The sequence below is a fragment of the Pecten maximus genome, chromosome 8 (assembly GCF_902652985.1).
Source record: "Pecten maximus chromosome 8, xPecMax1.1, whole genome shotgun sequence".
NCBI classification, from domain to species: domain Eukaryota; kingdom Metazoa; phylum Mollusca; class Bivalvia; order Pectinida; family Pectinidae; genus Pecten; species Pecten maximus.
The window spans coordinates 19,969,400-20,113,578 of record NC_047022.1 but is presented as its reverse complement, the minus strand read 5'-3'; the positions used below and the strand labels follow the sequence as shown (position 1 = coordinate 20,113,578).

General features: G+C 35.5%; 5 protein-coding genes across 7 annotated transcripts in view; 3 read left to right on the top strand and 2 right to left on the bottom strand.

Moving 5' to 3' along the window:
- The window catches only part of LOC117332187 (suppressor of tumorigenicity 14 protein-like), a 20,247-nt gene extending 16,634 nt beyond the window's left edge, over positions 1 to 3,613 (top strand). The window contains exons 15-19 of the mRNA XM_033891071.1: positions 67 to 256; positions 2,304 to 2,563; positions 2,735 to 2,880; positions 3,140 to 3,224; positions 3,493 to 3,613. Coding sequence (XP_033746962.1) covers positions 67 to 256; positions 2,304 to 2,563; positions 2,735 to 2,880; positions 3,140 to 3,224; positions 3,493 to 3,575 — 764 coding nt within the window. The 3' untranslated portion in view covers positions 3,576 to 3,613. The remainder of the gene's footprint in view (positions 1 to 66; positions 257 to 2,303; positions 2,564 to 2,734; positions 2,881 to 3,139; positions 3,225 to 3,492) is intronic.
- Positions 3,614 to 20,133: 16,520 nt separating this feature from the next.
- LOC117332079 lies at positions 20,134 to 22,105 on the bottom strand. Its single transcript, XM_033890966.1, has 2 exons — positions 21,951 to 22,105; positions 20,134 to 20,530 (listed from the first exon to the last, which is right to left on the bottom strand). The coding sequence occupies exons 1-2, from the start codon at positions 22,018 to 22,020 to the stop codon at positions 20,220 to 20,222; spliced, it is 381 nt and encodes a 126-aa protein (XP_033746857.1). The 5' UTR covers positions 22,021 to 22,105; the 3' UTR covers positions 20,134 to 20,219.
- Positions 22,106 to 34,280: 12,175 nt separating this feature from the next.
- LOC117332716 (melatonin receptor type 1B-like) lies at positions 34,281 to 63,793 on the top strand. Its single transcript, XM_033891725.1, has 4 exons — positions 34,281 to 34,863; positions 52,450 to 52,567; positions 62,284 to 62,404; positions 62,722 to 63,793. The coding sequence occupies exons 1-4, from the start codon at positions 34,684 to 34,686 to the stop codon at positions 63,470 to 63,472; spliced, it is 1,170 nt and encodes a 389-aa protein (XP_033747616.1). The 5' UTR covers positions 34,281 to 34,683; the 3' UTR covers positions 63,473 to 63,793.
- Positions 63,794 to 77,176: 13,383 nt separating this feature from the next.
- On the bottom strand, positions 77,177 to 122,304 carry LOC117332715 (squamous cell carcinoma antigen recognized by T-cells 3-like). 2 transcript variants are annotated; one of them, XM_033891723.1, is made up of 23 exons: positions 122,072 to 122,304; positions 121,428 to 121,554; positions 120,484 to 120,588; positions 119,099 to 119,283; positions 117,908 to 118,013; positions 117,003 to 117,127; positions 116,091 to 116,246; positions 114,009 to 114,147; positions 112,890 to 112,997; positions 111,949 to 112,011; positions 106,796 to 106,851; positions 106,265 to 106,374; positions 105,312 to 105,424; positions 101,967 to 102,043; positions 101,172 to 101,405; positions 100,639 to 100,783; positions 98,678 to 98,811; positions 98,038 to 98,121; positions 97,531 to 97,635; positions 97,015 to 97,104; positions 80,435 to 80,518; positions 80,054 to 80,217; positions 77,177 to 78,441 (listed from the first exon to the last, which is right to left on the bottom strand). In XM_033891723.1, exons 1-23 carry the CDS (start codon positions 122,270 to 122,272, stop codon positions 78,246 to 78,248), a joined length of 2,907 nt encoding a protein of 968 aa, XP_033747614.1. In that variant the 5' UTR covers positions 122,273 to 122,304; the 3' UTR covers positions 77,177 to 78,245. The 2 variants fall into 2 exon arrangements, with proteins under 2 accessions (XP_033747614.1, XP_033747613.1); XM_033891722.1 differs by having other exon boundaries at positions 100,591 to 100,783; positions 122,072 to 122,303.
- Positions 122,305 to 128,717: 6,413 nt separating this feature from the next.
- LOC117332714 (glycine-rich cell wall structural protein 1.0-like) lies at positions 128,718 to 142,591 on the top strand. 2 transcript variants are annotated; one of them, XM_033891720.1, is made up of 9 exons: positions 128,718 to 128,805; positions 130,317 to 130,353; positions 132,177 to 132,264; positions 132,623 to 132,740; positions 132,980 to 133,093; positions 133,922 to 133,999; positions 135,260 to 135,553; positions 135,956 to 135,986; positions 139,123 to 142,591. In XM_033891720.1, exons 1-9 carry the CDS (start codon positions 128,790 to 128,792, stop codon positions 139,232 to 139,234), a joined length of 888 nt encoding a protein of 295 aa, XP_033747611.1. In that variant the 5' UTR covers positions 128,718 to 128,789; the 3' UTR covers positions 139,235 to 142,591. The 2 variants fall into 2 exon arrangements, with proteins under 2 accessions (XP_033747611.1, XP_033747612.1); XM_033891721.1 differs by lacking the exon at positions 133,922 to 133,999.
- Positions 142,592 to 144,179: the final 1,588 nt, after the last annotated feature.

Genomic DNA, 144,179 nt, shown 5'->3' with positions numbered 1-144,179 from the left:
TAGTATAAGATTGACATTTAGACATTTAGATAAGACATCTTCATTAGTTAATTATTTACATTACAGGGAATGTTCCCACGTGCGGAATCCCTGCCATAACTCCATCTACTGGCAACACGAAAATTGTTGGCGGGAAGGTGGCTATCCCAAACAGTTTACCTTGGCAGGTGTCTCTCAGGTTTTTAGGTTCTCACATGTGTGGAGGGACATTGATTGCCCCACAGTGGATAGCTACAGCGGCTCATTGTTTTGAATAGTACGTCAATTTTGTTGAAGCTAAATCGATACACGTAATGTGTTTGTAGTGTGGTGTTTTTAACGGGAGCATTCACACAGATCACTTATAAGTCATAATGATATATATCTAAGAGGAAAAGTTAATTGTCGATAGTTATTTGACATGATTTTATGATAATATGTTCATGGTGTGGTTTTCTCTATTATGTCATCATCACTAAATACATTTTGATGATTTTTGATGTCTTATCACAGACGGTGTTTGCGTGAATGCAGTTAAAACAAGGGTATACCCTATGCCGTTTGCTGATACCAATCAGTAGCGTGTGTGCCCACCCCTGGCATCGGTCGGCTCTTTTACAAAACCGAGCAACATACATTGTAGAGCCTCGTGTTGTCCTTCTGCAACATAAGGTTCCGTTGATGTATAGAAGGGAGAACGTGTTGTCTCAAGACCTGATCCCGATATCTTACTGTGGTAAGATTATGATGGACAAATACAATACACGCCTTAAGATACCCAGCTCATACCAAAACCATAACAGACCCTCCCTCGAATATGTCGCTTTCCGTTACCCAAGCGTCAGAATATCGCTCATCACGACGTCGATAGACACGTTTTCGTCCATTTGACATGTAAAGCGTAAAGCGAGACTCGTGAGAGAACAACACGCGTCTCCAATGGGTAAACAAAAGAGTATGTGAATGTGTGCAAGTAGCCACTGCATTCGACATTGGCGTCGCCTCTATGTAAGTGGAGGACCAACATAGGGACGTCCTGGCCTTAACTGAAACTCTCTCAACCGATTCCTAACCGTTCTTGAACACACTGGCCTACCGCGATTGCCGGCAATTTGACGTCTAAAATCGGTTACGAAGTTTCGAGAGACGTATGCCTCTATCTTGACGTCGCGACGTAATGTTCGGGTGCCCGCTCCTGGGACGGTCACCCAATCCCCTGGGACGCCCAACAAACCGGGATATTGTTGTCTTATGTACACCATATTGTAAGCTTTGTGAACAATAGTTACCATAGTTAACATTAATAACCTTTGAAAACGATAGTAACCAATAATGACAACAATAAACAATGAGAAAAGACAATAGTAAATTTCAATGCAACAGTAACCTTTGAAACAGCCGTAAATTTGATGACAATGGTAATTTTCGAGACAATGGTAATCTTAACGACAATAGTAACTTTCGAGAGACAATAGAAACCTTCGAGATAATAGTAAACTTTGTAAACAATAGTAACTAATAATGACAACAATAAACTTTGAGACAAGACGATAGTAAACTTCGATGCAACAGCAAACTTTGAAACAGCCGTAACCTTGACGACAATGGTAACCTTCAAGACATGGTTTCATTAACGACAATGGTACCCTTCGTGAGATAATAGGAACTTCGGAAAAGAGTAAACTCAAGATAATAGTAGACTTTGAGCCAATAGAAAGCTATCAGAGCAAACCATTCGTAACCTTAATACAAATTATCAACGACTTCTCATATTTTGCTTTTGAATGCTGAGTTGTCCAATTTGACAAAGAGAACGGCCATTTGAGGAAACAACAAATAACACATTTTTAGAATTTTCCTGAATGAATGTGTAAATAGTCTGGATATACCCTGTCACTAGACCTCACCACACCTGTCACAATACTTGAATCTGACCGATTGTAGCGATTAACCCTTTACAAAGCAATGTTCAATTAAGGCCAGCGATTCACATCTTATTCATACAGATTGCATGAGTGCTATTATTAATGTGGTGAAATTCTCTAATATTAAAGAGACTGATTTCGTAGTGAAGTTACATGAACGCCAATGATATTGTGGTGAAGTTACAAGAAAGTGACTGTGATATGCACTGTTTTTTCTCCGGGCTTTCATCCACCACCAAAACCTAGCCCGGGACGTAAAACAAAATAAACAAACCTGGACCAACATGATAAGACATTGTGGATAGGATATTTAAATATGAAATCCAATGATATTGTGATGAAATTATCTAACGAAAAAGCAACTGATATTGTGATGAAGTTGTCGTCATTCATTTGCAGCAATAGAAATCCTAAGAACTGGAAAATTTACGCGGGGAAACAGCACGAGAAAAAGGATGATCCTCACCAACAGCTTAGAGACGTAGTCAAAATACTAATACACGACCAGTATAACTCAGCCGCATCGGACAACGACATTTCTTTGCTGAAGGTGGACCCGCCATTTTCGATCAATGATTTTGTCAGTGTTGCCTGCTTACCGACAGAAGAAGCTCCGGACGGAATGGAATGCATGTCGTCTGGATGGGGAGATACCAAGGGTAAAGTCACATCACTGTTCCGGTCTATTCTTTTACCAACACGTAGCGAATTTGACAAAGTTATTCGATTGCAATTCTAATTAAAACAAGTATCTTACTTAGTCAAAACATTGTCTGCAAACGTTTGAAACAGTGTTATTGCATCAGACAACTTTTCACTGTCCATTTTAGGCACTGGCGGAGAAGGTCTTTTAAAACAAGTGACACTACCGGTGGTGAATTTACAGAAATGTAACGGATCTGACCTGTTGGATGGAGAGGTCACAGCCAACATGATCTGTGCAGGCTTCGACTCAGGTGGTCACGATACATGTCAGGTAATATTTCCTGGATTGTTTTTTAAGAACATTCTGACGATCTTAGTACAGAAAAGAAATAAAATAATGGGTAATAATATATATCTAGTATGATACTAAATGGATGTCTATGCTATTAACTATAATGATTATCACTAATGAATGATATACGTCTACTCTCCCAGAACACCAGGTTTTATTATCCCTTTCTACATGTAAAATGGAAATTCGTCTACATGTTGGTATATGTTTTTCTTGACTGGCTGAATGTCTGATTCAGGGTGACAGTGGGGGACCATTCATCTGTAAACTGAGCGGGAAATGGCAGATGGAAGGAATAGTATCATGGGGATATGGGTGTGCAAGTAAGAAACATAGCTATACGCTTATTTTTTTTCTTTGTGTTTTGTTTTAAGATATTTCAATGGGTTGCTCTGATTTACAAACACATTTAGAACAGCTAGAAACTGTCATTTGCAGTTGATCGACAATATTAACAAGTTCATGTTTTCAGAATACACATATCTTAAAATCTTCTCTAATGAAGTATATCAAATTGTATTTAAAATATTCCAGTCCTTGACTTACAACAGTATTGTTTTTGTTTTTTCTATTTATTTGATATTTTTTCAGAACCTAACTCACCAGGAGCATACACACGTGTCAATAACTATATACCTTGGCTTCTACAAAACGTTGGATCGCATTCTCCATAGATGTATTTTGCATGCTTTATCAATCTCGGTATATCCAAAATAATCCACATTAAATATGCATTTTTCATAAAATGTTTCTGTGTTATTACCACATCAAAAACAAGAAGACAAAACAATAGTCATAAAGGAAAACGGAAAAGCAATTCATGTACATCATTTACCAATCTGTGGAAGTATCTGAGGGTGATCCTACATTGGCATGTGGGGTATGTGATCTGTTATTACTTAGTCTCCCACCGGGAGGGGATGGAGGATTATAGTTTTGCATTGTGTCCGTCCGTCCGTCCTTCTGTCTTCCGCACATTATCACTTCATACTTGGTAAAATAGTTATATTATCAGTTCAAACAAGCACGGTTGATTTACACCCTTGATTGGGCGATATCATTGACCAATTATTCACATTGCCTTTGAACTTTTCGTTTTTACATCTGAATCCCGATATAATATAAGTGATAATACTAAACTTCATACTACCAAAATAGGTGTCACAGGTCCAATTGCATGGCAAAAGGACACAACTTATCAGTTAATATTCATCCGATTTATTTATCATATGTGAATTCTTGACATATAAATTCACATTCGGTGGGGGAGTGTAACTCTCTTAATTGTATTGTTTATTCTAAGTTGTTTTGATAGACTGCCACAGTCAATAGGCAACTAAGGTGAAATAAAGGCTTACTCTGGTATTTCTTGTATGCAGATACGGAAATCAAACAGTTACATGTATAAGAAAGCACACAAAGGACTAGCAATAATTGAAAATATATAAGGAAGTGGACAGCAGAGGACGAGAAAAGGTGGGCAAATCTTTACATGGGGTACAAGGATCAATTATACAGAGAAACATGGAGGAGTTGTGACAATGGGTGGATTACAGGTTGAAAAAGATAAAAGCAAAATCACATGGTGTATGGTATGACCGAATCAAATAGTGCTGCAAAAATAGGAAGTCAGAGAAACTTCCTGTCTTACGGGATAGACAGATTGGCAACAAACACTTAATTAGAATAGGAAGATTTAGTAAGACCGATGGAAATAGTGTAAAAGGATAATAGAAACGAGAGGCCCGCGGACCTACTTATCTGAATTCTGATATTTTCATTTCAAAACATTTTATTGACACAAGGACAATATGATTAGACAGCAGGCAAAGCCTATATAAGTCCTCTCCCAAAACAGTAACATACACAATGGTACAAACATGGACATAATATAACACATTACATATTACAATCTCAATGCTTAACAAAGAGGCAGCTCCATTAGAATAGTATTTATTTTGTTTTATGAAGAGAATACTCTAACCTTTTAAAATAGGTAAAACGTTATTTAAAGCAAAAAGACAGAATAGGCATTTATATCCTAATTGAATACAATTTGACATAAAAACTGTATGGAATAAACATCTGATGATATTGAATTTCCTTATCCCAACATATACAGGCCACATAGTCCATTTCATCATCATACTGGCCATCCACTGATGAAATTTAGAAATTTCATATCACCAGATAGTTTGGGTTAAAGGTTAAATATAAAGTTTGAAATGATTATTTGACTGAAAATAGTATTTAACAGGAGCTGCCTCACAATATTTACATGTAGGTAGAAATATATTTACTCTGACCACCAAGCCACACTCTCCATAGTAAACAACCATATGACTTATATATAGAAAAAAAAGTAGGCAGAAGCAGGAAGTAGCATTAAATTCTGAATTATGATATGTGACTGATGGTGTTTTGCTTTTATACCAACATTTGATACATCACAACCCAATGACAATGAAAAAACAACAGGAACAAGTAGGAATGTCAACATAGTAACTCGTTGGTAACAACGTTCGTTACGTTGCAAGTAAGATCGAGGTAAGAGGCGAATGTTGAAGAATGGTAGTTTCCTGCGATTCGCAGTAATTGCAGGAAATATATGTCTGTTTCTGTTTCGCTAGGAGCTGAAATTTGATCGGTCAGTGAAGGGAAGAATGGATGAACATGTATGAGATAAAGTGATTTCCACGTGCAGCAGACGGTGTACAAAGTGTGTTATAGGGAACACATAGGAGTGTGGTCATTCTAGCCTGTTCTACCTAGTCATACGGTTGGGATTCTTTTTTTTTTTAAGGAGTTTAATCTGTTACACATTATAAAGGACGGATGGATCGAGGGAATAATTTGTCTAAAAAAGCAACTGTGTAAAAATTCATTATTCATTATCAGCAATTTTGTACATTTGGAATGTGTATTGCATACAGCTATTCATTTTATTTTAAGAATGTAGTTCAGGGATAGTGTTAAATGACTGTCCAAGGTTTTTACCTTTGGTTTTTATAAGAAGAGAGGTCATACTATACATATCTGATTGCACACAGGTGAACTAGGAGTTAAAGTTTCTGTACACATCATTGCAATATACTTATCAAACCTGATCAAACGGCACTCCAGTGCTGCTGCGGGACAGGCAATCGTAGATATGGTGTTGTGTTTTTTCTTGATAGGTTTTTTTTAGCGGCTGTGTGAAGTTAGCTCAACATACGACATACGACATTCAAAACTTCATATGTTGTGTTTTTACCAGCCAACGAGGTAACTTTTGAATGTTCAGCGGCTGAACATACGACATACGACATTCAGATTTTGAATGTTCAGCCGCTGAACATACGACATACGACATTCAGATTTTGAATGTTCAGCCGCTGGAGACCAGTGGACGGGTAAGAGAGTTAGTGACAGTTAGTTGTGTCCTACAGGGTATATCCGATCGACATGGCCAATAAAGGCTTTGCTATTTATGATAGCACATCGCTAGTATCCCTATAGAATATAGTAAAGGACCTTGTAGGGTATCTGTTACCTGTTCCTATAAGTTTCAAGCGATGTTCATTTCAACAAATCGGTAGCCCTTCATCCAGGCATGCAGGTAGTCCATCAACATAACCGTGAGGCTTTTGGTTATTGACTAGAAGTCGTTTAAGTATTTTAACACATTTGCCGCATGTAGCCTTTAATAGCACAACCCAGGGTCTCTTGGTTAAAAGAAATCATTTAAAGATTTGAAATGTGACATGGAAAGTAGGTCAAAATGTTAATTGTTTACGGACGAACGACGGACGACGAGGGTCTTTTTAAGGGCGATTATAGAAGGTTACTTGAGACTATGTCTCGGGTGAGCTAAAATGAGTCTGAAGTTGGTTCCGAGTTCCGAGTTCCAAGTTCCGTTTAGATAGATCGGAACTCGGAACAACCAGTTCCGAGTGCCGTTTAAGAAAAATGGAACTACTAGGTATAAGCTTTACGGGACGTGGTCCCAGTTCCGAGTTCCGTTTAAGAAAAACGGAACTAATATGAATAAGCTTTACGGGACTTGTTTCAAGTTCCGTTTAAGAAAAACGGAACTAGGAACCAGTTCAGAGTTCCGTTTAAGAAAAACGGAACTACTATGTATAAGCTTTACGGGACTTGGTTCCAGTTCCGTGTTCCGTTTATGGTTCCAAGTCCCGTTTACCTTAAACGGAACTCGGAACTGAGACTAAGTCCCGTAAAGTTTAACATAGCAGTTCCGTTTTTCTTAAACGGAACTCGGAGCTGGTTCCTAATTTTGTTTTTCTTAAACGGAACTTGAAACCAACTTCAGGCTCTTATCTCAACATTAGAGTTTCTATGTTGAGCAGCTTGGAATGCTTGTGCGAAATTCAACATTCACAATTTTAATGTTGCGCAACTTAGGATACGTGTACGAAATTCAACATTCAGAGTGTGTGTTGCGTAGCTTTGACTACATGTTCAAAACGTTCAATAATCACAGTTTGAAACTTGCGCAGCTCGGCACATATGTACGAAATTAAGCATTAAGTGATTGAGTGTTGCACAACCCGAAACACCCGTTCGAAACTCAACATTTCGAGTTTGAATGTTGCGAAGCTCGATAAACGATATTTGGATTTTGCGCGCAGCTGGACATGTCAAAAACTAAATTCAACATTTAAAGGTTTAATCTTGCGCGACTCGACACAAATGTACGAAATTGGATTGTCAGAATAAAATTTAAAATAAAAATATCAACGAGGCTGGGCAAAGAACACTTTGACTACTAGTGATGAAGTCTTGTTATTCAAATTCAGTATTGAACTTGATAATAAATTGGTTTAAATGCAACATGTATTGATCTTTGTTTTTTTATTATTTCATTAGCTTTGAAAAGGATTTGATAATTTGTTTGTTAGTTATATTTATCGTCCCGTAAACAGTCAGAGTCGTGCAGAATGGCCTTGTAGTAGCTGGTGGCGGTCTCAATATACGGGAGCCCGACGCAAGCCATCCAGAACAATTATGGAAAAAGCGTCTTGCCCAGTCAGCAGGCAGTGTACTATTACTCAAATTCCCGAGAAACCTAAACCGACAAGTATATGGATGTTGGAATAAATTGGACAGTCAATAATTCGTACTGTTTCTCATTCAAATGGATCTAATACAAATTATTAAAGACTTAGCAGTAATAGATCTGGTCTCGGTAAATCAGAAACTTCCTAAATCTGTTGTGAATGTAAGTGACGAGCTGGCTTCTTTAAGCGATGTGTTTATGTCAGCTCGTCTCGAAGGTGTTGTTCGGCCGTGCATGTTTGATCCTTTCAAACAGATGGAATGGATATTGAGCCTTGATCACATAAGCAACTATTCTACAAATTTTATTTGCTTTTTTGCTCTATAGAGCTCCTGAATTCCAAGTTTTCCTTTTTCTAGCCAAATTCGTATGTCTTGGTCGCGCTTCAGGATGCCTACACGTAGTAGACAACGTCTCCTCACAAGCGTCACATTATTTAGAATAGCCGAATATAACCGAATGGAGGAAAAGGAATAATAATTTAATGTTGTAGTTTTTTAAATTTATAATCTGTAATACTTGATATCCTGAGTGTGGTATTAACTTTCAGTGAGAAAATTTTAAACGGTAGGCTTAAAAAAGGTTGTTCTTTATCATTTTGCATTACATATGGTTGTATGTAATCCTAAACGATACCTACTAGGTTTGTTAAGGTAAATAATGAAACATATGAATTGGTCTTGTCTACGTTAATTTATATGTATTACGAAGCCATGGCCGTATTTACATCATCGTTACAGAGAGTACAACTCAAGAGCATGTTTAAAGTAAGCAACCCTCTGAAACATCTAAATACATGTATATAGCTTTTAAACTGACCAGGAAAAGGATGAATTCATCCAATCTATATTTTCTTTGACTACAGACAGTTTGTTACGCATTGATATCAGCTCCTATTAGCATACAATATCTGTATAAGTTTTAGTGGACATTCAGAAGTGCAGAACAGAGTCAGAGAACGTATTTGTAACACATTATATACCATGACGATATCAATACACCTGGATGTTTAGTTATGTGAAATCAATTTAGTCGTACTTTTAAGTTCTTTTGAACAGGATGTGGATGTCGTCGAAAAAGAGGACACTTTCTGAAGTAAGTATCTTATTTCCTTCGTATCTTCCATGGGTTTCCGTGCAAATCTCGTTTGTTGTTGTTCCTAATGTGGTTCTCGTTTTATTGATTTTAGTTAGAATTACTATAACATATTTATTTCAAACTTTCTTTTTAGAATAGAAATGCACATATACTGAGATAACAAAAGGAATTGTTTTTATTGATTTTGTTTTTATTTTTTGTTTGATTTTTGCTCGTCTGAAACGAGGATATTCATCATAGTATCCATTCATGGTATAAAAATTAAGGCAAAATTTCGATTCTTTTATATGTAAGTTCATGTAAACTCAGATGACAACACAGTTGGTGTTTTAAACATATAACCTTTGTTTTTTCAAAGCAAATCATATTAAGTATGACTGCAATAATTGAAATCAAACCAGAAAAATGCCAATCATACCAAATTCAGGCTTTTGTATAAAGTAACGTGCTACATCTGCTATACAATATTTTAAAATTGCCCCTACCGTCAATGTTTCGGACACTTAAGGTGTAAATAGCATGTAACTTTAATACTGTGCCTCAGTGTGGCATTTCGGTAAAAGGTATTCGTCGGAAAATGGAAAAGAAACAAGAACGATCCCTAAGATTTATTCATCATGACCACAACTCTTCATTTCCATATTTATTGGGTTTTACCGAAAGCGATAGTTTGTATGAGAAGCCTCTAAACGACATTGCGTGTGAGGTATTAGAAATACTCAAAGCCTTGCCAATGCATTATAACTGTCTTGAATTTATGAAAGATCATTTCTTGTTCTGAAAAGACTAAAAGTAGCATCTTAAGATCATTTCCGGCAGGAATCAGCTAAATATACTACTGGTGGAACAGGAGAAGATAAAATTGCATTTTTCAAAATAGCAGACATCTTTAATGTGGACCGACCCGAAAAATAGCATTTGATCAAGACCATTTCAGATCAATTTGAGCTGAATCCCAGCCGTGTAACTTGAGATGAAGTTTGAAATGTGTGTGTTTCTTTTTTTTCCCTTTTTTTTCAAGATGGCGGTCATTACAGTCATCTTGCATTTCAGACTGACACGAAAAATAATAACACCTCGGGTTAGAAGCAATCTCAGAACCATTTCAGCCAAGTTTGAGCTGAATCCCACTGGTTTAAAATGAGACGTTAAAAATTGTGTTTCCAATATTGGTTTAAAGTTGGCCATCGCTTTATGCATCCACTACCACAAATTCATCAACAATATAATTAATGGAATTGTGATATTGTCTTTTCGCTGTATTTTTTTCTGCCGCATACACATGTACTTGTAGAAAATGACTCGAGAAGGACATGATTTTCCCACAAAATCTTCAACTTGCGCCCGCTTGGTCATAGCTTGGACCACCTATGTTCTGTAGGCCTTGTCGGTCATGTCTCTAGTCTCTCAAGACCATGTAGAGTGACGATTCATTTTAGCAGTGGCGTGGTTAATCAAAAGACTAGTTATGAAGACTAACAATGAGTTACAGAACAGTAAAACACTATTTGTTCAATAGGTGTTAAATGACTGGACTTTTTATGTTGTGGTGACTTACTAAAAGTCTGAAACTACGCCCCTGTGTCTATGGCATGTACAATGTACCTGTGTGCGTGAATTGTCCTAGTTTATAATTACACAAACTTATTTCACGACAAATAGTTGAAAAAGAGTTGGCTACTCTTCAGGCAAAGAAAACATTGAATATGGTCGTACTGACTATGGTCAATGAGACGATACTATAGCGAAATGTGAATAACATCTCGGTGGAATATACAAATGTATATTGAAATTAAATTGATGATTTTGTTTTTCTACGAAATATATGGGGGTTTTTTTGGTTTTTTTGGGGTTTTTTTCTAAATGCCTCCCTATATGCCATATTTGTGTAACTTTATCCATAGCCGCCATTTGTATTTCAAGGTCAAAACAAAATAAGCGCTTATACGTACATAAAGTAAAATCCGGTCAAACAACTGCTCCTACCCTGTGCTGTAGACACTGGTGAGCATAACAGCTTAGCTATTTTTCAGGTTTGGTCATTTGTGCAACTTAGAATTATTCCATGTTGCATCTTACCAAAAAGTAACTTTATAGAAGAAACTGATAGCATCTACAGCAAATTTGTGGTGTTTGTAAGAAACTACATGTCCGAACAAACATTTTGGTATATTACATGACTGTATTTGTGCAAATATTTAACGTCATTCAACTATATAAATGACCCTTAAACAAAACCAATATTGGTAGGAATAAAGCACTATGTAACAAAACAAAACATCATTGTTATAATTTTCAGATGATAGGCAATGTTTAGACTAATTTATTAACATCTAATTTGCTTTTTTGATAGACGACACTTATTAATCTTTCTCGTAGATGTAGCACCTTTAAGTCAATATTTGTATAAATCATATTTCTTTTTAATTAACAGTACATAGTTGAATATTACAGAAACTTTAATATTAGGGATGTGGAAACATTCTTATACTAATCTATCCTTAATTTTTATGTTGATATTTCCAAAATAAGCATTGTCAATCAAATCGGAACATCGGCCTAATAGTACATGTGAACGATTAGCGAAATTTTGGCTAATTGATGGACAAATTATTTGATTTTTTAAAAGGTGATCCGCGGATAGGAGCATATTCTTCCGATGATGTACGAGACTGGAGATGGGTTGCGGACAAATCTGGAGTAGCATGTTCGGACTGGGCACTTATTACTCTTTCTCGTAGATGTAGCACAATATGTGATATGATAAGAACGGCCCCTGGAACGACGCAGGTTGCCCAGAAAAGAAGCCATTTATTTGCGAAAAGGGTTAGTATAGGTATAAATGTCAATACTATATAAACTGTAACATTTCGTTGACTTTGAATTGAGGAAGACTTTTATGCATCATTTGATGATACGTCTATTCGTGACGTACTAGGAAATTAATATAAGTAAACAAAAGCGATTTGTGCAATTGATGTTAACATCGAAAAAAAATCAAAGTGAATATTGATTGTTATATCTACAGATATATATTACTATTTATAATTATTTTCGTAAATTAATAATATCTTTATGATTTGATCATTATATTTACCAGTATATTACAGAATTGTGATGAAGTTTAGATATTTATATATTCAATTATCGAAACATCATATTACACAATAGAAAGAATATATTGAGATCACATCTATGATTGATTTGGACACATGTCCACATCAACTGATAGACTTGGAAACATGCATAGTACTTCAATATGCTTATATTGTATAAGTATTTCTGTACAGTCCAGAGAAAGTACAAATAAACATAGCCAACACATTACTATACAACACAGAGTGCATACACCCGAGTTACTTTTTTACCTCCTTCATGTGATGGTTGAGTGATCCATATGTTAATTCGGAACACCTCAGTGTTTTCTGGAAGAAAGTTCCGAGGAGTTCTGAATGCTATATTGTTGACATTGATCTTTTACACATGCTTTCAAATGATTCACACATGATTCAAATACATCTACACCTGCGTATATCAATAATAATGCTTCTACTGTCTCTGTTAACCTTAATCAAATATGATACACAAGGAAAAAATACATTGACATGCTTACATAGCTGTAACACACTGAACCAGTTATCTCTTTAAAATGTGTTTATGTCCTCGTGATGATCATGTGCATGTCATGTGAGCTGTCGTGTATTTGTTGTTAAATGGCTTGTCTGGTATGTAAGGTGTACGTCTATATATACCCAACCTGTGTCTCGTTATGAGTTTAATCGTGTGGTGTGTGAGAAAAATGTCAGATCTAGACCTCCGGTAGCATATACTAGGTTGTAGTATCAGATGAAATGGAACGAATATCATGACTGGTGCCATAGTGATGAACAGAAAACTAAGGTTGGTATTTTCATTATTTTCTCATCTTTATATTATTTAATTATGCTTTAAAATGACGTCGTTGTCTGTAACGTTGCCTTTATTTGGCTAGAATAGTTGCGTGGTAATTTCAGAAGTAGAGGAAATACCCGTTCAGCTAAGATCTCGAATCAAAAGCTACTCTTCTTTTATTTGGAGTAAACTTCATGAAATATCATAAAAAAAAACAACCATATGTGTAATTTATGATACGAAGGAAAACAAATAAGTGATTATATTATAGATTAGAATTGTCATCCAATTTTTAATCAATTGACTGAACAAATCATTACATCAACTGATCTATTTAATTTATTTTATTAGAGAAAATTATAATTCGAGTCGACGGTGCCATGGATACGTTTCTAGCAAACGTTTGGAATCCCTGTCTACCAGACGGGTAAGGTAAGTTTGTTACATGATAAAATAAAATGACCGCTGGTCGCATTGTCTTCCTCAAGCGTTTACTTCGGTGTTCCCTTTTCAGAGATTTCCTAGTCACACATTCTAGCGTCAAGGAGATGCGGTAGACAGATACAATGGGTGTGGTGATACCCCGGTCAGAAATTAACGTAAGTTGGATGTTTTGTGATATAATTTTTTTTTAAATGTACACGCATGATATAATACTGAACGTAAAGCAAAGCGGTGGTAATTGTGTATATCAATAAAATGACATGCGCATTTTGACGACGTGATCAATCGAGGAAAACTGTTGAAAAATATAAGAAAAAGTCCACAGCGATTCTTCATCAATGCGGGTAAAAACTTGCAAATGAGTAAGAATTAAACTGCCTAGTGTTGTAGATGTAAATTGATTTTTTTTTATTACAGAATTAATATCGATAATATTTTTCAATTTTGAAATCTTTTTAATCATCCTTTTGCATTTTGTGAGTACATAAAATACATAGAAAAAGCATCAATTATAGATACAGTTTTACAGCAACACAATATCGGTTTTTTTTGTGAAGAGCATCAATAATGTCAGTGATAAGGCATATAACATTTTAGAAAATGTGTATATGTATATATGCTGAACAATGTTTAATGGCTGATTAATATACAGTATTGAACAATTAAGATAAAGATGTACCATTGTTGAATTATATATAGCTGACAGTATTAAGAAGTTGATAGGTGTACATATATAGTATTGAAGAGTTATGACATATATGTATAGTTGACTATCACTTGCATAAACTGACGATGTTGCATGATTGTATAGTACAGAATAGTGGTTTTTAAGAAACAGCAGGAATGCAAGCTACCCGAGTACTATTTTTGAGACTTATCTCCCTTTGATTAATAGCTATATCTAGAGCTGCATATAATATTAAAAAGGCTATTGAAAGTAGCTATTGTTAATTATTGAATTTATGGCATGTACATGTATATGACAAGTAATGAATAGAGTAATAAAAAAAGGATTTTTTTTCTTATTGGTTACAACATTTAATACAGCTTTCACTCTCACTTTCACACGTTTACTGAATGCATATATAGATATACTTATACAAATAAGTGGTGTATTCTTAGTTTGAGAAAAACAAATTATTTGGACCATTTATTTTTAAACTTATTGTACTCCATCTTATTATTAAATATTACTTCTTCTATTTTCAGGTAAATATCTAATTCGTTTTTAAACCTATTTATATTAGGAAGGCAATTTCTAAGTCTTTGTTTGTAAATATGAAACTTTGCTAAGTAAAGTGTTGAGATATTTTAACTCTTGTTCCTAAGGGTAAATTACAAAAAAAAAAAAAAAAAAAAAGCAACAACAACAACAACAATATATTATATATATATATATATATATGATTTATTAGATGAAAATGGAGAGTTGATCCAGTATTATGAAGCTTTCTGCATAAAACATCATTTTTATTCACCAATTACTCAGTTTTACGGTCTTCGGAAAGCCATCACACCAGCATGGAATGCACTCCCAAACAGATACCATACTTTCTCACTACCACAGTGTCCAACCCACATATATCATATAATAACAAATAAACAAAGAGGCCCTTCTGTATACAATTTATTTGTAAAAAATATCAAAACAAACAACAAATACATAACTAAATGGACCGAAGAACTTGATTTGGTGAAAGACACAATATGGTGGAAAAAATTAATATCATCCCATTTAAACCCACCATAGACTGTAAACTTAAATGTTTCCAATACAGAATAATACACAGAATAATAAGTACAAATAATTTTTTACATATGATCAAAATAAAAGACTCCCCTCTCTGCACTTTCTGCAACCGCCATATTGAATCAATTACGCACATGTTTTGGGAATGCAGAATAGTTGAAAACTCCTCGGGACCAATTGAAAGTATAGCTATACTAATAAAACAACTAGAACTATACAACTACAAAATGTTGATGTAATATCGATCATATTGATCAATCGAGTTTAATGAGATTGTTTTGGGGCTCGTGCAGCATTGTTAACAATTACTTTTCCTTTAATATATTATAATTTACTTTTCCTTTAATATATTATAATTTACTTTTCCTTTAATATATTATAATTTACTTTCAGTTTCCAATGCATCAAAGAGGGTCCCAGACTGTTGGATGCTGATAGCTGATCACATGTCCATTCTGTTCCTCGTATACACTCAATCCAGTAAGTTGTTTCCTGCTTTATGTTCATATCATGAAGAACCGTGTCCGGTTTTTTTTATTTACGTCATGTGAACAAAGTGTTTTAGGATAGGCACACCACCTTGTTGGCTCTCAACACTGCACGGAAGCGTTATTAATATAATCTTCAACATGTTAGGTGTTTTTGTTTTTATAATTTTGTAAAACATACTGTGAGCGACACACGCCAATAGAAAACAAGTGGGATAACTTTTGAGAATGGGTGATCAAGTGGTTAAAATGATTATTACGATTTGCGAGTCAGGATTTAATTTCCCAGATCGTGCTGAAAATAGTATTTTTTACGTTATATCGTTAAGCAGTAAAAAGTGTATGTACAGTACGTCATATTTCCTAAATATCAAGAGCGAGATTATGGGTCTAAATTTAACGTTTGTATGGTAATAAGTGATTTGCTCGAGATATTCGTATATATCACGTGGTCAGTGGGCAGATGTGTCACTCTATACAGGAATTCCATACAGCACGTAATTTCAAAAATATTTTTATCCTCTACCATAGATACAAGATAGCAACCCAAGATTGCCATAGACGTTTTGGTCTCAATAAGTTTTTCCTCTGTTTCTTTTATCCTGGAGAAGGTACTTACTAAATCAAATTTGTTTTATGTACAATATTTGTACTGATACTGTATCATAAATGATATGTAAACAAACGGATTCTCCATTGTCTTGGAACAAGCAACCGACGTATCAGTATTTGTCTTTAAAAAGCAAAAATAAAGGTGCATTTCTGTAAGTTTGTTACGACGGTGTCTTCCCACTCAGCCAACATATCCTATTTTAACATTGGGGGTAGGAACAAAAGAGAACAATAGGCACTAATTACAGGTAAGTTATAGCCTGTTTTGGAGAAGTAATTGATTCTCAGGTTACCTGTGTTACCTGTGTTACCTGTATTACCTTGGCTATATACTGTTAACAGTTTGTAGATAATGTATACTAAATATATATATATATCACAAATACTTTTATATAATAACTCAATTTTTCATATATTAGTGAAAATAATGCATTTTTCTATATCTTTCATCGTTATAAATTTCACACTTTATAATAATTATTATGTTTTATTATAAATAAAACAGAAAATACATTTGTTCAATTTTAACCTTTACATTGAAAGGGCACATTATCAATACGTTTAAGTCAACGTTACCTGTTTCATTGTGATATATAACAGGTATATGTAATGTACTTAAGAGAAAACGATTCAAAACAAAACACTTTAAATGGCATTTTAATAGTTCAAGTAAAACAATTTAAATAATGTATCATCATGAAACTGATTGAATAATAAAGCACAACTCAGACAATCCTAGAAATCACGGATAAAGTTCACAATATCACCATAGTCACTGTTTAATCATATCGGCGGTTCTCATATATGCAGTCTTCACATGCGAAATTATTCACGTAATAAATAGTTCAACCTTATTATTACAAAGAAGCACTAGTCTATATAATTGTCACTTCCTTTAACACGAGTATATGGTTATCATAACCCTTGCAAGTTCAAGTTACTTTATAAAATTGAATGTTAAATTACACTTGTACATGTAGATAATGTTTAGAATACACAAGTTCCATTTCTCAAAGTATATCATAATCACTTAGGTCCCTTTATGAAATTGAATGTTAATGTTCAGGAAACACAAGTATATGATACACGAGTATATAATTGTCATTATCCTGGATTTAATACTCCAAGTGGATAAGATGTGAAGCTGCATCAGCATACGCAGTCACATCCATCGTGTTGTTTCGTAGTCTCATCTTGAGAGTCTGGAGTTTCCAGTTGGCGATTTTTCCTCCTCTTTGTGCATGGTTTACCTCCAGCTTGATACTCTATCATTCTCCAAGAAATCAACCCTAATCTGGGCATTTGTCATTGCAATCTATAATCTAAATGTTTTGACTACATATCATTGAAGTTTGTGCCGTTCACTCTTTATGTGATTATAACAAAATGCACCTTTTTTTTTTGAAACAATACCTCAATTAATAAGAATTAGTTGCTTTGATATTATAACATAGTAATCATATCTAATTGAAAGGGGAAAAAACAAGAAAAAAATGCTGGAAATTACACTGTATATCATTGTCACCTGTATATGGTGCATTTTTAATTATGAAATATTTTTCCATAACTTCATTTTTAAAGTGTTGTGTAATATCATTATTACTATATGTAATAAATTATCACTATATGTATTCTGTTATTAATACGTACATATGAATGTATATTTTTAAAGGTATTCTTAAACATTTTCTTCACTTTTATTGTTAGTCACATTTGAGTCCCATGTATACCTATACTGAAACAGACTATACCTACATTTTCCACGGGTAAACTCAGGTAATGTTTATTTAGCAAAAACAACATGTTGGCTGAGTGGGAATGAACCGTTACGACGACCCCGTTCCGACCGCACGGCTTTCCTCCGGATACCCCTGTTCCCTCATAGACTAATAACCTGCAGGCTACCATCCGTATCAAAACGATTGCGTGATTTTAGTTTGAAAATAAATTAAGTTATATATTAATGTTAATATTAGGTATACCTTAGATACCTTAAACAGTGTAATACACTCGACACCTGGTATGTATGCACCTTAATGAACATACATACGCCACGTATACACTCCTTTAAACTAGTAGTTTAGTTATCCAACTAATTATCATTTTAGGAATCTGGGGTTGCCTTGATTTGGAATTGCTTTACCTTACGAATGTTTTCGGTGAAGTATAGGACGCTACTGCTTATATACACCTGGTCGTACTTATTTCCCCTCGTACTTTGTATGTGTCTTCATGAAAATCCTGTTTTTTGTTGTTGTTTTTTTTTTTTTTTTTTTTTTTATTGATTACGAGCTAGAATTGGTTGTGAACTAGAACTTACGACGGTATTCTAGACACAAATTATGGGACAGTGAAACTCGGGGACTGATGGTCCTGCAGACCAGGAGATTGATTTAATCACTCAACGACATTAACAGATAGTTTTCTAAAATATACATGTATTAAATTTTACCAGTGAATTATCAATTTCATAAAAAACAACGTATTACTACTTTTATTTCTCTCAATTTCGCACTACTAATATCGGGAATATCCACCATGTGAAGACTATTCACATTTTTGCATTAAGGCGACTGGAGCATTTAAAACATACTCATCAATACTTAAACAAAATCACTAGTAATTAGTTAAGAATTTGATATTACATGTATCACTGGTCGTGTTTTAACTTTTAGTAGTGACCAATCAGAACGCTGGTCATGTTTTAACTTTTGGTATTGACCAATCAAAATGGGGCTTTCCTTTCACCAAATGGGAATCCGCCAAGTTTTCTGTTTATATGCCAATGAAATAAGGTTAATAATCGGCTGGTTTGCTGCACATATGATGTAAAATTGTGTGTGTTTCTATAAATGCACAATTGACTTTAGTTTGATAAACACAACGTTCTAGATACAATAATGAAACATTCCGAATGACTCTCTCTTCTTGTCAACTGTAGCGTTGTTGTAATTGGAATATATGCAAGCTATGCAAACAGCTGATTTTATGCCGTAACACATTTTTTTTATTTTTTTTTTGTAATTTTATTCTGTTTGGGTTATGTCCCTTTATGGGGCCTTTGTATCCCGTTTGGGGCCCCAGAGCATACATCACCAGCTGTTCGCTGATTGGCTGTTTACTTTTCTTCACTTGGAAAACAAAATCATCATCGCCATTTTGTTTTAACGCATCTAGCGCTAAATCTTAAAATTAAGCTATTTTGAAGCCCACCCTCATTCCACCCTTATATAAGTAATACGGTTTTGTGTAATTCTGTCGAATATCCACCTAATGATGTAAATTGTCATACCATTTGTGTTTTGTTCTAATACTGGCGTATATTATGTTGAATGTTCCCAGACACAATTACTGTACATTAATTTGACGTCGAGATGGTGATCCTACATCATTTCCTTTGTTCCCAGACACCATTACTGTACATTAATTTGACGTCGAGATGGTGATCTTACATCATTTCCTTTGTTCCCAGACACCATTACTGTACATTAATTTGACGCCCAGATGGTGACCCTACATCATTTACTTTGTTCCCAGACACCATTACTGTACATCAATTGGACCTCCAGATGGTGACCCTACATCTTTAAAATATCCTTTGTTCTATAATAAATTGTCATCTTGTATAAGATGGCCTTTACAATTCTATCATTGGTTTTAGTTTTATGTGGAGCATGCATAAATTATTCTACAGATTTCCGCACGTTTTGAAGGATATGTTTTGATTTCAAAATAAAATAATTAGAAAATTTGAATATATACTGTAGTTCACCCATATGACAGAATATACAGATAGTGTTCAATCGTGTCTAGGTATTCACCATTCAATTTCATCTATATACCAAGACAGTTTTAGTAAATCTGACAGAGAATGCAACGACAAGTAAATATTGACGTTGTAGTGGTAAAGGCAGTAATGAATATCTTTATTAATGCAACATTTTAACATCATACAGTAACTCGCGTGTTTTATTCTTTATCCAATAGGTGGTGGCGCCAATGTGGTACCTTCCGTGGTGGGTAATGAAGGCCCTCTGGTACTTTTCGGGTCAGGTGGTGCTCTGGTAGTGAATGGTGGCGGGGATTTCGTTGAGAACATGGTAGTGCTCGTGGGCGGAGCCGGAGTTGGATATTTTTGACGACGAGACCTGTTACCACGCGCACAATTTCCTAGATAAATTTCACCAGTAGATGGCGTCAGGAGACAAACGCACGTGACACGTGTGGAGATGTGTACTTCATCACCAATCAAATATTCGCGTCCATTATTAATGCACGTACGTGTATCTGAAATAATATAATATTTGTACACATCGAAATTATAACAGTTGTAAAAATATGGTCTATGATATATTCTTGTTCACACTCTAAATTAGATCTGGTATTATCATCTAAAATATATTAAATCAACTCGTTTCATTTTGACCCACATGTCTGGTCAATTCCAGTGAACATCGCTCATAGCCTTCTACTGATTACACACTTATAAATAACCAATCTTTAATATATACATTGTCCAATAAATAATTCGTGAAGTAGTAATAACGACAGTACAGAGTAGTAAATTGCCAAATTTTCGAGGCGATCTGCCCCCTTATCAAGACACAAGTGAACTACAAACGATCACATATAGACATAGAACATGGAACAGTTACACAAATTTTGTGGTTAAAGAACGAGAAATATCGTTTTGTTTTTGAAAACGATCGCCTCGGTGGATAATTACTTCGCCGAGGGCTTATTATAATTAATTAGAAAACATCTTAGGTGGTTAACAGATGGTAAAAGTATATAAATAGATAAATTAATGAATAATATAACTAAAAGGTTTAACAAAATTGTCCAATAAGTATATATGATTAAAGCAAGTCACCAGTACTCATTAAGTGTACAGCAAGAATGTCAAACATCCACATGGAAAAGATAAGTAAACAATATGTTGATAACTATTACGGCTTAATATATCACTGTCAATATGTACTGTACAAAATACACATAACCACGAGTAACCGAAACAAATCGTAATTAATCACGAACGGCAGAGCTGGTGAGTCATCCGGGTAACTGAATATTCCGATCATAATTATGTGGTATCTATACTTTTTTAAACTGTCCTAGTCGTTCTTCGTCCTGTTCCAATTCGATATTTTTGCATGTGAGATATTTCAAGGCGCATGAAATATAATGTGGATGTCAAAGTGACATGCAGGGTAACGGTAAACATGGGGGAAATAAGTATACCAGCAGAGACACATTTAACATGAACTGATTAGCCTATTATTTTTGTCTCAAGGCAACCATTGTTTCACCACCCCTTGAAATCAACAAAAACAACGTTCAATATTTTTCTATCTTAAATAGCTGTTGGAAAAGGGAAATTTACGAAATAAGAGTATTTGTTTTTCGAGAATTCATGAAAAAAATATAAAAATATAACAAAAAAATGATGGAATAGTAATAGTATATATATTATTTTCATTGATTATTATTTATGTTTTGTTTGGCTAAGTGTATTTTTGTTCATTGTTTTTACATTGTTTTATAGCCTTAAAACAAATGAAGTCATTACTGAGTAAAGGAATATTGATAATGATCAAGGTGTAAATATGATATGGTCATGACCCACTTTCACAATGGTGCCCTACCATATGACAGGATCATCTTGAGATCGTGACTAAAGTTGTTTTGCTAGACTCTATCTTCTTACCTGGTAAAATGTATCCAACACTCCCTAACACTAGCTCCAAACACACCAGTAACGTCAAAAAGTCTCTCATTTTGTTCTGACTTTGATAATACGACAACAGTTTTATAGTTGTTTCAACCCCACTAGAGGGATTGGAGAGTTGGACTCATGGTTCCTTATCTAGATCCGTCTTAACCGATCTGGGGCCACATAAAGGATATATTCAAAACTATTGTAAGGTGGGGCCACTGAGTATTGTTACAAATAACTACTATTATCTTAAAAGATAGTGGGCAGTAATGAAATCGTGCATAATCACAATAGGCCAAATTACCAGACATTTAATTTAATGAAATTTATCAATTGATTTCTTTCTGAATCATTCATTTAATATTAACATCCATCTTTGTATCACAGCTTGTAAATCGGGTTAAAGGTATAATGCTTTGAATATAGTTCCTGTATATTAGTTATATGAGGGACGAACTAATTAAATTAAGGGTTAACTGTAATATTTTTTTTACGTTATTGAGCAATAACACAAAAAAACTGGGGTGTTCTCTTTTCATAAACCGAAGACGCGGTTTATGAAAAGAGTACACCCCAGTTTTTTGTGTTATTGCTCAATAACGTAAAAAAAATATTACAGTTAACCCTTATAATTTAATTAACAACGATAAGAAACATTTTCATTAAGTTTAACATGTTTATTTTGCTCCAGATATTTAAAAACGCATCGATAAATACAAAATCCCGTGAACAACGATTACTCCGCTGACGTCACAGTTTATTTTTTTATGTTATGAGATGATAACGTAATTTTTGAGCCAATGAAAATGCTTGTTACAAGCAAAATTAAATTATGAACAGATAACAATTAAAATAAATAGATAAATAAATAAATGTCTTCAAAAACAGACTACTGGTTATGGGAAACAAAAATCATTTAAACCTTATACTTGATCAATAAAATAAAGTGTTGTGAGGTATTTTTATCTAATCTTTATGTCGACTCAGTGAGTTTTATCCGTTAAGTTCCCGAGTTATCTTTCCTAGTGCTACAGGGTGCACGTCTAGCTTTGTTTACTAGTATCAACAAGGCTCGTGTTTGTCAACTTGTCCCTCGGGTTGAGATTCCCCCTCTCAACACCAAGGAGTGAAATATTCTGTTACTCTCGCCAAGACGGGATATAAGACATTCACAACATCTGTATGACATATCGTTTTAAAACTTGAATACATAAGAGGGCCAACAGTATTAGAGAATATTAGGACCTAACATTGGTCTGGTCCTTGGACAGGGATATCTCAACCCGAGTGGAAGTGCTCTTACACAAAGGTTGAGATATCCTTGTTCGAGGAACAGGCCCATGTTTGATTATTTTTCTCACATATTTACAATGCTCCTTGGTATGTGCGTCAAAATTGACGACGTATTCATTAACGACATGGTTACTCAACGTAAAATGATGACGTTACGTCATTGTGATCAGCGTCATATAGCGCGTGCCAGCTGTCATTAACTCCTGTGCGAGATCTATTTTTCTCTTTCCTTTGACAGTTATATCCGCAGTTCCACCGTTTTGAGATTCCCTTATCTCACCCTAGGGAAAAGACAAGCTGTACGTGCTCTTTGCACGTTCTCAACAACATTTGGAAACGTCAACAATACCATGACGTCACGCCGACAATACAATGACGTCACGCAGACAATACAATACCGTCATGCCGACAATAAAAAACGTCACATCAACATTGATGTAATGCCCATATTTGATATATAAGAGGGTAAGTCGGGTAAGAGAAAATCATTCACCCCATGGAAGTGAGACAGGGGAATCTCATCCCTCGGGGATAATTAAGTTGCAAAAAACACTCGGCAAGCCTCATGTTTGCCAACTTTAGGATATTCACCCTCGGAATAAGATTCCCTTGTCTCAGGATGGGAGTGAAAGGTTCTATTTGTATTTTCCCTAACAACCCAGGGATCACCCTGTTAGTATATGAATGATTCACCACCTTGGTAAAAATTGTTTGTCAACTTATGAAACATTCACCTCCAGTCTGGAGGTGGAAGAGTTTAATAGTCTTCCATTACCATGATAAGGTTACAATATAAATATTTTCAGCGACAGGGAATGTTCAGTAAAAGCCGATAAGTCATTGACCATTGAAACATTATACTGCTAGTACATAGACTATCACCTATCGGTGTGTTGACTTCCGGGTTGTGTTGAATTATACTAAGAGCACGCTAAATTCGGGATTTTGAGATATCGATATTGTTTGGTTGGTTACAATGGCGAACCATTAAAACATGAAAAAAAAACAATTGTAATGATAATAAAATTGAAAAAGGAGGAAGAACGATTGGGAACATTTATGAAAAAATCATCTTCGTGAATTGTTATACCGTATCGCACAGAGTGTCCGTTGTTAACGTTGTCGATAAGAAACAACAAAGCCAACATCAACGAATTAACTTTATAAATTAATTTTGAATCGTTCTATGGATTTTGAGTTAGAGAAACTTTTTCGTTTGAATTTCGGTATTCTCTGTTGATTTATAATTTTAAACAACATAGCAAAAAAAGAGTTACCCAATATGATATCAACTTTACGGAATTTACTATCGTCAAACAACGACAGTTTTCTAATAATATAAAAAGAAATCTCTTGGTAACACAATATATGGAATTTACCATCATCAAACAACAGCAACATGACCATGAATGAACATTTATCCTTTAAAAGAAATGTACCTCAAAAATAAACAAGAATAAAGAATACATTACTACCAAGTAGCTTAGACTACAAATGATATACATACCTGGTCGTTTTCATTCCGTATCAAATTTATATGTGAAGATTATTACATTTCTGAGTCAATGCACCTCTAATTCGATATTTTAACATAGCTTTAGGCCCAGTATGATTTTCCTGACCTAGCATATCTGACGAACCCTAAAATGATGCATGAAGCTGTATTATGCAGTTCTATATTCAATATTCTATAGTAACTGAACCTGTTATGAATTCATATTTGAAGATGATACTCACTAATATATTTTTTTTACAATCATGTAATAGCATAACTCATAATAATGTATTTATTCATTATGGTATATGTCAAGATGACCAATCACGGCGCCTTATCATACCTGGTGAGGTTAAAGGTCAACCCTCGTGTCCGCTGTACTGTTGTTGTGTCTGTGATTCAGACAAGTCCAGATGTCCATTCTCACGCCGACACGGTCGTATTAGATCAAATCGTGGGCTTACATCGCCATAAATGTAGAAACCCCTGGTAAAAAACAAATATGCAATTACGTAATATATCCATATATATTTCCAACATTCACGATAAGAAATATAAGTACATTTAATGGCCGATTTCTAATGCGTTTAGTCAGTACATTTGTATATGATAGTTATTTTGCTGAGAGCATCGTACATCAATTTCGATTTGCTCAATTGCTACTTATGTTCCTGAAATGGTTATGAAATAATCGGCATTTCATGGAAGTCAAATTTGCTAACAATGAATTCTTGGCAATTTGTGCAATTATATTTAATCACGAAGGAGTAGTGATAGCATGGTCCAGTTGTTATTGCTGTATATGATGTTTAATGACTGAATTGATTGATAACCCCCCACCACCACCCCGCCCTACCCCTTTCCCATTATTTCTGTTTTTCTCTTCTTTTACATTATCTTGAAAAAATCACAATATTCCATTGTCAAGTCGCATGTCGACTTCAACACTTATTGGCATGGCGTGTAGATTTTGTTCTGACAATCCTGGTTCTCACTTGGAGAACGCGACCTTGACTGAAGTTGACTTGTAGTGTGTTACTAGATGCCATTGTACTGCGTATTGATGGCTGTTGTCTGGCAATTATGGGCAGAGATTTCACGAGCGAATATAAGTAATCTAGGACAGTTTCATTTACTTTTAGATATGTCTGTATTATTCTTTTCTTTATGATGTGTCGTTATTGAATTCAGAGTATGAATTTGACTTAAACTAACAATTGTTGAACACTTTGGTATTGATTTTACTGCGTAAAAGACATTAAAACATGCATACAAGATAACTGACATAGTAAAATATTCGTTCGTTTAATCTTAGATCAGTTTTCATTTCAATTCCAGATACTATTAATCTAGCGGTTAAGATTCCTGGTACCTTATTTTCATTAATGAACAGTTATGCCTAGTCTGTTTCGACATCGAGACGCATATTAATATGAAAAAATTCGGGACAGATTTGAGTGTGACAAGGAATACAGTTCAGATGAAAGAAAAAAAATAGTTGTTAATGGGGGGGGGGGGGGGGGGGGGGGGAACTTCCCCTGTGATAAAATAATCTCTTGAGAGCATGACAATGACATGTATATAGTCGTCGTTTTATAATTTGTAAATATTCACACCACGAATAACGGTATTACATTTGAAATCATTTGACAAATTAGCGTATCTTGTCTCTTCTTTTTTGAAAGCTTTCTTCTTCCTAATGTCTCCGTTGACCTTGGCCTTTATTTGAGGGTTCGCCCCTGATGGAAGGCTTTGGGTTTTTTCCCCTGGCCGAGACATACCAGAGTCTTTAATCAAAGTACTGGAAGTATTGTAAACGAACATTATTGTTTAATGCAAAATCAGTAATCTTCTAAGTTTAAAGTCGATAAATTTACTGATATTGGTTTAGGAATTAATTGCAAATTATTTGAAATGTTTGCAGCTGTTCTGATATGATTGAACACATGCATATTTCTGTAAGGTCCTGATTGAAATTGGAAGTTTATTGATCTATCTTGGATGGATGAAAATAAAATATGTCTTCTTTCTTTCGGGAAGCCATCATCAGTTATAATACAGCCAGGACTCTGTGACCTTATTGATGCCAACTTCTAATATGCACTAAATTTAGGCTAGTTCCATCGTTAGTTTAGCATATTTCAACTTAATATGATGAAACACACATAAAGAACTACTGAAAACCAAAACCAGAGCTACTAATCAAGGCCCGGATTAGGAATGTATCCTATTGAAACTGTACTCAAGCATGTATGGTACTTCAAAACAAAAAACTTGACTCCTTTTGTTCAGGAATCATTTGATGTTAATAAATCTTTATATGAGAAGATATACTTCTGGTATAATTACAGCATTGTACACAATGTGATAAAGAATAACAACCATATAAAGACTATCTTCATCAAATAATTCAGCAAACAGGAAAAGAAAACTTCAAGCTTCATTTTCAACTTCAAACTGATAAAGGTTACAGTCCATTCGATGGGATGACACATTCCCTATTTATTGTCCCTTTCCAATGTTGATCACCCAATCATAGTGAACCACACACAGTTCAGCAATGTAATTGCACAAATCACATCCTTTATGTGGAGAGAACAGTTTTCGGGGTGTTATAAGATTCCATAACTGTATGCAAATTTGTGAATCATTCCATATCTATATCTATATATATACCGTTCGTGTATATATTTACACATATCAAAATTGGAATGACACAGGAGATTTGCAAGTTTAAGTTCACCATCAGTCATGGGAGGTTTACGTAAAATGTTATATTTACCGGGGTAATTAGTAATATTGATTATATATTTATCAAGCTCTATTCTGTACTTTCTACCAGTGCTTATATTAGAGAATGGACACAATTATATGTTCTCCAATGTCAAAATTAACCATATGTAAAATATTAGGGGTTTATTTGACCGAGACGTATTTAAAATGTTTGTAATCATTCGCCATTCGAGGCCTGATTGCCGTCATATTTTAATTACCAAAATGGACCTGAAAGCAATATTTTAAAAAAGAGAATGATCTGTGACTTGAATATTTCATAAAAATAAGTTAATACATCGTTTATTCACTTCATTCAGATCTTCAGACACCACATAATTTGTGAAGTCATATATAGAAATATATGAACCATTTTGTTATTGATTAATAGTTCACACAAGTAAGCACTAGATGTAAGCAGTAAGTATATGTACCGCTATCTACTGGCATGACTTTGAGTACAATAGACTACACTCGCTTTGTGGATATTGACAGGATAACATATATTTACATACTAATTCAATTTTAGAATTGTAACTGAAATCTTGCAACAGCATGGCACAAATAGTCATCTGAACATTTGTTGTATATTGAAAAAATATTTAAGGTAAATATTAACTCATTTGCTTGACTTAAATTTTCAGTTTATCAATTCATCGATTACTCTGTGTTTGAAGTATGGTGTAGTGAGAATTTCAAGTCTTGATTATGACTTGATGAAAATTCTAAATTAACAAATTATTAAAATGAATTTGTTTGAAAAATAACACAAGTTCCACAGCAATATTATATAGAGTATCAATCACAATATATCAGAAGTTATCAAACTACAGATAACAATTAACGAATGAATATCAAATTAAGTGAATATCACAAGTATTTTTGCATTTGTTTTTAGATAATCCGGATTTCCGTCTTTAAAAAAAATACCTAGTAGACGTAGTGCATAGTAAACGTAGCCATGTAACAGCTGATTTTAATCAGATATAACTTAACATGAACTTAACACCGTCACAGAAGTTCGTCGCAATCGAAAATTTGGTCGTGAATTCTGTATTTTGCAAATTATTTCAAAATACTTTCAGGTAAAAGAAAACAAAAATTCTCGTAAAAATATCGATTTTGGGTCGACTATCGGCCATTTCGGTAATTCAACTCCAACGACAATCGGGCCGCGATTCGCAAATGAATAATTAATTTAAAATTCGGTCAAATAAACCTCTAATATTTTATATATGATACAATCAGGCATTGCAGAACATATATTTTGGTCAATCCTCTGAAAATAATGCCAATTTATATTACATTAAGCCCGATTTTTCTTCGTTTCGGTATTTCCAAGTCTGCTTCACGTGTGGTCCGTTTCAGTAAATATTCTCGTCTTTGCCGAAATAAAAACAAGCTATATAATTGTTCATTTTAAACATGACAACAACTGTCAACCACACGTATCCAAAAATGTTATTGTTGATATCATCTGAATATTGCCGTAGTTATCTGTCACTTCGATTGTAAACCCCATGCCAACGTGAAGGAAGAATCGACCAATCAAATTGGTTTATTTTTCATTTCCGTAAATCTTGCAGTTACCTCCCTTACAACAGTAAATACGTTCCAAGTATCGCCTACAACAAGCAATCCCGTGCACATAGCAAGATATTATCATTTGCATTTGATTTATTGGGTCATTTTCGTCAAAGGAAAATGGTATATGGAAATCGATGACAATTTTAACGCTATGACCAGTCACCCTGACCACAAATACCACCTAATTGTAAGCCTATACATATGTACAGTTCTTTCTCGCAAACACGTACAGTAACTACAGTAAAGTATGATACAATGTATCGTCTCGTATGCCGTCATTGATATATTTCTTTCTCTAAATTATAGAAATACACACCTAGTTGATAATGATGTAACATTCTAGAATATATATATTACACATTTAAGTAAATCGCGGACAAATTTGCAGACCTATGCTATAATGTCAGCCGTTTTGGAAAGAACACGGAAGAGCAAAACTTTCTAAACATCCGGAGACGAATGCGCCTGCGCAATAGTTGTTTACATAAATATATTGACCTGGACCGGAGTTATCGCAAAGTTCAGGTTCATTTAGTCTTCACATTTCGCTAGCGTTATGCATTTCTCAAATCGTATGCATCTTGAAAACACCTACTGAATACATTTCAACCTTTTCGGTAAAACTACTATATAAAACGAAGATGTTTTTGCAAGTAAGTTATTTGAAGCGTAAGGCAATGGGGGCAGCCATATTTCATTGAAACAGACAGTAGATGGCGTATTGGTGAATGTGGCTACCATATATGGTTATATTTCTCAGTCCAGTTCTTGATCACAATAACCGAACATTAATGTTCGTTTAAAAATGGTAGTTGCTACTCCTGCTTAGCGCTCAGCATATTAGGAGTGGGACGACTAGTTCGCCCGTTGTCGGTATAATGTGACCGGGTGGGGTGTCCTGTTGGGTGTCTTCGGCAGTATGCTTCAGTAAGATAGCACTATAAATCTGCAAAAGTTCCGGCCTATCATAAGGAGACTTAACACAAACATACCGCAGCCTCCCAAAACACACATACGCACTCACCACACGCATGCATATCGCACGCACGGAAGGCCGTCCTTAAATGACCTTAGCTCTTGATAGGACGTTAAACAAATAAAACAAAACCAAACCAAAGTCTCGTCGTCGTGGAAACCACATATTTTGTCTTTGGATCAAGCACTTAGATGATTGTTTAAACATCTGATATGTAGAATTGTGGTAAGACATTACCATTAGGGTCGCCGTGGCCGAGTGGTTAAGGTGTCCCGACACTTTATCACTAGCCCTCCACCTCGTGGTCGCGACATCGAAACCCTTTTTGGGCAGTTGTCAGGTACTGACCGTAGGTCGGTGGTTTTTCTCCGGGTACTCCGGCTTTCCTCCACCTCGAAATCTTGGCACGACATTAAATGACCCTGGCTGTTAATAGGACGTTAAACATAATAAACCAAACCAAAGTTTATTACCATATCTATCCTCAAATAAGCCCCCTCCCCTAGTGTAAAAGTTTATTACCATATACATCCTCAAATAAGCCCCCTCCCCTAGTGTAAAAGTTTATTACCATATACATCCTCAAATAAGCCCCCTCCCCTAGTGTAAAAGTTTATTACCATATACATCCTCAAATAAGCCCCCTCCCCTAAAGTAAAAGTTAATTACCATATACATCCTCAAATAAGCCCCTCCCCTAAGGTAAAAGTTTAGTACCATATTTATCCTCAAATAAGCCCCTTCCCCTAAGGTAAAAGTTTAGTACCATATTTATCCTCAAATAGGCTCCCTCCCCCAGTGTAAAAGTGTTGGTTTTTCTCCGGGAACTCCGGATTTTCTCTACCTCCAAAACCTGGCGCGTCTTTAACGACCCTGGCTGTTAATAGGACGTTAAATAAAATAAAATAAACCAAATCATTACAAATCACCAAAATGGATGTCATCTTAATAACAGATCTTACTACATTATAGGATTTCATTCTATTTAGTTTACCCAGAGTTCTGTTATGTCGATCGCTGTATACATCTTAATTAACTAATTACGTCATAAATATATCTTCATAAGCTACTGTACTAAGTGCCTATATGTTCTGGAGATACATTTCACTCCGACTGCAGACAAGATTTCTGTATCTATCGCTAACCCCACGCCTGCTGTTAAAACTCCACCAACTAGTACAACTGCAGCGCAGAACATAGATATACATATGGTTTAAATGCATACCATATGTTTTATGGACGACCTTGATGAAATTTGGGAGTACGACTTTTTTTGCAAGATATTCCAATAAAGAATACATTGCCTACGAAACATAACACTGCCAATATGTTTGAAAATAGGTCATAGGGATAGAGCAACAATACAATTTTGCCCATGAACCAATTCTAATGATAAATGACAACCATAAAGCGTATCAACTTATTAGATACCATTTCATTGTGTTATCCGGAGAATCCACAATGCCATCACAGTATCGCTCTATCATATAAAAGACGTCAAAAGTATACCGTACTGGCTATTTGGAGGCATTATGGATATGACAATTAATAGTCTCCCGGGAAAGGAAGTAGCAAGAGAGTTATACATCCGTAATGGGGAAGCGACAATGTAATATGGCGCGTTAAGTACAGCCATAAAATTCTCCACTGTAGTGGAAGTTGTTACAATGGTATTGAATAATTTAGTATGAAATGTATTAGAATTTAATTTCTTCTGATAAACAGTGAAATGTATTAATGTCATGAAATTTCGTTTATGATAATTATCTGTTACCCTATTTCCCTAAATAAACACACTTATTTCAAGATACATTGTAGTGTTTTGCAATTGTCCTGTATCAAAAAGGACCAATGAGAAACAAATATTAGAGAATCAACATTCAACTTCATTCTCATGCACATTTCAAAGAACAAAAAAAAAAAAAAAAAAAAAAACAACAACAACAACAACAACAACAAACAAACAAACAAAAAAAGAAAGAAAAAACAAAACAAAAACAAAATGGTAGATAGATATCACTAGGTAGATTAACAGTACAAGTGACCTTATTGTTATCTATACGTCCGTTGATTTTTTCAGCTTTTGTCATTCATACGACCGTGAACAACACACTTTGTAATTGTACATATTCTTCAGAGGACATGAAATTTAACGTCCAAATTATTAATACGTCGTAGTGTTATTCACCTTTGTTTACATGCAGATATTGCTCAATAAACACTACATGTATTTGGTTAAGAAACAGCATTCACAAATAGAATTGTACAGGACGTAGGATTTTAAAGTTAATTAAAGTGGACATGGGAATGTGTTAATATAAGCAAAGATATTAATGAAGTTCGCTATATCGAGTTTCATTATGCGAGTTTTTTTATGTAGATACTAACCTAAATTCGAATTACTAAAGACGTTTTAAAGAGGTTTTTATTGATGAAGGACGTTGTATGCGGGCTTTTCTTACTAGGGACGTTATACGGAGGTTTTACTAACGAAAGATGTTATATGGAAAAGTTACTTAGAAAGGACGTTATTTAAGGATTAACATCCTTACTTACGAAGAATTTTTTATGGAGGTTTACTTACGAAAGGCGTCATATTTAGGTTTTACTAATTAAGTACTTTGCAGAAAGATTTTACTTACAAACAACGTTAAATAGAGGTTATATGTATCTTACGAAAGACGTTATGTGGACGTTTTACTTTCGAAAGACGTTATATAGAGGTTTTACTTTCTAAGGACGTTATTAAGAAGTTTTACTTACGAAGGACGTTGTATAGAGGTTTACTTACGAAGGACGTTGTATAGAGGTTTACTTACAAAGGACGTTATATTTAGGTTTTACTTACGAAAGGACGTTATATAGAGGTTTTACTTACGAAGGACGTTATATAGAGGTTTTTCTTAATAAGTACTTTACATTAAGGTTTTGTTTACGAAAGGACGTTATATAGAGGTTTTACTTATGAAAGGACGTTATATAGAGGTTTTACTTACGAAAGGACGTTATATAGAGGTTTTACTTACGAAAGGACGTTATATAGAGGTTTTACTTACGAAGGACGTTATATAGAGGTTTTACTTACGAAAGGACGTTATATAGAGGTTTTACTTACGAAAGGACGTTATATTGAGGTTTTACTTACGAAGGACGTTATATAGAGGTTTTACTTACGAAAGGACGTTAAATTTAGGTTTTACTTAATAAGTACTTTATATTAAGGTTTTACTTAGAAAGGATGTTATAGAGAGGTTTTACACTGGAGGGACGTTATATAGTGGTTTCATTAAATAAGTACGTTATATAGAGGTTTTACTTACGAAGGACGTTTTACAGAGGTTTCCTTACAAAGGATGTTATAGAGAGGTTTTACACTGGAGGGACGTTATATAGTGGTTTCATTAAATAAGTACGTTATATAGAGGTTTTACTTACGAAGGACGTTTTATAGAGGTTTCCTTACAAAGGATGTTATAGAGAGGTTTTACACAGGAGGGACGTTATATAGTGGTTTCATTAAATAAGTACGTTATATAGAGGTTTTACTTACGAAGGACGTTTTATAGAGGTCTCCTTACAAAGGATGTTATATGGAGGATTTACTCACGAAGGAATATGAATTTATATAAAACATTATATATGTAAATTTAAACTTTATCTTCATTATAACAATTGTAATTGAAATAAGTCATATAAACTTATATAAAACATTATATATAGATATCAAGGCTTTACTTAAGTACACAACCACTTGTTATACCCATTCATATGAAGTGAAGCCTTAGATAGCAGATTGTATCGATGTAAGCTTCAGAACTTAAAACCTGAGGTCACCTTGGCTGGTGTTGAGGACGACTTCGCGATGAAAAAGAGTTAGCACATTATCATATAGGTAACTTAAGCTTTCGCGTTAAAAACAGATATCTGGGTACATGTTCATATTTATAACGCTGTGCTATTTCCAAACATTCAAAGCTTACCGAAAAAAAAGAACAAAAAAACCCACTGAACATAATTAGGAACACATGATGTATATTTTAAACTCATGTTTAAAACAGTTTACATCGTGTTTTGAATCGGTTTTAAATTTCCGGATAACAACATCAACAACAACCACACATCCTCCATCAACACGCGTTAGGGGAGTTTAAGTCGGCCATGTTTGATTGAGTCAGTGCCTTGTGCTCCGTGTACTGTAAAAACAGGAAACTGAGTTAGTGTATTAGCCGGGCCGGTCCGGTGCAGACGTAGGATTCTGCCTCCCGTGGATTTGTGTGGTGTTTACCTTCCTCTGCTGAATGTTATCATCATTACTTCAACCCTGAAAATTCATGATTGGATTAGAACAGTTTAAAGTGTTTAAGATTCTAGAGGAATGTGTTATTAGCCAATGTAGATTTGTGTTAATTATTAGTTTTACCAACGGAACGACATCAATAACAAAGGATATGTAGTACTATGTGTGTTACGTAAACGGAATACTTATCACTTTTCAACACTTCATGTCTAAGCTGGCTTGTAATTTAAATTTCAAAACTTTTAATCAAGTTGTACAGACATAAATAGCGAGCCAGGAGGTTTTAACGGCACTAACAAACAACATGGACGTTCTAGCAATTTTCCGGAGTGATTGGGAACGTGCTCGTGAAATTCACGGAGAAAATTATACTGGAGAGGATATTTTCTACTGGAAACCCTTAGAAGAGAAACCCATTATTACTATTGCATTCTTAATATGCATTGTTCTTTCCATGCTTGTGGGTTTCGTCGGTAACATACTGGTAAGTACGAAGATCGCCGAGTGGTTCCTAATGATTTTGTTTTAGGGGACAAGGTTGTCTGTAATTTGGTGTGAAAAAGATATGTATCTTTAATTCATTTACATACAATTATATCTAGAAGTTTTTGTTTAATGTGACGTCACTTTATGATCAAATGATATACATGACGTCATGAAATGTATGACGTAATACGCGGAATGATTTGTCGCATTTTTAACATATCTTAGAATTTAAAAAGAATACCACGACTCTCTGGAATCTTTGAAAGAGCCCAAATGTGAATATTCCTAACGGTTAAGATCAATGTATAAAACACTTTAGGCAATATACTCGTCAATGGAGTTGCTATTACATTTATAAGGATATGTTGAAAGACTCCAAAAAGTCATAAACATTCACAATACTGTTGGCGATATATAGTATACTTGTGTGTAAACAGTCCGTGTTCAGCAGAACAATTTGAGGAATATGTTTGTATTTTTAAAACGATACACATTTTTTAAAGGGTTAGTAAACAACATATGTTTTAATGACGTACGCTTTGACCTATATTATAAACATTATTACATATCGCCGGTACTTGATGACCATTCGGTAGCTGCGGATGTGCACACTAAGGGGCAGTGAACCGGCTGACACCTTATTTCTGAAGATCAGAATCCAGCATTCTTTATAGTCTTTTTTTCTCATTGAATTCTCTTACAGACCACCAAGGCCATCAAAAATAAATATCTAAAAGCGTAACTTGAACTCAAAATGGATGACCATTTGATCAAACGAATTGTTTACATAGAAACTTAATGTAAAATTGAAAGAACAATAGGTAAACGACCAGACGCTCTGGAATGGTCAGCGTCTTTGCTTCATTACGGTGCCCAATGCGCTATCTGTGGCAAATCTCTTAATGTCACGTTTTCAATAAGAGAACAGGGACATGCTCACTATTTATATATATCAGGCATTATATTTTACTATATTCCTTTGTCATCCAGGAAGTTTTTTTTTTATATTCAGTTCCATCTAGTAACACCAAGTATGTCCCACGAACCGGATGACTCAATATATTTGTAACGTACATGCTTTGAAAACACGGACGGTTCAAACAAAAAATAGAATACTTTATATTTGAGCTTTGGTTTGCAATTGGATCATATAAGTGAAATATTTAAAGCTAGGACAGAAGGCTATTGTCTACATGGACACGTGTTTTTTAGTAATTACTTTTGATTACTAATTAATCTTAGTAAACTAAGGCATAATTAATTTTGTAATGATATCCACGATATAGAAAATTTCTAAATAATCATTAAGTTGTCTTATGAGTAAAGGCTTAGTTATATTGGTGTATAAGCTGCGGGTATTTCTGGCTAGGCGATCGCGCGCGATTGAGTGCCGTAAATCTTGAGTTCGAGGCCCGGTCAGGGCAAAAGTCAAAAAGTTGTCTTCCTTCGTCACTTGTGTTGCTAAGTTATATATAAACGCATATAGAAATTAATGTATTTTTATACCCCCGCAACGAAGTTAGGGGGGGGGGGGGGGGGGGGGGGGGTATACTGGAATCAGGTTGTCTGTCCGTCCGTCCGTCTGTCTATAGACACATTTTGTCCGGACAACTCCTCCTAAACCGATGGGCCAATTCCGATGAAACTTCACACAAATATTAATGATCATGTGTAGATGTGCATGCCACTTTTTTTTCAAAATTATGGTTGCTATGGCAACTGATCACTTTATTACTGGGTTATCTTAGTTAGCCTCTAATTAACAGTTCCAATTCACCATTGACATTGGCAGATTGCGGGGGTATTAGTCAGCCATCCTGGCGACAGTTCTAGTTTACATTTTCCTGTTTGAAATATAGAAACAATTGACACAGACGAAGTCTCGTTAAGCATTATCGCTTTTAGTATATAGTTTATACATTTTAATATACACACACACATATATATACATGTATACAGACTGTACATACTACATTTTGTACATGTAAGTACTTCCCAATCACCACGTGCACTTATATATCAATCATAACCGGTCAGTCAACATTGAGTGTTTACCCGGCCGTTGGATTAAAGGTCAAGAGCAGGATATATGTCGAGGAAGTATTCTATACATACGTGTTCATGGACATGTATATTCATCCGAAAGATAAATCAAATATATATACCAAAGCCTGATCTTGGTTGCCCCAATACTTTTTTGAACACATACACAGATACAAAATCGTAAAAATGACCAAGTTGGTAACTTTCCTTAGCTAATGTAATGATATTCATTAGATTTTCATTCAGGTTTAAGTTCAGGTTTAAATGTACATTTAGTTGTGTCAAGCTTTAAGACAGACAGGGAATCTAACAGTTTTTGTCTGCTAGTATAGAAATAATTGATACACGCCATGATTTGAACATATTTTATTGTTTAAACACAATTTGGCAGACGCTTTTAACAACTTATAAAAGCCCTCTCCATAAATATATATTACAAAGATTGTGATAGCGACACAGTATACTTATGATGATTTACAATGAAAGAATGGCCGGAGGAAAGACATGCTAATACATGGCACGTTCTAGCTACACATCCAACACACGTCTATTGTCCACAAAACAACAACAACAACAAAACAACAAACAAACAAACAATCCAACAAAAAAAAAAAAATGAAGACAAACCTTTCGTCGGGCAAATTCTGAACTTTGAAAGTTTCTTATCCGTTTGCCATGGATAAACCTGTAGATGATGTACCTATTATATGAACCTAATAACAGCACGTTAGTCTATCCAACATAAGTCCCCTCTCTGGAACATCATTAGTATTGCAAATAATTTATTACTAAATAATTGTATGGGGCCGCGGTGGCCGAGTGGTTAAGGTGTCCCGACACTTTAACACTAACCCTCCACCTCTGGGTTGCGAGTTCGACATCAACGTGGGGCAGTTGCCAGGTACTGACCGTAGGCCGGTGGTTTTTCTCCGGGTACTCCGGCATTCCTCCACCTCCAAAACCTGGCATGTCCTTAAATGACCCTGGCTGTTAATAGGACATTGAAGTGTCAAAGTAGCAGAACTATAAGGCATTAGTTTATCACAGTGTGTCCTGTCAATGAGATAGTTTATCACAGTGTGCCCTGTCAATGAAATAGTTTATCACAGTGTGCCCTGTCAATGAAATAGTTTATCACAGTGTGTCCTGTCAATGAGATAGTTTATCACAGTGTGTCCTGTCAATGAGATAGTTTATCACAGTGTGCCCTGTCAATGAAATAGTTTATCACAGTGTGTCCTGTCAATGAGATAGTTTATCACAGTGTGTCCTGTCAATGAAATAGTTTATCACAGTGTGTCCTGTCAATGAAATAGTTTATCACAGTGTGCCCTGTCAATGAAATAGTTTATCACAGTGTGTCTTGTCAATGAAATAGTTTCATCAGATAAAATTTCACTTTTAATTTTTTTCTTAATGTTCATCCCTCTAATGACGTATTTAGATGACCTTGACCCCTATCCGGGCTACACATGGCCACGGTAGGGCGTGTCTGTAAGGCTATGTCCTAGAGATATCCTCTGTACGGAAACACAGGTATTTGCCTCGTTAGTCAATACACCTAATATGTAATAATGATAAGATATACATGTATATTATACATTGGATGTATTGACAGACAAGGTAAGTGCCTGTGTACGGAAATAGGGGAAGTATACGTTTTAGAATGTATAATAATCACAGCAGTAAACTTCCAGAAACTTGTTGATATATTCCACTAATCTTAAGACACAGCAGTAATACATAACTAGCAATGTTAAAGTCACTATCAAATTATAGATCCTCAAAGTCATAATTATAACAACCGACAATACCGACATGCAAACGAAACCATAATCCTAACTCAAAGTCGATATGCGGGCAAAATACAAACAGGATATAGTTTTGCATGGAGACCATCGGAAATGTACAAGGAGAATACGACCAGATGTCCCGGAAGAGTAAGCGTGTTCTGATTCTAGTTCAAATTCTGGTTAAGTCACATCATCAGAAAGAGAACCGGTGGGTGACAACGGAACAACAAGGCGTAGAAACGAGAGTTTAATACGTGTGACTTTTAAAATGTAAACTTTATTTATTTTACTACTTTACAAAAATTGCAAAAAAAGTTATATCAACATATATCAATCACGCTTGTTGGCCCGAGAGTGTCCGGGGAACCCATGGGAAAACTCGCGTGGTCGGGCAGGTGACCACATACCATTTTACGTCCGATCGGGGAATCGAACCCCGGCCGCCTAGATGAAAGGTAAGCGTGCTACCATTGTGCCACCCGACCACGCCTGACTTACTTTATATCGCATGAGAGATATATTGTTTCCAAATGAAATTATGATGCCGGCCATAGCAAATACTATATTTAAATTATCTGATTGGTATTCTTACAGTCTATGTTATCTGTGTAAAATATAGTGAAAATATACCAAAAGTCTAATGGATCATCGTGAATGTATGATGTTAATTTGTACAGTGATTGCTGAACAAACTACAGTATCCTAAATCATGTCAAGAGAACATAACACAGAAAATATAGCAATGCTAAAAATAGATTATAAAGTCATACGAACAAAATTTATCGAAACAAAACGACAACTTATTTCTAAACATTTTCTTCCGGTTGGAAAGGATGGCTTATGTTAGGATTTTCTTAACACAGCCAGTGAATTGTGTTATGAAAATCCTCACATAAAAAAACGACAACTTTTCTCTTAGACGCCAAAGCGGTCACGTGACCCGTACAGCTTTAATAAGGACCGGTTAATCATAAAATTTGCCCTCTATCGGCCAACCACCAGAGCGCCTAATTGAAAGCATTACATCATTAAGTCTTTATGGAGTATAAATGACCAATAAATTGTTTCATTAATCAAATCGGCTGATATCGGCTTTCATCGTATGAAATGGTTAATCACAGCCGGACACATTGCGGAAAAAACAATTCCCGCTTCCAATTATTTTATAAATTGAAAGTAAACATATAAAATTGATTATTCATGTTATTTTGTGATGAGACTACGTATAATAAGTGTGGGCTACTATTAAAAATTGTCATCATCTCTTTGACGGATGTAAAAAATAATCTTAATTTCGACAGAGACCTATATACTAGTATATAGGTCTCTGATTTCGATAATGAGAAATAGACATATATTTTTTATGATACTAATTTTCATTGGAAAATATGCCAACTAAAGTATTTTGTGAGTACCGAGAGAAATGTTGTCATGGTAGCATAAGTGTGGTTTGTATATAATTCTATAAATTGATGGAAATACGATAGTTCGAATAGAATAGAATTTACAGATGACCATAACGCAATCGGAACACCTCGCCCCCGTGTTCGAACGCAATCGGAACACCTCGCCTCCGTCTGCGAACCTAGTTTCGGAGAAAATGACGAGGGGTTCCGATTGGTTCGAACGTAGTTTCGAAGAAAATGACGAGGGGTTCCGATTGGACCATAAATTTTCTAAGCATAGGTTTTCGTTAGTGTTAAGTTACCAAAGATCGCTTTGATTCTCTGAACATCAAATCTGGCCAACATTTCTGAAACAAGATAGTACTGTTATAGTGATAAGATACTCCTGGCAAGAGTTGCTTTGATTTTGCAGCGTTGTTTAAATATAGAAATGCAATTTAAACCAGCAAGGTGTTTTATGTGAGGTAAGTGTCGATATTATGGGATGTGCTATGAATACTACGACCGAGATTTTCACTGTCTGATATGGTAGCTCTCTGGAAGACGAAACCCTAACGTAAAGGATGTGTATGGTGTTCCGTTAGGGCCAAATTTCCAATATCGTTTCTTTGCTCCGTCAACATAAACGCGAAGGAGCGAAAACACGATGACGAATCGAAGGAGCGGAGGAGTGAAACGCGATGGCGATGGAGCGATGGAATTTCGCTCCGTCGCCATCGTGTTTTCGCTCCTTCGCTCCTTCGCCATCGCATCTAATCTGTCAATGATATTCTAGGTGATTTTGTTAAATGTGTTTGAAAATGACACAGCGGATGTAGAGTGCACAGGGACTTGGTATGAATTCACAACCTGTAGGTGCTTCATATAATGTTTGCTACACTATATATAGTCCCAATCCGTATCACGCATACATATATTTGATATGGACCGTTGATTCGGAATTCACGACAAGTCCCTGTGGTAAAGTATATATAGCTTCGAACAACTTTATTCTAAATCGGTGCATCTATTCACGAGGCTTTCTCATGGCATGCATTGTTAACATAAATATACCAAGTATTCCGGTTGCTATGGTTACTATAAACGTTCGACATTGACCCAAGATGTATCATGTGTACCTTTAAGATTTAACGCATGTGTTTATAAATAGTAACATAAATTAACACGGGAACAGTCATTTATCCCCGGAAGGATCTGCCCTGACCGGACACTGAGCTGATCATAAACGATAGAAACTTCTTATGATCGCCTAATTATCCGGCCATCCCGCGCGATAATTTACTGGTCCGTTTCCGGTTTTAATTTTACTATCTTTAACGTATGCAGTTTATACCTGTGGTACACCTTTATCGTGATTTTACCTACATCATATACGTACATCAATTAAACATATCTAGTCACTATATTATCTCGGTCACATTTACGATAACAGAAAGATTTACTCTCCTGCCAATCTTGAAGTCCGAGTAGGCCGATCATGCACTATACTTGCAAAGTATTAAATATATTACTAAATGTTCGCTTCAGAATATACATATATACTTGAAGTTCTTTTGAAATGCAGTATTTAAAATTATGAAAGTTACTGAATCAATTTTTAACCTATTTTGAATCTCCTGCCTCACCTCACAAGTATTTAAGTATCAACACTTTAAAGGGGCATTCCTTCGTTCGGACATCAGAAACATGCACAATTTCTATTGATGAAATGTATGTCCGAACGATGATTATATGAGTGTTTGTGTCCACAAGTAATGAACTTAATGCAGAAATGTACAGGAAAAAGGCTTATCGTATACAAATACCGTATGGCTTTGAGGTAATTAGTGATAATTCGGGTCGAATTAAGTAAGTTTAATTTTGACGACCTACACTTTATTCAAACGATGAAATGCCCCTTTAAGCCTTCATCATCACTAGCACGTCCCAGCCCGTTCTAATTCAATTTGTATTGAAGTGTGGCTTATACATGTATGTTGTACGTCTTTTCTAAAATTCGATACCGCCATATTTGATTTCAAGTATTGCAACTTCACATATATTTCAAATGACAAAATATGACACATTTGAAATATATGTGGTGAAAGGGTATTTTCTGATAGCCAGTCTATGTTCATAATGGAAATGATCAGTTTTAGTGGTGATTTCCTACGACAGTAGTTTGATGGTCATATTTAAACATATTTTTATTGCCATAAATCAAAGTAAATAGGATTGGGCACAAGTAAAAACAAAAAATTACACAAGTTCAACATTTGGTAACAAAGTGAAGGTCATCAATTAAATGTTTTTGTAACATTGTTCTCCGGAGATTCAAAATTAAGGAAAGTACAGAAGAATCTAATTTCATACATTGTTAAATCTATTGCTGTTTTTTATAAACATTGGCACATTTCTGAATATAAATATGTTTGTGACTTAACGATAGATGTTCATTTCCACAGAGAAGTAACTTTAAGTTAATAACTACATCTAAATTTTGAGACGAAGAAAAAGCAAACGCCTCTGCTTATCATAATGTGTACAATCACAAAAAAAATGAAAGGCATTTTCACAAGGGTTACCGCAAGTGCTTTTTGCATTTTCTGCCAGGTTTATTCGACATAAATCCTATTTGAGAGAACTGTTTTTTTACACTGACTTCGTATTTTCAGCACACGCAATATCAAACAGTTATAATCTTTTTTCTTTCCCAAACTTTCAGGAAAATTGATTCTAAGAAATGCTGTAAAACGCAAGTGAATTGCATATCAATCTAGTTACAGGCACAAAATTGCCGAAAAGTGATTATCAAACGATACCACACAGCTGTTTCACCGTTCTAGTTTTGGTCCATAATTGAAATGGCATTTCACGATTGCTTAATACACAGACTCGGAGAGATTCCAGCGAGAAAGAAGGGCGCGGTTTGGCTGATGTTACTTACAGAGCAGTTACCTAAATATCACAAGTAGATAACTATGTCATAGGATATAGGTAAAACACGCATACAGATCCTGATCACAGAAACAGCCAGGGGGGAAATTGTATGGGTTAAATCAAAACCTGAAATGATAGAACACCGCGTTTTATATCTGATTTGACTTATTGTAGAAATGAAAACGACGATACAAGGTCATAACAATGCTTCTAAACTAGCCTTGTAAAGCGCAGTGGGGGAAGGGGAGGAGGGGGGGGGGGGGGGGGGGGGGGGGGGGTGGTGAACTTGATTGAACCTAAATTTAGTGGCGCATCTGCTCACCCATTTTTTTTCACGCCGAGAGTCACGAACCATGATGAAGTGTAGGTACATTACCCGTGGAAGTGTACACAATTATATCAGATCCAGCCAAAGTCTCGGTTTTATGATATGATATACATCTTTATTCATTTATATATTTTGTATATAAATGGTATTCATTGTGATAATATTATGCTATTTTCAATTTATATACTATGTAATGTGGAGTGGGCCTCCGCAATGTTGTAATAACTTGTGCCTAATCCTTTATACTTTTGAAGCAAATCAAATATGTTTAAATCAATCCTTTCTTGCAAGGGCGACGCCCAAATTAAGGTCAAGCGTGACAAAGAAAGATTTATGAAGAAAACAATTGATTTTTTGGGAAATTAAATGAATATAGATACCAAATTCAGTCGCCTCTTACAAATTAAGTAAAATGTTTTTCAGAACTAAATATTAAATACCAAAAGTTACTTACTTTACACTATTATCCTTCAAAAAATTGAGCTTTTCTTTTTAACTTTTGAATCTAAAGTGAGTATTTTTGTGTTATGACAAGCCGCGTATATGCTGTCGATTGTGTAGCATCTTTAACGAACTTGTAAGATCTTAGAAAGTGCCGCTCAAGGGTGACAATATCAGGTGGGTGGACCTTAGAAACTACCTAGAGCTACAGGCTGCGATGGTTTGGTACAATCTAATTATCTATATTGACACGTTGACATGCCCTGACATTACAGACCAAATATATTGACCCTAAATGACACGTGTAAGTGTCGATAGACCATAAATGATATAAAAAAAAGTCTTGGCACAGGTAATGTATAGAATACTATGACCGTATCGATAACCACACTTACTGGTAACAAATTATATGGTGAATACATATTCACACCGCAAGCAAATATGCAATAAAGCAACCCTTATATTGCAACAAATATTTCGTGCAAGTAACACAGGGACTTGAGAATTTGTTACAGTCTACGTGTATTTGGATCTTCCCTAGTGTGTATAGCACATTTTGAGACGTTTTTGGGGGCTAGATTAAAATTTGGTAAAAATGACACCCACGGTATTCATCATATACATGTATACGAAAGGTAACAAATTCTCAAGTCCCTGTGCTTTTACACACAATCACCACCATCATTAATATTTGTTGATATTTGAGTCCATGACATTTTCGCTTTGAATGTATCCCTACTTGTTGCCTACCTTAATATTATTACCACAGGCACATGATAATTTGTTACAGTCTACATGTATTTGAACCTTCCCTAGTGTGTATAGCACATTTTCAAGTCCCTGTGCTATTAATAGTATGGATTTACTTCTCCCCGATTTAGAGTTCCGGTTTTGAGAAACATGTACTCGATTTGAACTTGAAATGAGTAAACTTAAAATTGCTAACTTAACATACTAAGATATATGTTGATGTTCAACGGAAATGTCTGAAACTTTATTTCATATCATTTTCATTTCATTTCATGTCAAGATTTTTCAACAGATTATTTGGATGAGGAATGGATTCACGAATTACCTGTTGTCTGTCAATACTTACTCGAAACGAATTAGCTTTTCAATATTTACATTTTTTCATTATTTTTGTTACCATTAATTACAATGAAGTTTAAAAAAAAAAGGAAAAATAAAGATATTTTCCTTATGATAACTCCATGATTGATAACTGTTTTCCGCATTCTGATAAATATGTGAAGTACACTCCTGATCAGAAAGAAGTCCGTGACGTCATCTTATCGTTCCGGTCACGTGAAATAAGGTCAATGATCTGAAAATAACCAAGATTCCTTCATGATATTACTTTTTTCCTGAAGGGAGGTGTGTATTTGATTGGATATGTTTTTAACCCCTGGTAACGAAAACCCCACAGCGAGGACCTCGGTGCTATCATCAGCATACCGAGTTATATAGTTATGTCAAGTAGTCTGTTTTTGAAGACGTGATGGGCACCTGCTACTTATCTCACCGCCGATTATACCATCAGGTTTTCTGAGATTGGTTTTGGAGATTTCTGACGAGGTTGTGTCTTAACTTCTTTCGCAGACGTCGTGTAATGTTTAACAATGCTGCTATGGTTATATAGGTCGATACTCTGCTTGACTCATCGTCTCTCCGCCATTTTCTTTATAAAGGTACATTCTAAATCAATTACCCCCATTTAAAAGCAGGTAACTCGCCCGAGAGTTAATTAACATATACTAGAGAATACCTACATGTAAGCGAAATCGTAATTATAATTCAAAACCGATAATTCAAGGGCAAAATTTGAACCAAATAGATATTTATGGAGACCCTTAATAGAGTTGATGATAAATTGGGTCATGTGTTCGGGAAGCGTAAGCGTCTTCTTCCTCATCATCCATTTAAATCCGGATTAATACCAGATTTAGTCGTTAAAATGGCACTTAATCTGCACTTAATCTGTGAATGATTCTTTCAATAGGCTTTTAACTACATACATGTACCTATCGTTTCTATGACTTGAAGCCCTGACGACTAATATACTAGAATTTACCAGAATGATCCGGAATTATTGACGAAATTAAAGAACCGTTTTGTGTTTTATATTCGGATAGCCAGTTTTACACCCAATCCCCTCCAGAGTGCATTGCTCAGACAGGGAACCGCGATGCACTCTGGGAGATCGTTTTACGTTCTGGGCTTTAACCTAACCACATGTATAAACAGTGTAGTAAACACGTGCTAACCAGACTGTAAATCACAATTGACCCTCAGAATCATATAACCTGGTTACCAGTTATAAATGATGTAAACTCGAAGGCAACCGCTTCACCGTATGTTTATAAATAGAATGACTATTAATCTCGAGATCTGTTGATGGTACTTTCATTTAGAATACTCCATACAGCGGCAACTGTCTGTGTAACTGCCAGAACGCACAGAGAGAACACATTGTGTTGATATTTGTCAAGGATCTACAGTCTCGATACCTGCTATTGTAGTTTAGTAATGAAGTCTCGTTTATACCAGTGTTTCCGTATATATATATATATTTATATACTGTACTGAAACGCCTAGTAGATTATTTGGAGATTCTTATTAGAAAAGATAGAAATACAGACAAAATGCCGTAACAAACCTATCATTGAAAGCGTCTTAACAAAGTTAAATTAATGCTTTAACTATACTTACTAAAATTAAAGTACGTTTTACTGAACCTCGTACAACTAATCAAACCATACACTAATCATTAAACGTAATAAATCTCTATACGCGTTTATTTTTATTTATCATTGCACTTTATTCATTCCTAACAAAGACCCGGGAAATCGGACGACCAGACATCAGTCTGTCTTGATGTCTAATATCTAGCATTGGGGTTAGAGGAAACGCGGACTACCAGACATCAGTCTGTGTAAATATCTAATGCCTAGCATTGGGGCTAGAAGAAACTCGGACTACCAGACATCCGTGTGTCTAAATGTCTAATGTCTAGTATCGGGACCAGAGGAAACTCGGAATACCAGACATCCGTGTGTCTAAATGTCTAATGTCTAGCATCGGGACCAGAGGAAACTCGGAATACCAGACATCCGTGTGTCTAAATGTCTAATGTCTAACATCGGGGCCAGAGGAAACTCGTACTAGCAGACATCCGTGTGTCTAAATGTCTAATGTCTAGCATCGGGACCAGAGGAAACTCGGAATACCAGACATCCGTGTGTCTAAATGTCTAATGTCTAGCATCGGGACCAGAGGAAACTCGGAATACCAGACATCCGTGTGTCTAAATGTCTAATGTCTAGCATCGGGGCCAGAGGAAACTCGTACTAGCAGACATCCGTGTGTCTAAATGTCTAATGTCTAGCATCGGGGCCAGAGGAAACTCGTACTAGCAGACATCCGTGTGTCTAAATGTCTAATGTCTAGCATCGGGGCCAGAGGAAACTCGTACTAGCAGACATCCGTGTGTCTAAATGTCTAATGTCTAGCATCGGGGCCAGAGGAAACTCGTACTAGCAGACATCCGTGTGTCTAAATGTCTAATGTCTAGCATCGGGGCCAGAGGAAACTCGGAATACCAGACATCCGCTTGCCACGCAGTGGTTACTAGTAAACCCAATGAATTAAGTAAACATCTAAAGCATCAACTCACCGAAAAGGACAGAACTTGTTGAACTAACTTGTACGTTATGTATATAGAATAATGTACTTCTGTTGGTATTTTTTTTATTAATATGGCAATGACATTTGGTATTTCATAGATATGTATTCACATACATGTAATACTACCCAAGTCTGATATAAATCTATAAAAGAAAAAGACAATACATTGAAATATCCTTATTATTGTTTAAATATGACAGTTATCGATGCCGGGTGTACGACCTTGGCCATACATTGTTACAATCATATTTATAAGTCCTACGTAAAACGAACACTGATTGAAAACAGCGACAGTATGTGGTCCCAACTAGATGTAAAAATCAACTAATAATCGGATTTTATCACAAAAACAGCGAACCGTTAGCTACCGATGCTCTCATGTTGTCGAAACTAGAGGTATCACACCACTACTAATTCATCACGAATATATCAAGCTCTCTCTGACAGGTTTTTATGGTAATTCCTGCCTATGAATCCTGTTTTGAAAGATGCTTTAATGTACATAAGAACTGGTGTTGCAAAAATACTAACTTCCGTCGTAGAAAGTAAAATAGATCTGATTATCCTAGTCTTCTCTCCACTTCGTATCCGAGATAACAACACCAACACTCAAATATTCATTTGCCGTACTAGCTCGTCTGTATCCGTCGTAGAAAGTAAAATAGATCTGATTATCCTATTCTCATCAACGCGCGAGTTTAGTGGATTCGTTTAAATACTTGAAGCTTTTCATAGCAGAGCGGGTGTGCCATTAATATATTCGAGATGAAATATTGTTTCTTATTTCCTTTGTAATGTCTGACTTTTGTCTGTATAGTAGTAATTGTACGCTACCCCTCGTTACGTATAACAAACCATTACGAGCTAAAAATAAGCCCTATACCATGGAACCCAGTATTCTTTAGTGAATGGCAGGTCACATTGTCTGCCATAACAACACTACAGTCGATATACTGAACAGTTGTAGGGACATAAAATAGCTGCCAAACGCTTACTGGAATTCCTTCTCTCTCCATCACACTGGAGCTTCTAAACAACATCATAGGTAATATAATGCATCGTACGTCATACCGCATCATACTCAAGCATTCGACAGATAAACAAGGTCATTTAAACGCATTCTAGACTCTGATTTCATAATGTCGTTTTCCTTTGAGAAGATGGTAGATTTATTTATTTCCCAAGTGAGTTTGCTAAAAGCTATTGTCTTATGACAAGTTTACACGTGTGACGTATAATGACGCCGAGGGTATTCCGAATGATAATGGCCATTTGTCAGTGCCAACGCCATACGTAACTATCTTTCCTCGAAGTAAAGCCTGCGGTGGTTTGACAACGATATCAAATAAAGTCATAAAGATGATCGTACAGATTTTATCAAGATAAACAACAGATCTGGAGAACATCTAAATTATACATACTGGTGTTATCATTGGTTGATGTAAGTAATATTTGCCCTATATGTTATATAAATACGTTATGTTGCCCGTCCTCATATGACCTGAAATGACCTTAGCTGTTGTTAGGACAACAATAAACTAAAATAAACCAAATCTTCATATGAACCTGACTGTTGCGAGGACGTTTATTCCCTAAAAAAACAAAACAAACAAAGGGTTGTGCTATATGAAACCATACTTGACACTAGCCAGGCAGAAGGCATTATGTCAGTAATTTTACGGAGAAGTTGCCGTAGAGAAGCTGTGGTTATCTAAACAACAAAACAGCCGTATGGTCGTTCAGACGTCATGTAGACTTGTTTTGAATAATTATAGAAACACCTAAGTCACTTTGTTTTAGAAACAATCGCCGAATCCTTGACGTTTAGCTTTAACGTTGCACGTAAGGACTGATTAGAATGTTTCTGATATGTTTTATAATTGTCTTTATAGAATAATATTTCTTTCTGAATATAACCTTCTTGAAGTAGGCGACAATGTTTATGTGTGTCATTGCAGTGTGACGGCACTATAAATGTGTCCGTCAATGACGTCATCATTCTTGATTCCGGATGACCTTGGATGTCACAAGAACGAAAGACAAACAAATCTTCCCTATTGCCGACGTGAAATGTCCTAAATGTGTTGAAACGAAATTAAACAACAAAAGTTACAAAACATCATTAACGATCCAATTATTATCGGGCCATTCCTTCGTTCGGACATCAGAAACATGCCTAATTTCTATTGGTAAAATCTGTATCCGAACGATGATTGTATGAGTGTTTGTGCCTATATGTAATGAAATAAACGCCGAAATTTACAAGAAAAATGGGTACCGTATACAAATACCACATGTCTTTGCTATAATTAGTAATACTTCGGGTCGAATTAAGAATTTTCAGGACTTAATACTCGAAGAGCTTTGGTTTATCTTGAGAGTAAAACTGCATTATTAATGTAAATATTATAACTTTTACTACCTGGAAAATATATATTTTCCAGTAAGTTTAATTTTGACGACATGAACTTTATACAAACGAAGGATTGCCCCTTTAACGTGTCTACGGTATATTGGAATTTCTGTCATTTCTAGAATGAAATAGTCGACCTGGGCGCCAGGCTGATTCTCAAATCAGTAGGTGTTTCTTGACACGCTGATCACGATTTTGATATCTAGCTGTGAGATTAATTTCATTAAGTTAACAGCATATTTTAAATCTGGAATTCGGGATTGTAGGCTTGGTATTTCTCGCTAACGACTACAACATGTAAAATAAAGTTACGTAATGGCAGTTTGGTTGATATCAGTTGAGACGTCTAAGAGGAGTCAAACGAGACTGATATGTTTGATAACATAGGAAGGTGATTTCTTGTCTAAAAATGTTTGATAGCATTTTAAAGCCTGTATGTAATATACAGAATCTTTTCAAGGGTGATGTTTTAAAGATGTTATTACCCAGTATGCGTTTTATATCAATGTCTAATGTTGTCTATCACGTGGGATGTTGTTCATAATAAAGTATAAAACAAAACGCGTAAATATAATTGCAATAAATGAATAGATAAATAAATGAAATATCTATAAAAGTCACATTGGAAATAAACAAAACAAATCGGTCGATCAATGCATACAATCCAACAAAACAAATCCTACCTGACAAGTGAAGCGCTAACATACAACTATTTATAGTTTTTATTTTCGGTTTGTAAATATCCGGATTGAACATCAAATCAGACAGTCAAATGTAACAACGGTCATTTTACAGATATATTCATGCCTTTACCACACATCTAAACCTGAACCCCTGGAATACATCTCTAACGCCCTTCCGAGGAAACTAACGAGACATTCTCTTATATTCTGTAGGAAGTAGCTAGCAGGTAATTACAACAAGCTACATGTATACTATCGATATCATTAACCCTATGTTTACGTATTGGTTGCTGATGTTTAAGATGGTGCAGTATATACATAAAACTGAGTTTTCCTTGTACATAAGATGTACGCCTTGACTCCGTGTGTGGTAAGTGTTGCGTGTCGTTTGTATGACGTTGTGGTATAGTGACACTCGAGTCCGCTTCCTTCAAACTTTCACCTCCTACATTTCTTACATAGTAAAACGTGACCACCAAAGTACCTACGTATATAAATATACGTGTGTGACGGATTTCATAGTTCAAAGTTCAAAGATGCATTCAAGGAATTGTGATAATCCCTTATTATAATATTATGAAATAACACATTTCACAATATATTCTACGAACGTTTCATATACGGTGTATGATATACAATATTTTATATACAATGTATCATATACGGTGTATCATGTGCACTATATGAAATGTATTATATATGATATAGTATGTAACATATTCGAGTAATGATATACAAAACATCATTAAAGAGACATATTACATACAATGTGTTATGTATATGGTATACTATATACAATACATTGTACTAATATACGATATTATGATATATAAATCAGCATTAACGATATAAAATAAAAATCATATGGTATATACATGTACATCCATTTTACACATTCATATTCATAATGTATGTAGCATATAAAACTTTATTATTGAAAATACACATATTTGTGGAGGTTTTTTCCCCAATATGCATGCGGTCATAACAATTGTGATTCAGAACGTATTTCAAGACTCGCAATAGGACAAACATATTTATACAGGATCTTAGCGAGAAAGTAAGAACAATGATAGTTGAGACAACAAAATGAACAAACGCATTAAATAGATTAAAATGGTCGTTTTATTGATGGAAAAAAAAACGACAGTTTGTGATATGTTCATCATTTCCATTCGACATCATAATATACAAACACATACTAGTACATTTGGTGTATGGTTCCAGATACATAAACCCTATCCCTACTCTGGGCTAAATAGATTTGGAACCATGACCCCCCTCCCCCCCCCCTCCCGCCCCCCGCTCGAAGCAGCATAAATATATTACTTACATGTTTTAACAAGATATATGTGATGTACTTCTTTTCTTAAGCTTTGAATTTATGTATATGATGAATATTTTTGACATGAAAAACTAAAATGCGTCATCCCTTATATATTTATATACAAATTCGATATTTATGTGATACTCAATCTCCACATATGGTAATTTATTTAAAGAGTCACGTGAGGTTGTCAATGACATGACAAATCATGAGACACTGACTCAGTGTGAACGCTAGATTCACCGTACAACAGGATCAAAACTCCCCAAAACCCCTAAAAATCAAAAACAAAAACTATTAAGACAATCCTGCTGGGTTAGGGATGGATTTTCAAAACTTTAAATATATAAATTGAAAACTAGAGTGTTATTGTTGGTATTTGTGTTTTTTTTTTTTGTTTTTTTTTTGTTTAATTTTTTTTTCATTGTGGAAGGAGGGGGTGTGACGATCTCGCATCATCTAAGATCATATAGAAAATAATTGTATTTATTCGGATATGAATGCCATGAATTTATATACTTTATGTGTTATTATCTTTATGTTGCAGGTCATAGGAGCGGTGTGTGTCCACCGTAGACTACGAACTACTGGTAATGTCTTCATCGTCAACCTAGCCATAGCAGACCTCGTGGTTGTCTCCATCGTGCTGCCTTATAATATAGTAGGTGAGTATCACGTGACTAAATACATGCAACTTCTACTAAAGTTGGATTCAAAATGGACGAAATGGTATCGATACGACAGGCTAACTGGTACAGGTATTTTGGAATGTGCCAAATTGTCTTCTACCATATGTAACACCCCACACTCAAGCATATGACGATTACATCAGAAATTTCACTTGATAGCCAACGGTTTCAAAATATCAAGATTTCGGTTAAAGCTATCGTCTGCTGACAAAAAAAACCCAGGATGCTGAAGACTATTAGAAAAAGGGTATGGTCGACATCGTGATATGGCAGACGACCTTGTTGTCACAATCCCCAATCAAACATTGGTGACATCCCAATTGAAGAAAACGACGCTTACTCTTCAGAAACACTTGGTCATTTTCAATTGTCTTCCTTTAAAACTGTTAACGTTAAGTTCACATTTGCTATCGGCTTTAAGCCAGTAGTATGGTTCCGTTCGCGTGTCGGTATCCTATTCTGGCTCCGATAGCCAGTCAGTTTGTCTACCATTACACACCGTATCAGCGTATCTGCATGTTCTTTCTGATTAATAGTTCCTAGGGGTGTTTGCCTGGACTAGTTTCATGGTATGTGACACCGAAAGAAAAAAATTATTTAGATACCACAAATTAGACAGGTTTAAAGGGTGATGACATGGAGCGTCAATATCCTAGATAGCTTTCGACACTGTAGATGGCTAGGTGTGTTCGATTATATGGGGCTCACTGTAGATGGTTGAGCCGGATGTCTGATTAGAAAGGTTATGTCTCATATGGTAAAGTGATATAGCTTAATTGGGTTATTTAGGAGGAATGTAGTTGTATGATATGTGTCAGACAGTTTTTTTTATTTTTATTATAAAACCTTCATCCTCGATTCACTCTCCTTAAAACCTTCATCCTCAATGTACTCTCCTTGGACCCTTTATCCTCAATTCACTCTCCTTAAAACGTCATCCTCTATTTCCTCCTCTCAAAACTTTCATCCTCTATTTCCTCCTCTCAAAATCTTCATCCTCTATTCCTTCTTCTCAATCCTCTTTCCCTAAACATGAAACTGTTTTACTGTGATAAATTGTTCTGTGCATAAGTCCTGATTTGATATGAAACACTCCTGCCGTCATATGACAACTTAACGAGCTGGGTTAGGTCACCTGAGGTTTCTAACAAATTACAGTACGTGATATTATAACAAACTAGACTAAACTATACCTTACTCGCATACTTCTATAGAAAACATTCCTTTTTCATGTTCTTTCTTTCTTTCTTTCTCTCTTTCTTTCTTACTCGTTTTTCTTTGTCTAATAAGGAATACTAGTTAAAGTTTTCGACATATCAGTTTGTTTACCTTCCCTTACGTCAATAAATACAGAGTTATGAGAGAGTGTATATGCGTCTGTGAAAGTCATCAAACTATGATCTATCAGTACGCGCGGGGCCCAGTAATTCACAATAGGCCGTGGTGGGAGAGGCAGAGGTAAAATGCTAAAAAAATCCACCACCAGTTGCCAGCGTTGTTGCATCCGAAGCAAGCAACGATGATGACGAAGAACCGCATTTTTCGACTGGTACAGGTAGGGCAGAGATAGAGGGCCATGACAGTGGCGACGAAACAGAATTTGAATTGAGTATTTATACAGCCGATCCTCTGGACGTGGTTTTGACGTGGTCATAACCTGTGACAGACGTGTCGTAAACTTAATGAGCACCGTAAGAACGTACTGGAAACCTAACGTGGTCATCAACAACGTGGTATTGGCGTACCTTGGTCATTGTACAAGCGTAGAGAGGTCGCAATAGGAACTACATTGACGTAGCAAGAACGCACTGACAACGCAATGAGAACGTAATACAATCCTTTCCATCAGCGCTACGCTTCCACTGCGTCAACGAAGTTCTCATTGGGTTTTGGTTACGTCATTACCCCGTCAATACCGCTGGTACACAATATCAACGTTTGATCCAAGCGGAGAACTTTTGACTTCAATATGGCAGTCTGAGCTTAATTGTCCAGCGTCATCAACTACACCAGACAATCATAAAACCTACCACAAAGTTTTCAAATGAAAAATGATAATTAATTTCAAATGTTTAAGATCTTTATATAAAAAATCATTAGAGTTATTACATGTTCTCTTGGATTTGAGAAATATTCCACGATATAACTTATTTATCATCAGAAAAATATCCATCAAGATATTTATGTAAAATTGGAAGAAGTGCATATTACATTTTATTATTATTATTTATCTATTTATTTTTTATTATTTTTTTCTTGTTTTGTTTTTGTTTTTGGTTTTTTGGTGTTTTTTTTTTGGGGGGGGGGGGGGGGGGGGGGGGCGGGTTCTTTTTCTGAGTCAGAGCTTACATTATTTCCTATGCATAGTCACCCGATTCTTACATCACGAGTCTATTCTAGGAATAGATAACTTTCGCTAAGCTGAATAATTAATTCCTTTCTCATAAGCGGAAGTGATGAGTGGTAAGCTATGTAAATGTTATATTATATAGACGTTTGGAATACTTGATTACACTTTTTAATCACTCATCCATTTCCTGCATTGCTGTTTTAAAATCATCAAATATAACATGATGACACTGACCATTCGTGAAAACACATTTCAGTATCGCTACCCAAGAGAGTTCGGTTTCCCGAAGTCCCGAAAGAAAACAGGCTTTCAGATGAGTTTTATTGGTTCTGAAAACGATAACAAAAATATGGAAACGGTTAGTCAATACTGTAAACATGGATGTTTGATCAATCAGTATTAAAAGTACAATATCGCTCATAACATCAGAAATGAATTGATTAAATATTGATTCAAGCGAGATAGGCAGTAAGATAATATTCACCTATCATTTACATAGGTCGTACTTGTACTGTGTCACCAAAATATACTCTATATGTGTATTTCTATATTGGACCTACCGCTACGAATCCTGAAAAGGAATCAAATAGTATGAAAAAGTGTATAAAAATTAACATATTTACTAAGATCCAATGTATAGGAACAAAGACTGGCTTATACAGAGGTCTGCAGGAAATATCCATTATAATGGAATTCAAATTCAAAATAAAGAAAAAATAACAATATCTGTGTTAATGTTACAAATGTGTATAAATGGTAAAATGTCAAGGGTCAAAACTGCTAAATTGAAAACCTTTCAGTAACTTTTGATACTTAAACTGATGACATGAAAGATTTAATGAATACAGCTTTATTTGAATGAGATACATTGCAAGCATATCATTTGGAATTTTGTTCAGAATGGCTTAGTTAAGAATAGCTTGAAAACTACACGAGATAAGAACGAAGAAAAAGTTTTAGATTGTTTAATTGTTTTAAATGAAAAACATTTATGCAACCAATTAGATGATATTTGTAAGAGATTATACATAAAAATGTATGAGAGAAATATCCTCTTGTTTTCGCCATTAAAGATGTTAATTAAGTAATAATCAAGAGTATCAAAAGTTACATAAGGTTGTGTTTTTCTTTATTTTTAAATTGGAAATGAATAATTAACCGATACTTATAGAAATTGTATCTTACTCCTCTGTTGTTGTTGGTATGTTAATGAGCGATAGTACCGGTAAACAAAAGGATCCATTTCAAACCAGTGTACATGTTTACACAGACCGTGAGTACCTTTAAGAAAACAATGCCAGCCAGGAATGTTCCATTGTTGAACGTGTTTCTGTAGAAATAAGAACCATCTTTTAAAATTCTAACATGCGCATGAATCCATTTTCCTTCTGAATAATTATCAAACGATTGCGCCACTCTGTACATACCGCGCCTATAATGACGATTCCGTCTGCATCAAAAGATCTCCAGCCATGTTAATTGCTTAACAGTCGTGTTGCGCAGCTTCATAACGTAATAGAAATAATCTATTCTCAAGACAGGGCCACGATCGCAACCTCTGCTCTGAAGTCAAGCTATACCAATTAAAAACTACTTAAATAATGTCAGCATAATCCATCAAAATAGCGAATAAATCTCAAGATGTTACCAGTTTATGGTATTAGAGATATTTAATGCAAGCCTGTCGAGGTTTTAAAACTGAAAACTAGAGATATTCAGTTTAGAAATGCTCCCGAACTTACGTTGCTTAAATTCAATTGGACAAGCAAACGGCATCGTGAATCAAATGAGATTTAACAAGGTCATAACAGGAACAAAGCATAACGTTTCATTTGTGTTGATCTCGGAGACAATTTTAACAATTCAAGAATGATATGGCCAGGAGTTCCGGAAGGTTCAACGTCTTCTGTTTCATCGATGACACCCCCCATACAAGTCTAGGTAAATTCGACGACACCCGCCATACAAATCTAGGTCAAATCGACGACGCCAGCTATACAAATCTAGGTCAAATCGACGACACCAGCCATACAAATCTAGGTCAAATTGACGACACCCGCCATACAAATCTAGGTCAAATTGACGACAACCGCCATACAAATCTAGGTTAAATTGGCGACAACCGCCATACAAATCTAGGTCAAATTGACGACAACCGCCATACAAATCTAGGTTAAATTGACGACAACCGCCATACAAATCTAGGTCAAATCGATGACACCAGCCATACAAATCTAGGTCAAATCGGCGACACCAGCCATACAAATCTATGTTAAATTGACGACAACCGCTATACAAATCTAGGTCAGATTGACGACAACCGCGATACAAATCTAGGTTAAATTGACGACAACCGCCATACAAATCTGGGTCAAATTCGGATAATGACATAATCTCAAAATGAAATCGAAATGAACAAGCATCGAATAATAGTATTAGTAATAAATTAGAATCTTTGAATGAGCTTCAAGAAAAAAAAATGAAAGAGGTAAAACAGCTATGATATATCAGAATAATTAATTTTTCTTTGTTTTCATAGTAAATACTCAAATCTGATTGGTCGAAAAATTCTTTTCATTCTTCTATGAAAGAAATTCCGAGAATGGCGCGAAAAATGTCACAATACGGCAATTGACGTTGCGTATTGATTTGAGAAAAAAATCCCATTTAAAACCAGTAAAATTGTACATAAAACATGTTTTAAATTAGAAAATCATTTTCAAAAATTAATTATAAGCGTTGATGTCAATTATTTTTTAGTTTCATCGGGGTATGAAACAAATTTTGTTTGCAGATTCATATAGTTTGCAAACAAAATTTGTTTCATACCCAGATGAAACTAAAAAAAAATGACATCAATGCTTAAATAAATGATTTCATCTTGTTTGTAACGAGCATTTTCATTGGCTTAAAAATGTATGTTATCAGTCCATAACGAAAAAAAAGATTTGTAAGAGAAAATTCCATCAATAAAGTGAATTTTTGAAGGGTATAGATTAAATTATCAGTATGAACTTGAATATATTTTTCATGTTGTACAGTTATAACACAAAAACTGGAGTGTACTCTAAAACATACAACGTCGAGGGTGTTGTTATGCCGCCTTTAAAACTATGGATTGTAGAAAAGACACCTGTCAGGTGTGAATAGCACCTTTAAACAGTGTACTGTTGGCTAACAATAACACAAAAGTGATGCACGTAATAAAACCATGTACATGATAAATGTTAAATTTGGTTTGCAAAAATAATAATTTTCTTCGTCATCTGGACAAAAAAAATCTCAAATATCATTTAAATGTTAAATACCCGATGTAACTGACAATAGAAGTTGTTATTTCAATCAACTTTAACGTGAACAATTATCTCTGAAGTTTGTACCCGGAGAAAAACCACCGACCTACGGTCAGTACCTGGCAACTACCCCACATAGGTTTCGAATTCGCAACCCAGAGGTGGGGGGGCTAGTGATAAAGTGTCGAGACACCTTAATCACTCGGCCACCGCGGCCCCTCATTCTCATGATGGCAAATGAAAAAGAATCACAACACTTTACAATTGGTTTCTTTTGAAAATACAGCAGGTGATAAAAACAATCAAACATTGGCCTTCATCGTGGACTAGGCCATCGCAAGCGTCATACTTGTCAGCCATACTCTCATACTCGGGTTGAAATATCCCTGTTCATGGAACAGGCCCATGTAATATTAATCTCGTTAAAATGAGATATGTTTTAAGAGATCAAATGTCTAGTAATAACGAGAATATTTTTCTCGTAATAACGAGTTAGTAAAAATGTCGTGATGACACGAACAAGGCTTGGACTTTCGTGCTCGCAAGTACTCTAATGCTGTTTGAACACCACAAGTTGATATGTAAACCTCTGCAGCATTTTATTGAATATCATTGAACATATTAAACGTTATATTTTCTACGCTTGGTATACTTCAATTACACGATGTAGTGATATTACCCCTATCCTTGTGGGAATACAAGACAATATAATCACTTTAGCACAAACTCTAACCTTCAGAGTAAATAGACCGACGGGACACTAATAAACACAGCAAGTCAACCTGACAGGAAATGTTCCGCCATATTGTGTGTCTCTGCAATAGTGTTATCATCAGCCAGGATTATAGGGCATGTGCGTTTTCACACAATATCTGTAGATCAATCACAATTGTGTATTTCATATGAAGTGTATCAGGAATTGTTAGCATCAAATAGGACCTACAATGACTTGACACTAATCCCATTAATCCACTGTCTAATTTATATATATATTATAATTAATTTTTCTTTGTTTTCATGGTAAATACTCAAATGTGATTGGGTCGAAAAATTCTTTTCATTCTTCTATGAAAGAAATTCCGAGAATGGCGCGAAAATGTGACGTCACAATACGACAATTGACGCTGCGTATTGAATCCCATATAAAATCAGTAAAATTGTACATAAAACATGTTTTAAATTAGAAAATCAGCTTCAAAAATTAATTATAAGCGTTGATGTCAATTATTTTTTAGTTTCATCGGGGTATGAAACAAATTTTGTTTGCAAACTTCTGTAAGAATCCGCGTAATACACCGATGAAACTAAAAAAATAATTGACATCAATGCTTAAATATATATAATATTTTTACACACTATACTACAACACATGCAAAAAGATTATCAAAACATAAAAATGATGTTTAGAAAGGATAGATAAGGTATCATAGATTATGGGTTATAAATGTTAATTATGCAATGAAAACAATGCATCAATATGGGTTGGGAATATACGCAAAGTTCATGTAATAGGAATTTTTCTTCACTATACTTTTTTTTTTCAAAATGACGATTCTCCTTTGATAATCAACATGAATATAATGCCAAGCATTGTACTAACACAACTTAATAGCACCTTAACATATTAATCTATTTATAGATTTCCTGCCTGATTATGAATAATAGCCATCCTACCGATTTTGTTGGTAAAGGTCTGATGGGTTAAAAACCAGGAGAGAAGTTAGGGAAACCCAACATTATATAACTTGATTTTGTTTATAACAAACATTTCCATTTGCTTAGAAATTTATGTTATCAGTCCATAACATAAAAATGACGTCGCCGTTTATAACGTCGCTTTTGATTGGCGGTTGGAGCAGCGTAATGATTGGAAGAGAAAAGAGTCCATCAATAAAGTGAAAATTTGCAGGGTATATATTAAATTATAAAGATTAACTTGAATATACATGTATATATTTATGTTATGGAGTTTTAACATAAAAAACCTGAATCCATTCTCATCATCAACCATTACACTCCGTTTTTTGTATGGTATACCTCCATATCGTAAACAATATATTCAAGTTAATCATTAAATAATACTGAAATATAGACTAGATGCTAAGCGTATCGTGTAAAGACAATTGTCATATGGAGTAATACCGGAAGCCATTGCAAACATTTGCTGTTTGTGTAAAAATTGTGTTCATTTGAGTCTAATTATGAAAAAAGTATCGAGTGTTTTTTTCAAATCTAGAAACTAATCTAAAGTATAAAATCACTTTTCTAGTTAAACACATCATGTCTATTTTAAATGTATTTTATTACCTTCGTCCAGTTATCTAGGGCAGTGTTTGGACGTTGAGTTAAATGTTAAAAAATAAAAATAAAATAGGAATGTGTGTAAGGTGATTGTTTCAAAACACAATACAGACAGGCCCGTTTAAAAATACGAATTTAGTTAAAGAAGCAGGTTCCGTAATGTTGCATAATGCAACTTTTTATCCTTCTGGGCCTGATCATTGATACCACAGGCGAAACGTATAGGAAGCTAGACAGGAAGAGAGTAGCATCGAAAATTGACCTTTACAATTAAAGTCAAAATATAAAAGACAGATGTTTTAATCCTATTTTTAGGCAGATATTTTAAAAAGATAATATTTGAACATAATATCAAATACGTTTTTTTTTTCAATTCTTATCCGGACCATTGACCATAAAATGATAGAATTAGCATAGCAAGATAAAGGCCAAAACTCATATTTGGCATTACATATTGAAAATGATTTGGGTAAAAATGTGGAAACACAAATCGGAGACTATGTAGCTTTAAGACGATCAATCAATTTATATATTGCTCATGAATTGCGCTGCGCAGTCGGGAACTGAGAAACGCGCAGTGAACCATGGGACATATTGGATGTACGGCTGCGATGAAATGAGGCATGCGCACTTCAATAACTTAGTGCAATGTAATATGATGACTACATCACGGGACCACACTTTATTTCCGAGATAACTACTTTTTTGCGCATCCGTCATATTTGATAACGAGTTAATATCCGACCGGTGGCACCCCTGGGGAGCGGGAGACATCCTCGATACGTCTGCTCGTGTATAGCTGGCAGGAAACGACATGGGGGGATGTTATACCGACGGGTGTTAGTATTGATAGGCATAGTAAATTACTCCTCGTATATCGAGGTCTCCGACAACAGCGCGAAGGTTCGGAAATTATTCTCCAAGTGTGTAATGGTGTAAAAACAGAGGCATATAAATAATGGCGTCGGCTTTTGTTTTTGCTTTGTTCTCTTAAGCAATGATCTTTGCTGTTATTTTCCTTTTCGACGTTGTCGTCCTAAAAGCTCACCTGGTCTTCGGGAACGTTGAGCTTATGCCATGGTGCAGCATCAGGCAACCTTTCCTGTGAATAATTGCTAATTCTGATCATTGAGAGATGCATGTTTGTACTATAAAAATGGCATCCTTTAAATATCAAGATGACCTGGTGCCTAGCATCACTGACAAGGCCTAGCAGGACGGAACAGCTGTATGATGCAGTAGCTAATTAATTATTTTGAATGTATCTAATACTAAATGTTGAATATATTTACTTGCCCAACCCTTTCAGGCAGATAATGATTTTTTTAAGCTAAAGGATGTTTGCCAATCATGTTTCATATTACTGTAGTGCTATAAAATGAAAGACACGGTAGTGTGTGTCTAAATAAAAAATGGTTTCATAAATACATGTAGTTTATAATATCATTACAACTTCCACCTCATGAATAAATTGTTTGGGATTGATTCCTTCATGTTGATTGGTTTTGATGTTGTTGTTGTTGTTAATGTTGTTATTTTAATTTTATTATTGTTTGTTTGTTTGTTGTTGTTTTGTTGGTTTTTTTTTGTTTTTTTGTTTGTTTTTTTTTGGGGCGGGGGGGGGGGGGGGGGGGGGTGGGGGGGGGAGGGGGTAATGATTGATAGTTGAGGAGGGGGTTCGCTTTTAAACGGGCTTAAATCACTAAGAAAAGTATAACTGTTTTAGGTTTTATTCATTTTTTTTTCAGGGATTGTGATTGGTCCAGAACATTTCCTTAACTTTGAGGCCATATGTCACGCGGTCGCAACAATCTGTGTCTCCAGTTGCGCGTGCTCCATGATGACTCTAGCGGCCATTGCCCTTAATAGGTAAGTAGAATGACTACTAGTATGTTATGAGTCATTCAAATAGGAAACTATGACAAGTACTCTTATACAACCCCAGAGGGAAATAATGTGAAATTTGAATGAATATATTATTATGAAACTTAAATAAATTTAAACTTAAGAATATCAAAGTATGAAGATAAGAGATGTTTCTTTGAAAACGAAATAAAAAAAACCATACAGCTAACAACTCAAATTTAATTTTATTGACAATGAACTCGATACAATGATCTCGAGCTTAGTCGTATATATATCTGCAATTCGTACTTAATGTGTCTGTGTACATGTGTTAACCATAGGTACATCTTCGTGTGTCGGAACAAGTACTATCACCGGATGTACAATAAGTGTACCACGCCCATTATGTGTGTGTTTCTATGGTTACTTGTCCTCTGCATTGATATGCCTAGTTACCTTGGGTGGGGCGGACACGCCTACGACTTCCAGACCATGGGATGTTCATTCGACCGTAAAGGTCACCTTTCGTACGTTCTGTTTCTCAGTGTCGCCATCTACTGGGTACCTTTTATTCTAGTCTTCATCTGCTACATTCTCATCTACAAATACGTTCAGAAAAACCGGAAGCAACTCCGAAAAGCATTTTCAAGGATATCATGTAACAATGCTGCAGTGCTGAATACTAGACGTGAAGAGGAGATCCGAATGGTTAGGACATTTTTTATTGTTGTTGTTGTGTTTTTGATTTGCTGGACGCCGTATGACCTTTTAGTGCTATTTGACAGAAAGGATGACGCGCCCCGAATCCTCTACGTCATTCTGTTGACCATTGGTCATTCTAACAGCGCTCTTAATAGTATTTTATACGCCAGTACAAACCGTCGATTCAGACGAGGCTACTTGCAATTCATCTCATTGATAACTAATTCACAGTGTTTCAGAAAAGGTGGACTTGATTCACATGCTTTCAATTCTACAAAGAATGGATTGCCAGCGTATCTTAAAAATAGTTCGGATGACAATAGCGGCACATCGTTAGGGACACAACAGACGGGCAAGTCTCAACCATCTCCGAGACCCTTCAAGCGCTGAAGTTGTCATCATTGTAATGACAATGGGAAAATAAAATGTTACCAAATATAGCAACACATGACGTCATTAGGCGAAACCGAGTGCTATATTATAAGGTTGAAAACGATATAAAAACTACTTGAATTGATACTTATTCCAAATGTTGTCTAATTAATGAATAATAGTTCATTATTATTGATTAATGCACTCTTACCAATTTTTGTCAAACTTTGTTTCCATTATGACTTGTCTTGGTGTTTTTGTCGTAATAGAAGAAAAGGACAAAAAAGTTATGTGATAATTACAATTGCCTCGTGATAACCCATGTCACCAGTCAAATAAGAGCTTCACCGTCAAAAAGAGCTTTTGTGATTTCAAAACATGCCAATCAGGTGAATGTTATCTTATTCTGGAAAGCAACGCCCTCATATCTGATAGTCTGAATACCGTATGAAAACTGATACCGTCTGGTTGTCTCCCCTTAGAGTTGTTAAGCATTGTGATTTCGAGATAACATTAGTTTATTATTACATGTATGACAAAAAATAGCCAGTCACATCAGGACGCTCAGAACACCACACACATGTTTGAAAACTGTATAGTCTGTGCCTAGACTGGATTACCTGACTCGATTTTCTTCCGCTAGGTTGATGTTGAAAGCCATTTCGTTCTTGAAATCGTCATGCTTCTCCAAAATTTACATACCTATATATATTTAAACAACAACAACAACAACAAATCAACCAGACTGATACTGCCAGGCGTTTCTGTTTCTTGGACCGGTGTTACCAAGAAATTGGACATCATCAACAATTTTGATGACATCATCATTATAGTTATTTTGACGTACTTATATATACTTATTGCATTTTGACTTGTGAAATATAAGAAATAAGCTACTTGATAAAACTTATCATCACTGCTAATATCATAACTGGTGACGATATACGAATGTTATTTCATCATTAGTAATTTTAATTCTGACCAATCAGAACGACGTTTTCTATTCACCGCATTGAAATCCTCCAAATTCTGACTAATCAGAACGACGTGTTCTAGTCACCACATTGGAACCCTTCAAATTCTGACTAATCAGAAAGACGTTTTCTATTCACCGCATTGAAACCCTCCAAGTTTTCGGTTCAGATCTGAGTATAGCATATCTTTCGGTCATATGACAGAATTTTCTGATATTATCTCGTACTCGTGACATTAATTGTATGTCACATTCAATGGGAAACCATTCATTATCCTTTATTTATATAAACTGTATATATACTTATATATTACATACAACATGTCATAATGTGATATTCTCGTTATTTCCTTTCCAATGGCTTTGACAAATGACAATAGAAATAATTTTGTCTCCAGATTTAAAATCAATTTTTTAACCATTTACAAATTAGAAAACTAGATAGAGTCTGTCCCAAAGTGGACAAAAGCAATTTCGTTATTTCATTCTAATCTGAAAGTGCAGTGTGTCCATGATTTTATGTAATTGGTGAAACAGGAACTTTGTCATTAAGAAAATTATTTTCATAAGAGACATGAACAGGGGGATTCATCCGAGATTATTTTCCGTCTGGAGTCTGTGTTAAATTCCTATACATGTAGTTTCAGATTTGATTTTTCGTGTTTTGTCATCATCGTCGGATACCCACGGTTGATTGCACTATGCTACGCTTCACTCGTGATAAGTGTAGCGTAGCGTATTACAATCAACAATGTAGCGTAGTGCAATCAACCGTAGGACGAACAATGACTGCTCTACGCTTCTCTTGTGATAAGTGTAGCGTAGAGTATTGTATTGCAATTAACAGTGTAGCGTTGTGCACTCAAACATGGGTATCCGACGATGATTTCATTACGCTATGCTAAACTTGTGTTAAGTGTAGCGTAACGAAGTGCAATCAACCGTGTGTATCCGATGATGGTTTTGTCATACAAACTGTAATGAATCCAACTTTGCTAATTAGATATTATACAAGCTTCATTTAGTATTATCCAATCACACATTGATGTTATTGACATACGTTATCTGATCGTTAATGCCCATCCATCATATGTACGTAAACATTTTATAATTTTCAATTAAATACTTCCCCGACACAAATTAGTACCATGTCGTTCCGGCCTTGCACTCTCCGCTGATTATGTATCGAGATACTCAACATTAGTTACTCATTGATCAAGCTGAGCTATTTTCTGATGATATGGAAGGGTGAGTCAATATGTTTTAATGATGAAAATATCAATATATTGTTTTGAATGATTGGAATTGAATCAACAAATTGTTTTATGAGTGAAAGAAGAAATCAGTATATGGTTTTAATAGTAAAAGAGTAACTTAATATGTTTTTTAATGATGTTAGAATGAGCCAATATACTTTAAGTTGTGGACTTATAAGTCAATCTAATTTACCTTCAAACCTGAAAAGTAATTTGAGGTATTGTTTTTATAGAAGATAAGGGATCAAAGACGTGTCCGTTTAAAGTACATTACCCGTCGTTTGGTAGTACTACTATTGCCTGTATCCTCCATAACATGTTATAGCTACTTTTGTGATAATTTATTCCTGTCATTGTTAGTATGTCTCATCCGTTGAAATTATACATTAAAATATGTTTTTGCAAAAGAGGCGTGTCAGTTTTTTTTTGTTTTTGTTTTTGTTTTTGTTTTTTTTTGTTTTTGTTTTTTTCCATTTTAGCTTAAAATCTCAACCTACTTGCAGTGCAGGGAATGTTTAATATTGAACAGCTGAAAGTATGGAATAGCGCAATGTTAACACATGTCAGCTGAGTCGAGTATGATCACTCACTCTGTGTAAAAACTATACTTTAAAACTTTCTTGTCAAAAATTGTCTAATTATTCTTCAAAAATTGTAAAATAAATTGTAAATGAAGGAGACTTCTACATTCTCTCCCTCCATTTCCATGTAATTATCACCCTATCTCTACTCTTAAACTCACATTTTCAAAAATAAAATCACTTTATGTAAATTCTAATATCATCTTGTGTAAATTTGTTATAAAATTCTAGTCATTGTGTCAATTCATGATACAGATAATCTCTGAAAATAACTGGAGATTATTACTAGTATTCGGTAGACATTTTGCACAAAATTCACAATCACGTGACATTTCACTACTTCCGGGTGCCTTTATCTTTAGAATGAAAACGTAACAAAGGATACACAGAACCTAAAAATTCTGGATAGATTTTAAGTTTCGCAAAGACAAAAAAATAAGTGGGTCATTTCTCTCTCTCTTCTTTTGTTACATTTAGTTTAGTTTAAATCAATTTTATTGCAGATAAAAGCAAATGGATTGGACAACTTACTTACGTCCTTTCCGTAACAAGGGAATATATACAAAGTTTGTCACGCAAAACATTATTTTATCTTATATTGTATTTCAACGAAGAAGGGAATAAAGATAGAAAGGGGCAGAACAGATAAGGAACACCAACGAAAACAGAATGTGGAGTTTTGTCAGATGAAAAATATGTATGTGGTTTTTGTTTTCTGTTTTCTAATGTTCGTCACATCCTGTGTTCAGTATCGTTCTCCATGTTCACTCGTAATCCTTCTTTGATCTCACTTCGAATACATATCCTTGGCTACCTTCGCCGACAAGACCAGTGAAACCAGGTACACCGTCAATACGACATGAAATTTACAGATATATATACGATAAATGATACGGTACTAATACACAGTTGTTGTTGGAAGGAAGGGTTTAGACTGGATAGGAGGAGAGTGGCAGGAAGAGAAAGAGAAAAGAAAGGGAAGATTTAACTTCACAGATAACGAAAATCAGAACTTAAAACATCTTCAAAATACCGATCAGCATGTAGATCATACGACAGGCTTGCGTAATGGAGAAGACAATAATTTAAAATATTTGACGGTAACTCATTGCCCCTTACCTCGCATTAATGTATTCAGAAATCGTAGTCTTCTTGCAAGTCTGATATTGTCTGGGTTGGAAATAAGACTGCTTCTTGGAAAAAAATATTCGATAGAATTTGTTTACCCTAGATCTATTTAAACATCACAAAGCGGCGATAGGAAAGTTCATAATATATTAATCAACATACAACAGTATATATTTTAACAATACAAAACTCGGCTACCGCCAACCCAGACATAAATCCCTTCTCTAAATATTATTCACGATGCCATCTCTGTTCATACCAAGAAACAATGGTCGGCTGAGTCAGAAGAGTATATTTGTCTTTGATCGGTCCATGTATACCAAGTCACTAGTAACTGCCAAATATTGCTGACACAAGAGGGCGGACACCGGATGTACCAATGTGATGGACATTCCTGTGGTAACGAACTTCAAGTGATGGCTTCTATGTAACAAGGGGTTTTATTCCCGGTACCATAAAACTTAAGGGCCTGTATGCGAAGAGATATCACTAATTCAATTATTGCTTAACCTGTGAATTGCACGAAATTTCTAGATGACATGCGTTAAACTGTGGCCTTTGATCGCCAGTCCGCCATTCTTTAAAACAAATCAGTTTGCGCATGCGTGCATGACATGTTTTCAGAAACTCATTTAAATATAGAGCGTGGAGCACCGCACCGTAGGTCAGGGGGTAGTTTCCATTTTAATTGTAATTATGAAGAACTACGGTGTTGATTCTCACATTATATCATCATTAGGCTATATATTCTATCATCCATTTTCTTTGGTCATAATTTTGTCATAATAGAGACTTTAAGAGTAGCTACTATCTACAAAATACATACAAAACAAAAGCAATATCAGAGTATAAGCATTAACAAGGCCATAATTCAAAATAAACGAGAATTTTGACAGTGTCTCTCAATGAAATATGTACTCACGGGGAGCTTTTGGCAACCACTTTCCATAATTCCGCCTCAAAGTCGTTGAAAAAAGAGCCAAATTTGCCATGAGATAAAGCTACAGTCTCGATAAATGTAGGTTGATGAATTATATGGAAAGTTTTTTGGTAGACATCATATGGTCTGTGGAAGTCGCCCTGGTTCTGACTTTGAGGCTGTGACATTAATTAGCACGTGTTGTCGTTGGAGAAGACGCTTATTCTCTGGAACACCTGGTATTATTTTCTCCTTGAACTTTTTAAATTGTCTCCATATTATTTATTATTATTATTAGCATTTTGCCCTCGTTTTGTCGCTATTGACATACCAAACGTAAAATTAAATCAAGAAGTTCTTTTAATGTCGGGGATTTTTTTTTTTTTTTTTTTTTTTTATAATAATGGAAGATTATGATAGAAGGAATAGGCAATCATCTCGGAACTTCAATTTGCAAATTAAACCCTTGAGGGCGTGAGCTTGTTTCCATTTGACATTCGTTTAAGCCATTCTGTTTCTTTTTGTCAACAATATACCACTTAACAATAATCTTAAGAAAAGACTTTTCCAAATTCTTTCTTCTGAATTCTAGATATTGATAATATGTTGAATTTAAAGAAATTTATTTACAGTATTGTCAAATAACAATTTCTTCTCGGAACTGGAAAAAGCAACATTACTAAAAATAAAACATTGGACTGCACTTTTCGACATGTAACCTTGTATTCTCTATTTATATCCACTTTATGTTGTTGTTGTTGTTGTTTATTATTATGTATATATAAAATCTACATAAGCAATTGAGCTCGATGTGTATAGCGAAAAGCTTACCGGATACCAGAGCTAGATTGAATGACCTTTTCACCTCCATCCTGTATTAGGGTAGGCCTTCTTCCTCCTATTAATATTTCTCCACTCCCACTTAATTTACTACCTTCTTTTCCTAATTAACGACCTTCGTCTGCCTCTCCTTCTTCCCAATTATAAACATCTTATCTTCGACATTGCACTTTGAGCTGCATGGTTTAAACGCGCCATCAAGAAATGACTTCGTATATACTTATGACTCATAGTTTTGTTTTCCTGTCCGTGTTCAATGATTTTGAAAGATTATATTCAATATCAGCAAATTATCGCTTGGATACACAGCCCATTACTTTATGCACATCTGTTCCTAATATTGAGATTATCATCGCCAAGATTTAATGAAAACAACATCCGATATATTTTAGATACCACATGTTGGTGAGCTTTACAACCTATGCGTCCATTTGTGATGTAAAGCTTCAAACAATTCTTTCTTATGTTACACGGGTCTAACGTACGGAACTGTTATGTAATGTTTACTAGATATATACAGCATCTTGGTCATATAGTTCCTACATTTAGAAAATTACCAGGAAAGAGTATTTCACCTCAGGGTTTCTCATACCAAGACCATTATCTTAATGTTTAAACGAAAGCATATATCTGTTATAAAAAAATCCTTATCATTGATCATCAGATATCCATGAAAGTCGAAGTCCTAATCTTAAACAGATTTATTACATAAAATTCAGTACATAGTAAAAGATTGATGGTGTCATATGCTATCTGTAGCACGCACAACGCATGTGGACATGATAATATTTTAAATGAATATTTCATAAAGACACACACAAAAAACGTATCGGAACCAAGTGACCCGGTTGTATTATGGAGATTATAGGGAATGCATGATGGTGTCATATGCTATCTGTAGCACGCACAAAGCATGTGCATGGACATGATAATATTTTAAATGAATATTTCATAAAGTGGAGAGATTAACTTTTACCATTTTGACGAGTTTTATTGGATATTGTATTTAAATCCGGATATTTTCCGGAATCGTGGTCAAAAGGAAACATTAAAAGAAGGGAGATGTTAAGGATTCCAATAAGTATAAGGGTATTACACTTGTCAGCTGTTTAGGAAAACTCTTTACATCTATAAAATAATAACAGACTGGTTAATTTTGATATCACCTATAACATCATTACTGATGCGCAGTTTGGTTTTAGAAAAGACATGTCCACCATTGACGCAGTTTTCACATTGCAATCGCTATCAATCGTAGTCTTAAAATGAATACCTTACTGCTGTTTATTGATTATCAGAAGGCTTCTGATTTTTGAAATCGGCAAAATCTTAAGTACAAACTTATAAAAACTGGAGTGGAGGGCAGAATGTGAGCTGTGATTATATCTTTATATAGTACTGTAAAATAGTATTAAAGCTAATGGTTCTATTATCTAATTATTTCCAGTGTGATAATGGATTATTTCAGGGGGAAGTTTTATCTTCTGTATTGTTCTCCTTGTACGTCAATGATTATGAAATGCAGTTATTAATTGATAATTAAACATGGATCGAGATCCAAAGTATTAATATATTTTTTACAAATGTATGCTGATGACGTGGTAGTTTATGCTGAGACTCCTTAAGGGCTACAACAGATGTTAGACGTTAGAAGTTTGGAATGACAATGGCTGTAAATTAGAAACTGGTCATGAATTTAATGACCTTGGTGTACCTAAATTATAATGGTAAATTCAGGATCACACAGCAGAAAATATCAGAACAAGACACAAAATCTTTATTTTCTGTATTAAATTTAAGCCAAAAAATATTTTAATGTTGAAACACAACTGTCTGTATTTTATACATTTGTCATTAGCATTTTCAGTTATGATTGAGAAATATGGTGATTTCATTCAGACTCGGATGTAGAGAAAGTACCTATCATTTTTGTAAAAGAAGAAGTGGGTATAAACAACAATAAATATCATGTATATATATATATAAAACAGTGTGTAGAAAAATTCGATTGTTTTCTAAAGGAATTTTTTTATCAACATATGTACAACAGTTATAGTTTACAGAATTATCATAAAAAGCCCGTATCAGCTTATTACTCGAAAGAAATTGGTAAAATGCGACTATCGTCACACACTCTTAATACAAAAAAAGTAGATATCATAACATTGAGCGACAAAGAGTTTGTCATTTATGTGACATGAATGACTGAAGGGCCGGTGAGCTTATAATAAACTCGTATATACGAGATTTTTTCTATTTATTTTTTAATGATACCAACCAAGTTTATTTTTTTCATTGGTCCTATTCGGCTTCCGTACAAAAATGTTAAATAATAAATAACTTAAAACAATTTATCATCTTATTAAAGTGCACGTTTTATTTTTTAAATTCAAACCATCTGTGAATATATGGATAAATCTATATTTTTTTTTATGTATTTGTCAACTGATACATTCAGTAATAGACACCTTAATTACGATGATTTACCTGTTCATGTAGCAGTTAACTTAAATGTTAAAACAACACTCCTCCTAAATTGTTTACATACGTTTTTGGGAGAACCAGGATATATATTTTTCAGTTTTGGGAGAAACAGGATGACACCCTTATGCCACGGTGCGGCGTCCGCCGTCCGCCATTGCTACTAGTCATAAAATACTGAATTGATTTTAACCAAATTTGGCCAGAAAGGTCCTTAGGGAAGGGAAACAGATTTTGCATTAATGACGATTCTGACTCCCAAGGGGCCAGGGGGGCAGAGCCAAATAGGGAAAATAAAGGAAAGTTCTTCAAACCACTACTTGTCATAAAGTTATTGATGGCTTTGAACCCAATTTGATCACAAACATTCTTGGGGAAGGGGAATAGATTTGGCATGAATGGTGACTCTGACCCCCAAGGCGAGAGGAGGGGGGCCCGATAGGGGAAATAGGGGTAATTCCTTTAAACCGCTATTGTCATAAAGTTATTTGTGGTTTTGAACCCAATTTGGTCACAAACATCCTTGGGGGACTAAGGGGAACAGATTTTGCATAAATGGTGACTCTGACCCCCAAGGAGCGAGAGGAGCGGGGCCCGACAGGGGAAATAGAGGTTATTCCTTTAAACCGCTACTTGTCATAAAGTTATTGGTGGCTTTGAACCCAATTTGGTCACAAACATTTTGTGGGACTAAGGGGAACAGATTTTGCATAAATGCTGTTCATACCAGTTTGTGCATTCTAGTGTCCGGCAGTACATGTACTGGTGGTGGTGTAGCTTATTTACCCTTGCACCAAAATATCCCCGACATCATCCAAAGGTAACTAGCTGAATAAGATAGGTGGAGTGGTGTTTCTTCCGCTAGGATTCAACCAGACTTTGTTTAATGGGCCATTTGCTAATGTTTCATGCGAGACATTAGCAACATAGGAAGGAGTGGTGCGTGTAATCACAGGCGCCTGTAGAAAAAAAATATTCTACTCCTTCTTTATCAAGAAGTTGATATAGTAGGAGTAGGGGCTAGCCTTTTTTCTATAAATAATAACCAAATGCAGATGCCTGTGTGATAATCACGGTTACGTGAGCACTGCATGAGGAATCTGATAAAAACAGGACCAGGTGGCCCGGATGTAACATGGTATCATCTCCTGATTGTGTATTGATACCACCATAGTGTGTATCCTTCACAATGATCTGTGACATCCTGACAGTGACATTGATAACACTTGTAGTGGGTTTACAACAAGATATGTACCCCTCCATTGTATCCCTACTTTAAAGCACAGGGACTTGAGAATTTGTTAGTCTACATGTATTTGGACCTTCTCTAGAGAGTATAGCACATTTTGATAGGTTTTTGGGGCTAGATTAAAATTCGGTAAAACTGACAGACCGGTGTTCATTATATAAAGGTGTCATTTTACCGAATTTCAATCTAGCCGCCCAAAACGTCTGAAAATGAGCTATACACACTAGGGGAGGTCAAACTACGTGTAGACTGTAACAAATTCTCAAGTCCCTGTGCTTTAAAGGATTGGGCAAACGCCAAATAAATGAATAGCATCTTTAAATGGGTGAATTTCTATTTGAAGTGTTGTCTTTTTCTTTATCAAATGTAGAAAATATTTCATGGGGTTTCAACAACCGGTGTTAAATTTTCAGCAGTAGTAAAATGGGCATAAATACCTGTCTGCCATATAGACCCTTCCATCTATCTATATCCAATACTTAAATTGATAGTGTATTCACAGCCTTTATCAAGGGATAAAAAATGGTCGGTCGCGTTCTCCAAAACGTACATCTGACGGAGGAAAGGAACCCGACTCCTGTCGGCAGCTTACACACGCTCTAGTTGTATTGCAATGCTTGGTTTACTTCGCGATTACATACGTTATTTACATGTACTTGGAGTTTATTTTACGTACGAATACGTCTGTCTATACCGTACAGAATGTGGAACAAATCTGTCTTGCATTACATGTCTGAAAAGAGAACATTTTTTTTTCTATAAACCAAACTTATCGTTTCTACTAGAAACTTTGAGCTGTAAGGAGTTCCTTCAAAATTAATAAGGTATGTTTGGAAGAAATTCTTATTTACTCTTTAAAAAACACATTGATCCTAAAAGAAAAGATCACATGAAATTTTACAAAGTACACTAAATATGAATGATTTTTTTTCCGCATACTGTATATGAAATATTCATGGTGTATGACATCGTCGGAAACCCACGGTTGATTGCACTACGCTACACTTAGCCCGAGTTTTCTCTGGCCCTGTCACCACCTACACCAGACATGGTGACAGGGCCAGAGAAAACTCGGGCTACGCTACACTACACTACACTTAGGGTAGTGCAATCGACCGTGGTTTTCCGACGATGGGGGGGTGTAAATGTTTGTGTTTTTCGTGGTTGATCAGGAACCTTGAAAATTGAAACCACGCATAAAGTTTAAATTTTAAACCACTGCTTGTTGATATGAATCACACACGAAAGTTTGTGACACTATCTAAATAACATGAAACCACGAAAGAAAGAACCCACGAATATTTCACGATATCCAGTATCTCGAGTGTTGGGTAACACAAAATTACGTTTCTCATACAGCATCTTATCCGTGTGTCTTTTGACGTTCGTTTCACTACATGATGTGTTCATAATAGTTTTTGGATACAAAGAAACAAGAATATAATATTGATACACCGCTGAGAAGCGTGCCAGATTTTAAACTACACATGATTTCCAACTGTTTCTGAAATGTACATGCATTACAACAGCCTGCACGTGAACACATGGAGATGGTTATCTTGGCATAGACAACTTCTTATCTGTATATATACAACACTTATCATCGACATCATTCCAAACACTTTTCCGTGAATTTTTGTGTCTAATAACATTGAGTCATGCTCAAGATATGATTTCTTCTATTATAAAAAAAATAAGCATACTAAATATTGGTAAAGCAATACATGTCACCAGAGACCTATATACTAATGATGTCACCTACCGCCCACGCTAGCTATTACACTGTAACGATTTATAATAATAATGCCCTTCTAGTGCTAATTTGGGAAAATGAAATATACACAGATAATTTTGAACCAATTTTAATGTATGTAATATTACAAAGAAATTGTAATGTAAGTGTTAGGATAGAGGAATTTTCTAAAATGGAATTGGAATTTTCTTAAAATAGTAACGGTGACCTTGACCTTACAACCCTGAATCTAAAACTCATTCAAGATAATATTTATAACAGTGTGAAGTTGGATTAAAATAACCAGATGAATAATTTATCAAATTCCTTTAAAAGTGTGTGAAATTTGATCAAAATCCTTAAAGAAATGAAATGCCAAATGGTGGCCATGACCTTTTCACAGCAACCCTGATACTCAAACTTGTCCGGGATATTTAAGGTCCTTTACAATTGTGTGAATTTTGAATAAAATTCCTCAAGAAATGAAACTGCTAGAGTTTTAATCTGAACTTTCTAAAAATGGCAACAGTGACCTTGACCTTGATGCAACAACCCAGAAACTTGAACATGTCCAATATATCATTGGCCTATATAACAGTGTGATATTTGATCAAATTTCCTTAAGAATGAAGCACTAGAGGGCTGATAAGGATTTCTCAAAATAGTTACTGTGACCTTGACCTTGCCCCAACTACCCTGATATTGTCCTTCAAAATTGACCATGAGGTTATAGGAGAAGTTTCTCTCAAATCTGGTGTCCATAAAAACCAACCAATCTCTGATTAAAAGGATAATAATAAGACCAGTTGCTCTAACAGTAAACAAATATTTATTTCATCAGATCTGAATACTGACACAATTGTTGATTAAAACATCATATTTTTTTCCTCAAATATTCACAAAAATGAATTATCTATTATAAAAGATACAGTAAGTGCTGTAAAGATTCACACTTACAGATACACCATATGATGGTGTTAACATCAAGATATTTTCTGTACCTGGCTTAGGTAAACAAAATCACTTTTTTTTTTCAGTTTCTCTTAACAATGATTCAAAACTGAACAGAGTCATCGTAGCATAGGAAGGGAAAGATGAAATAAACATACACAGTTCTAAGGACATATTCATGACGAAACCACAATTACAAAACAGTATAACAGTTGCTGCAACTTCATCAGCTGAAAAATGATAAAATAACTTAAAGCAAACCACAATTACAGATTTTACATCTATAAAGACTGCATTTGTTGCTACATAGGAATCTTTCGTGTGGGTGTCTACAAAGAATGAGTAAAAAATATTTTCCTCTCATGGTTCAACCAATAGGCGGCACACCTGTGTTGGCATGACAGGCACGAGCAGTTGTTAAGCTGGCAAGTCAGTTCAGGGCAACACAAAGATCAGGACGAACGACTGGAATTTTTCTTCAATTTTCTACGATACAAATATACCACGAAAACAGATATTTTGTTAAAATGTTGAAAATACTTGCCGCTGTGATGTGAACAGCCTATTGGTGTTTCATTTACATACGTGTTTGTTAATGAGTATACCTGGTAAAAAACAGAATGTTGCCCGATTTTGTTCGAATCAAGTCAACACTCAATGTGTCAAGACATGCTCGTGTTGGGAATTGATATAAAACTAGAAAATGTCTGCAAGACATAAATGCCCCCGCTGCCACTTGACACCCCGAAACACAGTTTGGTGAGGATTACAACAGCAGTTCCAGAGATTAGCTAGTTACATTGCATGTGGACAGGACAGGACGTGATGGGATGGGACGGGACGGGAGGTGATGGGATGGGACGGGGCGGGAGGTGATGGGATGGGACGGGGCGGGAGGTGATGGGATGGGATGGGACGGGAGGTGATGGGATGGGGCGGGGCAGGGCGGGACAGAACGGGAGGTGATGGGATGGGACGGGAGGTGATGGGATGGGACGGTGATGGGATGGGACGGGGCAGGAGGTGACGGGACGGGACGGGGCAGGAGGTGACGGGACGGGACGGGACAGAACAGACCAGGAATGGGGTTATGGTGGGGGCATAAACAAAGTCTTTATTACTCATACTGTAAGTTACTTTGAATGCAAAACTTATAACTTCAGCAATTCAGGAAAAATACAAAGAATTATATATTTCTAGTTGAATGAAAATTTAGGTAAAATATGCAGTAATGTAGAAATTTTGTACAGTAAAATACTGTTATACTGTTAAAGTATAATGTGTTGGAGTTCAATATAACATTTAAACCCATACCTTGGGCACTTTCCTTAATTGTGGTCATAATGGCTTGATCAATTCGACTTCTCACCAGAGACGTTCATTTATAAAGTATGAATGGATCTACAGGTCCTATATTGCCTTCTGAGAAACCTTAACAAAAACATTGAAGGCTTGAATTTGCAGGTCTGTCGAGATTTCTGCCATTTAAAAAACTGACAAAGCAGTTTGTCTGCATAAACAAAAAGGCCCCTCCTCATGTAACTGTTGTTTGTATACTCCCAAAAGTGCAGGAAGCACTTAGCAAAGCCAGAAACTTGAAAAAAAAAATTAATGACAATAAAATCTATTGTTAAATTAAAGCTATACTTTTACTGCATAACTGTATGATAGTCATATTTAGCTTTCTCTAGGTTTATAGCCAGATATCAATCTATGTGTCTGATTAGTCTTCTGTGTAAAGACAAGCTCAATACAGCAAGTAGACTGACTATACATTCAGACATTGACACACTCATCATTCATTACATTTATCTTTAAATACTTGCATGTCCATAACTTGGAAATATTAAAGAAATCAAACAACAGATTGCCTTTCATGTTGTCTTTCATCGTTCCATTTCCATGGCAACACACATTTTCCATATCTGGTAGTACTTATGTTTTTGAATTTTCCCCATGAAATCTTTTGTACTATTACATTATTTTTTCTGAAACATCTTTTTCCTGCAGTGATTGTGTATACACAAAAAACAGTTGGTCATTTCTACTCAAATGTTAGTAGAATTTGATTAGTCACTCACATGAATGTGTATACATTTACCGGTCAATTAATTTCTGATGTGGTCAGAAAATGGTCACTCGATCACTGTAAGACCACCAGTCATCTCATTTCTACTGTGGTCAAACAACACTCACTCAATATACAATATAGTTATACAGTCTACAGTCAACTCATTTCTGTGGTCAACCAATTGTGGCCCATTGTAGCTGTACAGCTATCGGCCATCTCATTTCTGTGGTCAACCAATTGTGGCCCATTGCAGCTGTACAGCTATCGGCCATCTCATTTCTGTGGTCAACTAATTGTGGCCCATTGTAGCTGTACAGCTATCGGCCATCTCATTTCTGTGGTCAACCAATTGTGGCCCATTGTAGCCTTACAGCTATCGGTCATCTCATTTCTGTGGTCAACCAATTGTGGCCCATTGTAGCTGTACAGCTATCGGTCATCTCATTTCTGATGTGGTCAAAACATGGTCTTTACTGCAATTGTATGGCTACCGGCCATTTCATTTTCACTGTGGTCAACCACCAGTCATCTCACTTTGGCAGCTCTATGTCCACCGGTCATTCCTAAAACCCTCAAGTAGTCCCACTTCGACTAGATTCCACTAGTTATTTCATTTCTTTAACAACATATTTCTGAAGTCTGCATTGCTCATTCTTGAGGTACTCTGACTATTTGTATTTTCCCCATTACTCTCTGTTTTGTTAGCACTGTTTTGATTGGTTGAGGTCTTCACTGGTCCACCACTCACAGGAGCTTTCTTTACTGATCTGGGCAGCAACATAAGCTGTGTCCGTGCCTTGCCTCGCCTGTAAAACAAAATGAAAAAGAAGGAATAATTTATTGATCAGAAACATAAATGGCATAAAATAAGTTCATAATCCTCTATTTTTGCTGCACAATTTTCTGATCTAATGAAACTACCCCATAACAAAAACTACTTTCACTTTCACTTTAAAATAGAAAAGCTTTTAGATTACAAAGATTCAAATCAGACAGAAATATTCGGAGCAGGAATTTGTTGATTTCTTATGTGTACAAGGTAGTCCATCTTCGCTAGCCAAGGCTTCTGATTACGTTACACTACACGAACCCTTGGCGGATATAGTCGTGTTTAAACTGTCGCGCCCTGGAATCCCAGGGCACCCAATCAAATCGCGTTTTACGTGCAGGCTTGGTTTCGCAGTAAACAAAAATTGCGTCACCCAGTACAGAGCTACAATGTGGACTATGTCATGGCATTTTACCTTTATACAGAGACGAACTATCTTTAGGGAAACATTCGCAGTGTTTGATCAATCTATTTAAGTCATTGATCACATATCTCATCAAAATGACACAAGCCTCCATGTGTGTTTGTAAACATCTCGGGTGAAGTAAATCGGTAACGCTCGTTTTAATTGGTCAAAAATTTCATGCGTAAAGAGTGGTAATTTTGAATCTCCGCTAGAGGGCCAGAACTGACACCTATATCCGCCAAGGGTTCGTGTAGTGTAACGTAATCAGAAGCCTTGGCTAGCGAAGATGATGGTAGTCAGGTAAGGCAGAAGTCAGATAACAGTGGTTAAAAATCGATTATAAAATACTGGATTCAAGTCATATTCCTGTATCACTTTGGTACCAACCACCACAGAAGTTGACAACACAGAATCAAGATGTCCTTTTCCATCTTTGTCTGATTCAAGGACAAGAGGTCAAGCTGTACCTTCGATATACTGAGAATCAGAATAGAGACAATCTAGTCTTTGTTGGGTTTGATCTTAGCTTTTTGTTGAAAGACAGAAATTTGTCTCAACTAATGACCAAAAAAACCAGCACATCAAGAAGGACTAATTTGTAAGTGTTCGAACGCAAGGAGAACTTGGTAGACACCTGGTCAATGTGTGGTGAATGATCTTTTTCATTGTAACATGAATGTGCCTTTCTTAAATTTTTAAGGACACAGTTTGGTCTTCAGGGTCTTCGTCTGAGTGTGATTGGGGATTAAGATAGAATTGAAATGATTGAAATTAACAAAAAAATAACTTATATATAAACATTCATATTAGAGAAGAATTAAAATTAAATCTATATACATGTATGTAGAACTGAAATGTTTATAGATGAATATACATTGATTAAATAGCAGTCTGGTTTATTTTATTTAACGTCCTATTAAAAGCTAGGGTCATTTAAGAACGTGCCAGGTTTTGGAGATGGAGGAAAGCCGGAATACCCAGTGAAAAACCACAGATCTACGGTCAGTACCAGGCAACTGTGGCAACTGTGGCGCAACCCAGAGGTGGAGGGCTAGTGATAAAGTGTGAGGCCACCTTAATCACTCGGCCACCGCAGCCAAATATTTAAAGGAAACTTATATTATGGTAATAGAAAGAAAATTATATTTATTATTTTTCTAAGCTATACATATATAGAGCATACATTTCTGTCTCTTTTTTGCCCGAGCCAAGTGTAGGAGTGTACACTGGATCCTCACGCTCACTCAGTGGCGTTTTACGACTCGGAGGGTTGCTGATGCTGACGGAGATGGTGTGGTCGCCGATGAGCATTCCATCTGTCTTTACCACAGCTTGTACTGCATCTTGCTGTGAATAGTTAGAATAAGGACATCAAAACAAAATCATGTATCATGTATTTATTTTGGTAACCTTTTCATGTGATAATAATTCAATAAAATTGACAAACAGACATTTTCTTTTGATGAAAAATAACATCTTAGATGTATGATAAACATAAAATTTCAAAACAAAATAGTTTATGCTGAAAATATCGATCTAAAATAGTGTCTTAAGCTAAACCTACCTCATCCATATATTCAACATAAGCCAGTCCCTTGGGGGCTCCACTCTTGTATGTGACTATTCTCACGTCTTTCAACTGGCCATGCTGTAAAAAACAAAACAAAAACAACTCACTACTTTGGCCTTCACAAAGTCCTGAATTCATCCCCTATTTCTAGAGGAAAATTCCTACTTTTAAATTTATCCCCTATTTCTAGAGTAGGACATTCCTACATGTAAATTCTCTCCAACTCCCTTTATTTCAGTAGTGTGAAAGGACAATTGGAATCCAGTTATGTTATACACCCACACATAGCTTTACTGTAAGGATTTGATAAAACTGCATCTATCCTCAAATAAGCCCACTCTCCTCGCGTAAAAGTTTAGTACTGTATTTATCCCCAAATAAGCCCACTCTCCTGGTGTAAAAGTTTAGTACTGTATTTATCCCCAAATAAGCCCCCTCTCCTAGTGTAAATGTTTGATTTTCGGAGAACCACTATTAGCTTGCCTTTTTTTAATTGATGAGTCTGCAAAAATTAAATAAGGGAGTTTATTTGTGGGCAGGGGCTTATTTGTGGATAATTAATGGTCATATGAAAAAGACAATATGAAATTATACAATGTAGGCTTCTATGTACTTTTTGTTCTATTTATTGGTTGTCAATAGCGACATATTCAGTTCTGATGACTTTTATAAATCTGCCTACTTTTGAAATGAGAGAATAAAACCAGAACAAGTACCTTATGTCTGGACAAAATCAGAATACTTTAATAAATGATTTCAACTGAAAGAAAGATGAAACAGAAATATTTCTTTTATCCTAAGTACACAATCACCACTGAACCCAAAGTTGTTATGACATCTGACAGAAAAACAAGAAATTTTAAGAGCCGAAGTGGAATACAAGAGCTCAAGTGACTTTGTTAGAGTCACGATCACATGTAGTAATGTGTATGTAATACCAAGCAGGACAAACATCCTGTCTACTAAAACTAGGAATGTAAATTCCAAAAGTATCTTTCTGGCTGAAACATATATAATTGCCTTGTCATACCATTCAAAATCTCCCCATCAAATCATAGCATTAATTTCATTGTATTAAAATGTTAAAGAAAAAAAATAAAGGTTTGCTGTATCAAAAGAATGGTGATATAACCAGTTTTTATTTAAAAACAGTAAAGGAAGATTTTATTGTATCAAAATGACGACAGTATAACAAGGTTTTACTTTATCAAATTAATGACAGTATAACAAGGTTTTACTGTATCAAAATAACATCAATATAACAAGGTTTTACTTTATTAAAATGACGGCAGTAGAACAAGGTTTTACTGTGACAAAATAACGGCAGTATAACAAGTTTTACTTTATCAAAATGACGGCAGTATAACAAGGTTTTACTGTGACAAAATAATGGCAGTATAACAAGGTTTTACTTTATCAAAATAACGACAGTATAACAAGGTTTTACTGTGACAAAATAACGACAGTATAACAAGGTTTTACTGTGACAAAATAATGGCAGTATAACAAGGTTTTACTGTGACAAAATAACGACAGTATAACAAGGTTTTACTTTAACAAAATAATGGCAGTATAACAAGGTTTTACTTTATCAAAATGACAGTATAACAAGGTTTTTACTGTGACAAAATAACGGCAGTATAACAAGGTTTTACTTTATCAAAATAATGGCAGTATAACAAGGTTTTACTTTATCAAAATGACGGCAGTATAACAAGGTTTTACTGTGACAAAATAATGGCATTATAACAGGGTTTTACGGTGTCAAAATAACGACAGCAAGTTTTACTGTATCAAGATAATGGCAGTATAACAAGGTTTTACTGTATCAAAATAACAACAGTATAACAAGGTTTTTACTGTGACAAAATAACGGCAGTATAACAAGGTTTTACTTTATTAAAATAACGACAGTATAACAAGGTTTTACTGTGTCAAAATGACGGCAGTACAACAAGGTTTTACTTTATCAAAATAACAGCAGTATAACAAGGTTTTACTTTATTAAAATAACGACAGTATAACAAGGTTTTACTGTATCAAAATAACGACAGTATAACAAGGTTTTACTGTATCAAAATAACGACAGTATAACAAGGTTTTTACTGTGACACAATAATGGCAGTATAAGAAGGTTTTACTTTATCAAAATGACGGCAGTAGAACAAGGTTTTTACTGTGACAAAATAACGACAGTATAACACGGTTTTACTTTATCAAAATGACGGCAGTAGAACAAGGTTTTACTGTGACAAAATAACGGCAGTATAACAAGGTTTTACTGTGACAAAATAATGGCAGTATAACAAGGTTTTACTGTATCAAAATGACAGTATAACAAGGTTTTTACTGTGACAAAATAACGGCAGTATAACAAGGTTTTACTGTATCAAAATGACGACAGTATAACAAGGTTTTTACTGTATCAAAATGACGGCAGTATAACAGGGTTTTACTGTGTCAAAATAATGGCAGTATCAGAAGGTTTTACTGTATCAAAATAACAGCAGAATAACACGGTTTTACTTTATCAAAATAACAGTAGTATAACAAGGTTTTACTGTATCAAAATAACAACAGTATAGCAAGGTTTTTACTGTATCAAAATAACAAAAGTATAACAAGGTTTTACTGTATCAAAATAACAACAGTATAACAAGGTTTTACTTTATCAAAATAATGGCAGTATAACAAGGTTTTTACTTTATCAAAATGACGGCAGTAAAACAAGGATTTACTGTGACAAAATAACGACAGTATAACAAGGTTTTACTGTGACAAAATAACGGCAGTATAACAAGGTTTTACTTGATTAAAATAACGACAGTATAACAAGGTTTTAGTGTGTCAAAATAATGGCAGTAGAACAAGGTTTTACTTTATCAAAATAACAGCAGTATAACAAGGTTTTACTTTATTAAAATAACGACAGTATAACAAGGTTTTACTGTATCAAAATAACGACAGTATAACAAGGTTTTACTGTATCAAAATAACGACAGTATAACAAGGTTTTTACTGTGACAAATTAATGACAGTATAAGAAGGTTTTACTTTATCAAAATGACGGCAGTAGAACAAGGTTTTAACTGTGACAAAATAACGACAGTATAACACGGTTTTACTTTATCAAAATGACGGCAGTAGAACAAGGTTTTTACTGTGACAAAATAACGGCAGTATAACAAGGTTTTACTGTGACAAAATAATGGCAGTATAACAAGGTTTTTACTGTGACAAAATAACGGCAGTATAACAAGTTTTAATTTATCAAAATGACGGCAGTAGAACAAGGTTTTACTGTATCAAAATAACAACAGTATAACAAGGTTTTACTGTGTCAAAATAACGACAGTATAACAAGGTTTTACTGTATCAAAATGACGGCAGTAGAACAAGGTTTTACTGTATCAAAATAACAACAGTATAACAAGGTTTTACTGTGTCAAAATAACGGCAGTATAACAAGGTTTTACTTTATCAAAATAATGGCAGTACAACAAGGTTTTAATGTATCAAAATGACGGCAGTATAACAAGGTTTTACTGTGACAAAATAACGGCAATATAACGAGATTTTTACTGTATCAAAATAGCGACAGTATAACAAGTTTTACTTTATCAAAATGACGGCAGTATAACAAGGTTTTAGTGTGTCAAAATGACGGCAGTAGAACAAGGTTTTACTTTATCAAAATAACAGCAGTATAACAAGGTTTTACTTTATTAAAATAACGACAGTATAACAAGGTTTTACTGTATCAAAATAACGACAGTATAACAAGGTTTTACTGTATCAAAATAACGACAGTATAACAAGGTTTTTACTGTGACAAATTAATGACAGTATAAGAAGGTTTTACTTTATCAAAATGACGGCAGTAGAACAAGGTTTTTACTGTGACAAAATAACGACAGTATAACACGGTTTTACTTTATCAAAATGACGGCAGTAGAACAAGGTTTTTACTGTGACAAAATAACGGCAGTATAACAAGGTTTTACTGTGACAAAATAATGGCAGTATAACAAGGTTTTTACTGTGACAAAATAACGGCAGTATAACAAGTTTTAATTTATCAAAATGACGGCAGTAGAACAAGGTTTTACTGTGACAAAATAACGGCAATATAACGAGATTTTTACTGTATCAAAATAGCGACAGTATAACAAGTTTTACTTTATCAAAATGACGTCAGTATAACAAGGTTTTTACTTCATCAAAATAACGACAGTATAACAGGTTTTTACTTTATCAAAATGACGGCAGTATAACAAGGTTTTTACTGTGACAAAATAACGACAGTATAACAAGGTTTTTACTTTATCAAAATAACGACAGTATAACAAGGTTTGTACTTTATCAAAATGACGGCTGTGACAAAATAACGACAGTATAACAAGGTTTTACTGTGACAAAATAACGGCAGTATAACAAGGTTTTACTGTGTCAAAATGACGGCAGTAGAACAAGGTTTTTACTGTGACAAAATAACAGTAGTATAACAAGGTTTTACTGTGACAAAATAATGGCAATATAACGAGGTTTTTACTGTATCTAAATAATGGCAGTATAACAAGGTTTTAAACAGCAGTACAACAAGGTTTTACTGTATCAAAATAGCGACAGTATAACAAAGTTTTACTGTATCAAAATAGCGACAGTATAACAAGTTTTACTTTATCAAAATGACGGCAGTAGAACAAGGTTTTTACTGTATCAAAATAACAACAGTATAACAAGGTTTTACTGTGTCAAAATAACGGCAGTATAACAAGGTTTTACTTTATCAAAATAATGGCAGTACAACAAGGTTTTAATGTATCAAAATGACGGCAGTATAACAAGGTTTTACTGTGACAAAATAACGGCAATATAACGAGATTTTTACTGTATCAAAATAGCGACAGTATAACAAGTTTTACTTTATCAAAATGACGGCAGTATAACAAGGTTTTAGTGTGTCAAAATGACGGCAGTAGAACAAGGTTTTACTTTATCAAAATAACAGCAGTATAACAAGGTTTTACTTTATTAAAATAACGACAGTATAACAAGGTTTTACTGTATCAAAATAACGACAGTATAACAAGGTTTTACTGTATCAAAATAACGACAGTATAACAAGGTTTTTACTGTGACAAATTAATGACAGTATAAGAAGGTTTTACTTTATCAAAATGACGGCAGTAGAACAAGGTTTTTACTGTGACAAAATAACGACAGTATAACACGGTTTTACTTTATCAAAATGACGGCAGTAGAACAAGGTTTTTACTGTGACAAAATAACGGCAGTATAACAAGGTTTTACTGTGACAAAATAATGGCAGTATAACAAGGTTTTTACTGTGACAAAATAACGGCAGTATAACAAGTTTTAATTTATCAAAATGACGGCAGTAGAACAAGGTTTTACTGTATCAAAATAACAACAGTATAACAAGGTTTTACTGTGTCAAAATAACGACAGTATAACAAGGTTTTACTGTATCAAAATGACGGCAGTAGAACAAGGTTTTACTGTATCAAAATAACAACAGTATAACAAGGTTTTACTGTGTCAAAATAACGGCAGTATAACAAGGTTTTACTTTATCAAAATAATGGCAGTACAACAAGGTTTTAATGTATCAAAATGACGGCAGTATAACAAGGTTTTACTGTGACAAAATAACGGCAATATAACGAGATTTTTACTGTATCAAAATAGCGACAGTATAACAAGATTTTACTGTATCAAAATGACGTCAGTATAACAAGGTTTTTACTTCATCAAAATAACGACAGTATAAACAGGTTTTTACTGTATCAAAATGACGGCAGTATAACAAGGTTTTTACTGTGACAAAATAACGACAGTATAACAAGGTTTTTACTTTATCAAAATAACGACAGTATAACAAGGTTTGTACTTTATCAAAATGACGGCTGTGACAAAATAACGACAGTATAACAAGGTTTTACTGTGACAAAATAACGGCAGTATAACAAGGTTTTACTTTATTAAAATAACGACAGTATAACAAGGTTTTACTGTGTCAAAATGACGGCAGTAGAACAAGGTTTTTACTGTGACAAAATAACAGTAGTATAACAAGGTTTTACTGTGACAAAATAATGGCAATATAACGAGGTTTTTACTGTATCTAAATAATGGCAGTATAACAAGGTTTTAAACAGCAGTACAACAAGGTTTTACTGTATCAAAATAGCGACAGTATAACAAAGTTTTACTGTATCAAAATAGCGACAGTATAACAAGTTTTACTTTATCAAAATGACGGCAGTAGAACAAGGTTTTACTGTGACAAAATAATGGCAGTATAACAAGATTTTACTGTATCCAAATGACGTCAATATAACAAGGTTTTTACTGTATCAAAATAACGACAGTATAACAAGGTTTTACTTTATCAAAATGACGGCAGTAGAACAAGGTTTTACTGTGACAAAATAACGGCAGTATAACAAGGTTTTACTGTATCAAAATAGCGACAGTATAACAAAGTTTTACTGTATCAAAATAGCGACAGTATAACAAGTTTTACTTTATCAAAATGACGGCAGTAGAACAAGGTTTTACTGTGACAAAATAATGGCATTATAACAAGTTATACTTTATCAAAATGACGGCAGTAGAACAAGGTTTTTACTGTGACAAAATGACGGCAGTATTACAAGGTTTTACTTTATCAAAATAATGGCAGTATAACAAGGTTTTACTGTATCAAAATAATGGCAGTACAACAAGGTTTTTACTTATTAAAATAACGACAATATAACAAGGCTTAACTCAGCCATAAACTAGAAAATGTTTGTAAGACATAAATGCCCACGCTACCACTTGACACTCTAAAACAGTCTAGTGTCCAGGATCGCATCGCCAGTTCCTGAGATTACCTAGTTACATTGTATCGGGATGGGATGGGAGGGGACATGATAGACATGGGTAACACTATATGCCCTCATATTTCACGGTGGGGGTATTATAGAGAGTATACATTTAAATATATTTTCACTTTACATCATTGGTAGAAAAAGTTCAAGCAGAAACATAATTCTTGGTGGCAGATGTATAATTCTTGGAAGCAGATACATAATTCTTAGAGGCAGATGTATAATTCTTGGAAGCAGATGTATAATTCTTGAAGGCAGATGTATAATTCTTGGTGGCAGATGTATAATTCTTGGTGGCAGATGTATAATTCTTGGAGGCAGATGTATAATTCTTGGGGGCAGGATTTTTAAATCCCAGTATGCTGAGTCAGGATACTATTGGTGATGTCACTACTGGTGTCATATTACTACTGTACTGATGATGTCACTACTGGTGATGTCACTACTGGTGATGTCACTACTGTACTGATGATGTCACTGTGATGTCATTACTGTACTGATGATGTCACTGTGATGTCACTACTGGTGATGTCACTGTGATGTCAATACTGTACTGGTGATGTCACTACTAGTGATGTCACTGTGATGTCACTACTGTACTGGTGATGTCACTGTGATGTCACTACTGTACTGATGATGTCACTGTGATGTCACTACTGTACTGATGATGTCACTGTAATGTCACTACTGTACTGGTGATGTCACTACTGTACTGGTGATGTCACTGTGATGTCAATACTGTACTGGTGATGTCACTATGATGTCACTGTGATGTCACTACTGGTGATGTCACTACTGTACTGGTGATGTCACTACTGTACTGGTGATGTCACTACTGGTGATGTCACTACTGTACTGGTGATGTCACTGTGATGTCACTGTGATGTCACTACTGGTGATGTCACTACTGTACTGGTGATGTCACTACTGTACTGGTGATGTCACTGTGATGTCACTGTGATGTCACTACTGGTGATGTCACTACTGTACTGGTGGTGTCTCTACTGTATGTCCCTAAGTCCTCTCATGTACAGTCAAGTGACTATGATGTTAAAATAGACACACATCCGTGTTAACTTGTTCAGGGATGTTGTTCTTCCTTCCCATGTACCAGGATGTATAATATCTACAGTATATCCTGGTAAGATATTGCAAATCATTTTTCTGTGATTTTTCAAATTCCCACTAGAGTCAGACAAGCCTCCAATTTTTGGTCCTACTGTTTTGTGAAAAGCTTTTAAATAATCATGTTTGTATATTGGATAAATATCACATACAGTAAAACTCGGACAAGTTTAAGTCGACGGAACCAAGCAAAATATTCTACTTATCCGATGGTTCTACTTATCCGTGTCCGATTTTATACGGAGACAAAATACCCGAGTACCATCGGCTGTATGCCGAACACATGCTTGATAACATGGTCGAAAATAAGCATTATTGTGCATGGTTACAGATCAAAAGAAAAGTCAGACACGTGGTTTACACTCAGAGTCGTTCACATTACAGCATAATATTCTACGAAAATGATAAATACATTATAAGATTATAAATGTATCTATTGTACTCACATTATTTCTCTTAAAATCTGTTTATATTGTTTTACAATTAAACAATAAACAGTTCAGGAAAATTTCATCGACCGTACACGTGCAGATTTTGTAAAAGATGAAGGCCGTGGTCACTGTTTATCGGCTGCATGATTGTGCATTGCCACAATGTTTTGTACAGAATAAAAGATCTCGCATATTATTGTTACTCTTGTATCTGTGTATTCAGAATTTAGGCATAGATCAATAAATAATTGACAGACACATATTTTTACTGTGCATTTTTCAGGTGGAAGATATGTAAATTAATTTTCGTAACTTAAACCTTTGTTTTGTAACTGGCAGACGTATCCACTGTCCAAGTGACACAAATGCCCTAGATGCTCCTCCAGGAGATGTTCGGAACCTTTTATTGTTATTAAAATAAATAAATAAAGAGGTAGGTGTCCTCATGACTTTTCAGAAAATGTCATTAAACGATTGACCAATAATTGTTGCCTAAATAAATTACCAGTTGGCCTGGTATAAATTTCTTTTGAGGTGAAATCAATTTAATTTGCACCCAAGAGACTGTCATTTACAGAGCACCGTGCTACTTTATATACCAAGAGATTCTACTTTGCTATACTTTTTTCTGTGATTTTATAAAATCTCCACTAGATTCAGACAAATCTATCTAATCGTGGCTCTAGTTTTTATTTATGGAGTCTGGAAATAATAAACTGACCATAATCTAATCAGAACTTAACCTGAACATTATCATTAATCAATCAAATACCAAATTACAGCTCCATCAAAGTGTAAATGAGCAGAAACAATATTTACTGACAGAATAACAGCCAAGGGTCACCCTATATGCCCCAACCAGAAAATAGCAAGAACATACAAAATAACAAAGATTAGCTTACATGTATATACCTACCAGTCACTCTAGTACTTTTTTTTCATTTCGGATAACCAAGATTTCGAAAAAAAAAAAAAAAAAAATGTTTAAAGAGCTTTCAACCATGAATTAAAAATGTTCAGTAGTGTTTAGCTGGATACACCCATTTTCTTGTTAATAAAAGTGTTCAAAATTAAATGATCCTGGTTTTCCCCTATCCATTTCGTTTATCTATTGCACTACATTAACCTTGCACTACAACACCACTTGGAGCATATATGTGTATGTAACAGTACGGATCGTGGGTCCTAGCTAGCTGACTGAACTTCTAATGTTGAGTACAAATGAACTCAACATGAACACTAACAGTAATTCAATTCATCATTACTGTTAAGATTTTTCAATTAATTGGTTTGGTTAATTTAGTTCAACGTCCTATTAACAGCTAGGGTCATTTAAGGACATGCCAGGTTTTGGGAGGTGGAGGGAAGCCGGAATACCTGGAAAAAAAACCCACCGGCCTACGGTCGCAGTACCAGGCAATTCAACTTCCCTATGTGGGTGTAGAACTCACGACCCAGAAGTGGAGGACTGGTGATGAAGTGTCAGGACACCTTAACCACCGAGACCACTTAACAATGAGACATTTACTAACATTAACACTTGAAAGGCAAAAGAAATACAACATACTGAACTGCAGTTATTCAACAAACTTTACTTCTATAATTTATCACCTTTGCACCAGATGTTCCTTGTAGTTTTGAGACTGCCTTTTAATGTTTTATATCTTCATTATTATATAGATAAATTTGATTATCTTTCACCTCAGTTGTAGGGGGCCGCGGTGGCCGAGTGGTTAAGGTGTACCGACACTTTAACACTAGCCCTCCACCACTGGGTTGCGAGTTCGAAACCTACGTGGGGCAGTTGCCAGTTACTGACCGTAGGCCGGTGGTTTTTCTCCGGGTACTCCGGCTTTCCCCCACCTCCAAAACCTGGCACGTCCTTAAATGACCCTGGCTGTTAATAGGACGTTAAACAAAAACAAACCAAAACAAACCAATCACCTCAGTTGTAATTCTATTTTGAAATTTTGAAAACCCACAAGACAAATGAGCTATTTTTCATACACCCAGCCTTAAGTTTTATCAATACTCCTTTCTCAAAATTTTCCATACAAAATCATTACAGAATTTAAGGAAGATTCCTTAACTTAGATTTTCCCCTAAAATTACACAATGTGTTCCTATGGCAGATTTTAAGTTGCAGAGTTTCCAGAACACTAATGAAACTGGGGCCAGAATAACAGGGGCTCGGTTTCAGGATTTTGAGTAACATATGACATCAGTAACAACCAAAACACTATAAATTAAAGAGGCATATTCCTTTGTTCGGACATCAGAAACATGCACAATTTAAGACTAGTGTTTGTGCCTACAAGTATTGAAATATCACCGAAATGTACAGGGAAAATGCGTATCATATATTAATACTGTATGTCTTTGCGGTAATAAGTGATAGTTTGGGTTGAATTAAGAATTTTCAGGACTTAATGCTCCAAGAATTTTGGTTTATCTTGAGAGTAAAACTGCCGTATTAATGTAAAGATTATAACTTTTATTACTTGGAAAAAAATTCATCTTTTCCAGCAAGATTAATTTTGACAACCTAAACTTTATTCAAATGAAGGAATGCCCCTTTAAGTATTCATATACCGTATTTGACCTAATAAGGGCGCAGGGCGCTGGTAATTGACAGTGGCAGAATACATGTACCCATGCAAGGCTGTGGAAACGGTAAAATATTCAGTCATAAAAATATTCCAAATGAAGATATCTATTCATTATCATATATTAAGCTTAAACATCACTTGAATATTCCTGCATGTATAAACTTGTAAACCATGCCAGCTGCGGTCTTTAGACCAGAGAACGTGTGTTCCACCATTTATGTTCAAATGGAACTCTTTTGTGTTCTATTTATAGAGACAGGTGATTTCCCAGATCATATCAGACATCGTTTTCTTTGACCTAATAATTGATTTACAATGTCATTTACTAGCTTTCTGTTCTGAACAAAAGTTATTTATCAACTAGAATGACGTCTTTTACTTTATCTTCAAATAAAGAGTGTAAGTTATTATTTGTATGTGTGTTTAGTTTCGGGTGCTCTTTGCACTGACATGTCATCTGTGTGTGTAGGAATAGACAAAATGTGGCAAAAACTTGTGTTCTAGTTACTTAATTTGCTGAAGAAAATAGAAAATATAAAGTAGCAAAACTTTTCACATGAATTATTACCTTTGAACACCATTTTGACACTCAGTCAAAAATTTATTTCCTTGAAAAAAGGTAGGGGCGCCCTTATTAGGTCAAATACGGTATATTTTGAAACATTATAAAAATCAGGGTTATCGATATATAAAAACGTTTCACAATATATTTGAAATACTTAATTCAGTGTTGTGGTTGTTATATGATGTACACTTAAAATGTTACTTAAAATCCTGAAACCGAGCCCGTGGCCAGAATGATAATGTAGTACATACACTGTTACCGATATTACACCAGACATTGCAAGCTAGTGTCAAACAAGAGGCCCAATGGGCCTTGGCCTATATCACTCAGTTTCTATTACAAAAATTCAACACCGAATTAATACCCATGTCTGTGTACCCTTGATCAGTTGGTACGTATGCAAGTTGATGGTACCAGATTTCGGGCTCCTTCCAAAATCAAGCTGATGGCCAAGGCACCAAGTTTCGCGCTTATTCCTGATTGGCTGTTGAACTGAAGCTACAAGTGTACTTATATATATACCCTGATTGTCTGTACATGTACCGGTACATTGATTGTGTGCATGCACCAAGTCCAGCAAATACCACAATAGGGGTGATGAGGCCAGGTTACTGTCAAAACACAGATGATTTCTGTTATCTGCAGAGTTTGTCAAGTAAATATACAGGACAAAGCAATATATAGTGTTGCTTGCATTTCCCAAGCATATATGGGTAACTGAAATCCACAGTAGCTGTTCCGTCGATTTGTGAAATTTTGCCGTCCGTTGATAATCAAGAATATGTTCCCTTTTCCAGCTTTTGTAACGATCACTTTGCTGACTATTTTTCGTTGATCATGCAAGAGACTATTTGTTTTGGCTGTGTTGGTTTGGTTGGTTTTTCTGTTGTTTTTCTGTTACTATTACAGTAAAACCACAGACTTATCTAACTGTCCAAGTCTGTGGTAGAATGTAGCTGATCAATTACACTGTACCTCGTGGTTAAATAAAAATTGCACATCAAAATTCCATTTACCCAAAAATTACATGTTCAATAACATAATCATTGACAGCATTCACTAATAATTTCATGTATATTGTACATATGCAAGACTACACACTTGTGTTTTTCTAACGAATCAGAAAGCATGAGTTTATTGTGCGGACGAATATATTCACGAGTGCGCGGAGCGCACGAGTGAATATATACGTCCGCGCAATAAACGAATCACATACCTTTAGTATTTTGTAGAGGTCAAACTTTAAAAAATTTTAACACTGATGGTTTTCGCAAATATCGGGAACTTTTCAGTTCGCCTCGTCTTTCAGAAACTGGTTTGAACTTGTTTTAGCAACACCCGTCACCGGTACTTCACCCGCAAGTCATGTAGAGAAAAAAAACAGAGCAGATTTTTGTCATATACTTTCTCAGTGATATTTAACTGGTAAAACAAATAATCCACAAGATACACACACATTTCTAATACATTTTGTGGTAACAATTACTATTTTAAATGATTGGCAACAATAAATGGTTAAATAAGAAACATTCACAAAAAGTATAAGTAAATTCTCCCAACTCGCGATATCGCTGCATTATGTCACTGACACACAAAAACTCAAAATTTCCCGCGGTGTAACTTCAGTCATCAGAATCGGAGTCGGGCAGCTGTGCTATGCGTCTGTACTTACGAGGAGGTGACATGCTGCGAGATGTGGTATTTTTTGACTGGGATGATATTTGAAAGGAGATATTGAAAGTTCCTCCACGGATATTTGCACCAGAAAAACATTCCCGTCACAAGATTTTGCACCTCTCTCTCACGAGGACAAGTTGTGACGGCTGGTAGGTTTTGACTGTGTGATGTTTCCGCCATTGGCCTACGTGATACTGTGGATGTTACACTGGATGATATAGCAGACTTCTTCATGTTTTGAAGAGTTTCGCACATTTCACGTTGTTGGTTAAAGAGGCTTGCCCGCAGAGAGATCAGAAAAATTGGCTAATAGAAAAAGATTTTTTACACATGACAGATTGTTGGAATTGTTGAGTTTTTCATTTTATTTTCCTTATAAAACGCTGAAAAGTGATATTAAAACCTCATTTTTTAAATATTATTTATTTAATCGCAACCCGCAATAAGTCCCCGCTATAAAGTGGAGTCTAATTTGATTGACACATCAAAGAAACAAGCACGTGCACAGTGCCGCACAGTGATAACTTCAAAGGCAGCGGCAATTTACAAAGAAGATTTGACGTTATATTCCATACATTTCCCTCTCAGGTTGAGTTTTAAAACGTCTTTTTAATACATATTCTGTAATTGTTTTCAAGAAATAAAGTCGGAAAGCCTCTAATTTTGTCACATAGAAACGTGTACTGAAGTTTATTTAGTGATCGGAGATGTGCCGTTTACCGGTCTGTCTGCGGGTAAGCCTCTTTAAAGGAAGCTACGGCATAGTTATTTACACTATTTACGTTTTTGTGACCAGATAATTGCATAATAGTCGTAGGAGCAACGCCGGAATGGAGGAGTTTTGTACACAGTGTTTTTCTCAAGGATTGGTTTGTTTTTTTCCCAGTAAGACCGGCGTTACTTGCCATTGTTTTCATCATTACACCGAGTTTGTTTCTTCCAACTGGCTGGTTTTTGAACCACTTTCCACCAGTGCTGTTCTGATTGCAGCGATATAAAATGGAGACTCCGGTGTATTCATGGCCTGAGGACGGTGCTTGGCGTACAATTTGTAGGCTTCGATTGGACATCGCCACTTAATTTCAGGATTTTGAAACTGTTTCGGATTAAATGATCTTACGTGAGTACTGTTTAAGCCTCTTGTTTTTGTTGTTCTTTCGTTAAATTCTAGGTATTCTGACCCATTTTCATCTCTTTTTAATTCTATGTCTCCCCATTTCAATTGTCTGTTCTCATCACATCCTCTGAACCCCAAAAGTTTAGTGTTATTGAACCATACTGTGTTCAGCAAAGCATGTGGGTTGTCGTGACCAAGCTGACCGCATTCCCACAACATTTCCTCCTCGTTTTCACTGACAGGTTGCGCTTTATTGGGTCGGTTCCCAAGCCCTTTCTGTTTTAACTCTTTTCGTCGGGATTGAAGTACCTGTCGACTTGTGCTGAATAAATCTGAGGTTAGAATGTTGACAAGTTAACCCTCAGATAGCGGTTGATGCCCCTGTGAAAGCTGGTTAGGGTATCAGGTTCATAATTAGAACCATCATTCTTCTGAAGAGAAAGAAAAAACCCACCAATGTATGTATCTAGTTCAAATGGCAGAATCTGAAGAACGTCCCTGCTGTCATACCTAGGACGAGACTGAATCCACTCTTGAAATCTTTTAATTCATCCCTCAGTTTTCTTAACAGTATTTTCATTTCTTTTACTCATTATATAATTTCTCAAATCGGAGACACCGGAAGTATACGTACAGGATGGAATCACGTCAGCGTCGTCTATTTCAGATGAAACATGGGGTTCAGCCTCAGGGATGGGGTCAGAGGGAGGGGGAGCGCACGGTGTGATGGTTGATGAATGTGAATTGGGCCCCATTCCATTCCCGGATATTGCCATTTAATTACACATACCTCCAGCTTCATGAATACTGGATTCATCACTTATGTCTGAATCCATCAGCAGATCATGCAAGATGTCAAAATTTCCAGCAAATGCCATTGTAAACAAACACTCTCAGGCTTCCGTAGCAGACGACAACTTGCTGCTATATTTACTGCCAACTTTATTTCTCTTTCTCAAATGTTTATTTAGAAAGCCTAAGTAACGTCCATAACTCCGGAATTTTAATTAAAAAATATTTTTATGCTTCATATTTTTTTTTAAATCTCAAACTTTAAAAACTATCCAATAATATTTACCAATGCAATACCCGGATATGTTACGTGTCCAATGACAAGGGGATTTCCATAAAAAAATAGTTCCGGCTAGAAGGTAAATACAACATTCCATATTGCACATGTGCAATACAGACCGTTGTATTTCATGGTCTGGAAATTGCTTGTATTACTATAATAAGATACAACAGGTATGTGATAAATACTAATATGTTACATCATATTGACATTTTTTAGTGATATTTGCATACCAATAACAATTAACTGAGTGCTTAAATATACATGACCCGACACAAGGGCACAGGTAACATGCCATATATCTGTACCATGTATGACAGATTAATTAAACTCATTCCTCTGATTTAATTCTTTATTTTTTGTGAGAACTTGAAATCAGAAAAGTGCTCTTTTAGTTCCCACGAGACAAGAGTGTACAATCAAAATCTTCATGGCTCGGATATTTTTCAATATATTAATTATTACTGACACAAGTAATTTTATTCAGAATTCTTAAAGAGACTATACAAAGACATTTAACCTTTGCCATGTCAAACAATAGCCTATACACATAGGTACGTGAATACCAACTTATTGCTCCTCATTATTCTGTCAATTCTCCAGATTTTGACCACAATGACTGTACATTTGTATGTTATGGTCAGATAGTAACATATCTTCTGTGATGCCACTTACTTGTTTAATGTTTTAAGATATTTTCTGACGACCCCTGTATAATGTTGTCAATTAACAGAAACTGACGTCGCGCAGATTGCAAACAATTACTGAAAGGTCTATGCCCGCTTACTTTCTGAGGTTGTAGAAGAGCCAATGGCAGGCCATTCCAAATATCATCGGTAGCTTCAGAATCACTTACCGAGGAAAACTCTAGTCTCAACATTTGTAGGAAGTTGTCAATCTAGAATTTTCCAATAGCACTGCACCAGCAGTAACCTTCATAATTTAATACTGGTATAAATAATCCCCACCCTCCTTTCAAGTTGGTTAATATTGCAATATTCAGGTTAATAAATATCCATATTCACCTCGGCTAAAGTCAACAATTGTATAATATTAGTCCTGTCAATACATTTACTTACCGCCCCAAACATGACATGCAGAGCATCCTTAGTACAGGTAAAGGGGAGACCACTCACAAAAAGCTTGTTCCTCTCCATATTGGTAGAATACTGTAAAGACCAATTTATGAATGGAATCATTTTTGATGTCAGACTTCATCACTGCATATATGTAGTAACATGGTTTGTACAGGTCTACATAAAGATTTTTTTCTTTTCAAACATTTTTCATATTTTCAAGTACTTTTCAAATGCAATTTAATATTTTTTCAAACACATTTCTATTTTACTTCTGTATGCATTAACATTAGTTACAAAAAAAAAAAAAATCTTGATTTAAATATTTGATAGTCCTTCCTTGAAATTGTCAAAAAAGCTTTTGGGTAGACACAAAAAATATATATGGGTTAGAGGAAACACAGATATATTTGTTCTTAAGCATAAGACAAAACACACAGATATATTTGTTCTTAAGCATAAGACAAAACATTATAATTGTATCCTGTGTAACCGTTTTCTTCCTGTATAAGTACTCACCCTAAACTGAGCCTTGTTTTTGCCCTTCTCCTCATACTTTGAGACATACATGGGACGATTCTCTACCAGTTTCCTGTCAAGCTTGATGGCATTCATGGCACCAAACTAGAATAGGAGCATCACAAACAGATTAAAAGACAAATATTGAAAATTCATTAAATGAATTTATGTAATTTAATATTGAAAATTCATTAAATAATTATGAAAAGTTTAGAGACAATCATATCCACACTGACATAATCATGTAATTACAAATTAGTATCACAGCTACGTTTAGTAGAGTAGTTCTTCAATTCTATGGACAAACCTAGTTTGTATATCTTTTTAAATGTGACATTTCAGGCATAAAACTGAAGATGTTGATATAGGCCTTGAATGTGTTTCTCAAGGCCTCCTATAAAGTAAAATTAACATCACTAGGTCTGTCTTTATTCAGAAATGAAAACATTGAGCAAAAATTTGGACTGTGAGGAACCAGATTGGCCACAATGGCAATTATGTCTTTACCTCATCTTTAAACTCTATGTAGGCAAAGCCTTTGGATTTCCCTTTAAAGTTCTTTGCAATTCTAATATCTGTCAACTCTCCACACTGAAAGTAAAAACAATCATTGATTCAGAGATAAGATTCTGATACAGGGACGATAGAAAAATTGATGCGCTGATTTGCAAGAGGTATGTTGACAATGTATTCATCCAACAAAAGGCCCATTCCCAGGTAACATTCCAGCCCATATCTATTGTAGTTCAGACAAATACCAATTTTTTTTTTATTATTTTACTGCCCTGTCATATGTCATATATTCAAGAGATCAAATTCAAATAGAAAATAAAGCAGTAAATAAAGCAAAAAAAGTCTATATATAGTAATAGTGACCTCATTTTTAACCCCTGCAACTTCTACAAGAAGTACATATAAATTGCCAAATTTCATGCCTTTTGTGTACACCCAGGGATAAACAGTCTTGTTTCTAAATACGTCCTTAGATACAATGACCAGGGCATCTTGATTTTTTTTTCATTATCAATGTTAAGCTTTTTAAATTGCACTGTCAGCCTTAAGCAATATGTAAAACATACCAACAACACACTATTAAACATCTTTTCTAAATCTGTCCAAAGCAGATCTCATTATTCATAGTTCTTACTTGAGCAAATATTTCTCCAAGTTTCTCCTCGCCAATAGAAAAATCAAGGTTACTGACGAAGGCTGTCCTGTTCTGTGCGGCAGGGTCCGTGGCAAAGTCACCCTCCCCAACATGTTGTCCTGTAGTACCGGTCTCTGTGTGATGAATATCAAATCTGATTTTTAATCATATAAACTGAATGCAATGTTAAGTTTTACGACAGGATAATGGATTATTTTTTAACTTTTCCGCCTTTCGTCAATTAGATGGTTCATCAAGTTTTATAATGCATCAAATATTTGCAGTCACAGCCTGAATATATATTTTTGGGGAAATTGCATGAAAATAGCACCAATACAAATCTGAATTATGTAATCAGCTGTTATTACCATTATAATACAATTGGTTTATCTAGGTTAATTATAAATCATTATTTCTGTATTTATCTTCAATTAGATAAGCCCCCTTTCCTCCTGTATGAGTCTAGTACTGTATTTATCCTCAAACAAGCCCCTTCCCCTAGTGTAAAAGTTTAGTATTGGTTTAGTATTGTATTTATCCTCAAATAAGCCCCTTCCGTTAAACATTTAGTATCATATTTATCCTCAAACAAGCCCCCTTCCCTAGTTTAAGAGTTTAATTTAAATACTGTATTACTGGTTATTTTCGCCCTTGAGCAACACAAAAGATATTCGCCCTGTTTTAAATTCGCCCTAAACTACTTTTATGAAATGTCTTTTCCTCGTTTGCAATCGGAAAATTCTGTTCAAAATTCTCTATACAGTTGCACTCAGAACACTCGGGAGTTATCGAGTTCGTCTATTTTCTTTTCTTTGTATATATATCCCGCTGAGGTGTGAAATGCGATCAGGTTTGAAATATACAACGTTTACCTGTGTTCAGAGTTTCTTTTAGCCCCTATTGATTCAAATAGTATCAGGTATGCATGGGCATGATTTTAAGCAAACACGATGACAGGTAAGTTCACCGTGCCGTGACTAATTACTGACCAGTGTTTTCTCTTATTCACTTGTACATTGATGGAAGCCACAAGCGACGGGGAACTCATAATTTTGTTTGTTTTTGTTTAACGTCCTATTAACAGCCAGGGTCATTTAAGGACGTGCCAGGTTTGGAGGTGGAGGAAAGCCGGAGTGCCCGGAGAAAAACCAACGGCCTACGGTCAGTACCTGGCAACTGCCCCACGTAGGTTTCGAACTCGCAACCCAGAGGTGGAGGGCTAGTGATAAAGTGTCGGGACACCTTAACCACTCGGCCACCGCGGCGGGAACTCATAAAATCAGCCTTCACAATGACAAGAATTGGATGCTATTTAGTGTGCATCATTTATAAAGTTTTAAAGTTTCTTAGTATTTATAGATTTTTAAATCAAATATACTAAACCTAGTACACTATCTTAGCCCATTTTCTCGATTTAACTCAACGTGATGTTTCAAATTTACTAGATCTAGATTTGGATATAGATTTTATTTGACATGTATAGATTGAAATGAGACAATGAATTACTTTAGAAATTTAGTGTAAATATATATATATATATAACACCTGTTGCTTGTGATGTTATAGAATAAAACACACTTGAAAAGCACAGGGGTATGTTTTGGTTCTGATTACAATTGGCCTTTGTACGATGACTTGTAAATTCTTCAATTCAGCTTGAAATTTTCGCCGTCATCTTAAATTCGGCCTATCATCAAAGGGCGAAAATGGCAAAAATTAAACGGGGATGAAAATTACCAAGTATACAGTAGTATTTTTGTTTGGGAAGGGCTTATTAGTGAACCACTTTCAGCTTTATGCTATTGTATTTAAAATGGATAATTCTGTAAAAATAATCTAGGGGCTTATTTGTTGACAGGGTCTAATTACTTGCTGAGTTTTAACAGTCCTAACCTACATATTTCAAAACATACCCAATTTTACTTTTTTTGCAGGCGACTCTGAGGTATTGTTGGATTGACCTTTGAACCCTGGTGGAGGTCCTGCAGAACTAGTCTTTGGCCCCTTGTAGCCAGGTGGTGGGCCTTGGGATCCAGATTTCAGCCCCTTGTAGCCTGGTGGTGGTGGAACCTTGAAATCATCCGTCTGTTCTTGTGTTTCTTCTAACTGTGAGGCAAAGAGGAAAAAATAACAGTTTCAAACGATACCCGGAGTTCTAATCAATTCAAAATCATTGAGTTAGATTGAAAATTTTGAAAATATTTGTTAAAGATAAACTACACACACTTTTCTATTGCTTTAGCATATGGTAGCAGGTGACATAGAAATCTATTGGTCTATAGATTGGTATGGTGAAATTCAATCCCTTTAATTTTGAAAAAGATTTTTTTTAATCTATAGAAAATCTCAACTAGAGGAATAATAATCTTTTTAAATTAGATATTATTTAAGTCTGGCTTTGCCAACATTAAGACATTTTCAGAAACACAAGCAAAAATGTCATTTAATACCACTAACATTTCTATACAACACAAAGGAGTGAAACAAAACTTACTTTTCTTTTCTCTGCTTTCTTCTGTCCATCATTTTCAGAATCTTCCACTTTTATCTTTTGCTGATCTGCTGACTTTGGTTGAACTTCTGACCTTTGCTCACCCCCTACCCTTTGTTTTCCTTGAAACTGATTGGTTCTTTGCTGATCTGCACCTTTCTGACCTTTCTTCTGGAACTTTTTATCGCTCTTGTTTTGTTTCTTTTGCTCCAGAATAGCTGCCTCTTTCTCAGCTGCCTTTAAATTTATTCATGATTCTGAGTTTACTTTCACCTTTAGCAGTTGGGCAAAAATGAGGCTGAAGGACCATTCATTATTTCAAGGGTAGGAAAGAAAGCCCTCATCCTAATTTCACTGTCTTACCCTCAAATTTGGGAATTATCTTAAATGAATACAAGAGGCCCAGATGGCCTGTATTGTTCACTTGGACATTTGGGTTATCATGGCAAAAAATGCTCATATAAGTTATACAAGTATATATTCCCATATCTTGATCTCCTGTCACCATGCATAGAAGTCAATATTTTCTTTTCTAACTAACATTTAGCTTTCTGATTCCACAGATGATTCAAAGCAAATTCAGTTGAAATAGACTCAACTGTAATACCCATTTAAACTTCCTCTATTGATCAAAATCCATCAACCCATGCAGAAGAATGATTGAAAGGATTGACCCTTAATTCCCTTACTGGACCCGGCCCCTCCACTCCCTGGGGAGCTAGAATCTCCATTTAAATATATAAGCCCACTAGGCCCTTCGATTATCTAATAAATCCAGTATAAATGAGTAAGAGCTACCTGTTGCCTTCTCTCCATTATCCTGGCCATCTGAGCTTCACACTTGGATACAGCCATATCATACTCCTCAATGCTACCTGTATAATGATAAAACATATGTCAACTTGGTAAGATGCTTCCTAAGAATTCAACGAAAGTGTATATGTCACACTGAGTTGGTAAGCTACCAGCTGCTTCCTACTGATTGGACAAGGGAGCATGTCACCCTGGTAAGATACTAGCTAAGAGTATATGTCACCCTGAGCCTGTTAAGATACTAGCTGAAAGAGTATATGTCACCCTGAGCCTGTTAAGATACTATTTGTTTCCTACCAAATCAATTCAACGATAGTGTATTAGCCCTGGTAAGATGCTAGTTGCTTCATACTGATTCAGTGAAAGAGTATATGTCACCCTTAGCCTGGTAAGCTGCTCCCTACTGAATCGACAAGGGAACATGTCTTCCTGGTAAGATACTAACTTCTTCCTACATATTCAGTGAAAGAGCATGTTACCCAGGTAAGATACTAACCTCTTCCCACCGACTCAACAAGGAAGTGTGTCACCCTGGTAAGATACTAACTTCTTCCTGCCAACTCAACAAGGAAGTGTGTTACCCAGGTAAGATACTAACCTCTTCCCACCGACTCAACAAGGAAGTGTGTCACCCTGGTAAGATACTAACTTCTTCCTACATATTCAGTGAAAGAGCATGTTACCCAGATAAGATACTAACCTCTTCCCACCGACTCAACAAGGAAGTGTGTCACCCTGGTAAGATACTAACTTCTTCCTACATATTCAGTGAAAGAGCATGTTACCCAGATAAGATACTAACCTCTTCCCACCGACTCAACAAGGAAGTGTGTCACCCTGGTAAGATACTAACTTCTTCCTACATATTCAGTGAAAGAGCATGTTACCCAGGTAAGATACTAACCTCTTCCCACCGACTCAACAAGGAAGTGTGTTACCCAGGTAAGATACTAACCTCTTCCCACCGACTCAACAAGGAAGTGTGTCACCCAGGTAAGATACTAACTTCTTCCCACCGACTCAACAAGGAAGTGTGTCACCCAGGTAAGATACTAACTTCTTTCCACCGACTCAACAAGGAAGTGTGTCACCCAGGTAAGATACTAACTTCTTCCCACCGACTCAACAAGGAAGTGTGTCACCCAGGTAAGATACTAACTTCTTCCCACCGACTCAACAAGGAAGTGTGTCACCCAGGTAAGATACTAACCTCTTCCCACCGACTCAACAAGGAAGTGTGTCACCCTGGTAAGATACTAACTTCTTCCCACCGACTCAACAAGGAAGTGTGTCACCCTGGTAAGATTATAAGATTCTTTCAGATGTGTGTATGTACGATAGGGATATTCCACCCGAGGCTTGCCGAGGGTTTTACCACATTTTGTGATCCCGAGGGTGGAATATCCCTATCCTACATACACACATAATGAAAGAGTCTTTTTCTCTCATACCACTACCAAATTTCTGGAGAAAGGGTCCCTCAGCCATCCATTTTCTTCATTTTTTTATTTTTTTTATTTGACGTTTTTACTAAAAATACTTATGATATTCTGAAAGATCATACCCGATTTTGGCAAACTGTGTTTGCACACAAATTTCATTCCTTCTGTGCTTAAGTGAAAAACGAATGAACAATTCGCCGATAAAAATTGCCGTAACTTGACCGACTTTTGACGTGGCCGTGATCAAATTGTCAACATCCGAGAAAAAGAAGTTCTATCAACAATACTTTGAAAAATCCAATGCTGAAATGATTTTTTCCAATTTTACTTATGATTTGATTTGCCCCTCGACATATTTGATCATTTCACGGAACACACTGTACTTTGTATTGCCAAGCCACATTTTTTTTTATAAAATACTACGTCACTACGTGACGTCACGTCACGACTGTCATTGGAATTCCATTCATACAAATGTAGTTCAAGGCTATTGAGAGTGATGTTGATCTCGATCGCCATGACGCGGCAACGTTTCTCGGGTGGTCATTTTAAATTCACAGTGATTTTGGCAACTTCATGTGTGAACCGGCGAACAGTGACTCGATACGAGTATTCGATCATTTCTGTAACATAGGATTATATGTGTTTAACCAGTTTTCTTGATAGAATGACGAAGGTAGGTCCATCGATAACGATGAAAGGCTAGGATAACAGTTAGTTTTCCTGGTTACTCTACACAAATATACAGTAGGTCCTAGACTCTGTGTTAAAAATATAATAAATATTTCTTTATATGAATATCGAGGGGTGTCATTTGTACCGAATGTTCCAAATACACGGGTTATATTACTGAGTTCAGTAGGCCTACTGACAGTAGAGTGAACAATCCAGGCCCCTGTGCTGACAGAAACGGAACCATTTCATCGGTTATGATGTTTGACATTTTCTTTTTTATAAACTTTTGTTTATTTATGGCTTTTATTCAACTTCCTATCATTGCCAGGTGATTGTGTGTGTTTGCATGTTTTTAATGGCAAATGACAAACCTGTAGGGTAGGCAAGTCTGTACTGTAACTGTTACAACAGGCCTGTAGACCTAGTCTACTATGTTATAGGCCTACTGTAGTACAGTAATGAAGATATATTTTCGCTCAGATGAAATGTCTAATCGTTTAACCGTGCAGCCCTATTAGTTTATAGCTGATATGATATATATTTATCTCAGAATGTGTGTATTTTTATAGTTAAATCCAACGTTTCAACCGACACCGACGATATAATAAATCTAAGGACTGTCAAATGTAAATACAAGCACACGATGTTGTAAGAGTTGTCCCCCTTGAACGTAAATTACTCCGCGCGCGTGAAATGCTATGTAAGATAGATTTATCTTACATACCTATCTTACATGGGCAAACTCTATCCAACATGGCGTGATATGAGAGAAACTAACTTCTTCCTACATATTCAATGAAATTGCATGTTACCCAGGTAAGATACTAACTTCTTCCCACCGACTCAACAAGGAAGTGTGTCACCCAGATAAGATACTAACTTCTTCCTACCAATTGAATGAAAGAGTATGTCACTGCTGTAGGATAAAAGTACTCAACATTGCTTTATCAAGTATCAATTTTACACCTAGGAAACTTAGGTAAATTGTTCCCGGAGGGGGAGTATGTCACCCTGGTAAGATACTAGCTACTTCCTTCTGACTCGGATAAGGAGAACTTCTTTACAGCTAAATAGAGGTTAAGTCTAGTAAGCTAGGTGTCCTGGGTTTTATCTCTGATGAAGGCTGTGGAATCAATATACAAAGTATAATAATGATATTCAAAAGTACATACCCTTTAATACAATTCAGGATATGAGAAAAGATTTTATGTACCTTCTTCTCGTTCAAAGTTAGTGTAAGCTTCTACTATGCTCTCTGGCCAGTCAGTGACAGAGTTAAGTGCCCTTGTCAAAACTCTTCGGCAATGTTTGTTGTTTCCATACATTCTGAATCAATAACATATAAAAATCACTATCTTATAATGAGTTAGTACACACAAGTGCCAACCCACCACAAAGCAGATTATTCTTGGTCCTCAATACACAAAATGGCCAATCCTCTATACTTGGGAGTGGGACTTTTTGTTTAGTTTTTTTAATTTCAGACAAAATGAAATATTGATAGTAAAACTTCTTTATTATTCTTTATTTTGTTGTCATTTTTCTTGCAAAAAAACCCCAAAACTTTTGAAGAAATCAGTAGAGTATCTACTTTAATACATAACTGGTCTTCAATTCTGTTTCATATTTCATGAGTAAAGTGTTGGATTATCTTATCACCTCTATTAAGCAACAAAATGACCCAAAATTAGTGAATGGAAATCAGTTAAAATTTCAACATCGATGATCGGATAAAATCAGTTTGTGTCAATCAATCAATTTTCAATTATTTATCAGTTAGCCTACTGTTTGACAATCCTTTAAAAGATATTACTTTTTCGTTACTCCGGGATTGAATAAGCCTATATTTTCTCCAAAGCAGAGTTTGTGGCCATTTTGATTTTATACTAGCTTTACTCCGAGTAGTTTCCTATTTTTATTTTCTATCATATACTATCATATATTTCTGTTCTGTCTTTAGTGAAATTAAAAAGTGGAACTTGCACTTCTGGTTTTGAAAACATTAATCGATGTTGACATCTCACAATGGATCATTGAAAATTGGTTGTCTTTCCAATTTGATATCGATTATAATCAATAAGGACAACACTACCCAAAATCAAGTCACATTTTAACAGAGTATCATTAATATCTTTAGTTTAATTTGTAAAACCTTTTGATAAATACCTTTCCATCTTGTAGAACTCGAGCCACATAGTCGCCTCATTGCCATGTCCTTCTGTCATGATTTCGCTCCACAACTCCCGAGCCTTCACCACATTTTTACAGAACTTTGCCTGCAGCGACATTAAGACAGAGTATATTTAAGGTCCAAGACTCTCTGATGATGGAAGAACAGAATTGGCTAGGTCAGAAAGTTGAATACATGGTTTATACGGAATTTGAGTCAAATTTCAAGGCTTTTGCAAGTCTTTTTGTCATATAAATCTAAGGACTTTTCATAGACTTTTCAGGGAGTGATAAAATTTAGGAGATATTTTGATAGTTGTGTAACAGAGTTACATAGTTTTTCATGTCTTAATTCCTGTCATATTAACAAGTTTGATATGCAAAAGTACAATATGGATGTAAACATGACATTAAACTGGTCGTATGTAACAGTTGCATCAAAGATTTCAAAGTAAATATAGCTCACAATTTCATGGTAACACTCTGGTGTTTTGAGGGACATATCAAAATCAAATAAATGAAAGCTACCTCAATATTTGCCCAGTACTGCCGTAATGTTCCAAACGGATCTCCATCTTCATAACCTGTCAAAAGAGTATATACAACATCACAAAATACTGAAATCAAGTGAAAACAACATAAATGCCCTAACTCCTTTTTGTGGTTCCCTTGTTGTTTGTTTTTGTTTAACATCCTATTAACAGCCAGGGTCATTTAAGGACGTGCCAGGTTTTGGAGGTGGAGGAAAGCCGGAGTACCTGGTAACTGCCCCACGTAGGTTTCGAACTCGCAACCCAGTGGTGGAGGGCTAGTGTTAAAGTGTCGGTACAACTTAACCACTCGGCCACCGCGGCCCCAACTCCTTTTTGAGAATAAACAAGGATGGATATATTGCAACTGCAATACAAAGTCCCCTGCCTGACCCAGGGGTGCAACTATTTATTTCCCATTTTTTAAACTACGTGTTATACTGATCACGTATACCAAGTTTCGTTAAAATCGGAGTAGTACTTTAGGATTGTCCGGACAAGTCTCAACCAATGAGAAGTCGGCGGCCATTTTGAAAATTGGTTTTTCGAAAAAAAAATGGTGGATGCACAACTACATGTTATACTGATCATGTATACCAAGTTTCGTTAAAATCGGAGAAGTACTTTAGGAAGAGTTGTCCGGACAAGTCTCAACCAATGAGAAGTCGGCGGCCATTTTGAAAATTAGTTTTTCGAAAAAAACAATGGTGGATGCACAACTACATGTTATACTGATCATGTATACCAAGTTTCGTTAAAATCAGAGTAGTGCTTTAGGAGGAGTTGTCCGGACCAGCCTTAACCAATGAGAAGCCGGCGGCCATTTTGAAAATTGGTTTTTCGAAAAAACAAATGTGGGATGCACAACTACATGTTATACTGATCATGTATACCAAGTTTCATTAAAATCTGAGTAGTACTTTAGAAGGAGTTGTCCGGACAACTATTGCATGACAGACAGACGGACAGACAGACAGACAGACAGACGGACGGAGGGTAAACCTATAGTCCCCCCGTTTTTCAAACGGCAGGGGACTAATTATTAACAAGAGATCCCAGAGGGATCTTGGCGCCCACCATTGAATGATCTTCATAGGTTCCATGTCAGATTGATCTTTTCTCTACTTTTCCCTTCATTTTACTAATCTGTGCAAATTGAGACATCCCTCCAGTACTTTTCAAACAAGGGAATCCTAGCTATATAAGAAATTTGAGATTTAACGATAATGGCTGTTTGTTTGCCAGGTTGTTTTCAGGACAGACTGGTCCAAAAATGCAATACAAGGGACCAAGGGGAACCTACTTATGAAATTTGAGAAAGATCTATTCAGTACTTTCTCAGAAATAGCGATAACAAACTTCAATTGTCAAAATCCAAGATGGCGGTCTGTCGGCCATGTTGTTTTCCAATTGATCTCAAAATGCAATAAGCATAACGAGCCACCAAGGGGAACCTCCATATGAAATTTGAGAAAGATCCATTCAGTACTTTCTCAGAAATAGCGATAACAATCTTCGATTGTCAAAATCCAAGATGGCTGCCTGTCGGCCATATTGTTTTCAGATTGGTCTCAAAACGCAATATGCATAACTAGGCACCAAGGGAAACTTACATATGAAATTTCAGAAAGATCCATTCAGTACTTTCTCAGAAATAGTAATAACAAACTTCAATTGTCAAAATCCAAGATGGCTGCCTGTCGGCCATATTGTTATCTGATTGGTCTCAAAACGCAATATGCATAACTAGGCACCAAGGGGAACCTACATATGAAATTTCAGATAGATCCATTCAGTACATTCTCAGAAATAGCGATAACAAACTTCAATTGTCAAAATCCAAGATGGCTGCCTGTCGGCCATGTTGTTTTCCAATTGATCTCAAAATGCAATATGCATAACTAGGCACCAAGGGGAACCTACATATGAAATTTGAGAAAGATCCCTTCAGTACTTTCTCAGAAATAGCGATAACAAACTTCAATTGTCAAAATCCAAGATGGCTGCCTGTCGGCCATGTTGTTTTCAGATTGGTCTCAAAACGCAATATGCATAACTAGGCACCAAGGGGAACCTACACATGAAATTTGAGAAAGATCCCTTCAGTACTTTCTGAGAAATAGCGATAACAATCTTCAATTGTCAAAATCCAAGATGGCTGCCTGTCGGCCATATTGTTTTCCGATTGGTCTCAAATTGCAATATGCATAACTAGGCAGCAAGGGGAACCTACATATGAAATTTGAGAAAGATCCCTTCAGTACTTTCTCAGAAATAGCGATAACAGACTTCAATTGTCAAAATCCAAGATGGCTACCTGTCGGCCATGTTGTTATCCGATTGGTCCCAAAATGCAATTTGCATAACTAGGCACCAAGGGGAACCTTCATATGAAATTTGAGAAAGATCCATTCAGTACTTTCTCAGAAATAGCGATAACAAACTTCAATTGTCAAAATCCAAGATGGCTGCCTGTCGGCCATATTGTTTTCAGATTGGTCTCAAAATGCAATATGCATAACTACGCACCAAGGGAAACTTACATATGAAATTTCAGAAAGATCCCTTCAGTACTTTCTGAGAAATAGCGATAACAAACTTCAATTGTCAAAATCCAAGATGGCTGCCTGTCGGCCATTTTGTTTTCCGATTGGTCTCAAAACGCAATATATATAACTAGGCACCAAGGGGAACCTACACATGAAATTTGAGAAAGATCCCTTCAGTACTTTCTGAGAAATAGCGATAACAATCTTCAATTGTCAAAATCCAAGATGGCTGCCTGTCGGCCATATTGTTTTCCGATTGGTCTCAAATTGTAATATGCATAACTAGGCAGCAAGGGGAACCTACATATGAACTTTGTGAAAGATCCCTTAAGTACTTTCTCAGAAATAGCGATAACAGACTTCAATTGTCAAAATCCAAGATGGCTACCTGTCGGCCATGTTGTTATCCGATAGGTCCCAAAATGCAATTTGCATAACTAGGCACCAAGGGGAACCTTCATATGAAATTTCAGAAAGATCCCTTCAGTACTTTCTCAGAAATAGCGATAACAAACTTCAATTGTCAAAATCCAAGATGGCTGCCTGTCGGCCATATTGTTTTCAGATTGGTCTCAAAATGCAATATGCATAACTACGCACCAAGGGAAACTTACATATGAAATTTCAGAAAGATCCATTCAGTACATTCTCAGAAATAGCGATAACAAACTTCAATTGTCAAAATCCAAGATGGCTGCCTGTCGGCCATGTTGTTTTCCGATTGGTCTCAAATTGCAATATGCATAACTAGGCACCAAGGGGAACCTACATATGAAATTTGAGAAAGATCCCTTCAGTACATTCTCAGAAATAGCGATAACAAACTCCAATTGTCAAAATCCAAGATGGCTGCCTGTCGGCCATGTTGTTTTCAGATTGGTCTCAAAACGCACTATGCATAACTAAGCACCAAGGGGAACCTACACATGAAATTTGAGAAAGATCCCTTCAGTACTTTCTGAGAAATAGCGATAACAATCTTCAATTGTCAAAATCCAAGATGGCTGCCTGTCGGCCATATTGTTTTCCGATTGGTCTCAAATTGCAATATGCATAACTACGCACCAAGGGGAACCTACATATGAAATTTGAGAAAGATCCCTTACGTACTTTCTCAGAAATAGCGATAACAAACTTCAATTGTCAAAATCCAAGATGGCTACCTGTCAGCCATGTTGTTATCCGATTGGTCCCAAAATGCAATTTGCATAACTAGGCACCAAGGGGAACCTTCATATGAAATTTCAGAAAGATCCCTTCAGTACTTTCCAGAAATAGCGATAACAAACTTCAATTGTCAAAATCCAAGATGGCTGCCTGTCGGCCATATTGTTTTCAGATTGGTCTCAAAATGCAATATGCATAACTACGCACCAAGGGAAACTTACATATGAAATTTCAGAAAGATCCATTCAGTACATTCTCAGAAATAGCGATAACAAACTTCAATTGTCAAAATCCAAGATGGCTGCCTGTCGGCCATGTTGTTTTCCGATTGGTCTCAAATTGCAATATGCATAACTAGGCACCAAGGGGAACCTACATATGAAATTTGAGAAAGATCCCTTCAGTACATTCTCAGAAATAGCGATAACAAACTCCAATTGTCAAAATCCAAGATGGCTGCCTGTCGGCCATGTTGTTTTCAGATTGGTCTCAAAACGCAATATGCATAACTAAGCACCAAGGGGAACCTACACATGAAATTTGAGAAAGATCCCTTCAGTACTTTCTGAGAAATAGCGATAACAATCTTCAATTGTCAAAATCCAAGATGGCTGCCTGTCGGCCATATTGTTTTCCGATTGGTCTCAAATTGCAATATGCATAACTACGCACCAAGGGGAACCTACATATGAAATTTGAGAAAGATCCCTTACGTACTTTCTCAGAAATAGCGATAACAAACTTCAATTGTCAAAATCCAAGATGGCTACCTGTCAGCCATGTTGTTATCCGATTGGTCCCAAAATGCAATTTGCATAACTAGGCACCAAGGGGAACCTTCATATGAAATTTCAGAAAGATCCCTTCAGTACTTTCTCAGAAATAGCGATAACAAACTTCAATTGTCAAAATCCAAGATGGCTGCCTGTCGGCCATGTTGTTTTCCGATTGGTCTCAAAACGCAATATGCATAACTAGGCACCAAGGGGAACCTACACATGAAATTTGAGAAAGATCCCTTCAGTACTTTCTGAGAAATAGCGATAACAAGAATTGTTTACGGAAGGACGGACGGACGGACGGACGGAGGGACGGAGGGAGGGACGGACGACGGACCACGGACGCAGGGTGATTTGATTAGCCCACCATCTGATGATGGTGGGCTAATAAATGCTGATTCAAAATTGTAAGACATGATGGCCTTTATGCTCGAGCAACACTTGTATGGAACATACAATTTTTGAGGAATACAAATGTGAACAAAATTTCATTCAGGTAGCAGTAACAATGAAGGAAAGAAGGCCGGAATGAGAATCCAGACGGAAAAACATAGCGGACAGACAGTAATTGTTTTCAGATTTCTTTCATTTTCTTTTGTAGAAAGTTGAATTTTACATATATTGCACTAAGATTTCAATAATAATTTGTTATTTACCGGCCAAGTGTTCCACAGCTTTCACTAGTGTCAGACGAAACAGTTCCAGGGCTTCCTCATGATCTGAATGAAGACCAAACAAGCTGACATGATTCAGAAAATATCAAATTAACTTTTCATCAGAAGCTGTATATATACAGGTTACTATATAGGGTATTCGAGTGGCCATCATGATGAAAATGAGAGTACTGAGTTTTTGTTCTCTTACCCAGGACAGTTGTATCCATACTTCAGTGTGGGATTTATTTCCTTTTCACTGCCATGAGGCAAGGAAATGTCACATGCTATATCTTTTATTCTCATCTTAACTGTCTGGCACATGACGTTTCCAAGAAAGTGACATCATAACTAAAATTACTTAAAATACAATGGTCTTTCTGACCTATCTACCACAAGGGAGGTAATGGCAATCAAATTTAAAAATTGGAAATATCAATAGGTTATAAAACGTATTGTAATTCTGATATCATTATGTACAATTAAAAGACCTATCATCTGTATGTGTATGAGATGGAATTACCTCAATCTTGGGCTGACTTTCCGTAACATCTCATTTTCAGCTTCAGCAATATACAAAAGTTTCTATATACCAAAGGAAAGGGAATTCCTCAAGCTCCAACAATATACAATTATAGTTTCTATATACTAAAGGAAAGGGAATTCCTCCAGCTTCATAGGGCTTTTTCGTACTGGTTTGGGATTGGGCCTTTTTTGTCTAATTTTGAGAATAAAATTGGTGAACTGGGACAAATTTGTTCAGGAGTAAACAGCAAATTTTGGGAATGTGGCTGAAATATGAAATAATTTCAATTGGGAACCGGGGTCCATTAACAACCACAAAAAGCTCTCAGAAAAAAACCCTGCTTCAGCAATATACAAAAGATTCTAATCAAAGGAAGATAGATTCCCCCAATCAACATCAAATTGAATGATGTACAGACCTTCGTCCCACTTGATCCTACGGCGGAGGTAGTCAATGTATGTACTCCACACCAGCAGGTAGTCTGCACCACTACTGAAGCCCGACAGGAGAGCTTTATCTATCAATTCTGTTGGAAAAATCCGCGCGTTACATATTTAAATAGTGATTTCAAGGGAACAATTAATTATGAGCAGTGGGGAGTCTTAAAATAGTGCAGGCCTCCCTTCTACCATATAATTATTTCAAGAAAAGCTTAAATGAAACAAGACGCCAGTCCAGTGTTAATAGTATATACTGTAGCATATAATGGGTTTTTTTACTGATTTGGTGAGGGAGCAATATATTTTACCTGGTAGATTCATTTTTCAATTGCTTGAGGTGCTGCATCTCTGACAAAGAGTAAGGGCTACTCCAGTAAAATATCTACCTAACAGGAAGATTCTAGGTTTGTCAAACAGGAACCACCCATAGAAGTGATTAAAAGTCAAACAGTGCTATACAACAGGTGAAATTTTCTCCAGCACACACCATGCATAGATTTCCCTTTTTCCTTGATTACTCCAAAGGGCTTTTCCAGTAAAACAGGACTCCAGGTTTGGTTAAGGGGTACCACCTATAGAATTTATTTAACAAATCAATAGCAGCAATAGGAAGGCAATCCAACCATGTATAGAAGTGATTTATTGTGGAGTCCTGGGGTCAGGTAAATATTTTAATGGAATAGCCCTAAAGGATATATATATTACTTAACAGCCCTAAATACTATCGACTGGAAGAAAGAATAGATTGTGGTATACGTATACAATGTATTTTTTTTATACAATACCAAAAGTTACATACTTGAAGCTATTACCACTCCTCAAAAAAATTCTATCATCCTCAGCCTCTCTATTTACATAATTTCTGAACCCATGCCACAAGTAGGAAGTTACAGTGATAAGTAGTGTATGAGAGAGAGCCAGGACAAGATAAAGTGTGGAAGGATGGAAAAATGGAAGGACAGAGGGACACCATGCAAAACTATAGTCCCTCCAAGCTCTCAAAGGGGGACTAAGTAATAGGATACCTTTAAAGGTCAAACTAATTATTCCAAATCTTGGATGAAAACTAACAACCTGGAGATTATGGAATCTCTTACCTTTGATTTTGTCGTGAGGTTCCTGGTGGCGTTCCATAGCCAACATGTACTTGTGCCAAAGTTTACCACACCAGGGACAGTTCCGTACTGACCGCTCATATACAGGTAACGCCACAGACTTGACCTTCAGTTTCTCGTCCTGACAACATAATATAATCTCCATGTTTATGACATCACTTTAAGATGTTTCAATAGATCATATTATGGTATAACATGAACTATTTCTGGGTACTTTTGAAGGATAGGAAATGAAAAGGATCACGCTTTTTTTCCAAGAAGTCCATTCAAATTTTATAGAGATACCCTATTTCATCTGAAAGTAATGCCATTTGTAAAACACCCAGTGCAAACTCTGATAGATACATACTTTACTGCACAGGAACTTGGCATATATTTCAATCCACATTCATACATGTGTATATGCATTTGATACTATGATATGCAGTATATAATTATATATATGGACCATGGCTTGGCAATTTGTGTCAAGTCCCTGTGTTTTAGTGGGTACACCAAATAAACAAAAAGCAGTACCCCACTAGCCAAGTATTTTCATTACATTTTTCATATGTATTTTCATGGTTTCCTCATGCAATAATGAAAATGGCAAATGTTCATCAGGTAGCAGTGTACAGTAAAAATGCCCAATTCTGAAAAATATGGCACATGTTTTAGATATGTCAGTTAACCCTACATATTATCTCTAAAAAAGTATATATATATTTGTAATCTGTACAACATTTGCAATTTTAATACAGCTCTGAAGGATAAGTAAACTTTTATTTTCTGTGACTTTTAGAGTTGTGAATACCATGGTAACAGCTTGAAAAATATTGCAAAATATTATGATATTTGACCCAAAATGACACAATTCTCTACACAATTTTTTTTCTGAAACCTACATTTTGTATTTGAAATTAAATATCTCTATCCTAAAGACAGAATTAATGTTGTTTCGACATATGTTGTAAATTAAGTTTTCCTGCTATCTTACATTTTCGGTGGGCTTCCATTTTTTGCTGTAGGCAAAACTAAATTTCCTGTGTAAACACACTTTCGGAAAATCCGGAAATTTAAAATCCGGAACCAATTTATTAATTTTTGTTTTAACAAATGTGAAGCCTGTATGTACTACTTCATACTGAATATACCAATTATAGTGTACATTTATTTTTTCATTTTTTATGCATATCATAATACAGGAGTTATTTGCTTAACAAAAAAATCGCCCATGGCCAGGCTGTCCTACTGTAGTGTGCTACCTTAATGACCAGCCTGTCCTACTGTAGTGTGCTACCTTAATGACCAGCCTGTCCTACTGTAGTGTGCTACCTTAATGACCAGGCTGTCCTACTGTAGTGTGCTACCTTAATGACCAGGCTGTCCTACTGTAGTGTGCTACCTTAATGACCAGCCTGTCCTACTGTAGTGTGCTACCTTAATGACCAGCCTGTCCTACTGTAGTGTGCTACCTTAATGACCAGCCTGTCCTACTGTAGTGTTCTACCTTAATGACCAGGCTGTCCTACTGTAGTGTGCTACCTTAATGACCAGCCTGTCCTACTGTAGTGTGCTACCTTAATGACCAGGCTGTCCTACTGTAGTGTGCTACCTTAATGACCAGCCTGTCCTACTGTAGTGTGCTACCTTAATGACAAACAGTTCATGATATACAGTGTGGATTGTTGGTTGAACCAGTGGTAACACACTCTCTGTCACCATGAGGCCAGGGTTCAATTCCCCAATTAAACATAAAAAAAATTTGGAGACCCCCTTCCCGACAACCTGGGTTTTCTCTGGGTATTCTGTTTTCCTGTCACAATTAGATCCCTTGCCCGCTTCCATCTGGTCTGACAAGAGTAATTGGTACAAGATAAATTAACTTGTTCGTATTGGTTGTGAGATAAATAATGAAAAGTTTTCAGCAAGTTCTCACACAAAATACAACACTATAGTTATCCGCTGAATAATATTGTAGTCCTGTAAGAAGATTCTATCCTTATTAGGCTCGACATGTGTCCTTTGTATTGCACAGTGATGATACATTATAAAGATAATGATATTGAAAGTCAAGGAACAAACCAAATATTTAGTATACTGGAGCCACAGGTCGGAGTCGAGACTGTTCTCCTGTATGGCCCTCTCAAATATGCACTGTATCCGGGTTGGGTTGCCTTCTTTTAATTCAAAGTCAATATAAGTCTTGTATTCTGTAAGTCTTGGTGTCTCGCTAGCTTCCTGTAATATCACAAACCCAAAATACATTAACCCAGGCCAAAACAAACCAAATGCTAGATAATGGTAATATATCACAGTTACACAAGTTTGGGAATCCCAGATTTGACTTATTAATTTAAATGTTTGTTTTTCTACAAAAAACATTTTTCTGCAAAATGAATGAACTAAGTAAATTTTACCATCACACCCAGCAGTTCTTAATCTTGTCATAAATAAATTTTTAACATTCTCAAGAATTTACCAAAACATTGATTTTTTAACTTATTTCAACTAATTTTTGTTATTAAAGAGAGTTAGCATTAATAGGAATTTTCAAGACGATTTCTGTAAAATATTGAATCTGGCACAGATCTAAATTTCAGTCAGGACCATCTACAGATCATATGCAGACTAACCACAACTTGTACTGGTTCAATTTGATAATCATTTTAGGGGAAGCCACTTTGTGTATGGATCATCTGTGAACCATACACAACACTTCAGTGATAGCACTCTTTTGATAATAGCTTCAATTCAGGAAATGAAGCAATACATTTTTTTCAAGATGGATGTAATGGCAGCCATGTTGAAAATATTTTATTCCTTTATTTCCTGAAAATGCCCTAATGACCATATATAGCTAGTACTGGTCCTGTCTCTGTATTACAATACATTTAGGAAAAGTGATAAAAAGGATGGCTGACAGACAAAAGATATAAATTAGACCTAAAGAAGATGACTAACGCCCCCACTATGAGATAAGTTGATAACACTAACCAGAGATTGCTCCAGAGGTTTGATCTTATCCAGGCTAACACAAGATTTTTTGTATGTCTGCTCTGTGTAGTTGTCCAGATCTTCCTGCAGCCAGTCTTTGTATTCACAGTATGTCTCCTTCATATCTTCAACACAGAGAAAAATAGACAGAATGTCTGCAAATCATCTGTTTTAAAATTATCTCTACAGTAAACATTTCCCAAGACAAACAGGCTAGTAAATTAAAGAATATGGCTCATTCACCTTATTCAGGCCTTGGCAGTCTTTGTAGTGATTAGCCCCGGAAAGAAAATTATTATTTATCTTTATTTCACAATCAAACAACTCTGGTCCAACTGTTCAAACCATTTATATGTGCAAGATGCCAGACCATCCCAGTGAAAATAAACAATAATTCAACATTTACCGTTTACGTAGTGTTAACTTTACCTGAAAAACGGCCTATGCCTGCTTAACTTAGGAAAATAATAGTAACATTTTCTTTCAGAATTGCAAAGATATTTGACGCTTCTTCATTTTGTGAAATTAACACACTTTTTTAGCTTGGGGAAAAGAGTCTGTGTTCAGGAATGTAAAGCTGGACAAACAAGCATACCGGGTATTGATAAAGCAATACATGTCCCCTACTAGTTCCTGTTAAAAAAAAACTTAACCTTGACCCAAAATCCTTGGAACTTGAAATTTTCTTAGATACCATGGTCCTTTATCATTGTGAGGAGCTTGATCAAAATCCCTCAAGGAATGAAGCCTCTAGGTCACTGACAAACCTTGGCGTATGTGTATGTCTGTATAAGATGGTTGGAGAGGAAACTTAAAGTCTCTCCAGTTTCATTGTTAGGGGACTAAATATCTCTCTTGTTAAGTTACTGTGGATGTAACATGTATACTATCCACACAACACTTACCAAACAGTGGAATGGATAGTTGACGTTTAAATAAGGTGTTCACTCTTTGGTGCTGCGCCTTAAATGCCTTTTCCTGTTCCTGACTGGCAACTTGACCTGGCTGGGGCTATAAAACAATCACATTGTACATGTACATGCCCTATTTGGTTTTTTTGTTTTTTTTTGCTTTGCATTTTTTTTCCTTCTTTACATTTTATTTTTCTACAATTTAAGACAGTATTTCTATTTGTTGTTAAGTAAAACATATTCTGAAAGGGTTCTAAAATCATACTTTTCCACATTTCAATTCTTATACAAATACCATATTTATATATGGAAGTAAGCCCATGTTTCGTAATGTAAGCCTACCCATATATACTATTCATGGCATATTCAAGTAAAATTTCTTTCCTTTCAGAGGACTCCAGATATGAAATTATATGCATGGTGGATGTAAGAGAAAAAGTGAATTGTTATATGACATAATTTAATTTAATCAAATTTTTTGGGGTTTCTTGTTTGATAAACCTGCAGTCCTCCTGTTGGTTTGAATAAAAGTCCTCAGTACAAATGCCATATTTTAAGTCAAAGTTTATACTAAGTCCTAGGTTTTATTGAAGGATGAATATGGTAATCAAGTTTATCTAATACAAAGTAGATATAAAAGTCATTTCAAACGAATGCACTTTAAATATTTAAGACTTTTAAAAAAACAAGCTTTAAAGATTTATAAAAGGTTACTTGGACAAGTTACATGGCAAATATATTTACCCTCAGTCTTTTAGCTAATGAGAAAATTTGTTTCAAAGAAAAAAATAATTGAAGAATAACACCACCGTATGAGGTAAGCCAAACAGCTGCTTATAAGCTTCAATGTGGTATAATTCCAGGGCTTTCCTATATATTTATATTTGAGTCCGAATAAAGGTCCCATTTCGAATTGTGTCCAACATCATCAAAATTCCCCCAAAATCATCAAACCTGGTATTTTTTATGTGATGATACAAAGTCAAGCTGTGAACTTTTTTCACTTTTGTGGCATGTAAAATTCCCAAGTTCAGATAGGCAGCAATTTCATGTAACAAGAGATTCTAATAGGTATATGATAAACACATCTTAATCTTATGACAACTCCGTTTATTACCAGTATTCACAGACCTAGGACTATTACATGTTAAAATGAAATTTACCAAAAACATTTAAAATATTTACCAGTAGGCCAGCCAGGATTGCATTCTCAAACTCACGGTAGGCTTCCCACAGATAGGCCCCTCTAGTAACGTGAAGCCCAGCGGCAGTCAGAGCGCGTTCTGCAACGGCACGTATGCGGTCAACACCACCCTTCAGACCCATTCCACCAATGGAGTATTGTACATACTCCAACCAGATTTGTACAGCTGTAAACAGATCCAATTTAATTTCACAATATGTAATATAATATTAACAGAATTAATCAAGAAAACCAGTGCTGTTCAGATCATTTTATGTCGATGATAATGGTTTGACTCGTCCTGGATACATTCACATTTATTTAGCTCTTGGCAGGTCTTAAGTAAGTCATGGCAAATCAAAGGCACACAACTCACTACTTGACTGGTATCAGACAAAAAATTGACTTATTTCTGAGCTGATGCATTTGTTTTAATGATCACAGAGGAGTGACAAATAAGTTCAAAGAAAACTAGAAAATGTCTATAAGACGTAAATGCCCCTGGTAGCACTGCCACTTGACATCCCGAAACACAGTTTGATGAGGATTGTATCAGCAGTTCCTGAGATTACCTTGTACCATTGTATCGGGATGGGACGGGACAGGACAGGACGCAACGGACATGGGTAACACTATATGCACCACCCCTCCCATTGCATGGCGGAGGCATAAAAAGCCAATCAATTTAACAGTATGGCGACCCGAGATTTGTTTGATGCACATCAAAAGATCAAAATCATCTTCTTTTTTTTATCTACAAGATGGCAGTGACCTGGCCTTCGATTTTGCCATGGTATATTCAAGGGGAGCAGAGAGCGAAAGAGAACATAACCCCTAGAGTATCAAGGATGGGTCTGACAACAACATGGAAACTTTAAGGAGTTATTGAGACTTACAGCAGGCTTCAAAAATGATTACCTGGTACAGTATAAATGAACAAAATCACTAAAAGATTCACTTTATAATATATAAAACAATTGTTTAAAACATAGCTGGATATTTATCTATAAATATATATCCCCATATTTTTATATTTTATATCCAGGTTTTCATATCCCCATGGTTTTTTTTTTCTTCTAATATATATTTAAATCCAAATATAGACCGTTTCCAAATGTTGTTTATTTCTCCAAATGAAATCATAAAAATTCAAAAAAACTTTAGATATGTTATTTTTTTATGCGAGGACACTAAATCCAGCGATACAAATGTTCACCATTTTTCTCCTACTTTAACACATTTGCTGCACCAAGAATTCCCAATTGCTGCCTAGTGGTAATTCATAATTTTCCAAAATGTTTAAAAACTATATCCAATATTTAATTCAAACTTGTTAAATCATTTCCTGGACAGAATACCCTTGACATCATGAATGGTGCATTCTTACAGAGATAGTCTTTGACTGCCCTCTCAAACAGCTGTTCAAGTTTACTCCTTTCAGTTTCTTCCGTGGCCAGTGGTATCTCATCCCGTAGCCAATCCAGCCATAGCTCTGTAATGAAAAACATGATTCATAGTATTAAACAATGACAACAGTTAACCATGACAATGAAAAACAGAATTCAATTTCCAAGACAATACAAGATATTTCACTTAGTAACATGTTAACAGAAAGTACTGTATCCAATGAATGGAAACACCAACAGCTACCTTTATGTCATGGCACTTATATTATAAAGAACTAAATTGGCTAAATGGTGCTACATCTCTGACAAAAAAGGAATGATGTCAAATTCAAAACATTGCATGTTCTGTCGACTCATACTGTACAACCGCATCATAAATATCGAAAGACACATCATGATATTACACATGATTGTTTTGGTAATGCAAAACCATGTGTTTGAGTTTAAAAAAAAAATTCAAATAAAACTTAAATTTTCATTAGTTTCAATTTCACTATATGTCAGAAGCGGACATGAAAGTGTGTACAATTTTCTGACTATGATGTATAATGCAGCACATTTTTTTGAAGAAACAGCCAGCTTTCCGAGTTGTGCATTGAAGACTGGTCCCCAAGCACCAACAGGATTTCTGCTGTCCTCATAGCCTTTTAGCAAATAAAATGACAAAAAGTAATCCACTATTTTCAAGAAGCCCACTCAATTTTACAGAGGGACTCCGTTTTAATTGTAAAGGTGCATGTGCCTGTTTATAAAATAAACAAGAACAACCCCTGACCAAATATTGAGACATGATGTATATTACATCTGTATTTGGTGAATTCCTCGAAAAAATAACTGCTTCCACAGAGATGATAATACTTTTCTCAAATTGACTTATGTAGTGCACTGCATCTATTGACAACCATGTATATACATATACTGTTACCTTCTGTTAAAGGGAATAGTTCACTCATCTTCTCTCTGGCATCCCTCAGACGACTAAGTTCTCCCATCTGACGCAGAATCTTTATAAGCTCTACATGGGAGTCATACATATATGGATTCTCCTCAATCTGGTAAGGAATATATATTAATATACATGTCATGTTAGAACTGAATCACTATCATCTAGCTGTTTCTGCTCAGGACCGAAATTCATCAATTTATTTTTAATGAATTCGAAGTATTTTCATTTTTCAAATCAAACAAGATTATTTGGTTAAACGGTCACTATATGAAACATTAAACTACGTAGTTAAACTCTGATTTGCAGCGCTTAACATGTCAAAAATCATTTACTGTGTAGGCTACTCCTTAACTAGCCCGAGTTTTCTCTGGCCCTGTCACCAATGACACCATGTCTACTCCTTAACATATACTGTATGAGTCCGCTCGGCCTGTTCGTCTACAAGGAATTATTGCGTATACACACACATATATAATATATACAGTATAAATACATTATGTCAGTGTTGGTTAGACTGATTGTCTTGATTATGCAGAACAAAAAATTATGGAGACTTCTCCCAAAATAGGAGGTATGACAAAAAGATGGCGACAGATACATCCGCATCCGATCATCAATATTACCTTTTGCACGAGGTCTTGCACTTTCAATTCGTTTTGAATGCCTTCGTTGTCCTCACTGTCACTAGCCGACGATTCTGAATCTGAATTGTCATTATCGTCACTGTTCATTTCCTCGTCTTGATCATCGTCGTTGTCGGCTTCTGGCTGTTCAATTTCGTCTGTCAACATTGTATTTTCTTTCTGTTCCTCGTGATCCGCCATTGTGTTTTTAAACAAAACTTCATATTGAAGAGTTCCGTCAGGGTAGATACTAATTAAATCCCAGCAAACCCGGATGGTCCGGAAAATGGCGGTAGCAAAATACAAATATAAGAAAGAACAAATGCTAAAATGATAAACTATTTTTTTATAAAAATTTACTGACATTTGATAAAACCTTCACGTTACGCATGGTAAATAGTCCTCACATTTTGATAAGGCTGGGATTAGTACAGTATCAATTGGAATAAATAATTGTCGTATCTGCTTTCACTTTTGAAATAATCATAATCGTCATCGATTTCATTACAACATGGATTACAAGTTTAATTCTCCAATCCATCTTCCAGCTTCTATAGGTATAGTGCATATTTGAAGTTCTAAATTTAATAATAATTTGTCTTTCTTTTTAGCTTTAGGCCTATATGCGTACAGGTGTGAAGACTACCACCTGTTATGCGTGTTACCCATAGGCCTCGGGAGAGTCGGAAGAGAGTTTGTCTAATACAGATACCCAGGAGATCACGCCAATCTGGGCCCTCCGCTTAGATTAAGCTCTCACAATCTCGATATAGACCAAGGAAGATACAGAAATCAGCAGAGAGAGCAAAGAATATGTACATTAAGTCAAGATGATGATATTGAGGATGAATATCATTTTATTCTCAAATGTAATTTTTATCCGAAGTACATACATAATTAGGCCATATTATTATAGAAGACCAAGTGTTTTTAAGTTGATACAATTATCAAGTGTTCAAAATGTTTCTGAAATGAGTAAGCTAAGAAAATTCCTTTATTTAGCGACAAAACAACGTAATAACGCCATTTAATTGTTTAATTTACTGCATGTTAGTTTATTTATAACGTACATGAACTATTGTGTACTGCCATAATGACGTTATGTTCATTTTTTATAATATATAGTACACTTGTAATACTAAAGTGTCCGTATACATATACATTGTATATGTGTATATTAAGCGTAATGGACATGTACTTTTGTAATTGTGTATTGTGTCGTACTATATTACATTGTATTGTTTTGTAATGTCTCTCTGGTGTGTTGAAAAACACAAAGAAATAAAGAATCTGGCTCTGAACCCTCCAGTGATATGTTTTGCGCGTTAATAATGTGATAGCTAGAGTACATCTCTTCAATGCATAATACAAGTTTAACAAGAAATATCTTTAACAAGAAATATCTTTAAAAAAGATAAACGGCATAGTTTTAATGCTGGTGGTTATAATGTAATACTGCTGGTGAAATAAATGAACGAACTAATGTGTTTCAGCACAGATAAAAAAATTATATCAGTTTGAATCATTTTTGGTGATAATAGGACTGGATTTGAATCAGGAATATAATTTTATTAATGTGTCATTTGGAAAGATACATCCACTTATTTAGCTTGCATTCAATCAAAGTTCCTTTAAAAGACCTCATCACATCGCCGGGAGGTCAATATAATATGTGTTTCGCCAGGTTCGTAGAATGTTATATTAACCTCTGCTAAAATACATCTCAGCATATATAGATGACATAATTTCTATTTTTAACAAGAGTAAATATCCTAACAAAACATTATATTAACTTCTCAGTGATGTCATCTCGAGGTATTTCCCAGGGAAATAATTGACGTCATTTGATCTCATTTGGACCAATGAGTGATAGGGTTACAACCAATCATACAATAAAAGTTAATCAACAACACCTGAATGTTTACATGTAGTTGTCCAAATATATTTATCATGTCAGATCCGTGAATTCGCAATAAATAAAGAGTATCGTTTACATAATTATGATCTCGATCAGTTTTGACTTATAGTTATAATAACAGGACGCGCTTTGTCACCACGCAATTTGTAATAACCACGCAATTTGTAATCAAAGTATTTTTTTACCAGGTCATTTGTCATCAGATGGAAATATTATCGTCACTTGGTACATGTTTCGACCTAATTCTATTAATTCTATTAGAAAAATACTTATTTATTACTTATAATGACATTTGAAAAGTTATTACAAATTGCGTCGTTATTACAAATTGCGTGGTGACAGCGCTTTACCTTGAGAAAATGTCTCAAGAGGGATATCATGTTGAACCAGTCGGTCGAAAGAGTACATGTATTGGTTACACCACAGTTTACGAGTTCTTTAGGATATAACCCACAAGTCACAGACGAGTTGGGAACTTCTATTGAATTTCAAGGTAGAACGTCAAAAAACTTTGCTGACGGGTTAAATCAAAGAAAGATACAGCCAAAATATGTGAAACATTATTCTGAGGCGGGAAGCGACCGGTCGCTGTATGATCTATATGAACGTTTTACCTCGAAAAAGTTGGGAAAATGGGAGCATTCTATAGGCGCCCGATCCAAGAAAAAAATAAAATTTTCCAGTCAGGTTGTCGGTGTTCACAAACTCTCGACGATTGTGAAAACGATGTGTACAAAAGCGGGGATCCAATGGAACTTTTCCAATCTATCCGGGCAAAGAACCTGTTCTACATCACTATTCCAGAACGGAGTAGACGAACAACTTATTATGCAATGAACTGGCCACAGGAGCACTGCAGTACAGGGATTCCTGATGATAAGGGAACATCTTCTGTACAGGAAAAAGAAATAAGTGTCCTCCTAGAACCTCTCCTCTTGGAGCCAGTGACGCAAATGAAATAAAAACTGAGATCACAGGTACGTCTAAAAGCAATGAATTAAACCTTAATAATATTGTACAGTGACAATCAATTTGAAGTGATTTGTTAAAATTGCACTGAAATAGCAATGTTTAAAGTTATTAAAATTAAATGTATTGAAAAAAACTGAAAAATGTGTGTTTTTTTTTTAAAAAAGTACATGTTTTACAATGTATTTATTTCGATGTACCGAGGTCATTTTGCAACATTGTACAATTGCAACACTGGGAAATAGGTCATAATAAGAACCCATGTTCTTACTAGATTAGAACATGGGTTCTTACTGGAAGAGGTCAACTTCCTCTTTGACGATGTGGAACTCTATACATTCTGATATTAGATCCATGCCTTTTTCTGCTTTCAAGTCAGCTTTAGCCCCTAACTTACCATGCTCAGTACCCCCTTATTACTTAATTGGTGATGGAAAACTTAATATTATTCACACTAAATTAAGACATGAATGCAGTTCCCTTAATCATGATCTTTACCGTTCAAATCTGGTCCAAAACTCAAATTGTGTAAATTGTGGCTATTATTGTGAGAATGCCTATTACTTCTTCTTTGAATGTCAATCTTACACAAATGCTCGAGTTGTGCTTTTAAATCATTTAAGTGATTTAGATATAAATATATCTTTAAGATTATTACTTTTTGGAAATGAAAATGTCTTTGGATTTAAATTGTGTTGTATTTAACAAAGTACAAAATTTTATAAAATCCAGCGGAAGATTTTAACAAGTTTTTAACAATATTTAACATGTTTGAAAATTTTATTGACTTTGTTATATTATTTTGTGTGAGTGCCTAATGTTATGTAGGCCTATATCTCTTTCGTACTGCAGTTGATCAGTCTGTAATATCATCTGTTGTCTATGTAACTATCGTAAGGAAATGGCTTCATAAGTTGTAATAACTTGTGCCAAATCCTATTTGCAAATATGTGTAAATAAAATATGTTTAAAGTCAACTCTTCATAATATATTCCAAGGATGAGATGAATGAAATATGAGACATCTATGATACAATGTCTAGATCATTATATTGTTTTCATCGATGTCTCAAAAAATCGTCCACATACATGATTTATTTTCGATTCCCTGTGATAGCGTGTACAGCTCGTCCTCGATTTTTGTAAATGTGTTATTTGATCAGTAATATCTTTAAATCTCAGAAGGAATGTACAGATATATACAACCTGTGACTATTTCGTAATCTAATTCAGATAGGTCAAATTTAAAACCTCATTTCAAACCATAGAACATCCCGCGATTTTCTTCTGAATAAAGTTCTGTATTTGGAAAAGGATACATCATATTCGTCAATCATTTTCCGTGACATATTAGGGAGTCATACTTTGTTGCTTTTGGAATTCTGCGTCAAGTAATTTTACTACTAATTTCGGTTAAATATGAAGTGAAAGCGTGATGAGAGCCAGAGGGTGCGTGATGAGAGCCAGGGGATATACGTGGTGAGAGCCAGAGGGTGCGTGATGAGAGCGAGGGGACCCGTTCGTGATGAGAGCCAGAGGGTGCGTGATGAGAGCCAGGGGACCCGTTCGTAATGAGAGCCAGGGGATACGTGGTGAAAGCCAGAGGGTGTGTGATGAGAGCCAGGGGATATACGTGGTGAGAGCCAGAGGGTGCGTGATGAGAGCGAGGGGACCCGTTCGTGATGAGAGCCAGGGAATACGTGGTGAGAGCCAGAGGGTGCGTGATGAGAGCCAAGGGACCCGATCGCGATGAGAGCCAGAGGGTGCGTGATGAGAGCCAGGGGACCCGTTCGTGATGAGAGCCAGAGGGTGCGTGATGAGAGCGAGGGGACCCGTTCGTGATGAGAGCCAGAGGGTGCGTGATGAGAGCCAGGGGACCCGTTCGTAATGAGAGCCAGGGGATACGTGGTGAAAGCCAGAGGGTGTGTGATGAGAGCGAGGGGACCCGTTCGTGATGAGAGCCAGGGGATATACGTGGTGAGAGCCAGAGGGTGCGTGATGAGAGCGAGGGGACCTGTTCGTGATGAGAGCCAGAGGGTGCGTGATGAGAGCCAGGGGACCCGTTCGTGATGAGAGCCAGGGGACCCGTTCGTGATGAGAGTCAGGGAAATACGTGGTGAGAGCCAGAGGGTGTGTGATGAGAGCCAAGGGACCCGATCGTGATGAGAGCCAGAGGGTGCGTCATGAGAGCCAGGGGATACGTGATGAGAGCCAGAGAGTACGTGATGAGAGCCAGGGGGATCGTGATGAGAGCCAGAGTGCGTGTGATGAGAGCCAGTGGACTCGTTCGTGATGAGAGCCAGGGGATATACGTGGTGAGAGCCGGGGGAGACGTGATGAGAGTAATGGGATACGTGATGAGAGCCAGGGGGTTCGTGAAGAGAGCCAGGGGATATGTGGTGATGTGATTGATGCATGATTAGCGACAGAGGGTGCGCGATGAAAGACAGGGGATGTGCGGTGAGAACGAGGGTTGCATAATGAGAGCCACATTAGTGGTGCATGATGAAAGACAGGGGTGCGTCATGAGAGCCATGGGATGCGTGGTGAGAACAAGAGGGTGCGTGATGAGAGCCAGGGGATACGTGATGAGAGCCGGGGGAGACGAGATGAGAGCCAGAGGGTGCGTGATGAGAGCCAGGGGACCAGTTCGTGATGTGAGCCAGAGGATACGTGATGAGAGCCGGGGGAGACGTGATGAGAGCCATGCCGGTGCGTGATGAGAGCCAGTAGTGCGTGATGAGAGCCAAAGGATACGTGATGAGAGTCAGTAGTGCGTAATGAGAGCCAGGGGATACGTAATGAGAGCCATGGGGTGCGTGATGAAAGTTATGCGTGCGTGATGATGAGAGGCAAGCGCGGATCGTGATGAGAGCCATGAGGTTCGTGGTTATAGTCAGTCAGTGTGCGTGATGAGAGCAATGGGCTGCGTGATGAGAGCCAGAGGGTGGGTGATGAGAGGCAGGGGATGCGTGATGAGAGCCATGGGATACGTGATGAGAGGAATGTGGTGCATAATGAGAGCCATGGGGTGTGTGATGATGGGAGCCATGTGGTGTGTGCATGACGAGAGCCAATTAAGTGGTACGCGGTTAGAGCCAACAGGGGTGCGAGATGAGAGCCATGGGGTGCGTGATGAGAGCCATGGGGTGCGTGATGAGAGGCAGTGGGTGCGTACGTGATTGTCATTTCAACAATATTATAATAATAAAAGTAATGTACATATATGTTGCTCAAATATTTCCAAGGTATTGTTTTCTGTGGCAAACCAAAGTGGAAAAGTCACTATTTATGGATACCCCTAATTCATTTCAAATATCCATAATTCATTTTCAAATACCGGGTATCCATATAAATGAATTATGGATATCCATAATTCATTTATGGATATTTAATGTATTATTTTCTATTATTCATTTTCATGATGACATCCTTTCTCCCTAAATTATGTATTTGACACGAAATTAAATACATGCTATGCGCTCTATAATATTGCTGTTTTCACCTCAATTTTGTTTCTGTAGGTAGCGTGGTGCGCGGTCACCTATTGCAGTTCAAATCAATCTTAGATGAAATATGTTTGTATATAAAACATGCATGCGATATGGCTCTCATCACGCACACTGATTGGCTATCATCACAAACCCCATTCTTTGTGATTTATTCTATAATTGCTGAAAAAGTTATGGGAGCTACGCTGATAGGAAAAAAAAAACTCATGCAGGACGAGGAGATACTTTATTGGAAATACTACGGCAGAATTTGGTCACGTGTCACTTTTGAACACGAGGTTATATGTCACGTGACCGCGCACCACGCTTGGGAAGAAAAAATGGCGGACGCAAGTCGTAAGTGTTATGTCCACCAATGTTACATGTCTACTGAGTATCATTTTGTCTTTATTGTTCAAATATTTTGTTCTGGAGATGTCTGATGATATCATTCGAATCATGGTTCATTTGAAAAACCAATTACGACAGTGATTTCTACATGTTTTTTTCTTTTTATTCGAGCCGGCATTTCCCCTTTTACAAGATCAAAACGCTGTTCATTTTTCTCAATCGCATGTGTTTTTAAAGACACCAATTTCTGATATCTCTTCAATCCTAAGTTAGTGGGAACTTTATAGCTGATCTATGTCACACGGGAAGCTCAAGCTCTAGATAGACAAACAATTATTTTAGCAAAAAGATGATATGTATTTCTCTTCTCGATGACAAAGAAATATTCAGCCTTGACATTGCGAATTTGTAAGATAAATATCTAAATCTAGGTCTATGTAGGGTCCTATTTCATGGGACAAGTAAGTGGCTTGCGTACATTTCTCAACTTAGAATTTAATTTTACATAGATTTTACTTTCGAATCTTAAGTATTGGGCTAATGCAATTTCCTATTCCGGTTGCGTAGGCTGTTCTATGTATATGAAGGTGTAATGAAAAATACCACGCTGGGGTTCGAACTAGCGACCTCTCATCCTGCCACAATGTAATGGGGGGGGGGGGGGGGGGGTGATTATAAGGGATATGCCTTCATAACATTTTACATTGCATCACATTTGCTTACTCCTATAACATAAGAGGCTGCTGGTCGGCCCTTTTTTCTATCGGATATTATTTTACCGACTGCGACCTCTTATTTCCGAAGCACTAATTCTTTGATGCAGTTTCCGTCCGAAATCCAGGCGCAACGAAATATGCTTGAAAAAAACACTTAAGTGGTTGACGGGTCATTACAACGATGTCTACGCATCATGTATGCAATATATATCCCATATGTATGTCACAGACACAAATTTATAGTATAATCTGGTATAGAACACACAAAATGTATGTCCATGTCATTGTAGCACTTTTCTAGTCGTTTTTAAAAATGGCTGCCTAAAGGTTGATACAAAATGGTTTTAGTTATTTCAAACTGAACGAAATGATACAGACTTTGTTGTATTCCGCTTGTAGGACATAGGTTGTAATCCATTTTTGTATTAACCAGCAAATCACGTGGTATTTCTACTATCACTACCGGCAGTATTGTCTGCTTGAGCTCTGCTTCGCTTCGGTAGAAGAAAACTTCATAATTTGTGTGTTTGCTACGGAATTATTCTCATTTAATCATGGGATTATGGCAAGAAATATGTATTGGACCCTGTTGATCATTTAAATGTAAGTTGACACGCTATATTTTTTCAATATACGAACTTTGAAAATTTCATCGCCAGCATCGGGGAAAATCAGCTATGGGCAGTTAGAGGTTACACAGCGCCTGTCAAAAGTATCTCGCCATGTAAAACCTCTAACATTGTTGGAGTACACATTTGCTAGACATCCAATAGACTTACTCTCCTTTCTCATTTATTTCAGAGTACAGTTACTCAACATCGGCAGGGCAGCCAGCCAGGTAATTCTATTTACAACTAACAGTTTCTTGAAACCTGAAGTGCTGACTTCAATGTACCACAGTGTAATCTTGAGAATCAATTAAGGGTGACCTTTTTGAAAAATACCAACATCCTATGTCTCATGATTTGATAGGTATTCTTCACACTATTATGTTACAAGGTTTTTCAAAAGTAACTTATGCTTACTGTGATTGTTACACTTAAATCAGTTAAAAAGAATCAAATTGTGGACTTTTATCCACTGTTTAATATCCATAGAAACATAAACATTGATACATCGATAAACGGCATTGTGTCGTAAGGACAAAGTCATGTAATTTTAAATGTTGACAGAGAAAAAAACGTAATATTATATAGTACTCGTCTACTTGGCAAGTAACCTTTGTATAGTAGTGTAGATATGTTGTTGAAAATGATTCCAACATGTGTTTGTTGAAAATTGCAAAATAATGTCATTTTGCAACCAAATCTGGTCTTGTGCGAGTATTCTCCTTGCCCCAATAAGTTTAGTTTTGTAGCATGTTATCCATAACACCTGATAATATTATCAATCCATACCTGCCAAGGGTCAAATGTCGGCAAACTGGAGATCTCCAGTTTGAGGACTTTCCTCAAACTGGAGATTTCGCGCGGCGACATTTTTACTATTAACATATTGAATTCAATTCATCAACAACAAAAAAACCGCAAATTAATTGAATAATAGTATTCAATTTGATAACAAGTAAATTAAAGTTATTATAACTTGTTCTGAATTGTGAATGAAACTACTATATAGTAAACAAAAGTAGGCACAAAATCTCAGGAGTCAGTGACTCTCAGTTGTAAAATCCTCAGAGTCAAATAAAAATCCTGAGATGAATTGTTTTCAAATGTATACTGATATTGATGTAGGTCAATTTTGGATTAAATTAAATGCAGCATATTCAAAAACATTAGTTCAATTGAATTTACCTTCAAATAATTCCATTTATTTTTTTAATAATCTAAATATAGAAGTTGCAGGCTCTTCTTTTTAAATCAAATCCATGTATAAGTTTCATTGGAAAAAAAAGAAAATTAAGTATCTTTCTTTTTTAATGACATTATTTCCCACAAAAATAATTCTCTAAAATCAGGAGAGAGAAAAAAAAATCCTGAAAAAAATTTATACATTTCCGGATTCCGGGTCCATTTTTAGGATATTCATCACAATAAACATGGCTGCCGTCAACAGCATGGTGCCGATTTTTTGAGAGTCAGACTGCAGTTCTTTGCCAACATTCTTCAATCAATAAAAATATACTAATTTGTTGGCAAATATGGCTAGTTTAGGGTTTGTATAACTTCTTTGGAAAAATCTACGTTGCTAATAGCTTATTTTACTACAGGTATGTTGATTATTGGAAACATAACCTGAGACCCAATTTGTTGAGAGTCGGCCAGGTTTGTCACAGTTGACCGACTCTTTTAATTAACCCCTAGGGGTCAATTAGTGTCACTGACCATAGCTAATATGCCCTTTGTTGATTCTGTATATTGGACAACGGTTTAAGACTTATATACACACTAATTTTAGTCAGAAATTGAGCATCAAATTGACGCATGTCATGTCCGAGGGCGAGGTACTTGGGCCAAGCGGGAGAAAACTGGAGAATTTGATAAAATTCGGGACCCGTGCGGGTCATTAATTTCAAACTAGAGAATTTGATTTTTGAATTGAATATTCGGGAGTCTCCCGCCAAATGCGGGAAACTTGGCAGGTATGTCAATCTATACATGATTTCTGAAATTGAAGAATCTTTATAAACCCAATGACTAAAAATGTCTGCTTATATTTCAGCTACTCCTACGGGAGTTACGGCACATCAACAGATGCCACTTCTTACCAACAACAACAACCAGCAGCAGCAGCAACATATGGACAACAGGTAAATCACCTGTCGATAATAATCCGAGATTTATTCAACTTTTAAAAGTTACTACCCTTTCAGCAAAAAAAAGTGAATATGTACAGCAGTATAATGAGCTAAAACTTGACAAAATGCTTTATTTGATGAAAATGAAAAATGATACAGATAATATAGCGAAAAAAGAGAATAACCGTAAAATGAAATATAAAATCCATAAATCCTTGATAATATTTCTAGATCCAATGTATCACCATAATTCAAATTTGGTATATGTATTGTTTTAAGAAAATAACGAATTTTATCATTTAAGAAAACAGTTTGAAGTTTCAATTTAAATATTTGTTCAATTAATATGTGTATTGAAATAATTTTTCAGCAACCAGCAGCCTATGGTCAACAGGGATACACTGGTTATGATCAGAGTGCTTATTCACAGGCCCCACAGTCTGCGGCCACAACACAACCTGCTTCATATACTGCACCAGAAAGTTATGGTAAGTCTTGAGAAAGTACAGGAATGAGAATTGGAAGGAATAGCAATTGTATGCTCAGTTGTATGATTTTGGTAAAATAGCTATGGTAAGAGGAGTTTTCTACTACTATTGAAGAATGACCATCTTTTGTGAATTTATCAAAAGATAACTTTTCTTTCTTTTTGTCAAAAAAATTATTGAAAGAAAATATTATTTCAACACATGAATGAAAGCCAACTTTCTGATTTCCTCTGCTTTAGGTCAAAGTTCAGCAGGACAACCACAAGCTTATGGTTCATATGGACAACAGGGTTACACCCAACCTGCCAGCACAGACTATAGCCAGTCACAAACGACACCCTCTTACTCGTCAGGTAGATTTCATCAACACTTACATATGTAGCAAGTTAATGTTTCCACAGAACATTAACATGCTTAGCTAGCAGATGATGCATAATTTTAAAATGAAAAAAAAATCAGTAAATTGTGACTTTATGATGGACGTTAACTTCAAGAAAATGAAAGATATTTTGAGTGGTTATTCTCAATGAATTAGAGTAAAAGTTTTGACAGGAATATTAATTTTGTTAACTTTACTATGAATGAATCATCTGCTAGGCCTAGAAAGCACCTTAAAATATATATAACTGAATATTAATATTTGTGTTCTTACAAAAGAAAGGAAGAGTATTAGACATTCAAGTGTTTTGGAATTGTAAAAGAAACAAACATTTTGTCTCGAACTGACAGTTTATAAGATTTTGCATCAGAAAATTCAGGTTTTCTTTTTTTGTTAGAACACTTTTTTTGCTTATAATATTTATATGAACACATAACTTTGCCTATTCCTATCATTTCTTTTTCCCACTTGCATGGATACTTCGTGAAAAAAGTTTTTTAATAAAGTTCATCATATCCAGTTGTGGAAATGATTAACTTTCCTGTCATACTGTTAATTGCTGTGCTCTGATTGAGGTGTGATATAATAGTTGTGGTTTCCTTATAAAGAAAAGATACTGAGAAAAAGTTTTGCAATCAAGTCTTGACAGTTTATGCAAAAATCAAATGCTGTTACTTGGTAATTGGTAAGATTACAGTTTGATTGGAAATAAAAGTGATTCAATGGGCATAGTTTTGTGTACTGTAAATCCTAGGGATGAGTTTGGTTTCAAAAGTAAATGGATATCGATTCTGTGTATTAGGTTCATATGGCGGTCAACAGAGTTACGGTTCATCTTCCTACGGTGACAGCTCGCAACAGTCTTATGGTCAACAGTCAGGTAACATCAATTTCTCCGACTTCACACAGACGACAAACAAGATCACAATGTTGTAACACAGGAACATTGATCTGTAGATGATAGCAGATGGTTTGCAGACAGGGATTATTCTAGTTTACTCCATCCTCACTTTATCAAGGAAATTTTCTTTTTTTCTTTTGTCTTTTACATCACATTAATTTTTGCATGTATTGATGTTGGTATTAACTGATATTTCACACAGGTAATATTTTGCAGTTGTGTAGGGACCTGATTACTAGTTTATGTCCTTCAGAAAAAATACCTTGTTATTATGAGGATGGAATGATGATTTTTTAGCACATAGAACAAACAAGGTTATACTGTAGATTGAAAATTCCTCTGTTTTATCTCATCATCTCTACACAAATTAAGGAGATATCTGCTGTGACTTTGATATAGCTATTTCTCATTTTTATGAAATGATTTGTTTGTGTAGTCATTTTCACTTCTTTTGGCATTAAAGGAATTTCCTCAAAAACATAAAAGAATTTTGCAAAATGTGCATGTAGTTTGAAACTTTTCAATTCATTGAAATTTTGATTGGCTAATCTATTTCAGTGAAGTTTTCAGAAAAGCTATATTCTGCATATTTGCATATTAGAAGAGTTTTGCTGTAGAAACTAGAAAAATCCCTGACTTGCAGAAATGAAAGCAAAAGATAAACCTGTTTTTATTTATTGATCAAGACTTTAATTCTTTATTTTTTTGCCTATGAGCATGATTTGTATTGTCATGTCTGTAGACATTTTTGCATGGATAGCCTCATGTTTTAGAAAGACATACTATTTTGAATACAGAAAATTTACTTCCAAAAAGAAATGATCAATCAAATATCTTTAGGGGTACTTGAGATCACAATGGTAAATCTGCCAGAAAAAAACTTAGCCCAGAAATTAGAATGTTCATTTGTGCTGTAATAGATGAAGTATTCAATTTCATTCTCCCTTTTTATCCATAGAATTTAATTTTAGATATTTGAGGATCAAGATGTTTGAAGATCAGCTGGCAGACATTACCAAAGCAATCTTGTAATTCAAATCTGCTAAAGAAAAGATGCCAACAGTCCAAATTTGATAATTAACGAAAGTAAACAGCAATATATTTCATAGTTATTTCACTGCAAGCTCCGCAAATGTTGGTATTGTATCTTAAGCATTTTGAATTATTAGAATACATGTTGGGAGATGAAGAATATAAAAGGAAACAAGCTGATCCCAATAATTTTGTTTTTATTGAAAGGTTACCAGCAGCAGCAGCAACAACCAGCAACAAGTCCAACTGCTTCATATGGCCAGCAGGGTTATGGTGGTGGACAGCAATCATCAGGGGGTTATAACTCTGGTAGCAGTGGAGGGGGCGGGGGGTCTAGTTACGGTGGGGGATCCAGTTATGGTGGAGGATCACAGTCCAGCTACGGAGGTGGTGGTGGCGGAGGAGGGGGCGGCGGTGGCGGCGGCGGTTCCTACGGTGGCCATGGTGGAAGCTCCTATGGATCAGGCAGGGGTGGCGGCAGCTCATATGATGACAGACGTAGTAAGTCTTACAATTTACTTTCAGCTCTGAAGACAATTATGTTGGGCAAAAAAAATATTTAGATTCTTATAGGCCAATGTAAATGTTTAAAACAACATCTTTCCAATGGATTTATCTCGGAAGCGGAGCACATATTTTGAGCTAATAAGAAATTTGTTTGCTTGACAAAAGAAAGGCATATATTAATGGTTTTGACACAGTTGAGAATTTAGGCAATTCAGCAAATGGTTAAAAGAACAAATTGTGTAGTTAAATTTTCCAAATACAAGCCTTGGTTTATGCTTTTAAAGATACATGTTCAAGGACAACATGATATTGGCATGCCTTCAATAAATTGTACAGAATTAGAAAATTGCAATGAGATTCTTTGACATGTCTCAAAGCAATATTTCTGTTTTACAGACAACCGAGGAGGTGGCGGATCAAGCTATGGGTAGGTTTTATATTTAATGATATTCACAGTAGAAGTAAACTGCACAAGAACATTGTTTATGAATATAGGTTTATTAAATCCGAGTGATTTCAATTGTACTATTGATAATGAGGAGAGTATAAATGAAGTATCCTGTATATATGAATAAATAGTAACAATATTGTCCTTGTGGTGACAAAAAAAATAATACAAAGGGTTTGTACGATAATCAAAACATTATTTTGAAAGGTTACTATGGGGATTCAAAGGTGAAAAGACGATCCCTCAAAGTAAAGGGTGTAATATGTAACCGTGGCTACAAGAAAAGGTTGAAAATTAGAAAAGGTGGAATTATGTATAAGAAATGGGTTAACTTGAAGACTTGAGTATATACATGTGTAGTAAAAAGATGAAGTTACAGTGTAGGACAAATGTCCATTGTGTGTATGCCTTTGATATGCATAATCCTTTTTCCATTTCTGAAGACTTTCTACCAGGTGACCCAATGAGAGTTCGCAATCAACTACTGGCTTTTTTCAATGAAATGATAAACAAATGCTGGAATAAATGGGTTTTATGATACAAGCAAAATGGACTCGCTGGATTTGCATTTAAAAGTGATACCTGTTCGAGATATAATACTAACACAAGTTTTATAAATATGGTAGGAGTTACTCAATTTTGTCCTGTAAACACAATGACAACTACTAAATTAGTGGAGGCTTAGATTTGTAATAGACAAAAAATAAGAATACGTCAATACAAAGTATTAACTAAGTCCTGCTGACAGAGGTCCAGTGCGTTTGACAACATTCTAACCCCCCATATTCCTGGTAACGATAAGTGTCTTGTGTCACACCAGCAGGAGGGACAACTTGCACCGGACCTCCTATCAGGGCCTTAAAATAAGGTGGTAGATTTGTTCCATAATAGGATTAAGACCTGAAAAAAAGTAAATTTGAATGGTTGCAATCTAGGTTCCATCACTCCTGAAATAAAATCACTTGCCCTTTGGCCAGGTGAGCTAAATAAATGCAATTAAGTTTTTTTTTGACAAAGCCAAATCTATTGATCAGTCCTATTGCTTAGCTAAATCCATGCAACACATTGATAAAATATCTTTCTGTATTGCTGAATAATGTTCAGTTAAAGGCTTAACATTGAAATAAGGATTTAAAAAAGACTGATTTAGTATCTTTCATTGAAGAAATTCAAAACTGAGATACAAATAATAGTGTTTGTCTAGAAAATGACTCGAGTTAAAAGCCTGATATTTATTTACAAGTTGGTGAAGCTGAATAAGGATTGCTATTTAGAAATCTGTTAATAAAAAGTGTGCATCACCTTTGATAAATAAACAGTTGGCCAGTGAACAGGGTTGGTTCATATAATTTTCAGATTAAAGGTTGATGTATACTGAAAAGGTAATGTGTGAAGGTTCCTGTAAATATGATGTGTTGGCAGTCCAGCGAGTCCAATGCTAATGGTGAAGCAAGCATGTTAAATTATATTCGGCGTCTTGGAGTGGCTCTGGTTATCAAAAAAAAAAATAGGAACCGAGGTGTCCTTGCATGAACTGGTACAACCATTATAAAACAATGTCTCAGAGATGATGAAGTGCACACAGGAAATGACAATTGTAGCATAAGGTCTCAGTAGAGTCAGGATTGTTTAATGTTTTAAGTCCAAACATTTATTTTGAGTTTCGCTTTTTATTTTTCATTTTTTTTTTTGTATGGTTGTTTGTAGTATACAGTTCTTTTGCATTTTATCTTTATATTAAATTAGCCTGAATTTTTTGTGAATATAATTTGTAGGGTTTTCCCCCAAAATAATTAAGTAAATTTTCAATAATTGGTCATTTTTAATATTAGATGGATTTGTAGTATGAGCTCAGTTTAATATGTATTTTGAAGCAATAAGAAGCTACCCAGTGTGAAATAGCTTGTGTTTTGGAGCAATAAGAAGCTATCCAGTGTGAAGATTTACCCTATTTTTTATGTTATTTCCCATCTCGTCACCTTTGTATTTAGAGTATTACAGTACTGCATCATCTATAATTGGCTGCAATATACCATTCCATCAAAGTAGCTTTCATTTTCTGTCAGAAGTCTTTGCCTGCTGTTCATTGCAGTGATCTTGCTAGTATTCTTTCTACACTATTTCAAGTTGACCTGAAAACATCTGCTTACATGCTGCAAAAATTGGTAGTTCATCTTCCATCATGGGTCTTGCTGCTGGAAGCAAGGCAGGATGAATTTTGGCAGGGATTCTGATATAGGACACTTATTTTGTTAAGTAAAAGTAGTTAAGTGCCATGGACAGCCAAGAGCACCATGTTTTGATTTACAAATTATGATTAACATCTAAATGGTATTTTACTGGTCTTTATTGCTAATAAGTCTGCTTCCCGGCTATACAACCACTTTAAGTCATGCTTTTTTGTTTTTCATTTTACCATTTTAAAATAGTTTGTAGTGTTTGTATATTTTTGCCAGTGAATTTCCTGCTAACAAAGTTCACATAATTCCCATGATATACTGTTTTGAGCTTTTACACATGTAGAACCTGGGAATTCAACTATAATCTGACACATTTAATCCATGATAAACCAGAGCCACTTGATAAAAATGGTCGGAGAATGCATTTAATGATTTGACAGTTGTACTACATTTTGTACACATAAAAGGTTTGAAAAAAATGCAAGAAAATGCATTTGGGGTTTACAAAAAATTTAAAGTTAAGTTTAAAACTGGTGTTGACATAAGTGTGTGTCACTGGGGATCAGCCATGATATAAACGTGTGAATCGACTGATAAAACACGCAACTCCAGTGTGTATGGTCGAATGTTAGAAGATGGGCTCCTGCTTATGGAGAAGCTTTCAAATCCAATTGTGGAAAAAAAACCCACCAGAAGAGCAATCCAAAATCCAAATGTGTACATTTGAACATGTTAAAGCAGTGTGTCCAACCAACAACACAACTAGGGAGTCTTTATGAGACTTCTTAGAGCAGATCTCGACATACAGCAGCCAGACAGCGAAGAAGCTTCCCTGAAGATCAGTATCACTGGTCACCCAGTCGTACATAGTAGATGGGTACTGTGTTTGTTTGGAGTGACCATTCGGTACTGACCATACTCTTAATATATTGCAGCGGAGGTCGCGGAGGTTACAACAAAGGTTTTGGTGGTGGTAAGTCCACGGTCATGGCTAGCATGACTTATTACAGTTTCTCTTATCTTATTACCACTGTATACTTGTGTTAGTTTGTCTCACACTCGTTTAGGGTCCATTTACTGTAGTCGTTTTGGGTACAGGGTCCATCCACTTAAGCAAGTCACTTTAGGTTGAAAATACATAAAAGCCACATCACATATTTAGTGATAAAAAACATAGAAGGAAGGTGTATTTTTACTTTCTAAAGAGGGACAAGAGTGCCAGTGTTAAAAATACTGGCTGCAGTGTGTCCTGTATTTAATTATTTTTTATATATATATATAGTATTAATATATTTATTTATTTATCACTTATCCATCAAACAAATGTGAATGTATCTACATTTTTCCTTACCATTTATCTTGCGGCAACAAAGGAAGAAAAGGAAGACTGCTGTTACTATTAGTCTATGTGAAGAAGTTGCAATGTAGTAGTTATTTTCTCCGGATGTATATGTATATAGCAAATTTGGTAAATAATTTAGATCAGCTTGTATATCAAGGTAAAGAAATATGGGGAAATTTGATTCAGATACTTGTGTTAAAAATGATTTTTTTTTTTGATTTTTTTTTTTGATTTTTGAGAATTGGTAATATTTCCTGAAAAGTGTTCAAATTGGATTTGAATTTTAAATGCATATTCAATAAGCAACATACATTATTCACTCATTCAACTTTACCATCATGTGGTGATTTTTTATCATTATTATTATTGAATGTCATCATTTACTATGTATTTATCTCAACTTCTTAAGAAGTATTTAGTAAGTTCAATTAATAAGCAACTCAATTATGTGCAATATTGGATCATAGATGTACAGACCAAGTTAAAGTTAAGAGAAGATTTTTTATACTTCCTGGCCAACATGAAACCATGGTGTATTTTCAAGAATTGACACTGATCCCTCAATAGTTTTTCGAATTGCCTATATATTTAACACTTTTAAGGCTTATTCAATCTGGAATTTTTTTCTGCTTTTGCCATTTTTTCTCTCAAAATATTCAATACCATGAGACAATCCGCAGACATAAATTCATGAAATAAGTGGATTTGCTTTCAGTGATTTTTTCAAAGATTTAAAAAAAAAATATTAAGTGAAAACTAACATCAGTTCAGCTATCTTTAATATTATTCTTGGCTTAGAAGACCACCCGATATATTGATTTAGAATTACCCAGAAAGTGAGTAATTGGAATGAGAGATTCGTTGGTGGAAGAAGGTATTTCACAACCTAATTGTATATTCATCCAGTAGAAAAATTACCAAGTTGTAGCATTGTGAAATTTAATACCTGGTAATCATGTTTCAAAAATGTGATCAGTCTTCTGCTCAAGTAATTCCTGCATTTGAATCCTACATTTGATGAATATTATCTTAGGTTGCTATAAAACCCAGGTGATGAATGTGCGAGTATTTTATGATTGCATTGCTTAATGTTAATATGCTTGTCATGTGTGTTTATAACTATTTGTTATGAAATGTTTAGCATTCAATATGTACAACGTTCACCAGCAACTTATAATTGCAAAGGTTTAAAAAAATGTTAGAAAAGTAGAGGTAAATACAAGATTAAATGACTACATTGTGCTATGTTGCAAGGTGTATCAGAAATGGTAAAATGTCTACAAGAGATACAAAAATGTCTTAAAAAAAATAAAAAAAATATATAGTATTCAGGTCCTCGGGATTAAAATTGAAATGTGGTTTGGTTTGATGTGCCCACATGTTGGGCTCATGTTACCTGTAAAATGTACAAACTGACCCATGACTTAAGTCATCGAAATGTGTCAACTTTTCATGGTCTTAAGAGTAAATGTTAAGGTGTAAAAAGACCTGTCAATTGACAAGAGAAAAGTGAAAAATTGGCTGCTAATGTTTGGATAATTGGTCAGGTATAAACCATAGAAATATGTGGATAATCCTGAACAACCCATTAATATGTGTGGATATAAACGGATACATACCATTTAAATGTGTGGATATATTCGGGTACATTCCATTAAAATGTGTGGATGACTTGGTACAAACCATCAAAATGTGTGGATGATTGGGTAAAAATCATAAAAATGTGTGGATATAATTGAGAACAAACCTTAAAATGTGTGGATGATTGGGAACAAACCATTAAAATGTGTGGATGATTGGGTACAAACCATTAAAATGTGTGGATGATTGGGTACAAACCATTAAAATGTGTGGATGATTGGGAACAAACCATTAAAAGGTGTGGATTGGGTGCAAACCATTAAAATGTGTGGATAATCTTGTACAAACCATTAAAATGTGTGGATAATCTTGTACAAACCATTATGTTTGGATATAATCCAAGACATGCCATTAAAATGTGTGGATGATTCAGTACAACCCATTAAAATGTGGGTTATCTGGTACAAACCATTAAAATGTGTTAATTTCTGAGGTTAGGGTGAACACTCAGATTCTTAGCTAGCTGAAACTGGAGAATTGACTTACTGATACTGTTGTAAATAAAAATTGTATTCGTGACTGAGATCTGTTAAATCTTGTCCAGCCTCTGGTGGTATGTGTTTACAGTGTTGTACATTGGGGTTTATAAACCAATGCCTGGCTACAGAGTCAACATTTGATCTTAACATTTAAAAGAAATGGTTGGCTTTACTGTAGTCTGTTGGCTTGTAAAGGTGTTTTTTTTTCTTGAATTGGATAAAAGTTAAAAGCTGAGAGGGCCAGATTGTGAGTATGGATACAAAGAATGGTTTTATACGGTGAAGAAGCTGGATGTGTCCAGTCACAGTAGTGAATGATATATTGACTTATCAGTCTTCAAACCATTAGAATTTATAGTATCACATTAAGAGTCAAGAAAATAGTACAAATGTTATTTGCGAAAGGTTTGCAACAGGGATTGTGTTATGATGTATCAACACATCCATAGGAAGAAGATGACCAAAATCTACAAGTGTTGCTGGTGTGCAAAGTGTGGAAAAATAGGTTTACCTAACAATGTTTAAAGAGATAAAAAAAGTGGGGTTAGACAGATTGACTATCAAAATGGTTGAAAAAGTCTTGCTGGTGTTCATAGTGTCAGCAATGTTGCAAATTTCAAAAATGGTTTACCAATGTCTAAAAAAAAGTCTGAAAAAAGGGAAAAGAAAAAAGAAGGGTTCAGAGTTTAAAAGAGGTAATAAGAACAGTTGACCACTGTTAAGATAAGAAAAGGTGGTTATTCAGATTGATAATCAAAATGGTTATAATCGTATTGCTGGTGTGCAAATTGTCACCAAGCACTTTACAAATTAAAAAAAAAAGTCGGAAAAGGTTTACAAATGTTGAAAAAGGTTTACAAATGTAAAAAAAAAAGGTGAAAAAGTTTAACAATGTTAAAAATGTTGAAGGTTTACAAATGTTTAAAAAAGTTGAAAAAAGTTTACTATTGTAAAGAAAAGTGGTTAGTGGTTTGCTATTACAAGGTAAAATGGTGTATTAGTATACCAGAACCAGTGGTAAACAAAAAACTGCATTTTGGTCACCATGTGTTATTGTATATCGGGGCAAGTATGCCATTAAGGTGAACAAAGATTGAAAATATACCTGTTTTTGGAAAACCTGATGAGAATCAACAACATATATTTGCATTTCTGTCAATTTGTGACTTGTGGAGTTTTAAAAGCAAGACCAAGAGATTTTCACAAGCAAAGGATTCAAGCGAAATTAATCTGATCTTGTTTTAGTCAGTATTTGGGTAATTTCACTTTGTAAATCTACAGAGGTACGCAAATACTTATAAAATCAATTCAAAAGCCAAATAAAGAGCATTTATTAAATTGTAATGTTCAGAAAATGCGTTTTAATATATACGCACCTTATTGAAGCATTAGTCTTATGCAAAACATTAGTTATAGCATGGTAGTAATGAAACTGGATATTACTTGGAATGTTAAACTTTGCAAAATGAATGCCACATTTCAAAAACCATCATCTGAAAACATTTGGTGGTTGGGCTGAACCCAATGCCTTCTTGAAGTTGTGGATTGACATTAAGTGAAATGTGGATTGACATTAAATGAAACAAGGACAATTCTAAAAAGAATTGGGAGGGAAACTGTTACAAAAGTAGTGTTCAGGTCATTGAGGTTGTGTGTTCAGTAACATGGTGATGTGCTGGTGTATGATACCAACCTGAGAGTCAATAGATATTACAGCACGATAAGGAAAAGATTTCTCAAGTAACATACAATTATTGTCAAATGCCATGTTAAAAAAGAGGGTATTCAAATCTTGAGGCAGATTTTTAAAATCTTCCAAATTGTATTACAATGTAGATTATTGTATGAATTGTCATGGTTACTGAATGTTTAAAATGAGTGACTATGCTGGTATGTTAATTAACCACTGTTAATTAACCACTATAACCAGCTGCCAATACAAGCGTGTGCATGGCAAATTAAAACTCCGGGGAAAGAGGAAATCTAGAATGACAACAAAAGTTGTTAAAATATAATAATAAAATTAAAAATGGTAAAATTGATAGCACTTCCTGTAACAAGGAAACCAATGTCGAGCATATAAAAGGCTTCAACAGATAGTTTTCAGTAAAACATTATAAACCCCAGAAATAAACCAATAGCTGGAAGGTTGTTCATATGATAATGCAATATTACTTTTTTGTATGTTGAACATTTTGTTGCCGTATCCAAGTGGTCAATTCAATAAGTTTGCTAAACATTTATGGTGTTGCAAAATGTTCAAAACTTGAATTGGCCACAGGTTGTAATAACCAGAGCTCTTGATGAAAGATAGCCCTTCAGTATTTGAGCCCTACTCCACATCCCCAAGTTGTACTTATTTCAGTGTGATTTGATCCCTTATACTGAAGAGCTCTGGTTGATACATGTAATATATGCAGCCTCCAATGAAAAGAATTCTTATCACTGTTTGTGTGTTAGTGGTTGTAAGATGATCAATACCAATGGCCCTTTCATTCACCAAGCCAATTTGTATATTTTGTACAATATG

Excerpts from the sequence above, each read along its gene's own strand:
- LOC117332079 (XM_033890966.1), bottom strand. The coding sequence starts at position 22,020 with ATGAGAGACTTTTTGACGTTACTGGTGTGTTTGGAGCTAGTGTTAGGG. Across the intron at positions 20,531-21,950 it reads TGTTGGATACATTTTACCAG|ATACACGTACGTGCATTAAT; the intron begins GTAAGAAGATAG and ends ATATTATTTCAG.
- LOC117332716 (XM_033891725.1), top strand. The coding sequence starts at position 34,684 with ATGGACGTTCTAGCAATTTTCCGGAGTGATTGGGAACGTGCTCGTGAA. Across the intron at positions 34,864-52,449 it reads GTTTCGTCGGTAACATACTG|GTCATAGGAGCGGTGTGTGT; the intron begins GTAAGTACGAAG and ends TTTATGTTGCAG. Across the intron at positions 52,568-62,283 it reads GCTGCCTTATAATATAGTAG|GGATTGTGATTGGTCCAGAA; the intron begins GTGAGTATCACG and ends TTTTTTTTTCAG.
- LOC117332715 (XM_033891722.1), bottom strand. The coding sequence starts at position 122,272 with ATGGCGGATCACGAGGAACAGAAAGAAAATACAATGTTGACAGACGAA. Across the intron at positions 120,589-121,427 it reads ACTATTCCCTTTAACAGAAG|AGCTATGGCTGGATTGGCTA; the intron begins GTAACAGTATAT and ends TTTTCATTACAG. Across the intron at positions 106,375-106,795 it reads AGTACTGGGCAAATATTGAG|GCAAAGTTCTGTAAAAATGT; the intron begins GTAGCTTTCATT and ends ATGTCGCTGCAG.
- LOC117332714 (XM_033891720.1), top strand. Across the intron at positions 135,554-135,955 it reads CTCATATGATGACAGACGTA|ACAACCGAGGAGGTGGCGGA; the intron begins GTAAGTCTTACA and ends TCTGTTTTACAG. Across the intron at positions 135,987-139,122 it reads GGTGGCGGATCAAGCTATGG|CGGAGGTCGCGGAGGTTACA; the intron begins GTAGGTTTTATA and ends AATATATTGCAG.